Source organism: Medicago sativa, chromosome 8, assembly GCF_051527215.1.
Source record: "Medicago sativa cultivar Bolivia chromosome 8, Bolivia_mono, whole genome shotgun sequence".
Classification (NCBI taxonomy): domain Eukaryota; kingdom Viridiplantae; phylum Streptophyta; class Magnoliopsida; order Fabales; family Fabaceae; genus Medicago; species Medicago sativa.
The window spans coordinates 90,820,294-90,964,472 of NC_140756.1; the positions used below are offsets into that span (position 1 = coordinate 90,820,294).

Below are 144,179 nucleotides of genomic sequence, written 5' to 3' on the forward strand. Positions count from 1 at the left end.
AAATCAGATGCCTTCGTGTCACATCATCTTTACTTTCATTTCAACCAATAATGAATTCTAATTAGTATAGCTTTAGTGTCCAAATCCATGGTTTAAAGTTTAAACAAAGAAACTGGACCACAAGTATATATTTGTTTTATATTTTATTTTGGTAAACATATATATTAGTATTAAATTAACTGTGTTTTTTACGATTATGATAAAAAATGATTAGCGATAAGGCAGCTGGGTGTGGAAGCTCCTGAGAAGAGGTTAATTAGGGGTGGGCCATAATTAGAAATTAAGTGAGTAATTAAGTGCTGCAAGCCTAACTAATAAAGGTGGAGCTACCAGCTGAGTATTGAGTGGAAAATTGTTGGAATCTTTCATCACAACATAAACACGAATAAAATGGCATCAAGGAATGAATACTTTGTTCCTTCTCGGAAGAAAAACTTATTATAGGTCTTTCCCGTAAACTGCTACTAATATACTCTCTCAAATGTATGTAATGTGTATAATATATAGAATACATCAATTTTGAAGAAAAAAATTGCTTATATTTTATGTATATATATTTTGGTCAAGTAGTCTAATAGCTAGATTCACACACATTATGTATGGAGAAGTGGAAAATTCGGGGTTCGAACCCCGACCTCTGTACAAATTATATTTGGTAGCTACCAACTGAGCTACATTTACGGGACTATATATATATATATATATATATATATATATATATATATATATATATATATATATATATATATATATATATTTTACAATGTCAATTAATTATAACGATCGGACTATTATAATCTATGTAGCATGAACCAAACACTAAGACAATTGCTTTACTATTGTTGCACTGCTACTAATATTTTTTCAATATGCGGAAACTTTTTTAGCGGTGTCCGAGGTTCGAACCTTAGACCTTGTATATATTATACATTATTTCTATCAACTGAGTTAAGTTCACGGGAACAATATGCGAAACCTTTAATATATGGGTATTGTTAACAAGTGCCCCCGGGGCACTGGTTAAGGAATCCAAAAGTAGAAAAATTCTCTTGGAAACATAAACTGTTACTTTTGACTAACTAATTATTACATTACTTTTTAATAAAATCTTATATCTTTTAACTGCTTAATCAATGCCCCGGGGGCACTGGTTAACATTCTCCTTAATATATAAGCATAATACGGAGGTCTACATTTAGATGTCCAAATGATTAAAAAAGTTAAGAGGCTTATATTACTAGCTTCAATAGCTTTGGGCTAAGATGGACTTTGGAGAGAGCTTACACAAGATCATAAAGACAACTATATGGAAACAATTGAATTCATTAAGGGGAAATAGTCACTTTGGTCCTTGAATGAGTGACGAGTAGTCACAATAGTCCCTCAATATATCGAAATTGTAAAATAGTCCCTGATTATGCACTTTGTTAGTCAAAATAGTCCTTAATATTAAAATATTTCGTTAATATTGTCATATTAGTCTTTCAATAGACTTACTTATTGTCATATTAGTCCTTATATGTACTTACTTATTGTCATTTTACTCCCTATATCAAAAGAGTTATTGTGAGTATTAATGGATTATTTAAGCTTTAGGGACTATTTTGACTAACAAAGTAGACAATCAGGGACTATTTTGGAATTTTGATACATTGAAGGACTATTACGACTACTTGCTACACATTCAGGGATCAAAGTGACTATTACCCCATTCATTAATTATCTTGTGATAGAAATAAGAGTTAAATATGTTTTTGGTCCCTATAAATATACCAACTTTTCGTTTTAGTCCCTCTAAAATTTTCCTTCAACTTTTAGTCCCTCAAAAATTTTCCATTTTCACTTTTAGTCCCTCCTTTAAAGTAAACTCATATGTAGAATTCATATTTTTGAATAAAATTTTGTAAAAAAATTCATAATATTATAAGAATCTCTCCCAAAAAAATTTAGAATTTTTTAACAAAACATGAATTTAATATGAATTTTTATATTTTTTATGGTTAAAAATTCATATTAAATTTATGTTTTGTTAAAAAATTCTAATTTTTTTTGGGAAATATTTTTACAATATTCTACACATTTCTGCACAATTTCATTAAAAAAAAAAAAACTAAAATTAACTTAAAAATAGAGACCAAAAGTAGTGATTGAAAATTTTATAGGGACTAAAAGTTGAAGGAAAATTTTAGAGGGACCAAAACGAAAAGTTGGCATATTTATAGGGACCAAAAACATATTTAACCCTAGAAATAAATTATTGATAAACACTTATATGATAAAAACTTATAATCATTTAATTAATTTTTAATGAGGTTGATGATTCTTCTTGACCTTTCATATTGTGTGTGTCTCCTAAACTAAATCTCTTTTCATTCAATAAAAAAGAGATTGTTCTTACATGCGTCTCAATTGATAGTTTCATGAACATTGATATGTAGAGGTCAGAGTTTCGAATCTTGAAATCTTCATTTTTTTTATATTGTGTGAGTCTAGTCACAAAACTACTTCATAAAAAAAAAGAATTTTTTCTTTTAAAAATTGTGATCAAAGTGTAGAAAAAACTCTATCTTAGATGTGTACTTGTTGAAGCATAGCTACTTATGGTGCTGTAAGGTCCACATTCCGTGTAGACCGGTCTATCATCCTTTTGGACTAACCCCACAGATTTATTTGGATTTTCATTAACGATCCAATTTATTAAAGCAGAAAAGGATAATATTTCAACAAAAAGTAGAAAAATTTCAAGGAGAAGAAAAACCAGCTAAACATCTTCCATTTGCCACATTATGATTTCGACAGAACCCATCTTAAAAAAGTATGAATATGAAAGACATTCTTGAGTCTTGAGTTGAGATACAAAGCACAAGGGTTGTCCTGCTGTCATGTTCTATAAACATGCTTTATTGACTATCATATAATTCATAGTGAAATTAAACACTAAAACTCATAAAGTGTACATTACAAGCCGTACACCTTGTTCTGGCCACGTTCTTTTGGTAAATCAGTTCTACCTTAAAGTGAAGAAATAAAAGTTGATAGATCATTCTTCTACCCCCGGTTCCTATCTTTAATAAGAAAAAAGAAAAAGAGTTCCATCAAAAAAAAAAAAAAAAAAAAGAGTGAAGGTTAAGAAATATTTGGGAGTGTTGGAGACAAGGAGGTGATTTATGGTCTACTTCTTTTTTTTTGGGTTAATTATGTTTCTAGTCCCTATAAAATAGCGACCTTGTAAGTTTAGTCCTTACTTAATTTTAATAGCATTTTTAGTCCCTATAAAAAAAAAATTTACTTATAATTTTAGTCCCTGCTAAAACAAAGTTTGATTAATTATCCTTAAACTCTTAAATTTTTGAACGATTTTTTTGAGACAAGATTAGAACACTATGAAAGGTTCGTTTACTAAAATTTAGAATTTTCAGACATGAAATGAATTAAATATGAATTTTTTAAAACGACAAAAGTTAAAGATAAAAAGTAATAAAATCTGGATGTAGAAATCAAATTTTGCGATAATTTTTTGCGGAGGAACTTTTAGTAATGTTCTAAACATGTCTGCAAAAAATTGTTAAAAAATTTAAGAGTTTAAGCATAAATTAAACAAATTTGAATTGAGTAGGGACTAATACTCAGGGCAAAAAAAACAAAATTAGGGACTAAAAATGCTATTAAAATTAAGTAAGGACTAAACTTACAAGGTCGCTATTTTATAGGGACTAGAAACATAATTAACCCTTTTTTTTTCAAGACTTCTTCATGCTACTTGGGTCACACACCAGATGTTTAGTCTTGAACGTGCTATTCGGCGACTCGGGTCACACACCAATTGTCTAGTCCTGGACATGTGAATGTGTTAAGAGCCTCACATTGAATGAGATACAACTTATCAATATATTTATAAGTGAAAAAAAAATCATCATCTCAAAACCATTTGTAAATTTGAGTTAAGCACGACCCAAATTCTAAGAAAATACATGATCATACCTTATATTCCAACCCAAGATTTTAACAGCTTGATAGTATCACAAGAATGATAAACCCAAGGAAAATGTCACTAGGATACTAGATGAAAGTTACCGTAATGATGTTGAAAAGAGTGGTTATAAAAAAGGGTTAAATATATTTTTGGTCCCTATAAATATGTCAACTTTTCGTTTTAATCCCTCTAAAATTTTCCTTCAACTTTTAGTTCCTATAAAATTTTCAATCTTCATTTTTGGTCCCTCTTTTAAAGTAAACTCATATGTAGAATTCATATTTTTTAATAAAATTTTCCAAAAACATTCTAAATATTATAAGAATCATTGCCAAAAAAAATTAGAATTTTTTAACAAGACATGAATTTAATATGAATTTTTATATTATTTACGGTTAAAAATTAATATTTAATTTGTGTTTTGTTAAAAAATTCTAGTTTTTTTTAGGAATTTTTTTTAGAATATTTTACATATTTCTGCATAATTTCATTAAAAAAAATACAAAAATTAAAGTAAAAATAGGGACCAAAAGTAGTGATTGAAAATTTTATAGGGACTAAAAGTTGAAGGAAAATTTTAGAGGGACTAAAACGAAAAGTTGACATATTTATAGGGACCAAAAACATATTTAACCCTATAAAAAATGAGTCTTATTAACGAGTGCTCCAGAGGCACATTTTAAGCATTCATAATAAAGAAATTATTCTTCGAAAAAAATTAAAACTTCAATTTCCAATGCAATAAATGCACAATCTTTCATAAAATCTTACCCCATCCGTCCCTCAATAGATGACCTAGTTGACTCTGACACATATACCAATGCATATGTTTTATCTTTGATATCTTCGATTCTCTACTAAAAAAAATTATGAAAATTTAATATTTTAAAAATATTCATCGAGACGAATCCAACATCTTACATGATATTATTTATCTTTGTGAATTAGTAGAAAAATATGGTCAAAGTATGTCAAATCAATAATGTATATTGTCAACTAGGTCATCTATTAAGGAAAGGGGGGAGTACCATTTATGGTGCTTAAAGAATACCCCGGGAACACTTACGTTTCCCTAAAAAAATTACGAAGTATAAGTAATTTCACTTGATTTAATCATTGTATTCGGTGTTAAGGTTATTTTGCAACTCGGGTTGAGTGCTCAAGAGCATAAATATACCCGAGTTATCCGCCACAAAAATGATATTTTAGTACAATATATGAGGGATAAAAATAGTTTAATCAGAGTAATATTGCCACGAGGGATAAAATATTTTGCTGTAAAATTGTAGATGTATTTAGACCGTCAAACCACATTGAATTTATAAGCTGTCTTTTATTTCTTTATTTGGATCTTGTGTACATGTGCTTCTTGTGTTGAGATTTTCTCTTGTTTTTCGGAAGTTGATGTCGGAGTTGAGGTTATGATTAAAGGAAGAAGAGAAGCAATATAGTGTGTTGTGTTGATCATTTGAAAAGATCGACGACGGTTCACATCTTATTTGTGTTTTTAAGATACATGTTATTATAGCTATTCACTACAAAAAGTCATATAATGACCGATTTAGAGATTAATTTGGAGAACGAAAATTTAAAATCGATCACTAATTCAGTTGTTATTATTAGCGACTAGTAATTTAACAATAGGAAAATTCTATGGTGAAGTCATGAAAATGACTTTTCTGGTGAAGTTAATACTATAACATCAAAAATGCAGGGAGAAACACCCCACTGTTTGTACAATGACATCAAAAGCTCAGTCCCCATAGTATCATCAATTCATCAAATTAACAAGACTACACTTAATCTAATTTTATCCTACTTTGTTTTAAGTGTAACACCCCACAAAGTGTAACACTTCAGACTATCACATAATATCATCAACTCTGTTTGCCTGTTAAAGATGCCAACGATAAAATAGTACCTGTAAGTCCAAGATGTTGCAAGCATTACTAGATGAATTGCTATTGATCATTAATCAGTAATCAACAATTTAAAAATAAATCAAACATTAAAAATAAAAATTAACTTTTCCAAAAAAGTCAGTTTCCTGACTGCACCATACAAGCTCCCTTAACAATATTTCACAACTCAATCTCTAAATTGATCAATTTTTTTTAGATTCATTAGTGTCCGAATCTCTCTAAAATAATTTGTTTTTGATTTCTAAATTTCTCCAGAATGAAGAATGAGAACATCCTTAACCAGAGGTTCACACTTGGTTCAAGACACCTTAAAATAATTGCAATGTCCTTAATCACGCCACCTTTAATACCTTGTTGGCAAGGAAAAACTCTTCCATAAACACAAACTTAAATAAAATTCATTTGGATAGACATAGATGATAAAATTTAAAAATAAAATGATATTAAGTGATGTGATTAAATTATTTCTCTTTTAAATTTTACTGTTTATGTATGTGTATCCAAATACTTCTGATTTGGAGTTGTGTTCTACTAAGTATTTTTTGTTGGCAAGATATATGAAAGGAGCTTTTGTCCGGTAAAATTTCATGTGGCTCAAAATTAAAAGAGCCAATACTTTATAGTAGATTAGTAGTCATGGTTTATCCTTGCCCAAATGGAGGCCTAAATAAAGGCATACAAAGCCAGAGTAAAGCATAATTACATGGGTGCAAAAGTCCAATACCATGGCTAAACATTAATCTACACGATGCTTGCGTACTTTGTCTGCCCACAAGATTGCAACAAAAAATACCAATCAGTTCAAAACGTAAGCAAAATGATGATTGCTATCAAATTAATTGGGTAGCAAGGTCCATATTTGGGCCAATCAAAACAATAATTTACTTAGTTATAAGCTGAGTATGAAGAGCACTAATATTTCCATTGGTGGCACCTTGGCCACGTCAATGATTCCAAATTTGACTATATATGTCATGGGAGCTAGGTGGGGTCAACAGACACATAGGGCTCTCCTCTACATTTATCTTTTTTAACTTTGTATCGCACACAAATCTAATCATATAATGAATGCATCATGATTCATTTATAACTTCATCTTCAATTTTGTAGCATTTCATGTAACTGTTTAGTAAAAGGTTTCAAACTCCAATTGGTTGTGTTGGGTTGGCTAATCGAACCAAACATGGAAGCGGCGAGTGGATACGATACTGATATTGTTGTTACAAACTACTAAAATTCTCCTGAATGAATCATGAGAATAATAATGAACAGAAACAACCAAGTTATTGCTTCTACCACCTGAGACTATGAGTAACCGTGATAGGACATTTTGTCAATTTTTTTGTCAACATGATGAGACAAATTATTAAGACTTGGAAAAGAAGAAAAATAATAAAAATTGAAGGATGGTTTGGTTAGTGGTCACTTTTTATTTTCCACTTCTGACCTCTTAACCAAATGGTGAAAGACCTTTTAAAGTAAAACATTTAAAAAAAGAGGGTTGTAGGGTGAACCAATTTGATAAATAGTTTACCATAGATTATCATCATTTAAAATATTCATCCATTATCCATAACAATTATTGAAAGTAGAAATCCACTATTATGATTGTTCTTCTGAGCGAGACGAATGTTGATTGAAGTTGGTTTGACAAAAATAAATTAGAGAAAGAAATATAAATTGAGTTTTGAGCTATTCATATTCGTTTTCTTTTTCTTCGAATTGATATTAATCAAGTCACTGGCTCACTTGTTACAACGAGTAGAATTGTGAAATTCTTATATAATATTAGTTGTTCGTTAGAGTTTAAGATTATTTTCAAGTGTTGGTCCATTGCGATACAACTTTAAACACAACTCATCATATAAATTTTCCTTTTTAAAAAAGGGAAATGCTTACAATTCTTCTATGGGTACTTGCTAAGAAGTTTAAAGTTAAAATTTTATCGTGAACATCGTACATTTAACACATTAAAACAACAAAAAATAAATTTTTATACATGAAATTGACCGATCATTTCTATTTTTGAATCATTAACAAGTTAGCATGACCCTTTTAAAAAAACACAATTTTTCACAATAATTACTTTCAAATAAGCATGCATTCCTTTCATTTTCATTCACATTAATTAAACACAAATAAATCTGAATGATTATTGTTCCGATGACTTTATTTTGGTGGAGCCACATCTAAATGGAAAATGCTAGATATCAAGAATCACTAACTTAAATATCAAGAATCACTAACTTATAGTGAACAATTGCAAATACTAGTGATCATCAATAGCAAATGCTGCTAACTAATCTCTGAAGAATATTGATAAATATTATTAAAATTCACATATAAATTTTAGGGTTAAATATGTTTTTGGTCCCTATGAATATATCAACTTTTCGTTTTAGTCCCTCTAAAATTTTCCTTCAACTTTTAGTCCCTATAAAATTTTCAATCACTACTTTTGGTCCCTATTTTTAATTTAATTTTTGTATTTTTTAATGAAATTGTGCAGAAATGTATAAAATATTCTAAAAAAAATTCCTAAAAAAAATTAGAATTTTTTAACAAAACACAAATTAAATATGAATTTTTAACCTTAAAACATATAAAAATTCATATTAAATTCATGTTTTGTTAAAAAATTCTGAATTTTTTTGGAGTGATTCTTATAATATTTTGAATTTTTCTGGAAAATTTTATTAAATAATATGAATTCTACATATGAGTTTACTTTAAAAGAGGGACCAAAAGTGAAGATTGAAAATTTTATAGGGACTAAAAGTTGAAGGAAAATTTTAGAGGGACTAAAACGAAAAGTTGACATATTTATAGGGACCAAAAACATATTTAACCCTAAATTTTAAAATTAACATATTCAATATCAATAACATTGATCATATTGCAGGCCCAGGCGTGAGTTGCCTAAGAGGATGATCGGATTAATTTAAGTGGGCAGAGGAGGGGTTATAGAAAACAGGGGGAACGGCAGGCACAAAGGTGCGGCCGAGGAGGGGTCCAAGGAAACCTAATTAAGGATTAGGCCAATGAAGGTGGCCCAAAGAGTGGGGTGGTGGCGAGGAAACAAACGTGTACCCAAGTTTTTGGCATGTACTTTTCTGTGTGTCAAATGCAAAGAGTATAGTAACAAAACTCACACGCATTCAGTGTGCATAAGTATTCTAGGTTAGGATGTACGGCGTCTAAGTATATCAAATGTTCAGGCAACCTTTTACGATATAAAGTGCACCAACTGCACCTTGCTGTGTACGTTAACTAGTAACATCACAACAAATGCATTCCACTTATGAGTTGAATGAAGTTTTAATTTCCTGTAAGCAGAAAAGCAGAACAGTGACATCAACGTGCAACTTGTAAGTTGTAACCTCAAGGGAATTAGTACTAGGATGGATATCAACTTGTAATTTCAATGATATGATATATTGGAAGGCATGATTACGTTACAAACGTTCACAAGTGAAATGATTTTTCGATATCACAATATTGGTTACATATACAATGTTCTTTAATTTTTATATGTATTTTTAAAAAATGTTAAAAGTTATAAATAAACACATAATATGTATACTATAAAGTTCAAATGACACAACTATTTTTATAGAGCCACTAAGAGGTTATTTTCAATCATGGACTTGACAGTACCCTAGTTAGGCATGGCAACAAAACCCATACCTGTGGTTACCCACCCGAACCAAACCCAATTTGACGGGTTTTCCCCGTTTTGACTGGGTTTGGGTATGGGTTTGGGTTTTCCCCGATTTCAAAACACGGGTATGGGACGGGTAACAGGTAGATAGGTACCCACCCCGAACTCATACCCAAACCCGTCCCGAATGAAGAAAACTACTTAATGTTGATAGGCCATGTTATTTTGTTTGATAATTGCCGTGTTACAAAAACTATCATTGATATTTAAAGGAGCAACTAAATTAATCGGTCCAACAAATGTTAAAGTGAACACATTGTTGGATAATACATTACAATATTTCTTTAGGGGTTGCAAAAAAACTTCTATTTTTTATTAAAAAAATTATTCAATGCGGGGACGGGGATGGGGCGGGGATACCCGAACCCGTCGGGGACGGGGATGGGTTTAATTTCTCATCCCCGTTGGGTATGGGTAGGGTAACGGGTAAGTAAATGAGAATCAGGTATGGGGATGGGGAATGTAAAACCCGTCCCCACCCCGCCCCATTGCCATGCCTAACCCTAGCTTTCCTGATCTTACTAAATCCTATGTATAATATTTCCTGGATCATAAAGGAATAATTACAACATAGTAAACAAACAAACATACAGATGCAATAGACAAAGCATAAATTGATATGCTGAAGTAGTGAGGCACAGGATATGATATGTGTGGATTATGAGTGGATCATCAGTAAAGAAGTAGTGGGTAGAAAATAACAAAGATTGAACAGCACACATGTTTGCTAATAAGGGAACATTTTGCTCACTTTTAAGACAATGGTGCATCAAGGGCCTTAACCAAGGGACCCTTCATTACTACCTTTTTTAACTCCAACTCCAAGTTGAAATGCCCTGCGAATTTGTCCAAGGATAATATCTACCCTACTTATACCGAGGTGTCTTAATCATACCATTCTCATGTCGTCGTCATCATCATCATCATCATCTCATGAAAGCTCTGTTTCTCCAACTCATCTTCATTACCATAGCCAGTGACGATTATATATATATACCCTTATTCCTCTTTGTTTTGACTGCCCTTCACTTTTATTATCCTTTGTTTTTGGCAACACCTTTTACTTCTTTTACTTTAGTAATAATGACATGCGTCCATCCCCTAAGTGTCGTTCGGATGGTACAAGACTCCAGCAGGTTCGAACTCGCAATACACGTTTTCTCTGCGTTTTGTGAGTGAATTTCGTCGCTAGACTCTTTAAAACTAAGATTTACATGTGTTCGAAAAAAAACTATTTTTGTTTAATTTTTTGTAGGTCATGTAGCTAGTATCTCTACATAAACCCTTTCTTCTAGATATTCACAATTAAGTATGACAAACAAATTAGGGGTTTCTCCCAAAAAAAAATTCATGGATTTTTTTTTTGGTACAAAAAAAAAAAAACAACTATGGATTTGAATAGTTGAATTAGTTTGAGTTAAAGATTAAAATATAATAGTTCAAAGTTTAGTGAACGAGAAAATACGAAGATAACAATTAGTATACTGGATTTGGTATATTTTTTGGTTGTTTTAAAAGTAAAATTCAGAACTGCTAAAATCTTAAAAACCTTATGAAAATTGTTTTTCTGACATATAAAACTTCATAATAACACATGGAAATGACGAAATTACCTCTAATGGTAGTTAACTTCCGTTGGCAAATCCGGTAGCAGTTAACTACCGTTAAACCCAGCGGTAGTTAACTACCGCTGAGTTACTTTCTTCAATTCATGGCTTTTGGTTGTTGGTGTCCGTCATTGGTGCCCACTATTACTAAATATCCATATCTCTTTCTTTTTTCACTTTTTCTTTCCACAGTCATTTCCCTTTGAACAGGTTACAACATTTTTCTTATGTCTTTTTATTTTCTGGTTGTAATTACAAACTACACAAACCATGAATCCCTTTACAACATTTTTGATCTTATTTCTTTACAACATTTTTCTTATTTCTTTCCACGAATTATTGTTCCTTTACAAACTACAAAAACCATGATTCCCTTTGTCTTCCTGTTTCTTTTTCGATTCAATGAATCTGGTGATTTTGCAATGAAATGGTAGTTACAAGCCAAAATAAAAAAGGGAGATTGGGTAGTTGTGAATGCAGATTAAAGGCTGAGTTTTATGGTTTCGTTAAAGGGAGATTGACTGCAAATTTGAGGGTTGTGGTTTCAGTTAAACAATGGTGGATGATGGTGGCGGAACTCGTGGTTAGATGGTATTAGAATTATTAGAATATCATTGTCATTATTAGAATATTATTGTTATTATTAGAATATAATTGTCATTAAATAGTCATGATTGTATAGCAAATATACAGAGAAACTGACATTGTATATGTATCATTGGAAAATCAATAGAAAGGCAAGGCCTATCATTCCAATATGGTATCAGTAAGCATAGGTACTGATCCTAAACCCTAATTGTGCCGCCGTTCTCCTCACATAACCGGCTACACAACCTTCTTCTTTCTCTCATCTCACCCACGCTGTTCTGATCAGCTTTCTTTCTCTCATCATGTCTGCTGCACAGTCATCTCCCTCCTCCTCTCCCAAATCTTCCTCCTCCTCTCCCAAAAACTCTGCAACCACGCAGAATACCAATCCTCCCATTCATCCCGCATTCACCATCTTTAACATCACCAATTTTATCAAAATTACCCTAAGTATTGAAAAGGGTCAATACAACACTTGGTCTGAACTCTTCAAAATCCATGCCCGTGTTCATCAAGTCATTGATCATATCATCCCATCTGAAACCACATCATCTCCTAATCTCAAAGACACCGATCCAAATCTTTGGGCACGTCTTGATGCTGTTGTCCTTCAATGGATTTATGGCACCATTTCTGATGACCTTCTTCACACCATCATTGAGCGGGATTCAACCGCGGAAAATGCGTGGAACAGATTGTTCAACATTTTCTATGACAATAAAAATTCGCGGGCTCTCTACCTAGAGCAAGAATTTTCTAATGTCCATATGGAACAATTTCCTGATGCATCCACCTATTGTCAACATCTCAAATCTCTGTCTGATCAACTCTCTAATGTTGGTGCTCCCGTGTCTAACGAAAGGCTTGTTCTTCAACTTATTTCTGGCCTAACAGATGCGTATGCTACGGTGGGTTCACAAATCCGTCATGGAGACACTCTTCCACCTTTTTACAAAGCTCGTTCTATGATTATCCTAGAAGAAACGGCCAAAGCAAAGAAAGCAGCAAATTCCATCAGCAACTCTGCTTTCGTATCATCTCTTGATGATAACGCAGCCTCAGCAACTCCCTCTCAGCAGCGCAACCACCGTAACAACAACAACAGTGGTGCTGGTCGCGGTGGCCGAAACAATGGTCGTGGTGGACGTGGCAGGGGTAGAAACAATGGTCGTGGTGGAGGTCGTTCCCAGCCTTAGCAACATCAGTGGCCTCAGTTTCTCTCTCAGCAGCCTCAGTGGACCACTCCCACATATCCCAGACAGCAGCAGCAGCAGTGGGCATATCCATGGCAGCCATGGGCCACTCCACCGTGTCCATATCCGACAACCGGTGCTCCCCATCAACAAACAGGCATACTAGGTCCTAAACCTCAGCAAGCTCACATGGCAACTGCTCCACCTCATATGAACAGTCAGCAAGGCTCATCTTATTATGCTCCGACTGACATCCAAGCTGCTATGCATACTCTCTCCATCTCTCCTCCTGATGATCAATGGTATATGGACAGCGGGGCGACTTCTCATATGACGGGCAATGGAGGTAATCTCACATCTTATTTTAATATGAGTAATAATATTACTGTTGGAAGTGGTCATCATATTCCTGTAATTGGTTGTGGTAATGCATCTTTACCCAATTCCCTAACCTTAAACAATGTTTTGCATGCACCAAAACTTATCAAAAATCTTGTTTCTGTCAGAAAATTTACAATCGATAATGACGTTTCTGTTGAATTTGATTATCTTGGTTTTTCTGTGAAGGATTTCCAGACAGGAACGCTTTTAATGAGATGTAATAGTTCTGGCGACCTTTACCCTATTCCCACAATGCCAAACACAACAGCACTACCACCATCCGCCTTTGCTGCTTCATCTAATGAGTTATGGCATAATCGTTTAGGACATCCAGGAGCTCCTATCTTAAATTCTCTTCATCGAAACAAACTTTTGCTATGTAATAAGTTTCGAAATGATTTCTTTTGTCACTCTTGTCCACTTGGGAAACAAATAAAATTACCTTTTTATAATTCATTGTCAGTTACTTGTATGCCTTTTGACATTGTTCATAGCGATCTTTGGACTTCTCCGGTATTAAGCTCCGGAGGGCATCGTTACTATGTCTTATTTCTTGATGATTTTACTAATTTTTTGTGGACTTTTCCAATCTCAAACAAATCACAAGTACATTCCATTTTTTTACAATTCCGTGCTCACGTTAAAACACAATTTGAACGTGAAATAAAATGTTTTCAATGTGACAATGGCAAGGAATACGATAATGCTCTTTTTCATAAGTTTTGTGAAAAAAATGGAATGTCTTTTCGATTCTCTTGTCCTCATACCTCCCCTCAAAATGGAAAAGCCGAAAGAAAAATTCGTACAATCAATAATATAATCCGAACCCTCCTTGCCCATGCTTCTATTCCACCAGTTTTCTGGCACCATGCTCTTCAAATGGCCACTTACCTACACAACATACTTCCAAACAAGAAACTCACTCTCCAGTCACCCACCAAAATTCTCTACCAAAAAGACCTGTCTTATTCACACCTCAGAGTATTTGGATGTCTTTGCTATCCATTAATTCCGTCCACCACTAGGAATAAACTCCAACCTCGGTCTACACCATGTGTCTTTCTAGGATATCCGTCTAACCATAGAGGTTATAAGTGCTATGAATTGTCAAGTCGTAAAATCATTATTTCTCGGCATGTCATTTTTGAGGAAAATATGTTTCCCTTTTCCACCATGAATGCTCCTACAACGACTGACTATAACTTTTTAGATGATGGCATAATCCCCCTACTTCCGTCACACTTGTACACCACATATCCACCAGCCCCCTCTCCCAACATAACCGCCACCCAATCACCATCACCAGCAGCCCAACAAACTCCTACCCCTCAAACCACGAACCACACAAATGTTCCCCTCTCACCAACCTCCTTGGCCCAACAGCCTACACCCACGGTTCAAACACCTTCTCCCCCCCAGACAACGACTCCACAAACAACACCTACCACCTCTTCTCCACCGATTCCAACACCCATTTCCCCTCCTGCACCTCATTCACCTCAAATGAGAACCCGTTCACAACACGGTATTGTCAAACCTCGTACACTTTTCAACCTACACACATCAACCAACCAAATTATCTCTCCTTTACCTACAAATCCCATTGATGCATTAAGAGATCCTAATTGGAAAATGGCCATGAAAGACGAATATTATGCTCTTATTGAAAATAAGACGTGGGAATTAGTTCCTCGTCCCTCTAATGCTAATGTTATTCAAAGTTTGTGGATTTTCAGGCACAAGAAGAAATCTGATGGTTCTTTTGAGCGATACAAAGCTCGTCTTGTAGGTAATGGTGCTAATCAACAATCAGGTGTCGATTGTGGAGAAACTTTCAGCCCTGTCGTCAAACCAGCCACTATTCGCATGGTACTTAGCATTGCAATATCCAAATCATGGTGTCTCCATCAACTAGATGTCAAAAATGCATTTTTGCATGGAAATCTTGACGAAACCGTGTATATGCACCAGCCTCCAGGATTCCGTGATCCACAATATCCTGAGCATGTTTGTCTCCTCAAGAAATCTCTTTATGGTTTAAAACAAGCACCGCGTGCCTGGTACCAAAGATTCACTGACTATGTTGCCACATTGGGTTTCTCTCACAGCATCTCTGATCACTCTTTATTCGTTTTTCATCGTGGCCTTGATACTGCTTATATCCTTCTATATGTGGATGACATAATTCTCACTGCCTCATCTGATGCTCTTCGTGACTCTATTATGTCTAAACTTAGTTCTGAATTCGCCATGAAGGACTTGGGTCCTATGAGTTATTTTCTGGGAATATCTGTCACTAAACACACAGGTGGTCTTTTCTTGTCTCAAAGAAAATATGCAGAGGAAATTATAGAACGAGCAGGCATGTCCTCTTGCAAACCATCACCGACTCCAGTCGACACCAAGGCAAAACTCAGTGGCTCTTCTGGGAATCCATATCATGACCCAACTGAATATCGGAGTCTTGCAGGAGCACTGCAATATTTAACTTTCACGAGACCCGATATCTCTTATGCAGTACAACAGGTATGCCTATTCATGCATGACCCTAAAACACAACATATGTCAGCACTGAAGCGTATCATTCGGTATATTCATGGCACTATTGATTTCGGCCTTCACTTACATCCCTCCTCTGTCAGCAAATTGGTTTCTTACACTGATGCAGATTGGGCTGGTTGCCCGGACAGCAGGCGATCCACCTCTGGTTACTGTGTTTATCTTGGTGACAATTTAATCTCATGGTCTGCCAAACGCCAACACACCCTCTCTCGGTCCAGTGCCGAAGCCGAGTACCGCGGAGTCGCCAATGTAGTATCTGAATCTTGTTGGATTAGAAACTTATTGTTGGAACTACATTGCCCAGTCACAACAGCCACTCTGGTTTATTGTGACAATGTGAGTGCTGTCTATTTATCTGGCAACCCAGTCCAACATCAACGCACCAAACACATTGAAATGGATATACATTTTGTGCGTGAGAAAGTCGCCTGTGGCCAAGTACGAGTCTTACATGTCCCTTCACGTTACCAAATCGCTGACATCTTCACCAAAGGACTTCCGTTGCAACTCTTTGATGATTTTCGTGATAGTCTCAACATTCGTCAGCCTCCCGTTTCGACTACGGGGGTGTATTAGAATTATTAGAATATCATTGTCATTATTAGAATATTATTGTTATTATTAGAATATAATTGTCATTAAATAGTCATGATTGTATAGCAAATATACAGAGAAACTGGCATTGTATATGTATCATTGGAAAATCAATAGAAAGGCAAGGCCTATCATTCCAATAGATGGGGAAGAAGATGCTTTGATTGGTACTGATTTTCTATTTGGTGATGTTTGATGAAAGACAACAAAGTGAAATTTAGAATTAAAAACAAATAAAAAAATATAACATCACATATAATGAACGGTAGACATAAATTGAAGAAAGTAACTCCGCGGTAGTTAACTACCGCTGGGTCCAGCGGTAATTAACTGTTGCCGGATTTGCCAACGGTAGTTAACTACCGTTGGGGGGTAATTTCATCATTTCCATGTGTTATTATGAAGTTTTATATGTCAGAAAAGCAACTGTCAAACCCTATTCTAGTCCTGATGGGCTTGTTTTCGTCTGTTCTGTTCTTTCTTTGCAGCCCAAATAACTCTCTAGGCTTATCTTTTTGTTGAGAGGTATAACAAGAAAATTACTTTTCTCTCTTTGGTTTTTGCTCATTCTCACCCCGATTTTTCTTAAATAAGTTCAGCGTGAGTTAACTCACGCTCAATAGCCAACATGATTTAACTTGCGCTGGTACCCAACGTGAGTTCTCATGCGCTGGTACCTAGCGTGAGTTAACTTGCACCGGTTTTAGACAAGCTAACATAACAACATTTCTTGACAGAGATGTTGTTTTTTTAAGCACCTAAACGTGCATTTTTCACAATATTCATAATCGTCTATCACTACATTAATTCACAATACCTTATGTGCATCTTTTTAATTCCCAATTATTCACTACATTTTATTAAAAACATTCATTTGCTCAATGGTAAGCATGTCTTAGAAAGATCAATTCATTCATTTCCAAAATAAGTCCTAACTAAAAATTCACAAGTGCGTAAAATAAATTTCAAAACATTAGAATACGATAAATTTATTTAGTTTTAATTTCATCTCCATTCAAATCGGGCAATGAATGAAGGGATGCGTTACATTACATTACATTCTCCCTAAGGATGTTGTATCATGATGATGTTAGATTAAAATTAAATTCATGGTTGATTGCTAAAAATGTTGGCATTAAAGTGTCTTATATAGGTTCTCGCATCGAATTCCCTCATATAAGATGAGTAGTGACAAACACAAATGCATTCCAATATATTCTTTTGAACTTAATCATACTGCCATGCTAACGGACAAAATTTCAATTGAGAGGAGAGCATGAACAAGCTCAAAACAACATCTTACAAATGCATTCCCGTTTGTCAGACACATCTTATACGAAAGAATGTGAGAATCTATGTAGTTGATTCGGTAGAATACAACATCTATTCTATCTATTCTTTCGAGTTTTCAAAGAGACTTGCAAACATTTACACGAAGTATAAGACACTTTAATGCAAACATCTTCAACAAACTACTATGAATTAAACACAATTCCAATAAAATTACGACACGACATAATAATACAACCTAAATATCTTCATCTGGCCGAATCAAACTCTTTAGAAGATCTCGGTAACGAAGCATGCAACTCGATCGATGGACGTCGATACCAAACACAACTTCCTTGTGTCTTTGTGGTTAAGTCATTGGTTGATTTGATCTAGTTGATCTTTCAGATCTTCTAGCGTGACATCAACCCGAACCTTGAACAAATTGGACTTTCCACCGTTGAAGCAGACTACAACTAACATCATGTTCGGATCTCCTGGAGAAATGTCCATTGGTTCAGATACACACCATAAGAAATTAAAAACAATCAATGAAAAACTCATTCAAACATTTCATCAAACATTTAGAGTGCAAAATATACATAAACCTTAAAGTCAAAAACTAAAACATAAACATGCACACATCTAAACATTTAATCAACTTAAATCTAGTTTAACAAGGATTCATAACATTTACATGTAACATCTAATAATTTCCTAAAAAAAATCAAAATTTACATGAATCATAAAACTAAAACATTTATAATTTAAGAAGAAAAAGTAACATATAAACATAAAATGTCAATGAATTATGAAAACTTAGTTTTTATTGTAGTGGTGGCTAATTTGAATTTGAAGAAATTTGATGTTGGATGATTTGAGAGAGTTTAGAGATTGAGTTTTGTGAAATGAAAGAAATGCAACGCCAACTGCTATCAGCACAAGTTAACTTGCGTTGGTATCAACTTAACTCACGCTGAAAATCGAACATGAATTAAATCACGTCGGAATTATTTAGGAAAAATCTGGATGAGAATGAGAAAAAAAAATCAAAAGGAGAAAAGCAATTTTCGTAAAACAATTATTGATAGGATAGATGAAAGAAAAATAAATTGATTAATGACAGGATACAAATAGTTTTTTTTTTTTTTTTAGGGAAGATACAAATAGGCTTATATAACCCTAAACTTCTTGTTGGCAGGTATTATAATTCGAACTCATATATGCTTATATAGCCAAAGAAACACAACTAACTAGTCTAATTAACCGGTTTAACAAGTATGTCTAATATTGTTCTCTTCTTTCGGTCCTTTTTATAGGAGATAAATGAGTTAATAAAATTTGATGTATTTTAATCTATATTATGAATCAAATAGATCAAATTTTATTGACCTTATTGTCTCTTATAAAAAAGACCGGAAGAAGTATCTAATAAATCTGCATCACCAATTTTTGTTTTTGTGTTCTTATAGGTTTTCTCTGTCGAAGTTAATCATATTCAAGATGTCATCGGGCACTAAATATATACACATTTCTCAACAAAAACTTGAGCATTAGTTCATCAAATTATGAGGGCCGGTTTACTATCTTCTCTAGAAGACTAGAACAAACCTTCATTGGTATCTTTGTGTATTTTTTATCTGTAACTTCATGGAGTAGAAGACACGTTCAAGAACCTAACCAATGAAAAACAATTTTGTCGATCGAACTGACTAACAAAAGACACTTTTATGATTATATTTTGTAAATATTTCAATATTTAGAACCAATAGCGACAATATCAATGACAAAGCTAGGTTAGTTTTCCTGAAGGGTATGGGTGTCTATGAAATGATCAAATATTTAGGTCCGAGTTTGACCTATCCAACATAAAATAGGTCCGAGTTTGTCATATATGTGCATATAACCTTTAATATGATTTTTTTTTGAAGGATTTTATAATATGCTTTTATCTTATCTGTTAGTTTATTTTTTATATTTTTTTATCTAATATTTAAATTAAAATTAATTTCGGATGTAAAATAACCTAAATGAGTTTTAATTTTATTTAAAACTATATTTCATTTCCATTATAGATAATGATAAAACAAATACTCTCAAAAATAAAATAAAAAATTATTAATTTTTTACAACAATGAAGTGAGTAGTAAAAAAATAGAATTAGCTTAATTATTAAATACAAGCATCTTGATAAAATAAAAATTGTAGTACGATATAATTTACAAGTGCAGAACGTTGGTATGAATAAAAACTAGTTATTTATTAGATAAGTTATAAAAGAACAGATTGAAATAATCGTTAACGGTTAAAGGGCCACATTATAAATTAATCAATTCTATCGGACGTAGAAGCTACTCAACCTAGCTTCAGTTCAAGTCGATTTTGGTTTAAAAATCACAGTGAACAAAAAAATATCCAAAACATATAAATTGACATTAGAGTGAGCATCAGCCCAGCCAGAAGCACGCATAATGATGACATTAGAACTATCATGATTAAAATTGTTAATGATTCTAATGAAAGTCTAGAATCAATTAGAAGGGATCTTTCTAGACTCTTTGTTGTAAGTGATGAAATTACAAGTCTAGGTAACTCATGTTATTGAATTTTAAGAGAGATCAGAGAGTATTTTTTTAGTAAATAATACTCCCTCCGTCCCATATTACTTGACCTATTTAGAATATTTGCACTATTCATGTAACATGCTTTGACTCTATTTTTCTACTAATATATAAAAACAAAATATAGCATATAAGATGTTGTTAGATTCGTCTCGATTAATATTTTCAAAATATCAAATTTTCGTAATTTTTTCTACTAGATTATTAAAGAAATTTAAGTTTAAAATTGTGCATTGGCATACGTGACAGAGTCAACTAGGTCAAGTAATATGAGACGGAGGGAGTACTGACAAGAGTTGATATAAATGTTTTTTTTAGGAAAAGAGTTGATATAAATGTTATTGTAGTAAAATAATCGAATCTTTGTCTTATAACATTAGTGATAATGAAGTTTTGAATAAAAAAAATCTTGAATCTAAATAAAACTTCGTGGCTCATGGGCAGTGGAGGAGCCTAAAAAAAAAATTCGGGTGGGCCACTAAAATGAACTATGATATATAAAATAAAATTTTTGTTGTAGTGTGCATTAAACATAAAGTTGCAAATAAAAAAATTAAGCAACATATATTAAAAATATTTGAAATCATATAAATAGAATCAAAACTAATACTTACACTAACTTCTCTTTCAATATAAATTATTATGCTATATTTAGAATTAATATCTCAAAATTAATGTATTATACACTTCTCAAATATATGAAATATCAACCATTTGATGAGATCAAAAAGTATATTTGCTCTTAAATTAAACAAATCACAAAGCATATGTATGAAGGTGAAGATAATTGAGTGGGTCAGCTTGAAGTTTGTATTTAAATTTAGTGGTGTATTTGTACTTACACACATAAAAAAATTTAAAAAAAAAAATTGGGGGTGGGCCGTGGCCCACCTCAGCCCAAGTGAAGCTCCGCCACTGGTCATGGGACTCATGTAGCAACCAACAGTAGAAAATTAGATTTCATTATTTCAGTTCAATTTTAATAATTTCTATTTTATTTTCTGATTTAGATTTTCGGTCCTTTAAAGTTTCTTCAATATTTAAACATTCAGTTGTAGGTAGAGATGTAATTTTCGTTTCAATAAAATTTCAGAGTTTTATCAATTTTTGGTGGATTACGGAATCCTCTTTTTACATGTTTGTCGCTCACAAACTTATCGTTTTTTCAATCTAGGTTTAGTGCATGCTAACTTGCGCGTCCGACTGTGTAAAAATCATTGATTAAGGAATCAAATATAGGGATAATATGTTTGAAAATGATGAATTCCTCTTTATAAAAGTTTTAAAAATGTTGTTTTCAATGAAAAATTACTACATTTAGTTTCTTTAACTTATGTAAAAGTTTTAAAATTGTTGCTTCAATGAAACATTACTACATTTATTTCTTTAACTAATGCCCATGCCACTTAAAAAAAAGCAGTGTATCATGAGCATAGTTACATAATTTGTTGGATACAGTTGCAAACCGCAAATTGGTTCGCGCGGCGGTACTTCCACGTATTGGTTCGCTCAAATTCGTGAAGAAATTCACAGAAACAAGTGTACTAAAAAAATCCAAAAAAAAAACTTACCGGTAAATCCAAACTACATTTTATGAACATGATGAGAAAAATTAGATCTAGATCTTGAGTTCTGATGATGGTGAGAGTTTAAAAGTTTATCTGAGAGCGATAAAATGGGTTGAAGAAAGGGAGATGACGGTTGTTCTGGTTTGGGAGGAGGAACATGATGAAATTAGGGTTGATTTCTGCTCTTCACCCAGCACTTTTCGCTCGCGCCCTGAAACCTTTCCCAAAATACCGCTTATAGAAATGTAATCCCCTGATTATTATTGATGAGAATTGTGATACATATACAATTGTTTATGATTCTGATAGAGAAACTAATAATGCCTAATGAATATACAATAATGTCTAATCAATATAATAGTAATGCCTAATGAATATACAATAAACATAATTTATTCTAATAAATGCCTAATGAATATACAATAAACATAATTGATTCTAATACTCACCCGCAGTCGAAGCAGGAGGTGCACGAATGTTGAGGCTGTCACGAAAATCTTGGAATAATATCAAGGGAAGACCTTTTGTGAAAACATCTGCAATTTGATATCGTGATGGTACGTGCAGAACTCGGACTTGGCCACGAGCCACCTTTTCACGAACAAAATGAATATCCAGCTCAATATGTTTTGTTCTTTGATGTTGGACCGGGTTACCAGAGAGATAAATTGCACTGACATTGTCACAATAAACCATGGTTGCTTTGTGAATAGGACAATATAACTCAAGGAGAAGATTGCGTAGCCAACATGATTCTGAGACCACATAGGCAACTCCACGGTATTCAGCTTCGGCACTAGATCGAGATAAGGTGGGTTGCCGTTTAGATGACCAAGATATCAGGTTATCTCCAAGAAAGACACAGTAGCCAGAAGTAGAACGTCTGGTGTCGGGGCACCCACCCCAATCAGCATCTGTATATGAAATTAACGAAGTAGTGGATGAATGATAAAGATACAAACCATATTGGCTTGTTGATAGGGCCAAACCGCAAGTGCACGGCCTATCGAAGTAATAGTAGTAAGTAGAGTTATCGTTCCGCTAGGGAGTTGTTCAACTTAATTAACTTTTAATGAATGATTAGAGGAGAGAAAGTTGATAAGAAAGAGTTGACGGCTGAAGGTAAAAACAATAATAATAAAGGGCCTTAGGATCATTGGTTCATCTTAATAACTAATCCTTCACTAGACAAAACCTAAACATCTAATTTCATGATTTACACACTAATTTCTAAAGACCGGTTTCCCTTAGCCCCTCACCTTTCCGATGAAAGTCCGGTGAGAGTTTACTTCTAGTAACCAAGCCTATTTCACTGACATGATTACTAGAGGATGCATAGAGGATTGAAACTACTCTTTGTCTCAATAATTGCAAAGACTATTTCACTGTTTTGCAATTATTGTCTAGATTCACTTGTTCCAACATCAAGACTCCGCTCTCGCTTTATGAATTGATGTTTGGGATGATGGATTAACGATTATCAAACCCTCCGCTTTCGCTTCCACAGTTTGATAATTGTTAATCCACGTTAAGACGGTGAATCTAGATTAGAAATTAGGGTTACATAGAAATTAGGGTTTAGACATGTTTTGTTTAGGATTGAGTCATTAGACTCCCCAATAATCCTAAGACTAAGAAGTCTACTCACTCATGTTCATCGTAGACATGGAGGAAGAAGAGAGAAATACGGTAAAATAAATTGCAAAGAAAGTAAAAGGGAAAATAAAGACTTTTATTAAAATAGCAATTGAAATAAACAAAGTAAAGCATGATTGTTTATGGTGGAGAGCTACTCTATTTATAGCTTTACATTCGACTTAGAAACTAAGCAACTGAAAGGATAAAACGGTAAAGCTGCAACAGGGTAACTTGGGCTTGAAGAAAAGCAGCAAAACAGGTCCTGGAGACGGGCACGGCCGTGCCACATGTTGGCACGGGCCGTGCCAAGCTTCTGACTTTGGGGGGACATATTTTTGTCCCGTATCTTCGTATTCTTGCGCTGTATTTTGCTCCAGTCCTCTTTCTTTTGCTCCAAGGCACCTTCCACCATATATTTATTCCTAAAATAAAATAAAACATAATTTGAAGTAAAATATTCTAAACTAAAATAAAATGCAATAAAATAAAATCAAATCTAAAATAAAACTAAACTAAATAAGGCAATAAATAAGACTATCTATGACTCATCAAACTCCCCCACACTTGAATCCTTGCTTGTCCTCAAGCAAAAGGCAGCAAACATAGCAGCAACAAAAGATTTGATTATGGCAATATTAAGAACAATGTCTCTCAAAAGAAAGGTCTTGCTTCAAGTACACTAATTACAACTTCAAACACTTCTCATGAACCTATTCTACCCAGCATCAAGTCTCAAGTGAGTGTGTGTGTGCAGTCCAACCCTTTTCTTGCTCCTGTATAAGACATATATTATGAGGAACATGTTCTATCCCTAGTGCTAAAGTAACCGAGAAAAGTCCTTTCTTCATTTCATATAAGAGTGATGGGAATTCGAGTTAAAATTAGATTAGATTAACAATTAAGCACAAGGGGCTGCAGATGCTTAGGGGCTATCTATCCTCGTAGGAAGTCTTCTCGAATGTAATTGTCCTTTCCCCCTAGATTCAAAATCACCCTAAGCAGAGCTGCAAAAATTATTATTTGTTTCATCTCCGCGTAGGAAGTCTTTTTGGATGTAATTGTCCTTTCCCCCTAGCATTGATGAATTAGTTTCACTTTAAGTTCAAATTAAGGAGTCACCACCACAATTAGGAAGTTAGGATGTAATTGTCCTTTCCCCCACATGTTGGTGCCATTCTCCTGCCCCATTTAACATTAACAAATTAAAGAGAATATAACAATTAAGAACAATTTGGTTAATTTTCCCACACAAACTTATACTACTTTTACTCTTAAGACTTTAAAGGGTCTAAGTTAACACTAAAGATAGAACGTGCTCCTTAAAATACCTATTCATACATTTACTCAAGGATTGCAACCGAGTGCTTTTCTCATTGGAGAATTTTCACATTAAAACAAGATATGGGTATAGCAAGAACATAAGAAACACAAGAAACTACTTTCATGTACAAGAAGCAACCTAAGGAAGAGACAAAACAAAATTTTTTATGCCATATTTACATTAAAAACAAGCTACTTAGTTATGCCTCTTGCTATAAAAACAAAACAAAAGAATAAAGTTCAAGGGAGTTTGGGAACACTACGACTCTAGACACTTTATTAGGCCCCCCCCCCCCCCCCCCCCCCACACTTAGGGGAAGCATTTTCCTCAATGATTCAAAGAAAAAGAAATTAAAAAAAGGAAGAAGTAGAAGAAGAAGAAAGAAGGAGTAGAAGAAGAGTAGTAGAGAGAGAAAAGGGAAAAGAGGAAGAGGAAAGCTCACAATTTATTGAGGTCCATATGGAGGACCTTGAAGTTGGAGGTGTTGCATCATCCGACGGAGCATCTCATTATTTTCATCATTGACACGGTTGCCCCTTTGAACTTCATTGCGAAGGCCGGAGATCTCAACACCTTGCCTTTGTTGCTCGGTGCTCATCCTCTCGATTTCATTGTGAATCCATGTCCATCTTTGATTTTCATTAAGCTCACCGGCTTCATGGCCATGGTGCCCTTCTTGGTGCAAGTTAGCACCTTCGCCTTCATCATGGTGCAAGCTAGCACCCTCTCCTTCATCATCTTGTTGTTCTAGAACCTGCACATCATCAACATACAACCAATTTTCTTCCACCTCGGTGGTAGTCCGAGATGGGTTAGGCAATAAAAACACGATTGACACATTTAGCTTAAGTTGGTAATGGAGCGGTGGACGATGTTTGATGAAATTCATAGCAATAAGGGTTTCTATGTTAAGCCTATTGTTTCCCTCAATTGGTTTGATCCCCTCATCTTCACCTACTCCAAAACACCTAGCTATATATGTAATGATGCCACCCACCACTATGTCTCCTCTACCGGCCGGTCTAGTACCGACAAAGTCTAGGTAATCAATCAAATAAAAACAAGTATTGACGGGGTGGTTGTGGAGCATTGCCCATAGCATGAACAATTCATCGGTTCTAGTGTTTCCTAGCTCGGTTCTACCCCAAATAGTGCAAGCCATTACCCTTTGGAGGTACCTAAGTACGGGGTTGTGGATGTTGCTAGCTTTGTTGGCTCTAGGAACATAGTTGGAAACGCCGGTGATACGTGTCCAAAAGGCAGCTGGGTCATAGTTATCCGGTTTTAGGCTAGGATCCCAATGATCATGAATATATCCTTCATTTGCAAAACCTAAGGCCTCACAAAAGTGCTGAAGTGACATGTCATAATCAATATTCATCAACCGAAAAACAACTCTATGGTTAGGGTTATCAAATTTCAACTTGTCTTTAGTGAAAACAATTGAGCTTAAAAATTCATAAGTGAAGTTTTCATAACCCCGCATAGGTTTCAGCAAATCAGTCCAACCTAACTTTCCTATCATCCTAGAAACATCATCAAACAGCTCTAGCACATCTAAAGTATTGGGATCAGGATAACGAGAAGGATGCAAGTGTTTAGAGATTAGAATTTTATACCTGTCCCGTTGCTTGTTGTTCTTGAAGTTTATTCCATGATTCTTCACTTGTGCTTGCCTCTTTGGGGAGGTCCTCCTTGAAAGCTTGCTGGTTCTTTACCACTTCTTCTTGAAGCCATTGACCCTTGTTGGAATTGGTTTTGAAGGTTTTGGGTTTGGGAGAATTTTTGGTGGAAAAGATTGGTTTAGGGTTGGGGTTGATGTTTAAGGAAGGTTTGTTGGTTTGGATGTGGAGATTGGTTAAGGTTTTGTGGTTTTTGGGTTAGGTTTTGAAAGATTAGGGTTTTGGTGAATTATGGGTTTGAATGGATGAAAGATGTTTTTGATTGGTGGTCTTTGTTTTGGATGAAGTTTGTGGTTGATTGGTGAAAGAATTGAGTGATTTGGTTAAGTTTTGAAGGAGATATGAGAGTTTGAAGGTTTGGAGGTTATGGAGGTTTAGAGAGAAGTTTGAAAGATGAAAGAGGGTTGTTGTTTGTGAATGAGGAAGAAGAAAGAAAAATTTGTATATATGGGCAACAAGAGGTCGGGCACGGCCGTGCCACCTATTGGCACGGGCCGTGCCATCTTTCTGACTTCATCCATTATTTTTTTGCTTCAAAACTTGGCACGGCCGTGCCATACTAGCACGGGCCGTGCCTCTTCTCTGGTCCTGGGGCTTCAAAATTTTTCCATTTTTTTCGAATCAACTTGGACAATTACCTACAAAAACGCTTAAAACAAAGAAAAACAAACAAAAGCAGTAAAATGCGTGGGTTGCCTCCCACGAAGCGCTCTTTTAATGTCATTAGCTTGACGGTTAGAAAGAGTCCTTAGAATGGATCAAAGATATCATATTGTGTAGATGACGCTATAAAACGTTCTTTCACAACATGATCGTTAAGCATGCAACAAGAGTAAAGAGCGGGACCTTTCATAACGTTTTCCAACTCGAATCCTACCATCTTATCACTCACTTGAAAGACTATCCTACCAAGTTTAACATCAATGAGAGCTCCTGCAGTTGCGAGGAAAGGTCTACCTAGGATTATAGGGACGTCATCGTCCTCTTCAATGTCAACGACTACAAAATCAGTGGGGATGTATATCCCTTCTATCTTAACGGGTATGTCCTCGACAAATCCTACAAGCTTCATGGTAGAACGATCAGCAATTTTCAATTCCATCTCGGTAGGTTTCAATTCTCCTATCCCTATCCTTTTAAGAAGAGACAAAGGCAGCAAACTAACACTAGCTCCTAAGTCACATAAGGCTTTGTTTATGGTTTCATTCCCGATTTCACATGGTATGGCAAAGCTACCTGGATCTCTAAGCTTAGGGGGTGCTTCTTGAATGATTGTACTAGTTTCCTTAGCCAAGGCTATTGTCTCATTATGCTCTATAGCCCTTTTCTTTGAAAAAATTTCCTTTAAAAACTTGGCATATAGGGGCATCCTAGACAAAGCTTCAGCAAAGGGAAGTTTAATGCAAATCTTCCTAAGTATGTTAACAAATTTTTCAAACTTACCCTCTAGTTTAAGCTTATCAGGATTTAAGGGGGATGGAGTTTTGTTTTCTTCAAGTGGTTTTGCTTCTTCTATCACTACTTTATCACCTAAGGGCTTGACATTTTCTTTCCTAATGTTTTTAACCTTAGCAAAAGTTTCGCCTAACTTACTACCCCTAAAAGATATGACATTAACTTGGGCTTTGGGATTGGCTTCGGTTTGACCAGGAAAGACTCCCGGTGTTTGGGAAGATGTAGCCACTTGTTGGGCTATTTGGGCGATTTGTGTTTCAAGCATTTTAGAGTGAGTAGCAATAGAATCGACCTTGGTATTGAGCTTGGAAAGAGAATCATTCAAAAATCCAGTTTGGTTTTTAAGTTCTTGAAGTTGTTTGTTTTGGTTGGCAATAGAATTTTCCAACAAAATTTCCAAATTGGACTTCTGAGTGAATCTTTGGTTGTTTGCATAACCGGGTGGTGCTACTTGTCCATAGGGATTTTGGTTTTTATAAAATTTTTGATTTTGTCTCATCCCTTGGTTGTATTGAGCATAATTCATTTGCTCAACACCGTTAATAGCACTACCTAGTTGGCAATCAACACCAGCATGACCAGTTATACCACATATTTCACAAAAAGGAGTAGAAGCAGAATTGATAGCACTAACATTGAGTTTTTCAAGTTTTTCAGTTAGTGTATCAATTTTAGAAGCAAGGTGGTCATAGTTAGAGACTTCGTGTATACCTGCCTCCCTTTTGGAGGGTGAAGAACTAGTGATGGCTCTCTCGTCGGTCCACTTGTAGTGATTTTGAGCCATGTCTTCGATCAAGGCATACGCCTCCGTGTAATTCTTGTTCATAAGTGCTCCACCTGCAGCTGCATCAACAGACATCTTAGTGGTATAAGACAAGCCATTATAAAAAGTGTGGACTATAAGCCACTTCTCTAGGCCATGGTGGGGACAAAGTCTTAGCATTTCTTTGAAACGCTCCCACGCCTCATAGAGAGATTCCCCATCTTTTTGGTTGAACCGCGTGATTTGGTCTCTAAGTTTAGCGGTTTTAGATGGTGGAAAGAAACGGGCAAGGAATGCTTGCCTCATCTGATCCCATGAAGTAATGGAACCGACTTCGAGGGAATGGAACCAAGCGCTAGCTCTATCCCTTAAGGAAAAGGGAAAGAGATGAAGTCTTACGGCTTCTTGGTTCTCCTTCATGGTTCCACTAATTCGTAGGAAAATAGAGATGTGAAGATTGGGATCCTCAGTGGGGGATCCCGAGAATTGGTTTTGCTGCACCAAGTTAAGTAGGGCAGGCTTAATTTCAAAATTGTCATCCTCAACCGTTGGGTACACAATAACAGCTTGTGGCTCAGCCGTAGACGGCGTTGCATACTCTTTGAGAGTGCGATTGGCCATGGCGGTGTTATTTTGTGCCTCTCTCCTCCTTCTATGTAAGAACCTTTCGATCTCGGGTATGAATACCGCTCGATTTCTAGTTCTTCGCATAAAAGGTTGAGAACCCAAGAAGTTAATGATAACAGAAAAATAAAAAGTTAAAAATAAAAAGAAAAGAGAAAGAAGAGAGAATTCTAATCACTAAGAAAAAGCTAATTAAATTAGTTAACTCCCCGGCAACGGCGCCAAAAACTTGATAGGGCCAAACCGCAAGTGCACGACCTATCGAAGTAATAGTAGTAAGTAGAGTTATCGTTCCGCTAGGGAGTTGTTCAACTTAATTAACTTTTAATGAATGATTAGAGGAGAGAAAGTTGATAAGAAAGAGTTGATGGCTGAAGGTAAAAACAATAATAATAAAGGGCCTTAGGATCATTGGTTCATCTTAATAACTAATCCTTCACTAGACAAAACCTAAACATCTAATTTCATGATTTACACACTAATTTCTAAAGACCGGTTTCCCTTAGCCCCTCACCTTTCCGATGAAAGTCCGGTGAGAGTTTACTTCTAGTAACCAAGCCTATTTCACTGACATGATTACTAGAGGATGCATAGAGGATTGAAACTACTCTTTGTCTCAATAATTGCAAAGACTATTTCACTGTTTTGCAATTATTGTCTAGATTCACTTGTTCCAACATCAAGACTCCGCTCTCGCTTTATGAATTGATGTTTGGGATGATGGATTAACGATTATCAAACCCTCCGCTTTCGCTTCCACAGTTTGATAATTGTTAATCCACGTTAAGACGGTGAATCTAGATTAGAAATTAGGGTTACATAGAAATTAGGGTTTAGACATGTTTTGTTTAGGATTGAGTCATTAGACTCCCCAATAATCCTAAGACTAAGAAGTCTACTCACTCATGTTCATCGTAGACATGGAGGAAGAAGAGAGAAATACGGTAAAATAAATTGCAAAGAAAGTAAAAGGGAAAATAAAGACTTTTATTAAAATAGCAATTGAAATAAACAAAGTAAAGCATGATTGTTTATGGTGGAGAGCTACTCTATTTATAGCTTTACATTCGACTTAGAAACTAAGCAACTGAAAGGATAAAACGGTAAAGCTGCAACAGGGTAACTTGGGCTTGAAGAAAAGCAGCAAAACAGGTCCTGGAGACGGGCACGGCCGTGCCACATGTTGGCACGGGCCGTGCCAAGCTTCTGACTTTGGGGGGACATATTTTTGTCCCGTATCTTCGTATTCTTGCGCTGTATTTTGCTCCAGTCCTCTTTCTTTTGCTCCAAGGCACCTTCCACCATATATTTATTCCTAAAATAAAATAAAACATAATTTGAAGTAAAATATTCTAAACTAAAATAAAATGCAATAAAATCAAATCAAATCTAAAATAAAACTAAACTAAATAAGGCAATAAATAAGACTATCTATGACTCATCACTTGTGCCCTGAATGTAGCGCAAGATACGTCGAAGAGCATTCATGTGGTCTTCCATCGGATTATGCATAAAGAGACATATCTGTTGTACTGCATAGGAGATATCAGGACGAGTGAAGGTGAGATATTGAAGAGCTCCTGCTAGACTACGATAGAGAGATGGATCCTTACATGGATTACTGGTTGCAGCACTCATTTTCGGTTTTGTATCAACAGGGGTTAGACACGGCTTACAAGAGGACATTCCAGCACGTGCAAGAATTTCTTCAGCATATTTCTTTTGCGAGAGAAACAACCCTTGTTGGTGACGAGTGACTGCAATGCCCAAGAAGTAACTTAAGGGTCCCAAATCTTTCATAGCAAATTCAGAACTGAGTAGTGAAATGATAGATTGTCGCAAATCATCTGAGGACGTGGCGAGAATAATATCATCCACATAAAGTAAAATATATGCCATATGAGTGTTTTTCCTGTATATGAAAAGAGAGTGATCACATTTGCTTTGAGAAAAACCAATAGATGACACGTAGTCGGCAAATCGCTTATACCAAGCTCGAGGAGCTTGTTTGAGCCCATAGAGTGATTTGCGAAGAAGGCATACATGATGGGGGTTTTCAGGATCTTTAAATCCCAAAGGTTGGTGCATGTACACTGTTTCTTTCAATTCACCATGAAGAAAAGCATTCTTGACATCCAACTGATGAATTTACCAAGATCTGGATGTAGCAATGCTGAGAATTGTGCGAATAGTAGCTGGTTTTACAACTGGGCTAAAAGTTTCTCCACAGTCAATGCCAACCTGTTGACCTGCACCATCACCTACAAGTCGGGCTTTATGCCTCTCAAAAGTACCGTCAGATTTTTCTTTATGTCTAAAAATCCACATGGACCGAATAACATTAACATCAGGTGGTCGAGGTACTAGGTCCCACGTCTCATTTTTAATTAGAGCATTATATTCATCATCCATGGCCATTTTCCAATTTGGGTCTTTAAGTGCAGACACAGGGTTCCTAGGTAGAGGGGATTTTGTAACATGGGTGTGCAAACCATAATATTTTTGGTTTGGTTTAAAAATCCCATGTTGACTCCTAGTGATAGGTTTTGTGTTAGCTTGTAAAGTTGGTTGAAAAATGGGAGGAAGATTTTGTTGGATGGGACTAGTGGGGTTTGATTGTGGAGGTGAGGGGGGTGAATGTGGTAATGTTGAATTTGAGGATGAGGTGATATTTGGTGAGTTTGGACAAGGAGAAGTGGTTTGGTCTGGCTGATGAGCCGGTTGAGGATCAGGTTGGCCAGTTTGGGTTTGGTCCATTAGATGTTGTATAATATAAGGGGACAACTCATTGTCTAGGAAAGTGTATGTATTGGGTTGGGGAATGTGCAGCTTTGCATATGGGAAAGTATTTTCATCAAACAAGACATGACGACAAATAATAATTTTATTTGACGATAAATCTAAACATTTATAACCTCGATGGTTTGAAGGATACCCAAGAAACACACATTTTGTGGAACGAGGTTGAAGTTTGTGTATTTTTGATGAAGGAAAGAGAGGAAAACATAAACAACCAAACACTCGTAAGTGATTGTAAGAAGGATCTTTGTGATACAACATTTTAAGAGGTGACTCAAAATTGATAGTTTTGCTTGGTAAAATATTCATGAGATATGTTGCCATTTCTAAAGCATGGTGCCAAAATGAAGATGGTAATGACGCGTGAATTAATAAAGTTCGAATAATATTATTAATGGACCGTATTTTTCGTTCAGATTTACCATTTTGAGAAGATGTGTAAGGACAAGACAAACGAAAAACAATTCCATTAGCTTCACACATTTTTCGAAAATTACTATTGACATATTCACCGCCGTTGTCACATTGAATTGTTTTTATTTCTCTTTGAAATTGTGTGTTGATGTATGCTCTTAGTTTTTCAAAAATTGGATAAACTTGGGATTTATGTGACATTGGAAAAGTCCACAAAAAATTTGAATAATTATCCAAGAAAAGAACATAATATTTGTGACCAACTGAACTTAAAACAGGAGAGGTCCACACATCACTATGTAAAATATCAAATGGCAACAAACTTCTATTATGAGAATTCATGAAAGGCAATTTAACATGTTTACCAAGAGGACATGAATGACAAATATGAGAATGTAATTTTCTAGAGTTATTACATTCAATCAACTTATTTTGCCTAAGAGAATTTAAAACATTTTCTCCCGGATGACTGATAGACTTTTAGCAAGTGTACTAAAAATGCATCGAAGTAATAAAATTTATAAGATTCGTATCCACAGGGGCTGTTTCAACTTCTACTCGGTAGTAACGTTATTATTAAGGATGTATGTAAAATGGGGGGTGCACTGAGGCAATAGATTTGGTTTGCAAATGTAAATAAAATGGTTAAGGAAAAATTGGTTTAAGAAATAATATGGAGAGATGACTAGGTCAATCAATTCATCTGTTCATCACTCATTTTAGCAACCTGTTTCTTAATTTTACGAATAATATTCAGTTCAAGACAAATTAACAAAATAGCTTAGGTCAATCCCTTGATCCTAAGCCCTCTTTTATAATTATAATTCCCTAATCCCTTAGGTGAACCTATAATCATCAAAGGTTTTAAGTCCGTTAATTCAATTATCACAACCTAACAACGCTCCATCCCTAGATTGTCCGTTAGATTGAACAGTATAAATATGTTAGAGTTACACGCTAGTGTCAGTAGTCATATAAACTCTAGAATCAATTATATTGGGTCAGAATCATAAAAGCATTAAGAACAATTTATACTGAATAAACTAGAATAACATTCATAACAATTAAGATTTATAGGTTACATAAACATGAGCTAGAACATAATCATCTCTTGACCTAATCACAAAGGATCTAGCTATTCATGGCTAAAGCATAAATAACTAATATGAAAGAAGGATTCATTACATGAAATTGGTTACCGGATGTGAGTTTTGATTGTCTCCAACCTTCTATCCATGGTTCTTGCTCCAAAAGTCTGTTTCTTTCTCCAAAATTTCGCTCTTTTCATCTCGTGTGCAGCTGGGCTTTTATGTAAATAATGCTGTGACTTTTTACATCGCAGTACGATGGAAAGCGTCGTAGTACGATGGCTCAGTGACTTTTTACATCGCAGTACGATGGAAAGCGTCGTAATATGATGGCTCATTGACTTTTTACATCGTAGTACGATGGAAAGCATCGTAGTACGATTTTTCCAGTACCAAAATGACTCCAAAACATCCAAAATCGTAGAATGATGCCCAGAAATCGTAGTATGATGTCTCCTTTGCTTGTACATGTGAAATACACCTTCTGTATCTCAAAAACTCATGCATAATCACCTGAACTCTACTAAAATTACATAGAAATCAATAACAAAATATGCTATATGACCTAGTGTCATCAATGACCCAAACGATCATGCCAAAGGGATGATGACAAAGCTGCAAAGGAAAAGGTAGGCTCGACTTTATTAGGAGAGGTGGCAGTAGTGATGGGGTAGAGGTCACCTTGGCTCTCACATCTCATTAGAGGCATCCCCGTCTGAAAATCCTTCACAGAAAAACCAAACGGGTCAAATTCAATCGAAACCTTATTATCTGTAGTAAATTTACGAACAGAAACTAAGTTTTTGATTAAATTTGGGGCATGTAGCACATTGTTTAGGACAAGAGGAGGGTGGGGGGGGGGGGGGGGTGCTATTTGTGTACTGCCAAAACCATAAATTGGAATAGAATGACCATTTCCTACGGTGATTTTATTATTTTTGCTCAATTTAAAATAAGACGAGAGATTACCTTGCGAGGACGTCATGTGGGAAGTGGCTCCGGTGTCCATATACCAAGATGGGTCCGGCTGCGCAAGGTTGAGAGTGCGAATGGAATTTTCAATGTCAGTTGGGCTAGGTGTGTTGTCATTGAAAGCAGCTTGTTGAGGTCTAGGTCCAAGAACTCCACCTTGTTGAGGGTTGGGATTGTTGTTGGGCCTACCCCAATTGTAGGATGGGTAAGGACATGGTGGAATGTTCCAGGGAGCCCACTGTTGCCAAGGGCCACCCCATTGTTGCCACTGTTGTTGTTGTCCGCGGCCACCACCACCGAAGTGGTTAGGCCCGTTTCGACCACCCCGGCCGGTGTTCCGTCCACCACTGTTGCGGTGGTTCCTTCTTCCTCGGTTACCACGGTTTTGACCTGTGGGGGTGGGAGGGATGACAGTTTCATCTGAGGCGGTTTTGACCAGAAGTGCCGTTGTGTTGGAAGAGCTAGACTCACGAGAAGCACGCTGAAGCATGGTTGTTTCTTCAAGTTCTAATCGTGATTTTGCAGCGGCAAAAGTAGGAAGGGGGTCATGTTGTTGGACATATGTCACGAATCCAGCATACGCATCAGTGAGACCTGCGATCATTTTTAATACCAAACGGGTATTAGTACCAGGAGAGCCAACGTTGGTCAGTTGGTCGGAGAGAAGCTTAAGGTGGTTACAATAAGCTTTAGTAGATGGAAAATCTTCCAGGTTGGTGTTGCTGAATTGATTTTCGAGTTGAACAGCACGAGCATGTTTGTTGTCATTAAACATGGTTGCGATACGTTTCCAACATTCTTTAGCAGTGTCATTAATCACAAGGATAGAGGTAAGGATATCTTGTGTGACAGTTGCGTACATCCACTGCAATAACACAGCATCAAGGCGATTCCATAGATCGGAATCCTTTTCCTTGGCTGCAGCCGCGACTTCGCGAGCGGTTTCATCAGAGGGTGGGATGATGTGATCAAGAAGATTGTGAACGCGGGCTTGCACCAAAAAGAGTGCAGACCAGGATAGATAGACATTAGCATCATTATCCAACGTGACCGGGATGATGGTTTTGACGTTGGTAATGGAGAAAGCAGTGTGAAAGTTTGATTTTGATGCCGTATGAGCAGGTGGGTTTGACACTGACGAAGTGTCGTCAGCATCGTTTATGGGGGGATTGGTGCTCGCAGGCATGACTAGGATTGAAGGAAGGGAAGCGGTGGTTGGAGAGAGAGAGAGTTTTAGATTTGGATCGGTAAAGCTGATACCTTATAGAAATGTAATCCCCTGATTATTATTGATGAGAATTGTGATACATATACAATTGTTTATGATTCTGATAGAGAAACTAATAATGCCTAATGAATATACAATAATGTCTAATCAATATAATAGTAATGCTAATGAATATACAATAAACATAATTTATTCTAATAAATGCCTAATGAATATACAATAAACATAATTGATTCTAATAAATGCCTAATGAATATACAATAAACATAATTGATTCTAATACCGCTGTGTTAGTTAACTAACGCAAGTGTAAAATTAACATAACTTAGTTTTTACACATGCGTGACTTAAGTCACGCAGCGTGAGTTAACTCACGCATGTATTGTTTTTGCATATTCTCAATGTTTTTGCAAAAATGCAGTGTGTGAAAAAATTAGTGGCAACCATGAAGCTTTTCTCTTCATTAGTCTATACGTGTTGGCCTTTGGTAGTGCAGGCTTGAAAGCTTCTCTGCCAGCACATGGTGTTGACCAATTTGATGAAAAAGATCCCAAAAAAACAAGACAAATGTCTAGCTTTTTTAATGGTCTCTTACTTGTTGTTTGCATTGGTGGTTCTGTCAGCTTAACATTTAATGATTAATGAATGGATACAAAACAGCAAAGGATGAGATTGGGTTCTGTCAGCTTAACATTTACTTGCAAAAACATTGTGAATATGCAAAAACAATACATGCGTGAGTTAACTCACGCATGTGTTAATTTCTACGTGAGTTAACTCACGCTGCGTGACTTAAGTCAAGCATGTGTAAAAACTAAGTTATGTTAATTTTACACTTGCGTTTGTTAACTAACGCAAGGGCATTTTCGGCAAGGTTGGAGGGTGCGAGCGAAAAGTGCAGGGGGAGAGCAAAATTCATTAGGGTTTCTCTTGAACATATTTTTATATTGGGCTTGGGTTAGTTTGGCCCACAATGAATTTTAATTGAAAATTGTTTTTCTCATGTCAAGTTTTGCTCAAAAACACATGGAAATGACCGTTTTACCCTCAATGGTAATTAGCTATCATTCATCTTTTCTTAGCTATCATTCACATATAAAACTTTAAAAAAAACCACCAATGCTAATTAACTATCTTGAAACATGAAAAATTGGAGCACGAAAATCAAATCACAGTGCATTTACATATCTCTGGGCGAAGTAACCTATCAATTTCAATGAATATATCAAGCATGCTACATCTGTGCTTCTGAGAAGTGTCAAGGCCTCAAGGGATAAAAACCCTCCTGCGTGTAGCAAGTCATAGCTTCTAGGGTATGTTGGAAAGGCTTCACACCTGCAATCCACCGATCATAATTGTAAGTAACCTATTGTAAACACAATCAAAATTCTAAAGCTTCTCGACAATCAACAACTCTCACCATTCCACATAGTAAATTAGTTTGCTGGAATATTAAATTTAAGCTGCAAACTTTAGGGTCTGATAAAGGTAGACATAATAAAACCACTCACACAACATTCCGTTAGAGAATTAACAGCAGAGACAGATTTTAATAACAGAGATAAAATGTGAGAATTTTAAAAACATTTAATGAAATGTTGGGACTATTCTTTAAATAGGCGCAAAATGTAAGGACTCAAAACATATTTAACCCTTCAAACAAAGTATAGGAAAATCATTGGTGTTGACTTCTATTTTGTCTCAATCTAGCTTCGCTAATGAAAGCGAGACACTTTTCAGTTCATGAATCATGAAGATTAAGAGGAATTACCTCGTACTTAACTGGATGCTTCCCAGAAGGTGGAATGAAGATGGAAACATAAGTCAGAGGTTTTTGATTCGATAGAATAATTCTTTACATTGTAATGTGAAGTAAGCATGGTCCATTGGGGATAATCTGTTACACCCAAAGGAGCTGAGTAACCATTCCCGTCTTTATCAAATAAGCTATAAAGTCTCAAATAAGCTATAAATAAGCTATAAATTAATATCCAAGAATGTTCGTTGGTCGGTTAGTCTAGTATTCATGAATTCTTGTTAATGTATTAGCGTTTCTTTTAAGTTTGATTAGTATTAATGTATTTATTTTGAAGGGAATTCTTCTTCCTGAAAAAAATTTGACTGGGATATAGACGGTGTTTAAACAACTTTTAACTAGTTTTTTAATAAAAAATGTTGTTCAATAAGATTCAGTTTTCGGGAATCTTAAAATATGGTTCATCAGCATGATTGCAACCTTAAAATTGACTTGAGAGATACAGTGAGACGTGTACTATTTTTAAATATAAAACGAAATATTTAATGCATTAAAAATTCTCAAGGATAGATCCCAGAAATATTCAGAGACAGAGAAAGGTTAGAAATTCTTGTCTTACTCATTTGAGTGTGTTTGAATGAGTTAGTTGAAAATTCTAAGAAAATTTAAATTTTAGATTTTTTTTTTTGAGGGAAATTTTTTAGATATTTTAAATACTTCAATTAAATTCTCTGCATTTGTCCTCGTGAGCTTAGCTCAGTTGGTATGGACAATGCATAAAATATGCAAGGTACGACGTTCAAACCCCGGCCACCACCAAAAAAAATTCCCTGCATTTTTTTTTTTATCTTTATTCTTCAATCTTAAAATTTGTTGGGCTATTATTATGACATATCAAAAAGTTAAGGGGGTCAATTTTAAAATATGATAAATTAGAAACCAAGTTGCAATTCTTGAAAAATTATAGGAACCAATTTGCAAAATTTGAATAATAAGTATGGAATAATGAGGGTCGATTTGACAAGTGTACTGAATTGTCGTCGTGTAATGAAATTTATAAGTTCGTCTCTATAAGGATTGTAAAATTTCTACTCAACTACTACAACTATAATTAGGATACACTACTACAAAATACCCCCTTTAATAGCATTCATTTTGGGCGTTTAATAGCACTTGTGAAGCGCTAAGAAAGCCTCCGCTATATATGTAAATCGGGGGTTGCATTTGACAATGATTGATTTACAATTAACGAAGTGAAAACGGATAAAAGAGCGATCAAGTCATGTTTGAATCCCTTCTCTTTTGCTACTTAATAAACGGGTCCAGAGCTTACAATTATTTACTTAGTTTTACGAAATTCTAACAAAATAGCTAATCCAATATCTTGGTACGTGACTCACTTCTTTGATCGCAATCCCCTTATGTTTTAGGTGAGTCTATAACCATTGAATGTTTGAGTGCATGTTAAAACTTTTGTCACAAAGACGATAATATAATATGTTTAAAACTATTACACATTGATCAGTTAATATTAGGTCGTGTCCAAAAAGCTATGGTTAATAGCATACAAGTCTTAGATCGATTTTTGGACATTCAAAAACGCATAAAAATGGTTAAGAACAAATGTTAACCGAATTAAACTAAGCAATTCAATTGTATACAAAGGTACTGGACATATTACATGGTTCAAGTAGCTATAGAGAATGTCATCTACATGACCTAACCTGTAAAACTAGCTACTCATGAAAAATAAACATAAACAATAGCTTATGTAAAGAAATATATGATTAAGGGATCACTGTGTGATGATTCCACGCCTCCGGAATGTATTCGGTTACTCATAGTCTTCGAAAATCGCATGTCACCGCTTATCGTCAAAAGATGCCTTTTCAATGAAATAAGGCGTCAATAGGCCCGTGTTCCCTCAATTTTTAGAAACGTATGTGCGCGACGCTCACAACCTTGCTTGACACATCATTGTTTCATTTCTCCTCACCGAAACATCTTTGGTGGCTATACCTCAAGAGATTGCTTGATACATCTTATGAAAATGTATTGCACAACCACATAGTTGTCTAGTTTGGGTGATTTGTCATGGTTCCAAGGTCTTGACTCCATAGTACTCCTTCTGTAATCCTTCTTTGATTTATTTACAAACTCAACTAAAACAAATTGAGGGAATCAAAATGGCATCCAATAGTAAGATGTTGGAGAAGAGAGTGATTGAAATGGAGAAGTGATACCTTTATTTTTTATTTTAATTAATTTCCATGATTGCGCACGCTTAGCTTTTGTTGTTTTTGGATTTCCAAACTATTAAATTTGAATTTCCAAATTCTATCATCTACCAAAGTTGTTACTAGGTTGAGTCACGACCATGTCGCTCTCTTTAAGACGTTTCGTGGCACTACCCAAAGTTGTGCAAGGTAGACTATCAACCACGCCGCCTCCAGGATAAAACAAGCCCAGCTACAACTGTTCGATTAACTACTGCACTGTAGAAAAATCGTTCGAGAATTACACCCTCAAAATATGACTCAATCGTTTGATCGAAGCCACTCGATACGGTACGTAACCGCTCTATTCGAAACCGTTCAAATTAATATGGTATTATTACCATTCTATTATGGTGCTGAGACCACTCAAATATGGTGTTACCACCATTCTAACTTCTCCAAAACATGAATATGGCACTACGACCACTCAAATATGGTGATACCACCATTTCTCTTTAAAATAATATATATATATACTGTTAAGATCATTCTTTAATATGATCTTAATAGTACTCTATATTCCGAAGAATCATATATTATCGAAGGGACTATGAACTTAAGACCAAGGGACTATGGTCTTAAGAACACTCTTAATACCGAAGGGACAGAAAGGAGTAGAAGCAGAAGAAACTTGTTAAAAACAAGTCGGACGGAGAAGAGAGGAAAAAACACAGGAAGCATCGACTGTGAATTTTCGGTGTAAAGAATCAAATGGGGCGAGCTCTCCTTTTATAGGGAGAGTTTGTAACAAAAAACGAGTGACTTGGGGATTAAGTCTGCTTAATCCTTAAGCAAACGCGTTTTGTTTCTTAATTGGATATATCCGGAAGTTTCTGGATATGCTTTTGGATCGGGTCGGATCGTAACAAATTTATTTGTTACGCGTAGCGCTTACGGATAATGATTAAATTAATTAATTAATTAATTTAACATTTTCAAGTGACAAAAAAATATATATCAATTTTTTTTTTTTTAAGCGTTCACCCGTTCACAAAATTGGGTACCCCAAGGGATCACCCTTGGAGGTCACTTTTCCCATATATAAACACTTACTAGTTGGGGTGACCCTTCAATGTGGGACATTTTTAAGTCACACCCACACACTAGTTTTTTCATAGTGTTTTTCTTTCCAATTTTCTTCACTAGAATTAACTAGTGTTCCAACAATCCCCCACTTGACTTCAAAATGGTTTCGAGAAATAACGTAAAACGTTTCCATAAGATTTGCTAATATACAAAGGTGTCGCCAACAACTTGAACCTTAGCATAGTGGAAGATATTCTGATTTAACAAGAGTTGCTTACAGCATTGAACTCTATCTCAGACATAGAATCCACACACAAACCTTTTCATAGGTGTATTCTAAAAGTCCGTGCGTTTTAAGGCCCTGCACGTGTATCCCAGTTTTAACGAATGCTCTAGGAATTCTGCCTCGAAATTCCATAGGATCGGCCTAAGTTCCACATTCGTATAGGTGAGTCTATCAAGAGTACTCCTGTAGCTGTGTACCCCACTCAACATAGAGTATAGATCTCATTAAGAGTTACTATTACCTCATCCTTCTTTCGCTGCAGGATCATGCTTTCTATATTCTTTATCTCATAGCATGTTCTACCACTTCATGACTTGTTTTTACCCATTGAACCTATTTCTTGGGATCTCCAGTCATTTAGGTCGGGTTACCATCACTTGTGGGCTATAGGCATTAGTCCCATCCTACTGGATGTTTCTTGGACTTTCTCTCTATTAAGTCCTTTCGTCAAAGGATCAGCTAAGTTTTCATTCGTACGTACAAAATCAACTCTAACCGCTCCATTTAGAGATACACTCTCTAATCGTGCTATGTTTTCGCCTTATCTGTCGTCTCTTACCATTGTAATAACGATTCTTAATCTTTGCAATAGCCGCGGTACTATCACAATGAATTAACACAGCAGGTAACGGTTTCTCCCATGAAGGGATTTCAGCTAGCAAGAATCTTAGCCAACTTGCTTCTTCACTAGTTTTCTCTAGTGTTCTCATCTCAGATTCATTCCATAGTGGACTGAGTCAATATCATTTGTTTTAACAAACAACTCCTCTAGTGATGCTCAATGTGCAAACACTAGTCGCTAAATATTCATCTGAAAGACGTTCTATTTTTATATCTTGTACCATTTAGGTTCAATATGTTACTCCTAGTGAAGTAATCTTAGAGTCATAGTCTTCTCATGACTCTTTCTATAGCATGGCAATGCTTTCCATCCGTCTACTAGTAAACTTGCACAAGAGTTTCACGACATCGACAATGTCGGATCTAATACATTCAATGGCATACCTAAGTGCTGCCAATGATGCTCGTATATTCTGTTTTTCTAAATCCATCTCAAGTGTTCTTACACTTGGATCATAATATGTGATTGCAAGTTTACGGTGAAATAATTACATTTCTTTAAGATATTCTCAACTTGTGAGATTTATCAAAAAAGTTATCTTTTCTGATTTAGTAATCTTGAAACCAAGAATTACTTCAATTTTTGTTTAGGTCTTTCTTATCAATGTTGTTGATAAACAATGATTTCACATCATTCATAACATGAATCTTTAAATCAAATATGAGCAAGTCGTCTTCATAGAGACATATGATCGTGCAAATATTATTTGTCACTTTCATTCAATTTATACTCATTCGATAACATTAGAATGTCAAATTTTTTCATGCCATTCCTCAGGAGTTTATTTTAGACCATTCAAATAATTATCTAACTTACAGACCTTGTTTTCTTGTCCATGAATTGCAAAATTTTTCAGGTTGTTCCATATAGACTTGTTCTTCTAGTTCACCATAAAAAGGCAACTTTCACATCCTTTTGGAGTACTATCGAGTTATAAACGGCGGCTAAAGGGACTAGTACTCTTATGGATATGATTTTAGTGACTGGTGAATGAATGTCGAAGAAGTCTATATTTTTCTCTTTGTCTAAAACCTTTGACTACAAGGAAAGCCTTGTATTCATCAACCGTACCATCAGGTTTTAGTTCCTTTTTTTTTTCTTTCAAAAAATCAAATACAACCGATTGGTTTTGCAACTATGAGACAAGTCAACCAAGTTTCATGTTTTGTTAGACTCTAGAAAATTCATTTCATCGTTTATTGCTTTTGCCATAATTCAGCATCCAATGAGGATATAACTTCTTTAAGGCTTAATGAATCTTCTTCCAATGTATAAACCAAGTTCATACTCTTTAGCAATTTTAGCTTTCTTACCTCCTTGAGGTTCTATAACATCTTGTATGATGTTTTCATAACTATTTCTAATTACATGAATGTGATTAGATATAGTGCCCCCACTAGTTCTTAATTTTTTAAAGGGAAATTTATTTTGCCCCCACTAATGTCGTGCTCCCATTAGAGCCCCCACTAGTGCCCCCACTATTCTTTAGTTAAAGGGGTAAATATTTACATAGAATTCGACATCTTTTAAATTCTATGATCACTTTAACATTTAGGTCATAAAACCTATATGTTTCGTTATTTATCGCATACCCGATGAATACACATTCATAGGCTCTACTAGTGAGTTCAACTCTCTTGGGGTCCAGGATCTTAATATAGTCCAGACAATCCCAAGTTCGAAAAATAAGACAAGTTGGATTGTCTTTTCTTCAAAAATTTCTCAATTAGAATTTTTGTTCTTAGACTTGGGTACTCTATAAATTTCAATTTTCGTTATAAAAAATTGAACATTCAAGCATATCAATTTTATTTTTCCAAAGTTCACAGTCATCAATAAATATGATAAAAATATTATTTTATCATTTCTAATTTATGTGTCATCAAATTAACACATATCATTATGTTTAGAGATTCATATCCTCTAAATTCTAATTTATATGAACTTTTGATTCATATATCTTGACTGCAATAAATAAAATTGTTTAATTATATAACTTCGGAATTAAGTCCAAGTTACTCAAGTTTAAAAATTAAACACTTGTTCGTGATCAATTTTGATATGTCAAATATTAAAATCACACAACTAATAACATAGAAGGAGAATTTAATTTTTAACATACCATCAAAGTGCAATCTTTTTCCACAAGAGTGCATGGTACACAAGTCTCTCTTTAAGTCTGAGTCAACTCAGTCTTATTCAATAGAAATCTGAAATTCAGATTCTTTCTTAAACATAAATAGAATTTCACAATTCCATTTATTTTCCTTATTGCATATTTACAAGTTTGGATTATGTAAAGCGATCGATGCATATGTTTATCAATTCTTGTTAAAGATTTGAAAACCAGTACGTGATATCAATGTTTAACAAAACACTTTTAGAATTCACCATAACAAAATAACAACCTTGCATTATTTTATTTTCCGCTCCAAACAATTTTTTATGTTTTGTAACAAACTAAACTTGTTTGGTTCTGTAACAAATAATTTGTTTTGTAACAAATTATTGTTTTCATCAAATAAATTTTAGTAACTAATAATTTGTTTTGTAACAAATTATTGTTTTCATCAAATAAATTTTTAGTAACTAATAATTTGTTTTGTAACAAATTATTGTTTTCATCAAATAAATTTTTAGTGTTGTTGATTGAAACAACAATCACTTCATCGTTTCATTCGAAAGATGTAAATCTATAGCTTGATTTATCCTTAATGTATTTAGGGACAACTTAACCTCAATATGTAACTTCTTCGGTAGACATAGCATATAGAAACGTCTTAAAATTGTTGTTTTTGGATTTCCAAACTATTAAATTTGAATTTCCAAATTCTATCATCTACCAAAGTTGTTACTAGGTTGAGTCACGACCATGTCGCTCTCTTTAAGACGTTTCGTGGCACTACCCAAAGTTGTGCAAGGTAGACTATCAACCACGCCGCCTCCAGGATAAAACAAGCCCAGCTACAACTGTTCGATTAACTACTGCACTGTAGAAAAATCGTTCGAGAATTACACCCTCAAAATATGACTCAATCGTTTGATCGAAGCCACTCGATACGGTACGTAACCGCTCTATTCGAAACCGTTCAAATTAATATGGTATTATTACCATTCTATTATGGTGCTGAGACCACTCAAATATGGTGTTACCACCATTCTAACTTCTCCAAAACATGAATATGGCACTACGACCACTCAAATATGGTGATACCACCATTTCTCTTTAAAATAATATATATATATACTGTTAAGATCATTCTTTAATATGATCTTAATAGTACTCTATATTCCGAAGAATCATATATTATCGAAGGGACTATGAACTTAAGACCAAGGGACTATGGTCTTAAGAACACTCTTAATACCGAAGGGACAGAAAGGAGTAGAAGCAGAAGAAACTTGTTAAAAACAAGTCGGACGGAGAAGAGAGGAAAAAACACAGGAAGCATCGACTGTGAATTTTCGGTGTAAAGAATCAAATGGGGCGAGCTCTCCTTTTATAGGGAGAGTTTGTAACAAAAAACGAGTGACTTGGGGATTAAGTCTGCTTAATCCTTAAGCAAACGCGTTTTGTTTCTTAATTGGATATATCCGGAAGTTTCTGGATATGCTTTTGGATCGGGTCGGATCGTAACAAATTTATTTGTTACGCGTAGCGCTTACGGATAATGATTAAATTAATTAATTAATTAATTTAACATTTTCAAGTGACAAAAAAATATATATCAATTTTTTTTTTTTTTAAGCGTTCACCCGTTCACAAAATTGGGTACCCCAAGGGCACACCCTTGGAGGTCACTTTTCCCATATATAAACACTTACTAGTTGGGGTGACCCTTCAATGTGGGACATTTTTAAGTCACACCCACACACTAGTTTTTTCATAGTGTTTTTCTTTCCAATTTTCTTCACTAGAATTAACTAGTGTTCCAACAGCTTTTGCAAAAGGGTTAAATTAAGGAGTTAAAAATGCAATTTTTAGAATAAGAGGTCAAAATCGTTAGATTGGGAAAGTTGAGGGTACAAGTACTATTTAGCAAAAGATTAAATTATGTAAAACCAAGATGTTTTTTTATAGGTAGAAATAAAATCTATATTATGCGGCAAAATCTTTAGTACTTCTTGAATTATTTATTATTGATTAACCATAAGCAAGAACCATTCAAACACAGCTTGTATATATAAAGAGGAGCAAAACAATCCAATTACCATCATTAATGATCAATCACTGGTATAATCACAAGATGGCCAAGTCATTGTGGTTTTCTTGGTTTCTAACATTTTTCCTTTTGGTGGTACAGATGCAAACGGTGAGTAGTTCTGATGATCAAGCAAACGCAACATCAATTGGAGTGATCAATTTGAGGGTTGGGGTCCCTAAGAAAGAAGGTTTCGCCCAATTTGTGAAAGTAGTCTGGGACTCTCATGAAAACAAGTACAATGTCTCTGGATATTGCATGGATATTTTCAATGCCGTTGTAATCCACTTACCTTTTAAAGTTTCTCTACAAATTAAACCTTATGTTAATGAATCAAAAGTCAGTGCTGGATCATATGACTCACTTATCCAACAGGTCTCAAAAAAGGTATAGTTCGTATAATTAACTTTATGAAATCCTAACCATATATCCCAATAATTTTTTTTTTAGATGGCAAATAAAATAATCTTACCTATATATCCCATTATAATATTTTTTTTGTTACAACTCCAGTATGATGCAGTGGTTGGGGACATAACAATCGTGGCGAATCGTACACAATTTGTAGATTTCACACTTCCATATTCCGTATCAGGAGTTAGAATGTTAGTTTCAGTTCAACATGGGAGGCACCAAACGATGTGGATTTTTGTGAAACCCTTCAGCTGGCAACTTTGGTTGAGCATACTCATAATCTCCATGCTCATAGGGTCTGTCATACTCATCATGGAGAGGAATGTACATACCCTTCCTAATGATCATCAGGAAGAGCATTCGCCATTTAAAAAACAGCTCAGTGCAATAACCATCTTATGGTTTCCGATATCACAAGCCGTCCTACCCGAAAGTAATCAATTTAACACTCTTTTGTCCCTATTTATTATAGGCAAATGCTAAATAGTGCTCCCGTGACACTAAAAATTCTTGAAACTTGTGTAGTCAAACTCAAAAGTGTAAAGAGTTCTCTTTTCAAAGCAAAATTTTCTATTTTTGTTTTCCTTGACCAAAAACAAAATTAAACTTTGTTTTGTAGGACAAGTGGTTGCCAAGAACTGCTCAAGATTTGTGTTAATGGTTTGGCTTCTGTTGGCTTTCGTCCTAATGCAAAGTTATACAGCAAACTTGACGTCAATATTGACCTTAGATAAGATGCATCCTAGTTTTCTCAGCGTGAATGATCTAAGGAAAGGGGATCATTATGTTGGATATCAAGAAGGTTCCTTCGTTTGTGATCTGTTGGTACATCAATTGAAGTTTAATCCATCGAAATTGAAGGCATATGGCAATGTTTCGAGCTATCACCGTGCTTTAAAGCTTGGAAGCCAGCGTGGGGGTGTCACAGCTATATTTGATGAAGTGCCCTACCTTAATATCTACCTTCAAAAGTATAGATCCAATTATATCATATCCGGCCCCACCTATCGAACTGATGGATTTGGTTTTGTAAGTACTTTTTCTATCTTTGTCCAATTAAATTTTAGTCGTTGAATCTTGGTATGGCATGGGATAAAAAAAAAAAAAGAAAAAAGAATCTTGGTATGAGATTGTAGACTAGAGGATAAATCTCTTGCTTTGTTAATATTTTCCAGGCATTCCCTTTGAACTCAAATCTTACTGCTCACTTTTCAAGAGCAATATTGAACGTGACTCAAAATCATGAATTTATGGAGAAGATTGAGAAAAAATATTTTGGGAAGAGTATTGAAGGGCTACAACAGCAGTCTTCACAAATATCTTCACCTTCACCAAGTCTTACCTTTCACAGCTTTGCAGGGCTCTTCTTAATCACCGGCATTTCTACCTTATTGGCATTATTTGTCTCTGAAACACTTATTTTTTGGCAAAATACTATTTTGAAGGTTAAAGAGTGCATTCAAAGATACTTAATACGCTTACCACTACGTGTTCATCCAAATGATCTTGATTCAACCCAAAGAATCGATCAACCAAGCCTCCCATCAGACATGGTTTGATATATTCGCATGGCAAATTCTAATGGTGGGTAGATGTTACCTATAAGTTGACACCCATCGAAGTTATCTATTTGTCTTCCATTATATATGTTATATATAGTTGAATTCAAACGAATGATTTTGATATGTGTCAACTAAGATGAATAACCTCTACCCACTTTTTATCGATGGGTAATGTAATTGTCGTCTATCATTAAACCAATTAGCTAGTTAATTAAGAGGTTTACGTATAGAGCAGAATATATAATTTTGTAAACACTGTTTGATCTTCATTACTTTTACCTCAAATTGAATGGTCTTCAGTCTTATAGTCTAGCTGTAGCACTGCATATATGCTTGTACAAAGAAACTATTGTAGACTATTTTTTTTTTTTTTCATAATGTATACACTCCTTTGTTTTTCACACAAGTATTGTATCTTCCATATATGGCATGGAATACGAAAAAAGATGATAAGATATATGTTACTCTGTTTGATAATTTATTACTTGAATTTCATTAATACAGTTTATTAGTTGTTATTGAGTATTGACCAAGTTTATGAAATTTGCTAAAATCCAAGGTTATTAAAATCAGACTGAACATTAAACTGGTTGAAACAAGGGTTTAAGGTTTAAAGGTTCAACCAGAGTTGGACCGGGGATGAGCCAATATTAATTAAATATTAGTACTAATTTTTTTTATCTAATATATTTTTAGTTTTTTCTAACCTATGCAATTAACTTGTGCAACATTGCACAACTCAAGGTTTTCTAGGGATATTAAAAAAATAATTATTTAATTTTTTTTTGTTATCGTAATATTGATACGAAGTTTCCACCGTCGTTTAGCGATGCCTAATCTCCGTCGGGGTACATGCAGAGCACACAAGATGAGCTCTCCCCTTCAAACCGATATATGACCAGTCCTTCTCCTGAACGAGAACAATAGTAAATTGTTTATTTTCTAATTAAATCTTTTAAGTTGAATGAGTATGATTGTTAGGGTTATGATTCATCTTTAGGGGAAGTCAAAAGTTTGACCCTTGTCTAGGCACACATATTAGAACTTTCCACTATTATATCACGAGGTCATATCAGAACTTTCGTTTATCAAGGATAGGTCATAACTAATAGTAACTCGAATTAACTCCAACAAAGAAGGTAGAAGGGATTCTAGGAAATCCTAATCGTTGGTAATGTTCTAAATCAAACAAACTTAATCTCTAATCTTGCATTGTGCAAGACAATTCAAAACTTGCAAAACCCTATTTATCTTTTAATTGATTTTCAATCAAATAAATTTCATTAATTGCTTCGTTGAACGACAATACATGTGAAGACGATAACTTACTACTTTATTTCTTGCTACGATTTGGTGCACTTTCCAATCTGTTCATCAACAACGATGTTTGATCATTATAGTTCTAAGGGACCGATCGAATTAGACGTTACCTAGGTTATATTTGTTAATGCTATTCGTGAAAATAAATTAATTTGATTTATCAATGATATTGTTTGTGTTTAATTTTGCTGGCACACTTATTATTGTTGTATTATTGTTGTTGAGTTACATTGTTTTATCATTTTGTTGAATTATCGTGTTGAAATTGTCGTGGTTGAATTATGTTGTTGTTGTTGAGGTAGAATGTGGTTTAATAACATATATTATTGATTTTAGGGTTAAATATGTTTTTGGTCCCTATAAAATTGCGACCTTCTAAGTTTAGTCCTTACTTAATTTTAATAGCTTTTTTAATCCATACAAAAAAAAAATTACTTTTAATTTTAGTCCCTGCTAAAATAAATTTTGTTTAATTATCCTTAAACTCTTAAATTTTTTAACCATTCTTTTTATACAAGTTTAGAACACTATGAAAGGTTCATTTACTAAAATCTATAATTTTTTAACATGAAATAAATTAAATATGAATTTTTTAAAATGACAAAAGTTTAAGATATAAGTAACAAAAATATGGACGTAGAAATCAAATTTTTGCGATATTTTTTTCGGAGGACCTTTTAATAACGTTCTTAACACGCCTGTAAAAAATTGTTGAAAAACTTAAGAGTTTAAGCATAAATTAAACAAATTTGGATTGAGTAAGGACTAATATTGAGTGCAAAATTTTTTTGTAGGGACTAAAAATGCTATTAAAATTAAGTAAGGACTAAACTTACAAGGTCGCAATTTTGTAGGGACCAAAAACATAATTAACCCTTGATTTTATTATGTGTTATGGTGGATTTTGGATATTACGATCGAAAACTTAAAAATACATTTTAAATTATTGAATTTAAATGAATATAAAATAGACATTTTACAGTGCTCGAAGGAAATGGAGGACGAGATAAGAAATTATGTAACCTTTTTCTATATATGCAGGTGAAAAATAGTCCAAGGGATTAAATATCAAAGATATAGCACCCCTTTGATACTTTTTTCTTTTTCAAATATAATGAGATTCCAAAATAAAAAAGGCAAATGAGCCCACTCTCAATTAACAAAAAAATAGCGGATGTCTACGTTACCTTTTGATGAATTGGGGATAATTTATCCTTAATGACAAGTATGATTCGATTCTAAAACAAAAGAAGATGGATAAAACAAAAGAAGTTTGATGTTCATGAGATAGAAATGGTAGGAGATGAAAGATATAATAAAGTGTTTGGATCTACGTTTAAAGCTTGATTCTCGTGTCCCTAGGCAATTTTGCTATGGAAATAAAGAAGCTACAAAATGTAGCATCACTCCAAACATACGTTTATTGGCTTCCCACCGCTTCAACAAACAGAGGCTAAGTCTCGATAAATTTTAAGAAATTGGCCAACTGGTGGCACTATTGCACCGCCCACGATTTCTTAGAGGGTCGATATATAGTTTGACTTTTCTAGGCAAGAGCTCAAATAATACGACTACACTTATGTGCAGCGCTTATTGCCTGATCTCGCTATAATCTATCAGCATCTACAAGAAGTGAAGATGAACTAAACAAACACTAAATGCAAGAATTTTTAAATTAAAAAGCTGAAAAACAAGAGCTTAGCAATGTGTCCAATCTCATACACAAGCAGTGATGGAATCATCTGAGCATTTAAGAATCATGCAATCTACCTTAAAACACAATCAATAAACTATGATACCTGAGCAATGTGCTTCGCAGTGATCAAATCAACCATGACAAACGATGCATGCCATCCTTGCTTTAGACCAAATATTTCCAAGCGCCCGTCAGCGACATCAGCTTCAACAAAGCATTTCTGGGATTACATCAAAAAGCCTATTTAGTCAAACATAGTTAAATTTGAATAACACTAACAATTTTATTAAGTGTATATTTGGTTATGTTTTGAGTAGAATTGATTTTGAGTAAATTGATTGTGTAAAATTGATTCTGAATAAAAATGAATTTAAGATAAAGTGGTTTGTGTTTGGATACATTCATATAAAAGTGAGTTGAACTATAGAAGTGAAACCAAACATACACTACCTAAGACATGTATACAAAAGTTGGTTATTCCTAGAAATCTAAAACCAAAAATTTCACAAAAGATATTACCGCTCTATTAAGCGATTCTATTAATTGTGTAAGCAATTCTAAGAAGCGGTTCGATGTGAGAGGGTAGTGTGACATGAAAAATTGATCTTTTTTCAAATATGAAAATAACAAGAGTGCAATCAAATCGGATATGAGTTGAGACATTCTCATCCACATTTTAAAATTCAAATACATCTTATCAATACTCAGAAATTTTAGAAGCCAAAGGTAAATTAATAAACCAATCTCTTAATTCTAACAACCAAGATAAACTCTTCCACATATGACTAGCGGTTGATAATAATGAAAGATCCTTCCCTAAAAAATAATAATAATGAAAGATCCCCTCTCTTTAATTGCATCCATCCTTGAAAAAAAAATTGTTGCAGGTGTTCACTCATTTTGACTATAGGTGGTCTTTGAAATGTCCAATTCAACCACATATTGACAAGTCATTTGTAAGGCTGAACGAATGTTGAATATATTGATAGACACAATAAACTTCTTACTCAAAACACAATACTGACAAAAAGAGTAACTCTCAAGCATTTCAACAAACACGTGGAGTACTGATTTGAAACAAATTAAAAATAACAATAAAACATAAGGAAAGTAACAAAACATGAAAATCATAAAATATTCTAACTATTATTAGATCTCAAACTAAAAAGTGATGGAGTGACCAAAACATAAAGTTTTCGTGGTGTTTTCTAGGCGGACGCTTGGAGATGCAAAACAAACCAACCCCTCAAAATGAAAAATATATCTGAAATGAAAAGATGAAAAGAAAAATAAAATAAAATAAAAGAGTTAAAAAGTAAATATAAAATAATTAAATTGTATTAAAAATAAACCTTATTATTATTATTATTATTATTGAATACAATACAACTTTTTTTTTTGGTAGAATGAATACAATACAACTAGTAAGACTACCAATTAATTGTTTTTGTTTTTGACAAACTACCGATCCAAATTTTTTTTGAGGAAACCAATCCAAATTTTGTTGCCTTAGCCATATTATACAATATACAATACGGTTTTTTTAGTTCTTTAACGGTGGGGTTGCAGTCCATCATTCTTCTGTAATCCACCGCCGCCTGCATTGTTAAAAAGAAATTAGAACAAACACTTTCTCTGTTGTTTTCTTTTTTTATATTCGTTGCACACTGCTCTTTACCTTTCTCCTCCATTCATTAAAAATGATGTAATAATGTTTCATCTTTTTCTGAAATCTCTCTCTTTTCTCCCTTCTTCATCATCACAATTTCGCAAGGTTTTTACTAGGTTTAATGTTTCGTCATCATCATCTTCTTCTTTTCATGAGGTTTCAGTATGGTGGCACCTTGACAGCTCTCCCGTGCCTTCCGGGGTTAGCTATTCGAAGGTAGAACCTTCAATTACGGCAGCCCTTAGAGCTAACGGAATTATGGGTAGAATTAGTATTCGCGTTTATGGCGATTTTAATTCTTCTGAGGTCGACAAAGAGGCTCTTAATTCAACCAACATTTCTCTATACTCCATCACCGATTTATCTTTTCTCAAACAAAAAAGAAATACAGGTGAGTTTTCCTTCTCTTCATTTTCTTTATTATTACAAATTAACCGAGTCTTAGAATCTTGCCCACATATATAGTGTTAGAGCTTAATTAAATGTTTCTTTCAATTCCATATTATTTTTTTATCTTTTCAAATATTAATGACCAGTGACCACATTGTTGCAGTTGGAAACTACAATACCTATAAGCATTTTCTTATGGATTTTAATAATTGGGTTTCCACAAATCCTCCACCCATACACCTCTTTTTGATATTTGGTAATGAAGAGTTCTCTAGCAATGGTATATTGCACCGGCTAAGAATGTGCAACTATAATATCTTGCTTGCATGTCCAAGAATGCCTCGTGTTGCTCTCTGCCATGCAGCAACTATAATGTGGGACTGGTCTTCGTTGCTCAACGGGGAAGATCTTACAGGAACACATTTCAACTATCCTCCTGATGGTCCGACTAATTCATGCTACGGAAACTCAAATGTGCTTCTTGAAGACCCCTTCTCAGTTGTTGAGTTGAATGCATCTTTACAAAATGCGGAGGAGATCTACAAACCTACCTTCGACATAGTTAGGCGAAGCTTCAAAGTCAGTGTCTAGGCAGGTTATGAAAATACTGTGTTTGCACCCAAATGGGATCTCCATCGGAGATCTTCGTGCAGAGTTGACAAAGTGTGATATGCCTTTGGATAAACGCTTCTATGGAAATAAAAAGTTTTCCAACTTTCTAGTATCTATGTCATATGTACAACTCGAGTATTTAGGAGGAGGTAATTTTTGGGTGCGTTTGGTCCCATCAACTACATTTGCTGTTAAGAATAAGCATAAGGATGGTGCCGCAACTCAAAAGCTATTCAATGAGGGTAAAAATATCGATAGAAATGAAAATGGGATTCCCAGAATGTCCTCATCGTGTGTTAGCAGCGAGGGTGATGATTTAAAATCATTCCAATCTATTCCTTCACAAGGAAAACCAATTGGGGAATATGTGGATGGTAAATCATCATTTCCTTCGTTCATGGAAAGCAATGTGCATCAGATTCCATATGACTACAATATTTCCAAAACATCTGACAATGACACCGTTGAGTCCGATGATATAAGTCCTGCAATTCTGGAAAAAATAAACCCTTCACAGAATCCTTATACTTGTAATGATTGCACCATGTTGAAAAACAATGATATTGCAAATCTTGAATCCGAAAAAGTGGATAACAAACATGAGATTCCAACTAAAAAGGAGGTTGATGAAGTTTGCGGTAGCCCAATTACTTCATCTTTCTTTAATTGGATTAGTAGTTGGTGGACATTTTGGAAAAACAATGTTATTTCGAGAATGCATGAGTTCTGTGAGGATTTATCTGAAGTTCCGCAGCCTCATTGGGTTAACATTAAATTTAGGGTTTCAGTATGGTGGGACTTTGATAGCTGTTGCGTCCCTTCCGATGTTAGCTTTTTAAATGTAGCCCCTTCAATTATGGGAGTTCTTAGAGCTAACGGTATTAAGGGTCCTATTCATATTGACGCTTATGGCGATGTTTCTCAACTTTCAGAGATGGAACAAGAAGCACTTTTCCTATCCGGCATTGATCTCCACCACATTTCAGGTTCTTTTTTCTTACTTATGACTAAAACTATTACTATCTTCATTTTCAGTTCTATTGTTTTTCTTTATTTATTAGAAATTAAGGGGTGTATTGGTTTTGGATTTTAAAGGACTGTTTTATTAGGAAAAAATTCCAATAGATTTTAAAAGACTTTGTCGCAATTTCTCAACTTTCAAAACTACACAGGACTTTCAATACTATTTTGTTCGATTTTAATGGATTTGTATCATAAGACTTTATAAGGTCTTAAAGGATTTTTGGCCTAGTAGATTATTATTTAATTCACTGCAACTTCATAGTCTAAAAGCATAAAAGTATTATTATGGCATAAACCAATTACATCAAAAGAAACTTTATCAAAAAAATAAATAAGAGAGAACTTTTTTTTGAAGAAGCTAAATAGTCCACTCAAATTGACACCGGTAAGTATCGAACCTGAGACCTTGAGGAAGAGCATACTCCAAAATCCCAAGCTAACACCACCAGGCCAACCCAAGTGGATAAGAGAGAACTTAATAAGACTATTATTGCAATAGAATTTTAATTTTTTTATGCTATCTCCATATTACTTTTTGCTTTTCAATATTTTTGATAAACATGTCTACATGATTATAATACCAAGGGTAAAAATAATGATAGCAAGATTAAGAAATTGAGAACAGAATCATGAGCAGTAAAGGAGCAGTTAGCAGCAAACTGATAACATTATTTGCAATACATAGGATAGGAAGATTAGTTATAATGATGGATAAACTTTGAGGAGAAAAAGAAATAAGAGATAGAAATACTCAATTGAAGATGTCTACAAGCAGGAAATGAAAGAGTTAAAAAGTCCCAAGAGTTTCATGAACATGAAATAAATAATCAGCAACTGTTTTATCAATTGTTTGTGAACAAAGCTGGATATTAATTTTTGTAACATAAAGATAAAGTTTAAGTTGAAAGATAATGTGCTAAATTAACTGTTACGGTAAGGAAGTAGATGACTCTTTTGTACTATGAATGCAGCATCCTTGTTTGTTATGGTTTGAGATGGATGTGAAACTAACAAATGAGTCTTAGAATCTTGTCCAGACAAGGACTTACTGAAATGGCTCATTCAATTTTATCTTCTTTTATATCTTTTAAATTAAGAATGACCTTTAACTACTTTGTTACAGGTGGAATGAACAAGAACAAATTTTTTGTGGATTGGCTCTCTCAAAATCCCAGATGCAGAAACCTCTTTTTGATATCTGGTGATGAAGACTATGACTTCTTCGGCACAGTGCATCGAAACTGGTGGAGAAGGAATGACAACTTATTATTGCTTGCATGTCCAGGAAAGGCTCATGGTTATGTCTGCAAAGCAGCAACTATAGTGTGGCAATGGTCTTCAGTGCTCAAGGGGAAATATCTTACTGGAAAACATATCAAGTATCACCCTGATTGGTATATTAAGGCGCGAGAGCGGGTGCCTCTTGAATATCCTCCCGAATGGTATAGAAACTCGAAGGTGCGTCATGAAAACCCCTTCTCAGCTTCACAAAATGAAGAGATCGACTATCCTTCATCGTACATAAAGTTATTTGAAGTTCGAGAGTCCGTTTCTAGGCAGGTTAGGGAGGTATTGAGTTCATACCCGAATGGGATCTCCATTGGAGATCTTAATTTCCAGTTGAGAATGGGTTTTTCTGGAGGCTTATGTGGATGTAAAAAGTTTTCCAACATTCTAGCATCTATACCACATGTACAACTCTTGTATATAGGAGATGATAATTTTTGTGTGCGTTTGATACCATCAACAACATCTAATGTTAAGAAGAACCAGAGGGATGTTAATCATTCAGGAATTCCTGTGTTATTTTATACTGGTTCCTTTTGGGATGATGTGGAATCTTTTGTTTTCACGTCTAGAGGATCACGTCTTCTTTCCCGGTCAAGAAGCAGGTTTGCTAGTTTTTTACTACTTTCTTCATAAGTATGATGATCATTATGTAGCTACTTGTTGAAGGAATAATTCATTACTAATATTTTGCTACATGTTATTTGTGTTGTCAGGGAGGATCTGGCTCATAGATTACAAAAGCATGGACCCCTATTTTTTATGTCTCTCATTGAAAATGAAATCCTTCAATTGGTTGAACTGTTGATAGCAGAGAAGAAATGGTTGGAGGAAAGCCCCTCGCAAGCATTTCCTTTTAGGGTAACTGAGCCAGTTAAGAAGACTTGATATCTCTCTTTCTAAATAAAACAAGAGTTGTCGAAACAAAATGCAAAATTCAAGAGTTTCTAATGTAAACCAGACAAGAGTTACTTGCTTCACTCATCTATATTCGTCTGTGTTTCAATTCTTATTTCATTGGTACAATTGAATAAATTGTGAAGATATTTATTTTATATATTATTATTCTTTTTGTTGGTTGCTCAATGAGGCAGTGCTATTTTTGTTAGTGTGTTTACAATTTTAAGTCTACCAAAACCTTTTATTGTGTTAGGCTGCAAGTATGCATAATTCTTTATAGTCTGCAATTGTGTTGTAGCCAACTCAAATAAATTCTTGGTTCAATGGTGGTGAATGGTGATAATGGCAAGTTAACATGTTACAAAGTGCTACAACTTCTTTTTGTACTTTAATCTTTCTCTCAAGACAGAAGTGCATGCTATTAATTTTGGAGCCAAATCTTGCAAATCAACTTTTGCCTCCTGTTTCATCTATCTAGGGCATAACAAAAAATTTAGTAGTCATTGTAGGAATGGCTCACAACAAGGGAAGTTAGTACATCGAGCTTGTATTGATCGTATTTACAGAAGAAGAAAATACTTGATTCTGTGAAGGAAAAACATATAGCTCTTTTCTCGCTCAAAAGACGATGAAAATAATATTTCTTTAACAAAACAAAAGAATAAGTGTTTTGAATATATTATAGGTGGATACCCATTAGTCATTAGACCAAACTATTGGTCCATTAACCCATTTTCGTATACTTCCATTTCATACTCTTGTATATTTTCTTATAAATAGAGTTCATTTGTAATAGAGTGACACAGATAAGAAATATTGAAACTCTTAATTTTCTCTCTGTCTTCATCATCTCCATTTTTCATAACATTTTATCAATGTGCTCGAACCAATAGAGAAGAATGATTAGCTATGGAGATAAGTGTCTCACTGGAGCAAGTCTTACTTGGATACAATTACAGATGAAAAATGTTTAGGCACACTCACATAAAGGTAGAAAAATAAATGAGAAAGAACTTAGTCACATCATTCATTACTTTCTCTTTTAGTTTTTTCAATTTATGTGTGTGTATCTAACCATATTTTATTTGTATTTGTGACCAAGTAAGTATTTCTCGTCTTGCTGATAGTGCAACTACCCACTCAATTCTCAAAGATCAAAAATATTTTTTAATCTCGCACACAATTCTCCCAAAACCCCCCAATACGGAGTAACTCTGAAATTGGACCAAATGGAGCCCTTCAAAACCTCCCAAAACCTTTTCGTGGTTTTTTTTAATCTCCCAAACAAAGGTTTATCTCCCTCTCAAACCTTTTCCTCCCCTCCCCTCCAAAACTCAACTCCCAAACAAAGCCTTAGGAAATGAAGATCCATGCTATATACCATTATAATTTAAGATGTGCAATGGAGATTAATACCATTAAAATTTGGCATGGGACTTTTCCTAAGATGTGCAATGGAGATAACTACTATTATCATTTGAATTATGATAGCTAAAAATAAAGTAAGTGAATTGTGGACAATCAAAAAATTGGAATAAGAGAATATAAAAAAGGGTTAATGGTGCTTTACCCCCCTGTAATATAGGTCATTTCCGGTTTTTCCCCTGTAAAATATTATTTTTGAATTTCATCCTTGTAATTTGAAGATTTTTTGGTTTTGGACCTTCATGGAAAATTTCACCCCCTGTAATTTGAGCAAATTTAGGTTTACCCCCTTGTAATTTGAGCAAATTTCGGTTTACCCCCCGTTAATTTAAGAAAATTTCGGTTTACCTCCAGCCATATCTTCGATTTTGTACAGTCAAAATTCATGAAGGTCCAAAACCAAAATCTTCAAATTACAAGGACGAAATCCAAAAAAGATATTTTACAAGGTGTAAAACCGGAAATGACCTATATTATAGGGAGGTAAAACACTATTAACCCTAAAAAAAAAATTGTTTGTCACACCGATCGATTTGCTTAATCGTTGTCAATTTTATAGGACATTATGCACATAAGTTTAAAATTTGAGGAGGTATTTGCTTGATTATCATTAAAAAATAATTAAATAGTATTAAAAAAAACCATTTTCTAATTATTATTGAAAACAACAAATATGACTACCACTAAACAAAAAAAACTAATATGAATACCAATTAATTTTGTTTTTGTTTTAAAAAAACTACCAATCCAAATTTTGTTGCCTTAGCCATATTACAATATAAAAAACGGTTTTTATTTAGTCCTTTTTTTTTTAATACAATTTTTATTTAGTCCTTTTTTTTTGTACAATTTTTATTTAGTACTTTAACAGTGGGGTTAATACATAATTATTGTTGTAGTGCTAATGCCTTCATTCTTCTGTAATCTACCGCCGCCTGCATTGTTAAAAAGAGAATAGAACAAACCCTTTCTCTGTTGTTTTTTTTATATTCGTTACACACTGCTCTTTACCTTTCTCCTCCATTCATTAAAAATGATGTAATAATGTTTCCTCTTTTTCTGAAATATCTCTCCTTTCTCCCTTCTTCATCATCACAATTTCGCAAGGTTTTTACTAGGTTTAAAGTGTGTCAGTTCTCATCATCATCATCTTCTTCTTCTTTTCCTGAGGTTTCAGTATGGTGGCACCTTGACAGCTGTCCCGTGCCTCCTGGGGTTAGCTATTCGAAGGTAGAACCTTCAATTACGGCAGCCCTTAGAGCTAACGGAATTATGGGTAGAATTAGTACCCGTGTTTATGGCGATTTTAATTCTTCTGAGGTCGACAAAGAGGCTCTTAATTCTACCAACATTTCTCTATACGGATCCGTTACCGGTTCCTCTTTTGTCAAACAAAAATTAAGTACAGGTTCGTTTTCCGTACCCTTCATTTTCATTATTATTAAAAGAAAAGAAAGTAACATGAATCAACATTTGAATTGAATGTAGGGTTTTTTTTTGTTTGTTGGAGTTGGAAATAACAATACTTATAAGTATTTTCTTATGGATCTTAATGATTGGGTTTCCACAAATCCTCCACCCATACACCTCTTTTTGATATTTGGTAATGAAGAATTCTCTAGCAGTGGTATATTGCACCGGCTAAGAATGTGCAACTATAATATCTTGCTTGCATGTCCAGGAATGCCTCATGTTGCTCTCTGTCATGCAGCAACTATAATGTGGGAATGGTCTTCGTTGCTCAACGGGGAAGATCTTACAGGAACACATTTCAACTATCCTCCTGATGGTCCGACTAAATCATGTTATGGAAACTCAAATGTGCCTCTTGAAAACCCCTTCTCACTTGTTGATTTCCACACATCTTCACAAAATGTGGACATAAAGTTAGATGAAGCATCAAAGTCAGTTTCTAGGGAGGTTATGAAAATATTGTGTTCGCACCCGAATGGGATCTCTATGGGAGATCTTCGTGCAGAGTTGATAAAGTGTGATTTGTCTATGGATAAACGCTTATATGGAAATAAAAAGTTTTCCAACTTTTTAGTATCTATATCATATATACAACTTGAGTACTTAGGAGGAGGTTTATTCAAAAACAAAAAAGGAGGAGGTAATTTTTGGGTGCGTTTGGCATCAACGACATCTGCTGCTAAGAATAAGCAGAAGGATGGTGCCGCAACTCAAAAGCTACACAATGAGGATCTTAGTCAACCTCCAAAACCTAACTGGGATAAATATAGGAGGGTTTCAGTATGGTGGGACTTTGACAGCTGTGGTGTCCCTGCCGACATTAGCTTTTTTAATGTAGCACCTTCAATTATGGGAGTTCTTAGAGCTAACGGGATTAAGGACCCTATTCATATTGACGCTTATGGCAATGTTTCTCAATTTTCAAAGATTGAACAAGAAGCACTTTTGTTGTCCGGCATTAATCTCCACCACATTCCAGGTTCTTTTTTCTTGCCTTATAACTAAAACTATTACCCTTTCAAAAAAATAAAAAATAAAACTAAAACTATTACCATCTTCATTTTCAGCTCTATTGTTTTTCTATATTTATCAGAAATTAAGGGTTGTATTGGTTTTAGATTTTAAGTGACTATTTTATTAAGAAAAAGTCCACTAGATTTTAAAAGACTTTGTAGTAATTTCACAACTTATAAAGCTCTCCAGTGCTTTCAAAACTTTTTTGTTTCGATTTTAATGGATTTCAAAACTTTATAAGATTTAAAAGAATTTTCGGCCTTATGAGATTTGACAAGACTTTGATGATTGTTAGCATGCATTCAAAATTTATGAGAATCAAAGACAAAAATAACAACAAAAAAGGGTAATGTTGAGATAAAGAAAAGTAAAATTACTACAATCATTATTTAATTCACTGCAAATTCATAGTCTCAAAAGCAAGCATAGAAAGATTATGGCATTAAGAACTTAATAAGATTATTATTGCGATAGAATTTTACTTTTTTATTCGATCACAATATTACTTTTTGATTTTCAATTTTTTTATCAACATCTCTATATGATTGTAATACCTATTGGGAAAAACCCAAGTCCCACATTGGATAGATGAGACTCTTGATGAGAGTTTATAAAGAGGAGGCACTCCTCACCTCACAAGCCGGTTTTGTAAGGATGAGTAAGGCCCCAAATTTCAACATGGTATCAGAGCTTGTCGAATTCAAGGGACACCTACCTATTCACGCACCAAGCCCAAAGAGTGCTGGGCGTGAGGGGGGTGTATTGGGAAAAACCCAAGTCCCACATCGGATAGATGAGACTCTTGATGAGAGTTTATAAAGAGGAGACACTCCTCACCTCACAAGCCGGTTTTGTAAGGATGAGTTAGGCCCCAAATTTCAACAATACCAAAGAGTAAATATAATGAGAGCACCTAACAAAGTTGGTTGATAGCAAGATCAGGAAATTGAGAGCAGCAGTTAACAGCAAGTTGATCACATTATTTGCAATACATAGGATATATTTGCAATACATAGGATATGAACACAATGGTTATAATGATGGATGAACTTTGAGGATAAAAAGGAGAGAGAGATAGAAATACTCACTTGAAGAGGTCTAAAAGGAGGGGATGAGAGATTTAAAAAGTCCTACAAGGTTGATAGCAAGATCAGGAAATTGAGAGCAGCTTTTCATTAAAGACGTCGAGCACCTAACAAAGTTGGTTGATAGCAAGATCAGGAAATTGAGAGCAGCAGTTAACAGCAAGTTGATCACATTATTTGCAATACATAGGATATATTTGCAATACATAGGATATGAACACAATGGTTATAATGATGGATGAACTTTGAGGATAAAAAGGAGAGAGAGATAGAAATACTCACTTGAAGAGGTCTAAAAGGAGGGGATGAGAGATTTAAAAAGTCCTACAAGGTTGATAGCAAGATCAGGAAATTGAGAGCAGCAGTTAACAGCAAGTTGATCACATTATTTGCAATACATAGGATAGGAACACAATGGTTATAATGATGGATGAACTTTGAGGATTTGCAATACATAGGATAGGAACACAATGGTTATAATGATGGATGAACTTTGAGGATAAAAAGGAAGAGAGAGATAGAAATACTCACTTGAAGAGGTCTAAAAGGAGGGGATGAGAGATTTAAAAAGTCCTACAAAATTTATATTTAGTAAAATAATCCCTCAAAATCCATGTTTTTTTTCCTAATACCACAGATTCTTTTTTAAGAATCTTTGAAAATAATCCCTCAAAATCCATATTTAGTAAAATAATCCATGTTTTTTTTCCTAATACCACAGATTCTTTTTTTCCTAATACCACAGATTCCTATATTTAGTAAAATAATCCCTCAAAATCCATGAGGTTGAAACTCTCTTTTAAAAATCTTGGAAATCCTAAAAGAATATTTCTTCCGGTCTTTATCATAAGAAAAATTTTATAAAAAAAAAAATGGTCCTGTTTATAGGAAAATGTCACAGCTTTTAAGGTATAGTTATTGCTTATAGGGATGGGAATAGGCCAAGCCGGCCTACAGGGGCCTACGGCCTAGCCTACGACAGGCCAGGCCAGGCCAGACTTTTTTCTTAAATAGAGAAGGCTTAGGCTTTTTTTAAAGCCTATTTAACTTAAAAGTTCAGGCCACAGGCCATTCAAAAAGCCTCATAGGCCGGCCTATTTAAGTAAATTTGAATAATATTATTTATTTTTATATTATATTTTGTATTTTGAATTAATATAAAAATTTGTTAACCTTTACAGTAATTTAAGCTTAATACTATACATTAATTTTTGCATATTTAAATGTATTATTATAAATTAGAACTGAAATATGATACAATATATAGTCAAATTCCTTAAAAATTCGTGTTGATTATCAAAAGAAAGTTTAGCCTAATTGATCTATTAATTCGCTAGACTATTTAAACTTCGATCACATTGCTTATTTAAAGATTTTCATATGAAATAGGCTTTTAAACAGGCTAGCAGGTCGTATCAGGCTTTCAGAAGGCCAGACTCAGGCCTAAAAAGTAGGCCTATGACAAGCCTCAGGCCAGGCTTAGACCTTAAAAAAATTTGATAGGCCAGGCTTAGGCCTTGCAAAGCCTAGCTCGGCCTAGCCTATTCCCATCCCTAATTGCTTAAAAGATGTTTCAACCCCTCATTTAATGCTTCACTTTTTAATATTAATAAAAGCTTCACTTTTTAATATTAGTAGGTGTATCCCTCAAAAAAAAAAATATTAGTAGGTGTATTTAATGTTTCAGAATTTTTTTACTAGGGTATATTTGTAAAAATATTCAAAAAGTTACATTAAATAATGATTGCATTGGTGATTGCATAGAATAACTTTGTTTATTTATATTGTATAAAAGTCTTGATTAAATACCACAAGATTTATTGATTCAAAAAAGGTTTTTTAAAATTCCATTCTAATACACCTATATCAAGAATCAGGTTTTGAAATGTTGAACATTACTCTTTATTTATCACAATTAGGTAGACGACTCTTTTGTAGTTTGAATGTAGTGTCCTTGTTTGTTATGTAGCTTAGTTCTTATGGTTTGAGATGGATGTGCAACCAACAAATTAAATCAGTCCTAGAATCTTGTCCATACGAGGACTTACTGAAATGTTTCATTCAATCTTATCTTCTTCTTTATCTTTTAAAATAATAATGACCTTTAACTAATTTGTTTCAGGTGGAAAGAACAAGAACAAATGCTTTGTGGATTGGCTCTCTCAAATTCCCTCACGCAGACACCTCTTTTTCATATCTGGTGATGAAGACTTTGACTTCTTCGGCACAGTGCTTCGAAAATGCAAGATTATTTTCTTTCGTGCATGGCTAGGAAAGGACGACTTCTTTCTTGCATGTCCAGGAAAGGTTGATGGTTATGTCTGCAAAGCAGCAAGTATAGTGTGGCAGTGGTCTTCGGTTCTTAAGGGGAAATATCTTACTGGAAAATATTTCAACCCTCCTCCTTGGTATATGGACCCTCTTGAATATCCTCCCGAGTGGTATAGAAACTCGAAGGTGCCTCATGAAAACCCCTTCTCAGCTGCCGAGGAACTCACATCTTCACAAAATGCAAAGATCCTCGAACCTTCGCCGTACAAAAAGTTAATTTATGTTCCAAAGGAGGTTTCTTGGAAGGTTCTGAAGGTATTGAGTTCATACCCGAATGGGATCTCCATTGGAGATCTTAAATTCCAGTTGAGATATTCTTTTGGTAGTGACTTACCTGATTATAAAAAGCTTTCCAACATTCTAGCATCTATACCAGATGTACAACTCTTGTATATAGGAGATGATAATTTTTGTGTACGTTTGATGCCATCAACAACATCTAATGTTAAGAAGCAGGTTTGCTAGTTTTCTCGTCTAGAGGATCACGTCTTCTTTCCCGGTCAAGAAGCAGGTTTGCTAGTTTTGTACTAATTTCTTCATAAGTACGATGATCATTATGTAGCTACTTGTTGAAGGAATAATTCATTACTAATATTTTGCTACATGTTATTTATGTTGTCAGGAAGGATATGGCTCGTAGATTAAAAAAGCACGGACCCCTATTTTTTTGGTGTCGTAGTGAAAATGAAATCCTTCAATTGGTGGAATTGTTTATAGAAAAGAAGAAATGGTTGGAGGAAAGCCCTTCACAAGCATTTCCTTTTAGGGTAACTAAATCTGTTCTAATAGCTAATTGATGGTGCATATGCCTTGAGAATTGAGATCTCTCGTTCTAAATAAAACACCACAATCCAACTTGCAAAACTTATTCAAAAATGATGCAAAATTCAAGAGTTATTTGTTTCGCTCATCTATGTTTGTCTGTGTTTTTCTTTACATTATGTACTATATGTTTTTTATTTCAATTCATATTTCATGGGTTACAGTTGCATAAATTGAGAAGATATTTATTTTATATATTATTTTTTTGTTGGTTGCTCAGTGCGTCGATGCTATTTTTGTTACTGTGTTTACAATTCTAAGTCTACACAAAACCTTTTATTGAGTTAGGTTGCAAGTATGCGCAATTCTTTATAGTCTGCAATTGTGTTGTAGCCAACTCAAATAAAAATTTATTCTTATTTTTGAGTGTGTAAGACGTATTTGGTTCATTGGTGGTGATAGTGGCAAGTTTACATGTTACAAAGTGCTACAACTTGTGCGACTTGATCTTTCTCTCAATACAAAACGTGAATGGCATTAATTTTGGAGCCAATTTGTTCAGCAAATCAACTTTTGCCTACCAATAATTTTTTTCAGCTTGTATGTTTCATGTATGGCATAACCAAAAATTTAGCAGTTATTGTAAGTAAGTATAACTCGGAGGAAGGGAAGCAAGTACATATCGAGGTTGTATTGTGTGCATTTATAGAAAACCCAACTCTATGAAGGAAAAATACTGCTACTAGAAATGGTTACTACCTCCGTACCATTCTATTGGTTGTTTTAGCAAAATCAATTTGTCTCAAAATGATTGTTGTTTTACGTTTTCAAGAAAACAGTGTAATATTCTTTTCCATTCATGCCCTTCTTAATTGTGACAATTTTTATATTTAAATAAATGATAAACCTATAGAATATCAAAGAACGAAGATTAGAGAGCTAAGTTGCTAAGACAAGCAAGTTTGTTTATATAGGATGAGGCTCCGATGTTTGATAGATTCTGTTTTGAGGCATTTGATCGCTCGATGCATGATTTGATGAGAGTCGAAGGGGAGGAAAACTTGGATAAACCATTTGAAAGTAAAGTTGTCATTTTGGGTGAATATTTTAGACAAATTTTACATGTGGTTAGAAAGGGTTCTAGACTTGATATCATGAAATCAACTATCAACTCTTCCATCCTCTGGAATAGTTGCAAGGTTTTAAAGCTTACAAGAAACATGAGATTGAGCGGTGATGGGACAAGTCAAAGTTTAATTGAGTTAAAAGAATTTTTTAAATTGAATTTTTTAAATTGGTGATGGCCAAATTGGTGAGTCAAAGTTTATAGCGTTTTTTGATAAGCTATTTCGGGTGTGTTGGGTAAAATTAAGTTATAAGCTAGCTGATAGCTGAAAAGCTAGTTGATTGAAATTAAAGTGTTTGGTAAAATTAGCGTTTAAAGTGACTGATAAATATAAAATGACAGAAAAGTACACATAAGATTAATATATTTCTTTGAGGACATATATTTAATATTTATTATAACAATTTTAGTTCATTTCAAAGTATTTTTTGTCTTTAAAATGATAAATGTGATATATGAATTTAATTGAGATTATATTTAATAAATTTTGTATATTATTACAAAAAAAAAAATGAATGAGACCGTATAAAAAAAAATACAAACCTTAAAACATATTTCAACAAACAGGAACATTAAAAAAATCAAGTTAGAAAGAAAAAAAAAAGTGAATAACGCAACCGTAAAAAAAAAAAATAAATAAACACAACGTGGGTAGTTTTGATTTCTTGAGTGGGTAGTTTTCTAAAATAAAAAATGATATAAAGGTCAAAAATGGAAGAAAATATAAAAAAGCTACCAGCTATAAGCTCAAAAGCTACTTGAAATAGCTTCTCAGAAAACGATATAAGCTCATGAGAAAAGCTTGTTACCGAACACGTCACATTTTTATCCAACGAGCTTATAAGCTAATCTAACAAGCTTATAAGCTAATCAAACACAGCCATAAGCTCACGAGAAAAGCTTGTTACCAAACACGTCACATTTTGATCCAACAAGCTTATAAGCTAATTCAACAAGCTATAAGCTAGCTTTTTGTTGTTACCAAACACAACCTTCAAGTAGCTTTTGAGCTTATAACTTCTTATAATTTCTTCCAATTTAAACCTTGTTAATTTAATTTATTATTTTTATATAAAAATAAACCACCCACGTTCCCACTAATTGCTTATGGTTTTCCTTTTAAAAATATATATTATATTTAATTTTAAATAAAATATATAATAAATAAAAAGTGAAGCAAGTATAGTTAAATAAAACTCGTCAAAAAATGAAAATTTGTCGAATAAATAATGTCAATTGCATTCATAAAGCACATTTATTATTGTGAAGATGAAAATATTTTGAAATAAATTTAAACATTTAAAATGAAATACATCAAGTAATAAAAATTGTATATATGATTTATAAAAATAAAATAATAAACAAACATGCCCTTTTACGTCATTTTATATTTATCAGCACTTCAACAACTAATTTTACCAAACACTTTTTATTTTAATAAGCTAACTTTTCAGCTATAAGCTATCAGCCATCAGCTATAAGCTAACTTTTCAGTTATCAACTAGCTTATCAGCTATCAGCTAGCTTATAGCTTATTTTTACCTAACACACCCAAAGATGGAGAGTGTCACCTCGATATACTAGAAGATTTGTGCATTACTCAGTGTGATAATCCTTTACAATCTTTATGGTAAATGATCTTGCCGATCAAAGCATATTTGAGGAAAAAGCAATTCCTTGCTCCAACTCTTGATTGCGTTGAACAAATCAATGACAATGTTTTGCCTTTGATAAAAGGTGATGAAAAACAATATCTAAGCTCTGATACCCCTTGTAAATATGATGTTTTTCCTTTGATAAAAGGTGATGAAAACAATATCTAAGTTTTGATACCCCTTGCAAATATGATGAGGATTATGACATTCAAGGTGATTGGTTTATTTTTGAGTTTCTAAATGATATAAAATATTATGGTATAGCAAACCATCATTTGACTTTCAAGGTTGGTGTACCTATTATGTTGTTAAAAAATATTGATCAAGTGAATGGTTTATGTAATGGGACAAGTTTGCAAGTATCTCACCTTAAAAAAATGTCATTACTGCTACATACTGACATTACAAGCAAGTGTATTGATCAAAGGATCTTAATTCAAGAGATGGATTTGGTTCTCTCTGATTCTGGATTTCCATTCAAATGTTCAAGACAATTTCCTATCTCACTGTATTTTGCTACGACGATAAACAAAAATCAAGGCCGGTCATTGTCTAAGGTAGGGTTGTATCTACCTTGGCAAGTGTTTACACATGAACAACTATATGTTGTTGTTTCCAAAGTAACCATTACAAAATATGATTAAAATTGTTGATTTTAGATAAAGATGACAAAACTTACACTTCAAGTATCAATGTTTAAGTTGCCAGCAAAAAAAAAAAAATTCCAACCATGTTTGAGTTGCGCACGAAGCTACCTTTTATGGCTTCTTGTAAACTCACATTTTGGGTTTAGATGTACGTTTTCATATTTGCTTTTGATTGTATCCAAACATCATACAAAACTGAAAAAGTCATGTTTGGAATCTGAAACGTGTGTTTTGCAAGCGGAAACGCTCAACCAAACAGACACTGAGTGAATTGTGGACAATCGAAAAATTGGAATAAGATAACATAAAAAAAATTGTTTCCCTCAACAAAAAAAATTGTTTGTCCACAACGATCTGATCCATTTGCTTAATTGTTGTCAATTTCATAGGACATTATGCACATAAGTTTAAAATTTGAGGAGGTATTTGATTGATTACTGATACAAAAAATAATTAAATAGTATTAAAAATAGGTGAAGTTTAAGGTGAGGGAGCAATTAAGTCTCTCACCGGTAGACCATTTAATTTTTACCATGAGATGAAATCAATGGCTTAGATATATTAAAATTAGAAAAGAGAACATTTATAATTGTCCACACACAATCCAATTTTGTCATACCTCACATTCTTCATTGTAACTTTGTAAGCACGTATTACTAGGTCTGTCCGTTGGCGTCTTCTAACCATCGAAGACATTTATTTAGATTAACCTCATTTGCTATTCCATGCTTTTACTTAGTTTGATTTGAATTTTCTTTTATGTGTTGGTATTAACATAATGGGTGTGGTGATACGACATATTTTTACAAGTTCAATACATAACTGTTTACAATTTCATTCACTAAATGCGACTTGTTAAATTGTGTTTCAATTAAGGAGCATTGAATCAGTGGGAATTTTTTTTTTAAAAGAAACATGCTCATTACATTTCATTAATAATAATATTGTTAATACAAGATGGGATATGATAATAAATAGGCTAAAGTGCAACTTTGGCCCCCTATCTTTCAAAAAGTTGCGATTTTAGCCCCCTAAGTTTGAAAACTACAATTTTGGTCCCCTATGTTTTAGCCCCTTTGCATATTTGGTACTTTTGGTCAATTTTGACCAAGTCAACGCATGCATGCCACGTGTGTAACTAATTAATTAAAAAAATAAAAAATAGAAAAAATCAATTTTTAAATAAAATAAATGAAAAAAATAATAAAAAAATATTAAAAAATGAAAAATAATTAAAAAATATTAAAAAATTCTGGAAAAATAAAAAATAATGAAAAAAATATAAAAATATAAAAAATTTCCAGATTTTAAATTAAATAAATGAAAGAAAAAAAATCCAGAAAATCAATTTTTAAATTAAATAAATGAAAAAAATAATAATAAAAAATTATAAAATAATGAAAAAATTCGAAAAAAAATAATGTCAAATTTTCCAGATTTTTTAAAAAACGAAAAAAATAATGAAAAATATTACAAAAAAATGAAATAAATTCTGGAAAAATGAAAAATAATGAAAAAAATAAAAAAATTTAAAAAACGAAAAAATATTACAAAGAAATGAAATAAATTCTTGAAAAATAAAAATATTAATAAAAATGATTAAAAAAACGAAAAAAATTTCACAAAAATTCATGGAAAATTCCAAGAATCACTTATTTGAAAAAGTAATGTCGTGGAAACATTCATTTCCCTAAAGAAGAAATATGTACCAAATTTGTGGCCAAGTTGTATTCTCGTCGGTGTTTTTGTATATACTTTTTTTGTTTCCTTGCGCCTTTAGAATGTCAAATTTTCAACATTAGAAAATTCTGTAAAAGATTATGGAAAAAATTTGAAAAAAAAAATTTGAAAAAATTCGAAAAAAATAATTTCAAATTTGATAGATTTTTTTAAAAAATTTCCGTATTTTTTCATTATTTTTTAATTATTTATTATTATTTTTTTCATTTATTTAATTTAAAAATTGATTTTCTGGATTTTTTTTCATTTATTTAATTTAAAATCTGGAAAATTTTTTATTTTTTCATTATTTTTCATTTTTTTAGTATTTTTTTCATTTATTTTATTTAAAAATTGATTTTTTCGATTTTTTATTTTTTTAATTAATTAATTACACACGTGGCATGCCACGTATGCGTTGACTTGGTCAAAATTGACCAAAAGGTCCAAATATGCAAAGGGGCTAAAACATAGGGGACCAAAATTGTAGTTTTCAAACTTAGGGGGCCAAAATCGCAACTTTTTGAAAGATAGGGGGCCAAAGTTGCACTTTAGCCTAATAAATAATGGGACTAGCTAGAATTATAGCCTCTCCTGCTAAAACATGAGCGACTGCATTTGCTTGTCGCCTAGTGAACTCTATCCTTTGCAAGATGCGATAACATGCCCAAACTCAGAAATATCATCTCTACAAGAAAGGAAAGCATCACATGTAACCTTTGAATCTAGCTTGAAATCAACATTGTCGAAAGACATGTCGCTAAGCCATTAGAGGGCTTCAAATAAACCAATAGCTTCACCAACCGCAACCTGATGTAGACAAGGGAAACTCACCATTTTTTCTAAAACAAAAGTGCCCTCCTCGTCCCGGATACATATTCCAATCCCCGTACGGTTGAAACTTGATGAAAAATCGCTTCAACATTGCATTTGTAGCGCCCCACACTCGGATTCTTCCACCGAACCATAGCAGCTGCAGGTGAGCTGGATGTTGCAACGTTGGGAGACAAAAGAGCAGCTGAACCTGTTGTTACAGCAGAAGCCGCAGCTGGAAGGCTGAGGTTTGCTAGCTGCCAGTCAGAAATCATAACGCGGGCACGTTCGACAGCAGTAGCAACAGTTTCTGTCTTGTCTTCCCACACCTTCAGGTTCCAATGTTTCCATATGCTCCATACCATGGCTGCAAGGGTCTGTTTCTGTTCAGTTGGGAGAGTTTCCAGCAGGTTGAAAATCATGTATGTTACTGGTACAGCTATTGCAATTATGTTCTGAATGTGAGACCATAAACCTACAAAACGCCAAACTTGGACCGCAAAAGAACAGTGAAAAAATAAGTGTGCTATATCTTCTTGACCGGAGTCACAACTCACACAATGCGTAGGACATTGCACACCTTTATCTTGAAGCCTCGTTCTCGTAGGTAAACAACCCCGACACATCCTCCAAATTAAGTTTCGAATCTTTGGAGGAACTTTAAGCTTCCAAATACTTGACCAATTACCAGGACGGCGAAGATGAGAAGAGTCAATAAGCTCTCGACACATAAACGATAGGCGCTCTTCACGGAATATCTTCCATTCTTTTCAGCCTTCCAAATTAAACGATCTGCCTGTACATGAGCAACTAGTGGAGTACTCGTGATTTTATCTGCTAAATCTGCACTAAGGACCTGTCTAACAACTACCTCATTCCATCTCTTTTCATTTGGAAGCATCAAATTATCAACAGTAGCATGATGAACATAATGTGCACCTATAATATCAGTAGTAATATTCTCTCCATTCAAGACCCAAGGTTCTCCCAAAATAGGGATAGATCTGCCAGTGCCTATACTCCAACGAGCACCACCACGAACAATGAAACGAGCACGCAGAATACTACGCCAAACATAGCTAGGATTATGACCAATTTTAGCTGTGAGATAGGTGTTGTTTGGAAAATATCGTGCCTTGAATAGCCGGGAAACGAGGGAGTTCGGTTCCGTTAGGAATTTCCAACCTTGTTTTCCTAACATGGCAAGGTTAAAAGCCGTAAGGTCTTTGAATCCCATTCCTCCATTGGTTTTGTGCATAGATAATTTCTCCCAACTTAACCAATTTATTCCTCGCTGATTTGTGCGTCTGTGACCCCACCAAAAAGAATTTATCATTTTTTCAATCGTGTTAATAAGTGTTGCAGGAAGTTGAAAAATACTCATCACGTACGACGGAATGGCTTGCAAAACGGATTTAATCATGACTTCACGTCCCGCTTTAGATAAACATTTACTACTCCACGAATTGATTTTTTGCCACACACGATCCTTTATGAAAGCGAATGTGGAATTTCTATTCCTTCCAATCATGGAGGGTAGACCTAGATATTTACCTGTACTAAGAACTGCATGAACCCCTAAAATAGAAGCAAGGTTATTCCTCAAAGGATCTGGCACATTGCGACTACAAAAAAATTCAAATTTTGGTAAACTAATAGCTTGCCCAGAAGCCGTTTCATATGTGACAAGAATATCTTTCATGACTTGAGCTTCGCTTTCATCTGCTCTGAAAAATAGAAAACAATCATCAGCAAATAAAAGGTGAGATATAGCAGGAGCTCCTCTGCAAATTCGAGTTCCAGAAATTGTGCCTCTATCCTCCGCATCCCTAATGAGCGAAGAGAGACCTTCTGCGCACATAATAAAAAGATATGGAGATAGAGGATCCCCTTGTCGAAGACCACGACCCAGAATAATAGGATCGGGTTCATTGTTTACAATAACAGAGTAATCTACCGATTCAATACACATGCTAATCCAATGAATCCACTTGTTACTAAATCCCATTTTAACCATTACCTCGCGGAGATACTCCCAATCCATTCTGTCATAATTAATCAATAATTGAAACCTAGTTTGAAGGGATGTGGAACATAATAACATGGAACACAATTTCATCAATTTTGCAGAGACCTTACATCTTGAATCAGTGGAAAATTAATTATAGAAATTTTTACTGTCGTCATAGACACCAACGTAATTAGAGGTGATGTTAGCGACGATAACAGTAGTGGCAATTGGAGGGGATACCGGTGGTAATGAGACTTAAAGAAAGAATTTGATTGTGTGTGGTAGTTTTAAATGTTATGTTCTCTTTTTTAATTTCATTAAATCCAAACCATTGATTTTATCACATGGTAAAAATTAAATGGTCCATCGGTGAGGGACTTAATTGCTCCCTCACCTTAGACTTCACCTTAAAAATAAAACCTTTTTCTCATTATTATTGAAAACAACTAGTATATGACTAACGATTTATTTTGTTTTTGTTTTTGACAAACTACCAATCCAAATTTTGTTGTCTTGATAGCTGAAAAGTTAGCTTATAGCTGATGGCTGATAGCTGATAGCTTATAGCTGAAAATTAGCTTATTAAAATTAAAAGTGTTTGGTAAAATTAGCTATTGAAATGACTATAAATATAAAATGACATAAAAGGGCATGCTTGTTTAATTTTTTTTAATGTCATATATATAATTTTTTATTACTTAACACATTTATTTTTAAATATTTAAATATATTTCAAATTATTTTCATCTACAAAATGATAAATGTGTTTATGAATTCAATCGAGTTTTTTTATTTAACAATTTTTATTTTATTTTTATGAATTTTATTTAACTAAACTTAGCTTCACTATTTATTATAAATTTTTTATAAAATTATATATTATATGAACCATGAGCAAAGTACCAAAAAAAATAAAAAATTGGACAAGAAAATTTAAAAAGCCATACCTTAATATTTGACAACATGGTAAACGTGGTTGGTTTAATAAGATAGTGGGTAGTTTTTTTTATTATAATAAAATAAAATTAAAATTAAGAAAAGGTTAAAATTGGAAGAAAATATAAAAAGCTATAAGCTAAAAAGCTACTTGAATTTTTTAAAAAACGATATAAGCTAGTTTTTATATTACAATATAAAAACGGTTTTTTTAGTCCTTTAACCGTGGGGTTGCAGTACATCATTATTAATGTAGTGAGCCTTCATTCTTCTGTAATCCACCGCCGCCTGCATTGTTAAAAAGAGAATAGAACAAACCCTTTCTCTGTTGTTTTTTTTATATTCGTTGCACACTGCTCTTTACCTTTCTCCTCCATTCATTAAAAATGATGTAATAATGTTTCCTCTTTTTCTGAAATATCTCTCCTTTTTCCCTTCTTCATCATCGCAATTTCGCAAGGTTTTTACTAGGTTTAAAGTTTCATCATCATCATCTTCTTCTTCTTTTCCGGTGGTTTCAGTATGGTGGCACCTTGACAGCTGTCCCGTGCCTCCTGGGGTTAGCTATTCGAAGGTAGCACCTTCAATTACAGCAGCCCTTAGAGCTAACGGGATTATGGGTAATATTCATATTCGTGTTTATGGTGATTTTAATTCTTCTGAGGTCGACAAAGAGGCTCTTAATTCAACCAACATTTCTCTATACGGATCCGTTACCGGTTCCTCTTTTGTCAAACAGAAAGTAAATACAGGTTCGTTTTCCTTACCCTTCATTTTCATTATTATTAAAAAAAGTAACATGAATCAACGTTTGAATTGAATGTAGGGTCTTTTTTTGTTTGTTGCAGTTGGAAATAACAATACGTATAAGTATTTTCTTATGGATCTTAATGATTGGGTTTCCACAAATCCTCCACCCATACACCTCTTTTTGATATTTGGTAATGAAGAATTCTCTAGCAGTGGTATATTGCACCGGCTAAGAATGTGCAACTATAATATCTTGCTTGCATGTCCAGGAATGCCTCATGTTGCTCTCTGTCATGCAGCAACTATAATGTGGGAATGGTCTTCGTTGCTCAACGGGGAAGATCTTACAGGAACACATTTCAACTATCCTCCTGATGGTCCGACTAAATCATGTTATGGAAACTCAAATGTGCCTCTTGAAAACCCCTTCTCACTTGTTGATTTGCACACATCTTCACATAATGTGGACATAAAGTTAGATGAAGCATCAAAGTCAGTTTCTAGGGAGGTTATGAAAATATTGTGTTCACACCCGAATGGGATCTCTATGGGAGATCTTCGTGCAGAGTTGATAAAATGTGATTTGTCTATGGATAAACGCTTATATGGAAATAAAAAGTTTTCCAACTTTTTAGTATCTATATCATATATACAACTTGAGTATTTAGGAGGAGGTAATTTTTGGGTGCGTTTGGTCCCATCAACGACATCCGTTGTTAAGAATAAGCAGAAGGATGGTGCCGCAACTCAAAAGCTACACAATGAGGATCTTAGTCATCCTCCGAAACCTGATTGGGATAAATATGAGAGGGTTTTAGTATGGTGGGACTTTGACAGCTGTGGCGTCCCTTCCGACATTAGCTTTTTAAATGTAGCACCTTCAATTATGGGAGTTCTTAGAGCTAATGGGATTAAGGACCCTATTCATATTGACGCTTACGGCGATGTTTCTCAATTTTCAAAGATTGAACAAGAAGCACTTTTGTTGTCCGGCATTGATCTCCACCACATTCCAGGTTCTTTTTTCTTACCTTATAACTAAAACTATTACCCTTCCCAAAAAAAAAAACTAAACTATTACCATCTTCTCTGTTTTTCTATATTTCTTAGAAATTAAGGGCTGTATTGGTTTTAGATTTTAAGTGACTATTTTATTAAGAAAAAAGTGCAATAGATTTTAAAAGACTTTGTAGTAATTTTATGACTTTTAAGGCTCTGCAGGGCTTTATAAGATTTAATAGAATTTTCAACTTTATGAGATTTGACAAGACTTTGATGATTGTTAGCATCCATTCAAAATTTATGAGAATCAAAGACAAAAATAACAACAACAAAAAAAAACGATAACTTTGAGATAAAGAAAAGTAAAATTAGTACAATTATTATTGAATTCACTACAAATTCATAGTCTCAAAATCAAGCATAGAAAGATTATGGCATAAACCAATTAGATCAAAAGAAACTTCATCAAAAAAAATTAATAAGAGAGAACTCAATAAGATTAATTATTATTGCGTTAGAATTTTACTTTTTTTATTCGATTACCATATTACTTTTTGTTTTTCAATTTTTTTATCAACATCGATATATGATTATAGTACCAAGAGTAAATATAATGAGAGCACCTAACAAAGTTGGCTGATAGCAAGATCAAGAAATTGAGAGCAGAATCAAGAGCAACAGTTAGCAACAAGTTGATCACATTATTTGCAATACATAGGATAGGAACAATGGTTATAATGATGGATGAACTTTGAGGAGAAAAATGAAGAGAGAGATAGAAATACTCTCTTGAAGAGGTCTAAAAGGAGGAAATGAGAGATTTAAAAAGTCCCATGAATATTGGTGATTGCATAGGATTTTTTTATATTGCATAAAAGTCCTGATTATTCTGTCCAAAAAAGTTTTTTTAAAATTCAATTCCAATACACCCATATCAAGAATCAATTTTTGAAATGTTGAACATTGCTCTTTATTTATCACAATTAGGTAGACGACTCTTTTGGAGTTTGAATGTAGTGACCTTGTTAGTTATGGAGCTTAGTTCTTATGGTTTGAGATGGATGTGCAACTAACAAATCAGTCCTAGAATTATCCATACGAGGACTTACTGAAATGTTGCACTCAATCTTATCTTCTTTATCTTTTAAAATAATAATGACCTTTAACTACTTTGTTTCAGGTGGAAAGAACAAGAACAAATGCTTTGTGGATTGGCTCTCTCAAATTCCCTCAAGCAGATTTAACTACTTTGTTTCAGGTGGAAAGAACAAGAACAAATGCTTTGTGGATTGGCTCTCTCAAATTCCCTCATGCAGATACCTCTTTTTGATATCTGGTGATGATGACTTCGACTTCTCCGACACAGTGCATCGGAAATGCAAGTGGATCAACTTATTTCTTGCATGTCCAGGAAAGGCTGATGGTTATGTCTGCAAAGCAGCAACTATAGTGTGGCAGTGGTCTTCAGTGCTTAAGGGGAAATATCTTACTGGAAAATATTTCGACCTTTTTGGGTATAGGGACTCTCTTAAATATCCTCCCGAGTGGTATAGAAACTCGAAGGTGCCTCATCATGAAAACCCCTTCTCGGCTGCTGAGGAATCTACAACATCACAAAATGCAAAGATCCTCCAACCTTCATCGTACAAAAAGTTAATTTATGTTCCAAAGGATGTTTCTTGGAAGGTTGTGAAGGTATTGAGTTCGTACCCGAATGGTATCTCCATTGAAGATCTTAAATTCCAGTTGAGATATTATTGTTTTGGTCATGGATTACTGGATTGTAAAAAGCTTTCCAACATTCTAGCATCTATACCAGATGTACAGCTCTTGTATATAGGAGATGATAATTTTTGTGTACGTTTGATCCCATCAACAACATCTAATGTTAAGAAGAAGAATGAGCAGAGGGTTATTAATCACTCAGGAAAGCGTTTGTTATTTTATGGTGATTTCTTTTGGGGTGATATGGAATCTTTTGTTTTCTCGTCTAGAGGATCACGTCTTCTTTCCCGGTCAAGAAGCAGGTTTGCTAGTTTTGTACTACTTTCGTCATAAGTATGATGATCATTATGTAGCTACTTGTTGAAGGAATAATTCATTACTAATATTTTGCTACATGTTATTTGTGTTGTCAGGGAGGATCTGGCTCATAGATTACAAAAGCATAGACCCCTATATTTTGAGTTTTTCACTGAAAATAAAATCTTTCAAGTGGTTAAATTGTTGATAGAAGAGAAGAAATGGTTGGAGGAAAGCCCCACGCAAGCATTTCCTTTTAGGGTAACTAAATCAGTTCAGAAGCCTTGATATCTCTCTTTCTAAATAAAACAAGAGTTATCGAGACAAAATGCAAAATTCAAGAGTTCCTAATGTAAACCGGACACGAGTTACTTGCTTCACTCATCAATATTTGTCTGTGTTTCTCTTTTCATTGTGTATTATATATTTTTTTTTTTTTACAATTCTTATTTCATGGGTACCGTTGAATATATTGAGAAGATATTTATTTTATGTATTACTATTCTTTTTGTTGGTTGCTCAGTGCGTCGGTGCTATTTTTGTTACTGTGTTTACAATTCTACACAAAATCTTTTATTGTGTTAGGCTGCAAATATGCGCAATTCTTTGTTGTCTGCAATTGTGTTGTCGCCAACTTAAATAAATATTTATTCTTATTTTTGAGTGTGTGAGACGTATTTGATTCATTGGTGGTGATAGTGGCAAGTTTACATGTTACAGTGCTACAACTTTTTGTGACTTGATCTTTCTCTCAAGACAAAAAGTGAATGGCAATAATTTTGGAGCCAATTTTTTCTGCAAATCAACTTTTGCCTACCAATATTTTTTTTTCTCCTTGTATGTTTCATGTGGCATAACCAAAAATTTAGCAATCATTGCAAGTATAACTCGCAGCAAGGGAAGTTGGTACATCGAGGTTGTATTGTGTGTATTTATAGAAAACCCAACTCTATGAAGGAAAGACACCGCTACTAGAAATGGTTACTACCTCCGGACCATTCTATTGGTTGTTTTACATTTTCAAGAAAGCAGTGTAATATTCTTAACGTTACTACTCCCATTCTATCGGAGTAGTAATATTCTTTCGACTATTACTTTTCCCACCCTATTGCCTTCTTACGTGCCCTGTGATTTTGACCAAAATGTCATTTGTCCGGATTTTGTAATCCGGACGGAATTCGGATCATATAATCTGAAACGATTAGCAAATCACCCTGCTTCATGTGACCTGCGAAACTTGGGATTGGTCAGGGTGAAAGATAATCCGGAAATCTAAATCCGGACACTATAGTTACATTCCGGAATACAAAATCCGCACACCCAGGATTTAAACTGAGCGGGAAAAATAGTCGTTTTTTTTTTCGGAAAATGAAATCCGGACAGCTAGGTTATATATAGTTCTCCAGAACCTAGCTGAAGCATACCACCTTTATCACAAACACTCCCTACACCTCTAAAAAACACTCCATTTAGGACGAAAATATGGTTTGGAGCAGCAATCTGGCTATCAAGTGGGGTTAACATCATCATTTTCGTCTGAATGCAAAGGTAATGTGTATATAAACCTTTCCCCTAGTCGATTTTTTAGCGATTCACTTTTGATCACGCTACATGATTTGTACTGTATGGTTCCGGAATATCAATTATGGACTGCGCATTTAAGGCTCATGCAAAGGGTGTATCGGGAAGTTCCGGATTTGCATATGCTTTCCGGATTTTGAAATCCGGACCATATCAGTGCACAGACCAGAATGCATATTTCTGCCTATTTTTCAGCAACAACCAAAATGACAGTTTTCTTACACATTGCAGGCTCGGTTCAAGGACGCTGATTACAACATGAAGTTTCATTTGAAGGAACAATTCCGACAATTTGTTTTACCGGAGACCACCTCTATGCGTCCACCGCCAAATAAGGTCACCACCAAAGGAGCTCCAAAGAAAGATAAGCAAAGCATTCAATCGACAAGACGGTCCCCTTCCCTATGGGAGATTGTTGACTCCCAAGAGCATGAGACACAGGGTTCACAGACAAAGTCAACAGGAACGAGTAGAAAGAGTGCACGAAAAAGCAACATGTCTCTTACTCCTCCTAAGCCAAGTCCAGAAAATTCGAAGAAGCCAAAATCCGTTGAAGTCCACATACCACACAAAGATCAGATCCCAATTTGGATGCATGGCTTTATTCAAAAGGTTACAGATTTACCCGGTGATGGCCATTGTGGCTTCCGAGCAGTTGCGGTCCTACGTAACTTGACTGTTGATGATCACACATTAGTCCGGTACAACCTTTACAAAGGGTGTGGTTATGGTGCATAAGGAGATCCTTATGCACCGTGCATAATTGCTTTCTACACCCAACATAATTGCTTTCTACACCCCAAGTAAGTCCACTATAAAATCTATTTATTTGTGGGCCTAATAAAGCCCCATATTATAATTTTTTTCTTAACAATTTATTTATGCAAATTATTCGAAATAGTTTATTTATGCAAAATAACTTATTAGAATGATTTTTTAAAAACCGTTTATTCAAAACAACTTATTTATGCAAAACAGCCAATTCCGATCTCATTTTAAAAAACAACTTATTCAAAATAGCTTATTTATGCAAAACAGCTTATTCGAAACAACTTATTAGGATCACTTTTTTTAAAACCGCTTATTCAAAACAACTTATTTATGCAAAACAGCTTATTTGTGCAAAACAGCTTATTTATACAAAACAGCTTATTCCGATTTCATTTTAAAAAACAACTTATTCAAAACAACTTATTTATGCAAAACAACATATTTATGCAAAACAACTTATTCAAAACAGCTTATTTATGCAAAACAGCTTATTCGAAACAACTTATTTATACAAAATAGCTTATTTGTGCAAAACAGCTTATTCAAAACAACTTATTTATACAAAACAGCTTATTTGTGCAAAACAGCTTATTCAAAACAACTTATTTATACAAAATAGCTTATTTGTGCAAAACAACTTATTCAAAACAGCTTATTTATGCAAAACAGCTTATTCGAAACAACTTATTTATACAAAATAGCTTATTTGTGCAAAACAGCTTATTCAAAACAACTTATTTATACAAAACAGCTTATTTGTGCAAAACAGCTTATTCAAAACAACTTATTTATGCAAAACAGCTTATTCGAAACAACTTATTTATACAAAATAGCTTATTTGTGCAAAACAACTTATTCAAAACAACTTATTTATACAAAACAGCTTATTTGTGCAAAACAGCTTATTCAAAACAACTTATTTATACAAAACAGCTTATTTGTGCAAAACAACTTATTCAAAACAGCTTATTTATGCAAAACAGCTTATTCGAAACAACTTATTTATACAAAATAGCTTATTTGTGCAAAACAGCTTATTCAAAACAACTTATTTATACAAAACAGCTTATTTATGCAAAACAGCTTATTCAAAACAACTTATTTATACAAAACAGCTTATTTGCGCAAAACAACTTATTCAAAAACAGCTTATTTATGCAAAACAGCTTATTCGAAACAACTTATTTATACAAAATAGCTTATTTGTGCAAAACAGCTTATTCAAAACAACTTATTTATACAAAACAGCTTATTTGTGCAAAACAACTATTTTGCACAAAATAAGCTGTTTTGAATAAACTTTTTATAAGTTAGAGAGAGAAATGAGTATGGATTATGAGTTTCTTTACTGGAACGTTGTTTAACATGTTATACACTGAAATTATTATTGAAACCATGATTATGGTTTAATGGTTTTGATAATCATGTATGTGAAACCAAGATAAATGTGTAATGGTTTTTAATGAAATTATTATTGTTAGATGGTTTTGAATAATGATTAAGATGTTATACACTGAAATTATTATTGAAACCATAATTATGGTTTAATGGTTTTGATAGACTTCTATGAGAAACCAAAATAATTGTCTAATGGTTTTGCTATGGCCATGGTTTCTGTGAGTTGTACTCCAAAACCATTTTGCAGTGAAAATGGTTTCCGTGAGTTGTACTCCAAAACCATTTTGCAGTGAAAATGGTTTCCGTGAGTTAAACTCCAAAACCATTTTGCAGTGAAAATGGTTTCCTTGAGTAATGCTAACACCAGATCCGAACCGGATTGATCATAAACAACACAATTCATCACAACATTCTCAATAATACTAGTTGTTTATAGTATCTATCATATTATATTATTCATCTTATTTAATTTTTGGCCCAATAATGTTCAATTTAATTTAATTTTACTAAAATTAGGGGTATGGAATACTGAAACCATAAGTACGGTTAAATGGTTTTGATAGTGTTCTATGTGAAACCAAAATAACTGCCTAATGATTTTAAATGAAATTATTAATTTGTTTTAAACAATTTATCTTCTAGAAAAAGAAAACATACTTTTGCTTTATTTTATGTTTGTTTTTCGTGTTAAACCTCTCGAGTTTCTACGAAAAGTGACATAATCAATTGGTTGTGTCTTTTTATAGTATCTATCATAGTATACCATTCATTTTATTTAATTTTTGGCCCAAGAATGTTCAATTTTATTAAAATTAGTTATGTAACCACTTAATAGTACACATTTTGATAGTTTTCAATGTGAAACCAAAATAATTGTCTAATGGTTTTGTAATAAAAAAAATGATAAACATTAAAATCATTATTAAGTAACCACTTAATAGTACACACTTATAACCTATTAAATAATTGTCAAATGGTAAATAAAATAAAAGAATAGTGAAAATTATTATTGATAAATGGTTTTAAATAAAAACTATTACTGAAACCATAAGTATGGTTCAATGGTTTTGCTAGTGTTTTATGCGAAACCAAACTAACTGTCTAATGGTTTTGTAACAACCTATAATCATGAATACGTAACAACAAAGAATGTGAATGTTATAATTTCCAATAACAAGTGCTCCACAACAAGTGCTCCTAAAAGATGCTAGCTATGTCAAAAATGCTAGCTATGTCTTCCGCAACATCAACTTGTGGTTCCAACGCGGCCAATCTTTGTTGGATCGCTTAATAGAATCTCTGGACTAAAGGACCATTTGCTAGATTTCATAATTCCAGTGAAAACAAAAATGAAATAAAGGAATGGAACAAATGAATGAGATAAGTACGTTTGTATTGATGTATCAATCTCTTGTGGAGCAGCTTCGGTAGTTGATTCTTCTGCATTGGTTTCTTCTTCACTAATATCAGAAGCTTCAACAGTCCTCGTAACCCATTCCTTCAGAGGTTCTTCATTCAAATCAAGCCTTAAAATACCAGCAAATATCCCACCTAAGAATGCCACTGGTTCCTGCAGATTAGAAATAACAAAAGTTTGAGAAAAACAAAATCAAATTTTTAAAGCCAAGCAATGAACGTTCCTGTGGGCTGAACATAATGCTTTTCAGCCTATCGAATTTTGATAAAATTGAATGTAGCTACTAGCTACATCATAAGAACCAGGGATAGTAAGTCAACTTGGGATAGTAAGTCAACTTACCATCCAGATAGCAACTTGTTAACATATTAAAAGACAAAAGAACTACATTTAAATATTACATGTATTGATAAAGATAAAAAATACATTATAATCTACCTATCTACAAGAATTTTCATATAGTGTTTTGGAGAGATTGTAGTTAGCCTGGTCTAATGGGTTTCGAGCTATTGAGTTCAAAATAAAGAAGTGAGTGACATTTTAATAATTTTTTGGAAAAGAAAACATCAAAACCCATCTAAATCTGGATTAAAACAAAATCAACTTGCTTCTCAGAAGCAAGAAACATAGAAACTAAGAAAAAGAGCAAAATCACCAAACAAATAACAGATCGAATCAACATCACACAAATCCGAAGTAACAACCAAATCATGTTCAGCACCACCTTTGTTCTTGCTCTTTCATACCAAAAAATTTTGAAAATAAAATGTAGATCTAGGCTTTGTGTATGTGTTTTGGTGAAAACTAATTACAAATCCGAGTAGAGAAGAAGAAGAGGAGTCTTTCGATGTAAAAAATTTTCGGAAAAAAGTAAAAAAAAAACTCCGGCACGACGGCGCTACGGCCAGCCACCGCGCCGGAGAAACTCCGGTCGTCTTCTTCCATCTTCCGTCGGATTGTTTGTTTGAAGAGAGAAGGGATAACTTCTCTCTCTAAGAGAGAAGGGAGAAGGGAGTCTTTTGTCTGTTACATAAGGAAATGTAGAGAGAAGCCTAGGATTATAACACCTGTCCTTGATCTAATGGTTCTGATTTGCTTATGCACCATGCATAAAGAAATCCTTATGCATAATAACTTTTGCCCTTTACAAAGAGCTTATCGGTGTAGAAAATGCCCGCTGTCGAAGGATGATTAATGATGATAGGCGGTATAAAGAGGTATTAGACGCTCTATCCTACACCGATATTGGCAATGCACCACGGGATAAATGGATGACAATGTCGGATATAGGTTTCCTCATCGCACAGAAATTCAACCAAGCGGTTGTTGTGTTGTCCATTGGGTTAGGGCGCTTGGCAACCTATTTCCCTCTATGTGGTCCACCGCCGCCGCCAAGTATCTCTTCGTTGATGTGTCTAGCATATGTGAATGACAACCATTTTATGACATTGAAATTGAAGGATGATTGTCTGATTCTTCCCATTTGCAACCTATGGAGACGACACCATCGAGAGGATGCAGACAGCTGGCCTGATAGATATGCCAGCCGGATGGTAGATTATAATGAGCTAAGTCGGGCGGAGGGTCAAGCGGTGGTAGAAGATGATGAAGAATTGTACATTATTGAAAATCTTGATCCCGATGAGAGGGTTGGTCCTGTTGGCCCTGGTCCTGGTGTGAAGGCTGAAAATGATGATAGCTCCATTGATCTTTCGATGCCATAGATTAGATATATATCATTAGTTTAGTTGAAATGTATATCATTAGGTGAAATGTGTAATGATATAAATTCAACTCTTTTTTGGTATAATGATATATATATATATATATATATATATATATATATATATAATCATTTTTTGATATAATATTTAAGTTAATTGCCTTTTATACATACATATATAATGATTTATTGAAAACCAATGATAAAAACCACAATGACATGCAAATCTGTTTTAGTTATGTGTACTGGTGAAGTCCGGATTATAAAATCCGGAAACCTCCGAGGGTAATTTTGGAAAAAAATAGGGCGCGTGAGGAAGGGTACAGGGTGGGAAAAGTAATAGTCTATTCTTTTTCATTCATGCCCTTCTTAATTGTGACAATTTTTATATTTAAAATAAATGATAACCCTATAGAATATCAAACAATGAAGAGAGAGCTAAGTTGCTAAGACAAACAAGTTTGTTTATATGAGATGAGGCTCCTATGTTCGATAGATTCTGTTTTGAAGCATTTGATCGTACAATGCGTGATTTGATGAGAGTCAAAGGGGAGGAAAACTTGGATAAACCATTTGAAGGTAAAGTTGTCATTTTGGGTGAATATTTTAGACAAATTTTACATGTGGTTAGAAAGGGTTATAGACTTGATATCATGAAATCAATTATCAACTCTTCCATCCTTTGGGATAGTTGCAAGGTTTTAAACATAGTTTTAAAAACCGAACCGGCCGGTTGGACCGTGAACCGGTGGTGTGTCCGGTTCGGTTAACTTAATGGATCGGTTATGTAATTGGACCGGTACAAACCGGAATGGCTCGGTTAAAACCGGCCAAAACCGGTGACTCGGCCGGTTTACAGAACCGCCGGTCCAATGCTTGGTTTTAAAAAAAAACATAAACAGAAGAAGTCTGGAAGCAGATCGCGCTCCTGCTGAATTCATTCAGCTCTCTCTCTCTCTCTCTCTCTCTCTCTCTCTCTCTCTCTCTCTCTCTCATGCGTTGAATCCAACCGTAAAGGGATTTTAAAAGAAAAAAGTGGAAATAGAAAAGTTGTTAGTTTTATTTCTTAAGGTTGAGTTTGCAGCTGAATGGATAGCAGGAGAGGAGAAGAACTAACAGAGAAAGAAAAAGAAAAATTGAACTTGCTGTGCGGCAGCTTTTGTTTGGGATGATGTTGTTACAACTATCAGCTAATTAGGGTTTTCACTTTTTGTTGATGGGCTTGTGAAATAAGCCCAATTCAAATGTTTCAGGAACGAGCAATTACAATGCCTATATCAAGAAAAATTATAAAGCATCTTTTAAAAATAAAATAAACTTATAAAGCATTGTATTTTAAGAAAAAATTATAAAATAACTTGTTATTTCTTATTGAATAATTGTTATTTCTTGATATTCTATGGCTTTAAAAAATAAATCTAGTTTGCTATAAACTTTTAATATGTCAGTTTTTTAGTTTCTAAGTGGCCAAGTTATCGGTTGAATCCGATTTAATATGGGTAAATATCTATAAAAATTTAATCGTATGACCGAGTCATCTAGCCGAGTTTTCCAGTTTAATCCGGTTCAGTCATGCGGTTCAACAAGTGACTCAGTGGTTCGACCATTAACTCATTGACCCAGTACCCCTGTCGAGTCGATGACCGAGCCGAGTTTTAAAACTATGGTTTTAAAGCTTACAAGAAACATGAGATTGAGTGGTGATGGGACAAGTCAAAGTTTAATTGAGTTAAAAAAAAAATTAAATTGGATTTTGAAAATTGGTGATGGTCAAATGGAAGCGGATTGCGGATAAAGATGGAGAGTGTCACCTCGATATACTAGAAGATTTGTGCATTACTCAGTGTGATAATCCTTTGCAATCTATATGGCAAATAAACGATCTTGTCGATCAAAGCATATTTGAGGAAAAAGCAATTCTAGTTCCAACTCTTGACTGTGTTGAACAAATCAATGACTGTTTTGCCTTTGATAAAAGGTGATGATGAAAAACAATATCTAAGTTCTGATACCTCTTGCAAATATGATGAGATTATGACATTCAAGGTGATTGGTTTACTTCCGAGTTTCTAAATGATATAAAATATTCTGGTATAGCAAACCATCATTTGACTTTGAAGGTTGGTGATCCTCTTATGTTGTTAAGAAATATTGATCAAATGAATGGTTTATGTAATGGGACAAGGTTGCAAGTATCTCACCTTAAAAAATGTCATTACTACTACTGCCATTACAGGCAAGAGTATTGATCAAAGGATCTTAACTCAAAGGATGGATTTGGTTCCCTCTGATTCTGGATTTCCATTCAAATGTTCAAGACAGTTTCCTATCTCACTGTCTACGTCATAATTCATATATATATATATATATATATATATATATATATATATATATATATATATATATATATATGGGCAATGCTATACACACACTTTAATTTTAGAAGGTGTGCATTAGCATCCTACACCCATATACTTTTGACAAAAAAAATACCCTTTCCCCTTTTTAATTGTCCTTAAATGGATGTCCTTTTAAGTAATTTCTCAATACACTAGTTTCTCTCTCTTTCTAGAAAACCTTCACCTCGTCAAAAAAAAACAAAGAAAAAACTTCACATAATGATTTGTTTGTTAGAGCAGAAGGTGGATAAGCCATGGAAACCAACCGTAAGGAATTGAAACCAACCAAGATCCAAATGTAATCCAAGCCGAAAAACATATATTCATATTCTTGATCAAGACAACATGGTCGGCAGTGAACACGCGTTGGAACAGCGCCGTTCCGCCGGCATGCAGTTTCGATTCCGAACTTCCATCCTCTGTGAACTGCCCTCAAATGGGTACGGCGGCGTGGAGTTCCTTTGACAAGGCAATACAGCGGCGCGTAGCTGGACTATGTTGTTGGCGTTTCTGCAATGAAAGAGTGAGTGCGTGGAAAGATTCTTTGAGAAAGAGAGAGAGAGAGAGAGAGAGAGAAACTATTAGTGTGGTGAGAAATTACTTAAAAGTTGTGAAGCCCCGATACTTCAAAATGGATGACGTATCGTATCCCCTGCGTATCATGCACCGATACCTGTCTGATACTTCCCGATACATATCAGGAGAGTATCCGAAGATTAAATTTTATTTTAAAAAAAATAATTATCTGATACTTCCCGATACGTATCAGGAGAGTATCCGATAATTATCATGCACCGATATCTGCCCCAATATTTCCCAATTAATGTTAACTAAAATAACTTAACTGCTGAGTACTGATGTGTTCTTTTTTGGATATAGTACTTCTTTTTTGGATCGATAAAGTATAACACTAACGGACGGATATAGTATAGCATTGGTGCTCTTTTTGGGATATATTGTGTATGTAATTGACTAATCACCACTCTCTTAATCGTCAATATTATTTATATGGCTTAATTGCATGTTTGGTCCGTTATGTTTATTTTAGTTTTCAAGTTGGTCCCTTACGTTTTGAAAGTTTCAAGTTGGTCCCTTACGTTTTGAAAGTTTCAAGTTAGTCCCTTATGTTTATTTTAGTTTTCAAGTCGGTCCAAAACATAAGGGACCAACTTGAAAACTAAAATAAACATAAGGGACCAACTTGAAAACTAAAATAAACATAAGGGACTAACTTATTCCAACATGAGCAACGTTTCGGACCAACTTGAAACTTTTAAAACGTAAGGGACCAACTTGAAACTTTCAAAACGTAAGGGACCAACTTGAAAACTAAAATAAACATAAGGGACCAAACATGCAATTAAGCCTATTTATATTTATGTTGATGTGCTACAAGCCTATGACTGGTTTCTTTTGTTTGTTAATATATTTGCATATTAAAAAAATGGTTATAATTATATTGTACATTTAATTATATAAATTTTTTTATTAACGTATCCCAGCCGTATCGTATCTTGATTTTTGAAATTTTTCCGTATCGGCGTATCGTATTCGTATCGTATCTCGTATCCGGGCTTCACGGCTTAAAAGGATATCCATTTAAGGACAATTAAAACAACTTTGCTATATGGTGCGACAACCATTTGCACGAGGCTGCACGAGCGCTTTTTGCTTATACATACTTGTATGGGTTCCACTTTCATAGTGTTTATTCTTATTATTATTATTTTCAAATCATCTCAAACAAAAAATATTATTTTTTTCAAATAGAAATAAAGGAAGACAAAAATAAATATGTTCACCAAAAAAAGGTTAAATATACTATCTTATTTATAGAACCGCATACTTCTATAATTTCTTTTTATAGAACAACATAAAAAAATGCTTTAATTCATTTTAATTTTTAAGTTACAAATTTTGGACACGGCTCATTTAACTTTTTTTTCTTCTTTTTTTTGTCTCTTGATTTATAAACAGTAAAAAAATTTATCATTTAAGTTACAGACATTAAGGACCAAATCGTATAAAATTTTGTAACTTAAAGAGACTAAAATGAAAAGAAAAAAAAAAGACTTAAAAGATCAAAGCAAAACATAAAGTATAAACGGTAAAAAAAATTATCATTTAAGTTACAAACATTAAGGACCAAATCGTATAAAATTTTGTAACTTAAAGAGACTAAAATGAAAAGAAAAAAAAAGACTTAAAAAATCAAAGCAAAACATAAAGTATAAACGGTAAAAAAATTTATCATTTAAGTTACAAACATTAAGGACCAAATCGTATAAAATTTTGTAACTTAAAGAGACTAAAATGAAAAGAAAAAAAAAGACTTAAAAGATCAAAGCAAAACATAAAGATAACATAAAAGACAAAAAGTATAACTTAGCCAAAAAATATATAATGACTAAAAATGAAAGTTAGTAACTTCTTTGTTTTATTCATTATTAAAAAAAGTTAGTAATTTTATAGGTCTAAATTTTTTTTTTATATGAGAACAATATAAGGTAGGAATGTTGCTCAGTCCAAGGTAGAGAAGACTTTAGGACTCAAAGATCATTAACAAACATATTTACATTTATATCATTTCAATTTCAAAGACATGCATGCGGAGCTCAAACTCGATACCTCCAGATATAAGACATGTCTTTTTACTATTAGACTAAACACTTGAATAATTTTTTTTTTGTGGTGTCATTAACCAAGAAGAATTATTTGCATGGCTGCTCAATACCACAGTCCACAAGTAACTACTAGTGTAACACAATGGAAAAAAAAAAAAGTAACACTGAAGCAGGAATGGGCGAAGATCTAAATTAAGAGGCAGGAAAATGGACGGTTATCAGTGTTCGTGGGATTTCAACGAATTTATAATTCGCACACTTCAGCATTTTCCCAATTAAAAAAGGGGAAAAGGGTATTTTTTTTTTTTTGTCAAAAGTATATGGGTGTAGGATGCGCATGCACACATTCTAAAATTAAAGTGTGCGTGTGTGTCTATATATATATATTACTTATCTTTAATACACGTGTTACACAACCAAATTTTCCAGAGTATTCTCCCGTGCACACAGGTCTCTTGACTAGTTAATCACATGCATTTTAGATCCTCTCTTAAGTGCCCGTTTGGTTCAGCTTTGAATATAATTGATTCTGAGAGAATTGATTCTGATAAAATTGATTCTGAGAGAATTGATTTATGTTTGGATACAATTATGTAGAATTGATTAAACAAAATGATTTATGTTTGGATGCAATTATGTAGAATTGCTTTTGAATGTATAATTACTAAAATAGACATAGCTAAAGGAGAATTGATAAAGAATGAGAATTGATAAAGGGCAATAAAGTAAAATAACATGTTGTAATAATAAAATATACAAACTATACACGTTGTTCAAGGAGAATTGATTCTAGAAAAGCTAGAAGCTAGGATTTGTAGCTTCATGGAGAATTGCTTTTGGAGGATAAAAGCAATTCTGAAAAGCTGAACCAAACACGTTGTTTTTGGCTAGAATTGCTTTTGGCACTGTAGAGAATTGATTTTGGGCTAGAATTGCTTCTCAGAAGCCAAACCAAACAGGCCCTAACTCTATCTCTCTCTTAAAATTAAAGTGTGTGTGTGTGTCTATATATATATATATATATATATATATATATATATATATATATATATATATATATATATAGGGGTTTGCTAGAACACACCCACTAGTTTTTATGTGGGAGTGTTTTAGCAAAGCTACACCACCTTAGGGTGTAATTAACCACTTTTTAGTTATTTACTTGCTAAAACACTCCCACATGAAAACTAGTGGGTGTGTTCTAGCAAACCTCATATATATATATATATATATATATATATATATATATATATATATATAGGGGATGTATCAAATGAGAGGAGTAGTTATTATGAGAGGGTGAGAGGACTCATTAATAGCCATTAGATTAAATTGGAAGGTTCAGATTTAAAAGATCCATACACAATTAATTACACATGATTTTCTTTCCTTCTTTTCACTCCCTTGCGTCTCTCAGTTACCCATTGGAAACGTACAGAACTACAGATGCACCAATTCTTCTCCAATTGTTCTCTTTTTGGATTTTTTGCTTACGTTTTTTAATCTATACTCCAATTCTTGTATCTATGTTTTTATTTCTAATTTTTTAATCAACTCCACTTATTTTATTTTACGATGGAAGCTTTACGTTTTTCTGACTTAATAATTGTATATAGTTTTGAAATTAGTAGAACAAGATTCCTAAGTTTAACATAGATGCATCATTGAGCACTAAAATTGCTATCAATTATGCATGGAATTATTTCTATTTTTAAACTGATTGAAAAAAAACTCCAAGAGGTTGAGAAGTTAGTTATTACTTTGTATGAGTGCAACTGCAAATTGGATCTGAGTGATGGTCGATGGAGCTCGAGAGAGAAGACAGGTGAAAACTGAAAACCAACGGAGAAGGAGGAAAGGGGTAACTGAGAGACGCGAGGGAGTGAAAAGAAGGAAAGAAAATCATGTGTAATTAATTGTGTATGGATCTTTTAAATCTGAACCATCCAATTTAATCTAATGGCTATTAATGAGTCCTCTCACCCTCTCATAATAACTACTCCTCTCATTTGATACATCCCCTATATATATATATATATATATATATATATATATATATATATATATATATATATATATATATATATATATATATATATTACTTATCTTTAATACACGCGTTACACAACCAAATTTTCCAGAGTATTCTCCCGTGCACACACCACACAGGTCTCTTGACTAGTTAATCACATGCATTTTAGATCCTCTCTTAACTCTATCTCTCTCTTAACTTACTCTCTCGTTGTTATTTTTTCATTTTTTAATGACGAGATAGAATATGATTAAGAGGGTGATAGAGAGTCAGAAGAGGGAAGGAGAGAAATTGGGGGATGATCCAAGTCCAATAAAATGAGCTTATACAAGGCATCTAATAATAGTTAAGCCTCACCAAACAGAGCTTAATCTACGGATATAGTCGTAACCATGTAAGCCCTCATCAAACAGAGCTTAATCTACGGATATAGTCATAAACATGTAAGCTCTCTTCAACCGTTTCATTTTAAGTCAATTCCACGAATAGCTGGTAATGTAACTCGCTCCAAAGACGATGAAAACAAGATTTCCTTATCAAAATAAAAGAATAAGATCTTTTTACAATAATAATTAATTCCGTAAAAATAAAAAATGAGCACCAATACCCACGATAACATATAATACACATGCCTTCCACGAAAACCATCTATGGAAACCATCAAAGAATTACTCTCCCCTATTCATAAACAGCTACTATAATTTTCACAATAACACAGCAAAAGGGGAAGATTCGTAGTTTCAAATTTTTCATGTAAAGGTGAGCCCATACCTAAGATCCATCAACCACAAGTGACTGGAAAGGCTCCCTCTTTATCTCCACGAATGTCGAGAAGTCCTTGCTTAATGGCTGTTTCCAGGGTTCTCCATCCATTTGCAAATAGGCATTTTTCCACCCTCCACCTCTGAGTTCCAATCGAATAGCTGCTGCCTGAAAGATGTAAACAGAAGTTCAGCATTCAGAGATAGTTATTTCACAAAGCCAAGTGTTTGCGATAGGATACTAGACATGGTCCATATCTTTAACAGAAGTTCGTCTTTATTATATATTTCAAATATAATATCTTTACTAAGGCCCATATCTAGTATCCTATTATAATCTATCAGCATCTACAAGAAAGTGAAGATGATCAACACAAACGCTAATTGGAAAGAATTTTTAAATCAAAAATTGAGAAATAAGAGTGTGGTATTTTTAAATAGGCAAAATTGTCCATGCGGTCCTTAACTTAATTTCAGATAATGTTTTCGTCCTTTATCTTCTTTTTTTTCTTCCCATTTTACTCCTTTATGTTTTTAAATATTGGCATTGTTATCCTTTTATACATAAAAAAATCTAAAAACCTAGCAAACTCATCCCGAAACCCAGAAAACTTATAAATAAACATAGACCTTCATACAAAATCCAGATTTCATTCCTTGTGGGTAATAACAGAACCCCAAAATTGTAAGATTCACACATATTAGCTCTCAATTGCTTCTGCTCTCTCTATTGGTCCCACAATCTACACACCCAGTCTCAATGGGGTTCTACTTTTATTTTCCCCTTCCCACTGATTTCTTTGAAGTGTTAGAAGTAGGGCGGAAAATAAAAAAGGATAACATTGTGTGGTTGGATTAAAAGCTATTGGTGAAAACTAGGGCAGGAAATAAACCAAAGAGTAAAGGCTGGATTTGAGAAAATTACTTTAATTGTTGGGGCCGACCGACTGTGCTCGATATAAGATGAAGACATTTTTTTGGAATTTTTTTCAGGTTGAAGATTTTAGTTTATGGGTTGTTGGAAAACCAAGTGTTGGTGCCAAAGGGATTCTAGAAACCAAGTGTTGGTACCAAAGCTCTCTGATTCGGTATTAGATCGTATCTGAGGATTGAACCAAAGGGGTACCACAGTTGTTTGTTTTCCTTTGCCTAACATAACGAAAATAACAAAGATCGAGATTGGAGACAATGAAGAAGAAGAAGAAGAAGAAGTTTCTGCATTTCTGGGATTTTTTATGAAGATAAGAGTTTTTTGTGGTTTTTGATAAATTTTGTGGGGTTTTGGATTTTTTTTTTTAAAAAAAGGACAACGACGTTGACATTTAAAAACGTAAAGGATCAAATCGGGGGGGAAAAAAAAAAAGACAAAGGACTGAAACATTACCTGAAATTAGGTTAACGTGAAATTAACTCAAGGGATCACATGAGCAATTTTACCTTTAAGTAATTATTAAGAAGTGTGCACTCTCATACACAAGCAGTGATGGAATCATCTGAGCATTTGAGAATCAAGCAATCTACCTTAAAACACAATCAATAAACTATGGTACCTGAGCAATGTGCTTTGCAGTGATCAAATCAACCATGACAAACGATGCATGCCATCCTTGCTTTAGACCAAATATTTCCAAGCGCCCATCGGCGACATCAGCTTCAACAAAGCCTTTCTGGAAGTACGTCAAAAAGCTTATTCAGTCAAACATCGTTAAATTTGAATAACACTATAAATGTCATTGAGTAACACATATTATACATGTATACAATAATTGGATATTCCTAGAAATTTAAAAAGAGAGTAGAAATAGCACTGAGTAGCGCAAAGAGAAGGTAGTTGAAACTTGAATATCCACATTCATACACCTGAATTTCTGTGTGCAGACAGACAGAAACCCATTGTCCACGTTTTTAGTTAAATAAAATAATAAAACGTATTTTTCATTGACTAGACATTGTTAAAATATTGCCAAAGCTTGAGTAAGATTTTGTTTACAAATAGAGTGAATTGATATTTGAATACTATGTGTCTTTGCTCTTTTTGTTTTAATTTAGGTGTTTTATGCTTGTTCTCTTTACAGCTATATTATTTTAGCCTAATGTCGCACCGTACATTGCACAGATATCTATTACAAGTTTTTTTACAAACTAAAATCTTAATGTTAAATTAACTATAAAATAAACAACATTAACTAAAGTGTAAACTTAAATTTGAAAATTATTAAAAAAAATCATTTAAATCTTAAATATAAACGAATTAAACATACTGTTTGGGCCGGGAAATTAGTAAATTAGTACTCAGACTCAGACCAGCATATATACCCACAAAAGTTTGTGGAAAATAACTCAGGCATAGACTGTAGGACCCATTTGATGGGTAAGAATCCTAGTAATCATGAGTAATTTTAACAGGTAGCCCTTTATATGGGTTCAATTATCATCCCCACATGAGTAGGATAGCTTTCAAATGATCACTTCAACCAGTATTATCTCAAGCTACACGAATACAATACCTTCTCTAAATATTCGGGTTTCGGTTTACCCCATGGGTTTCTTCCACTTCCATAGCTATGAAGATTCAAAGCAACTATTGCCCTTACACTGAAAGGAATCAACAAACATTATAAAACCAAAAACTTCACAAAAGATATTGCCTTCATTAGGCAGTAAACTAAAAATTAGAATTGCAGAATTAAAACAGGAAGCCAAAACCATGAGTAATGAAGAAATGCACAATTTCTAACAACTATAACATGGTAAAAAGGTAATAATGCTAGTTTGGAAAATTAATTTGTTTGCCAAAACCATGAGTAATGAAGAAATGCACAATTTCTAACAACTATAACATGGTAAAAAGGTAATAATGCTAGTTTGGAAAATTAATTTGTTTACCAGTCGATAATAAAGAACAGAAACTATGCTTTAGGATAAGAAACACACCTTTTAGGAATTGCAACTTGTTCCCACTCTGAGCTACTAACCCTTTTGATATGCATCCGCAAAATATTTCTTAGTCCCCTAATATCAGAAAGGATGTTTATGAATATAGTGAGGATACTCTAAGTAAGGTAAGTACAGCCATTGTCCTTATTATCCAAAATACAAAAATCATATCCATATAGGAAAAGGTTTTTTTAAGGCAAAAGATACACGTTTTTAAAAAAAACAAAATGGCATGCAAAGGCAAATGAGAGTCATCCCAACTATGTTGGCACCACTCTCATTAACCAGCAAATGTACCACAATTTATACTTAAAAAAATTAGAAAAGGTACAAAAAGTACGGGGACATGAACCCAAATCACAAGAAAAAGGAAATACTTAAAATCTATAAATTAGACAAATCATTCCTAATTCTTAAAGCAAAAATACACATCAAAAAAGTGAAAACACATATGAGGAACCAAATTCATATTCATATTGGGGAGATGCTAACGAGTGCCCCCGAGGCACTCTTTAAGAACTATAAGTGGCAAGTATTTTTGAAAACGTGTGTATTCAATGCATTGGAAATCGAAATATTTGACTTTTTTAAAGAATAATTTCTTATTTTGGAACGCTTAAAGAGTGCCCCGGGGGCACTCGTTAGCAAGACTTTTCATATTAAATGGTAAATCCATGTCAGTTAGAACCATACCAAAAGTTTTATGACAACTATCAGCCCGGTTACTATATCCCAAATCCTCTTACAAGAAGAAAATGAACAATTTCCCTGGAGGTAAATTTGATCTTCTCTAATGACGACAAACATCATCATTCTGGATTTAACCATATAATTTTCTCTATTAAGGTTTGCTGTTAATTTACCAACAATGAGACTGCACGTATGCTAAAGAACCCATCTGTCAATTCACATAGTGTTGAATTTTGGGGCCTAACTCATCCTTACAAAACCGGCTTGTAAGGTGAGGAGTGCCTCCTCTTTATAAACTCTTCTCAAGAGTGACTAAATCCACCCCCTCAAAGCCAACACAATGAAGGTGTTGGAGGCTGCAATGAAGGCAAACCAAAGGCCGCAATTTAGGCGACTAGGGGTGGACCGCAATAAAGGTGGAATTACCAACACATAGAAATGGGTTTCAACATATCTCAAATCCTCTTAAAAGAAGAAAATGAAAGATTTCCCTGAAGATAAATTTGATAATGATAACATATCATTTTCACAATTAAGACTTTATGTGAATCCTACCATAAATGGCATAACACTGCATGCTATATGCTAAAGAAACCATCTCTTTAGCCACTTGGAAATGAGTTTCAACATAAACTAATCTTTCTGCAGGCTAACACTAAATCATTTGCCGTTAGAACACTGGACAGAAAAACGCTATGGGAGATGCAGACCCCACAGGTCAAACTGAAAGGATGACAATGTACATCTCATTTATTTTTGGAAACCTAATCAACTACTTACAATGCTTATTATTTTTTGCAGATTATCAAACCCGAGTTGCTGAGAATTATATTAATATCCAGCCAGGTACAAATCCTCTGAAAAGAAGCAAAATGATCAAATGGCTAGAAAGTAAATTTGATCTTCTCTGATAACTACATAGTACATAAGTCATCTTTCTTGTTTTAACCATAAATATTTCTCAATTAAAACTTTCTTTGAAACTACCGTAAAAAGCACTGCATGCTATATTTTAAAGAAACCATTTCTTCAGTCACATGGAAATGAATTTCAGCATAACTTCTATTGAAAATCCAAGTTAATCTTTCATATCTACAAATGAAGATAACTTGTACTGCATCCAACCATGCTGAAATCCCTAGTGAGAAACTGTGCAGATCACAGGTTTGTTGCCATAACTTTAACAGTGTCTTAGTTTCTTCTTCACAAACTAAGAAACAATGATCGTGTAGGATACAGAAGAGGATACTAGAAGACTAGAATGCGATTCAATTTGGACAGGAAATACTAATTTACCAGTCCTAAGTGGATACCATTAGTCACAAGTTTGTTGTCCGGTGCTTAATAGTGTAGATATTTATATAGCACTGTAAGTTCAAATCATGTGAAGTTAAACAAATGAACCATAACTACTTAATGTGTCAGTAAAAGAATTTATTTCAGATATATAAGAGTACTAGAAAGAAGAGACCTTTTCTCACCTCATATTTCTGATTCTTATACAATAAGAAAAGGAGACCGTTCTAGGTGCACAAATTAAATAATCTTTTTTTTATTACAAGCAACATCTGGTACAATCCCTTTTCGAGGAAGCAAAAAGCTCTCCCAAGAAATTGGGGAAAGAATGAGACCCCTTTTCGAGCAAGCAAAATGATCCCCCAAGAAATTGAGGGAGTGAAATGGAAAAATTAAACTGTATCAATTCTTCTCTGTCATTATTGATTATCAACACCGATGTTAAATATCTACAAGGTATATGATTGTGGATCATGACCCAGGCGGCTGCATCACGGATTGACAGACTGAAAGGGGAATCTAATGACAAAATACGTAAATTGACAGATTGGCATATCCCCCAAAAAATTGAGGGAGTGAAATGGAACAATTAAACTGTATCAATTCTTCTCGGCCATTATTAATTATCAACACCGATGTTAAATATCTACAAGGTACCCAAGCGGCTGCATCACAGATTGACAGATTGAAAGGGGAATCTAATGACAAAATTCGTAAATTGACAGATTGGCATATCCCCCAAGATATTGAGGGAGGGAAATGGAAAAATTAAACTGTACCAATTCTTCTCTGCCGTTATTAATTATCAACACCGATGTTAAATATCTACAAGGTATTCCTATGATCGTAGATCATGACCCAAGCGGCTGCATCACGGATTGACAGATTGAAAGGAGAATCTAATGACAAAATACGTAAATTGACAGATTGGCATATCCTAGCAGAATGGAAATGTTCAAGAATTTGGCATGTGTCATTCAAGTGTGTATCAATATCTACTTCACATAAGGTGAAAAAACAAGCAAAATTCATCACAATAACTTTTTTCTTTTTCAGATTTATCGCAAGGATAAAACTACTTTAGTTGGCAGGTCCTACCTTAGACCTGGATCACTTGTACAAGGTGTGAAAAACCAGCCCTGAGTACAACTGTAACCAGAATAAATAATCTGCAGCCAAAAAGAAATCTTTTATTGAATAAAATTATATCATTTGAGGAGACTTCATAGCTATTTGACTTTTAACACCAATATCAAAACGTTTGTGGTAACCAAGTTCACTGAAAAATATAAAGATGGTAAATTCCTAGGTACCTTGGAGTTTGGTTGGGTACCGGTACCCGTAGGCAAAATTTGGTTAACTTTTGAATTTATTTTAATATAAATTAATATAAAAATATGACATGGCGTTCAATGATTGGATAATGGGTACATACCCAACCAAACTCCATGGGTACCATTGTGTTCACCTATAAAGATTGCTGGCTCAAAAATGTAACATTAAATAAACTAAAGCAAGCAAGATAACCGAATTTATAAAAGACATCCAATTGCTCCAGTGATCAAATACCTTGTTTGCAATTGGACCACTTGCAAGGTAGGGTTTTTCATCGCGTAGACGATGGAAGCCATAAGCCACTTGTGCATCCATTCCTGTAAAATATAGCGAGAAATTATAAGACTGCTCAGAAATACAGATTGAAGATACAAATTTGAGGCATCTGAATAGATTTCCATCCAAAATTGACACCCTAAGCCTAGAAAACTTGTCACATTCTAAGTGTCTTCATGATACATACACACTCACTTATACACAAAAGCAGGAGGGAAACCAAAATAACAAAATCTAAGGTACAAGGAATCCTCATTTCAATTCAATGAGGAAATCCCAAAGGCCGTCATGCCACAGCTTGCTTGAACATCTGAAGCTGATGTTGCAAAAAATATTTTAGTCCCCAAAAGCTAAACACTGGAGACGAAAAAAATAAGTCGTGTAAAAAAAGGATGAAAAATATGTGCAGCAAGTATGATAAACCAGTAACTCCACGATACATGATTACCAGGCATAGAGTAATTTGTCTTCAAAACAATGTTTTATGGAATTAACATATGGTATACTCATCATGTATAGAAACTTCGTTCTCGAATCTCTATGATTATTCTCAACTACCATCTAAGGCATCAAAATAGACATGATGATATCAACTCACTGATATCCATTTTAGGCAACAACACTGAATGTATAGATCAAAGTACCTATGCTGAAGTAATTATAGTACACGCCTTCATAACTTTTAACTTTATCAGACAGTTCTCCCTCAATTTCTATGCCCTGTGTACAAAAAAAAAAACTCCATATATAATAGTACAACACAAAAGGCAAATAATTGAATGAATTTTTTTTAAAACTAATTGTAAAAGCGGCATATAGACTCAAATACTTTGACGCCTGTTACAAACTAAACACTGCATTTTAGCAAGTTGAGTGTACTGGAAACAACAATTCAGAAATCAGAACCCAAAAATGAAATGCGCAAGAATTTAATATACACGGGTAAATAAATAAATAAATATATAAATAAAATAAGTGTGATTATCAATCTATTCCATAGTCAATAAGTCAACTTAAATTGCACAAACCATAACAAAGTGTTGCATATTAATTTATTAGTTTTTCAAGTTAGCGCTTGCTTTGAAAATGACATATGTATATCAAAGAAACTGATGAGTTATCCCACAATGGATCAGTTCATGACTTGAACTGAAACCTCAGGAACAAATGTCTTAAAATAACTTCGTAGCAATTCAACATCGTTGTGCTTATAGCCAGACACTATATTTTACAGTTTAACTTGTATAACTATGAGAGAATAATTTTGAGGAAAAAGTAGAAGCCCAAACACAACCATGGCACTCCAAAAAAACATGACAAGGCCAGTTATATGAATATAGGGCAAAGTGCATTATAAATATACAATAATTAAAATTTATAGTATAAAACAGGAATATGAGTTAAGCCATCACAAACATATATAATAGAACCTACAATCAAGTGTCAGTGGTGGTAAGTATTCCTGAGCCATGGCTTCATGAAAAACTTTACACATCACCAGACTAACATTGACCTGATCATTTGCTACCTGTGTATGAGGTATATGCATTTGGACCCAAATTTCTAGGCTCAAGGATACGCTGCCATTACAAAAGAATTCTAACCACTTCATACTACAGTGCTAAAATAAATTAATGATATTAAAAACAAACCCACAACCTGGTCAAGAGTGAACTCTTCTGCTGGCTTCAAACAATATGGTGGTTTAACGGTTGTGCTTTCAGGCATTGAAATGGAAAGTCGCCAACTACATTGAAAAGAAAGAAAAAAAAATACACAAGATTTATATATGAATTGCATAGCAACCAGAACTAATTATATCCCCTTATAAATCAAAATTCTATAAATATATAGAGGCCTATCTATGTGGACATGGAAGTTGCAAAGAGAATTTTTAATTTACTATCCTCATATTTTCCATGAAAGTACTAAGGACTAACGCTGAACGCCAAATCCATTTAATAAACTCGGTAAACAAAAAACACATACCATACCTATCCAACCGATGAACTGACCCAGCACTAGCCTTTTGAAGAGTTCTTTTGATTGCTGACTTCCAAGCAAAAGGAAATGAACCACCCTGATAAAGATCAAAAAAAGATAATGAGCATAGTAGATGCAACAGGCATTTAACCACCATTTCCAAGCATATGCATGCTTACCCAGTTAAAACTCCTAGACAGATCATTTCCTGTCCCAAGTGGTACGATCCCAACCGGAGGAACTGGCTCTCGGCCTAGCTGGTGAAGTTCTGTAAGACATCCTAACACCCAGCCAACTGTACCATCACCTCCAGCAACCTGTCCAATCAACCAGTTTCCTTTATCCAATCTAACTTCTACAATAGTAATCGATGTTTGATATCTAATATTTGAACTCATCACATATTAACAGAGCAACGCATGTTGCAGCTAACTATCATCTCTGACATTCAATCCCATTTTTTCAATTTAAAATAACTACATACCATTCCCTTGTAAATCATACTTCATCTTTCTAATTATAATAACTACCCTTTGTCAACAAAAAAAAAATAATAATAACTACCCATTTTTCTTAATTAAGCATGCACAACAAACAGGAAGAGATCAAACTCAGAAACAAAGTTTTGTCGCTAAAATTACTGATAATTCGATGAACAAGAATAACAGTAACTTATGCAATGCAATTATATATATATACTGTACAGTGTAAACTGCATTTTACACTGCCAGTGCTCCTAAAAACATACCATAACCCTGAGTTTTTCACGAGTTTCTTTAGCACAAGAATCACCAAGACCAGCCAACATCTCCAAACAAGCCAATCCATACAATACAAATTCATGAGGCTTCACGTCAGCAAGATCAAAAACCTGCAAATTTCAACATAACATCAATCACAACGTCATAAATGAAAAACAAAAATTAAACAACAAAAACACATGCAGCAGCAATTGACAAATTCAACTTCAATCAATCCTTGAAAACAACACTTATCATCATCACTAATTTCATAATCTCCTTAGCTAGATCCAATAACAACAACTACAATTTCACGATCAACTCTGTTCAGTAAAATTCAATTCAATTCAATTCAAACAAAGCATGAAGGAGTACCTGTTCTTCACTCATGAGTTGCTGGAGTCTTTCCTTAAGAGCAGGACCATGACGGCCGCCGCTACGAGCATTGATGAAAACAACCATAGGTGAAGTCGGAGCAGCGGAGTCTTCTCCTTCAGCACGATTCCGGTAACGAGTTTCGCCGGCGGAAGGATCTTGAAGACGAATGGAATCACGCATTGCGAAGCGAAGATACTGTGGCATAGTAAGCTGCTTCTTCAAGTCTTCTTTGTCAATACGCATACCGGAGAGACCGCAGCCGCGAATTGATTGAACGAGTGATGAACGAACATGTATCTTCTTTGAATCTTCCGTCGTTGATGATGGCGATGATTCCATTTTTATTTTTATTTTGTTTGAAGATGATTCTTCTGTGGTGCTGTGTTGGTGTTGGTTCTTTTCTGCGGGAGAAAGCAAATAAAACCACTTCCACTTGGGGACAAAAAGTTTAAATAGAAAAAAATGGGAAATAAAAATAATAATAATAATAAAGGAGAATAATAATAATGAATGAAGGAAGGAATCAAGGAACAATATGTGTGTGTGGGTCTGAACTGGAAAGAGTCCCCATGTCTGACTCTGACTATTATATATAGCGTTGTCTTAATTTTATAAGACTGTTATAGCCTATAGTGGCACGAGGAGAAGATGGAACTCCAATTGGGGAAGGAATCGTGGCAATTAGAGAGGGTTAAAGCAGGGGTTTTAACTTGGACTTTTTCTAGATAAATAACTTTGAACGATTTGATTTACTCAGCTATAAGTAAATTTGTAATTGTGGCAAAAATTTGTTTGTAAATATCACTTGCAAATCTTTAAAATATATATATATATATATATATATATATGTGTGTGTGTGTGTGATTTATGTGGAAACGGGATCATAGTAATCTAGAGTTGTTTAGAAATATAGTGATAAAAATTATTTCAAACTTGTATAGATAACTCTAAAGTTTCGAGTTTAAATTTTAAGTGTACATCTTAAGTTTTTTGCCTTTTTTATTTGGAAGGTTTTGGTTTGGCCCCCTCTTGTGTGTGTGTCTATATATATATATATATTTAATAAAAAATTTAAAGTAGATAGCTAAGGATAGAGATTTCTTGAAAATGTCATATATGTGTGTGTTTGGTTCTACGATGAATGAAATTGATTCTGTCAGAATTGATTTTGACATAATTGAGTTAAACAAAATTGATTTATGTTTAGATATAGGGTCTGTTTGTTTTGGATTTTTTTTGAAAAAAACACTATTTTTTAAAACATAATTGAGTTCTGCGATAATGCTGAATTGATTAAACAAAATGAATGTTGTTTGGATAGTTTTGATCCAACTCCTTCCATTTTGATCAAAAAAAAAACAAAAGGGAATGAGAATTGATTAAGGGCAGAAAAGGAAAATAATGGGTTGTAATAACCAAAATATAAAATTTAATGCACAATTGATTCTGAGTAACTCAAAAGCTATATATTGTAACTTCAATCCGAATTACTTGAGATGAGAATTGATTATGAGAAGTTGAACTAATCATATCAGAATTATTTTTTTAGGGATAACATATTGGAATTATTAGTTTTACCTTTTGGGATTGCTAGAATTATTTTATCCTAAGGATGTAAAAGCTGAACCAAACATACGTTAAGTTTCACTATGTTTCAACACTCTCTTACAACATTCTCTTAGGTCATAAAGAAAAGGAGACGATGACAATGGAAGTCCAATTGAAAAGGAATTGTGGCAATTAAATGGAGTTAGAGCAAGGATTTTTATTTGCTTCAAAATTTATCTAAACACAAATAAATTTGTAATCTAAGTGAAAGATAGTTTATAAATTACAAAAAAAAAAAAAAAAGTTTATAAAAATCACTTGCGACTTTTTTTTAGCTTTAGATAAAAGGACAAACCATCAAATGAAACTGAGATCCACATTTATCTTTTCGAACTCATATGAAAATGTCTATTGTCTAGTATAGTAAAATCTACGGTCGAGCAAGCCTTATCATCTAGCTGTAAAGTTTTATATTTTCATTGATAAATTATTCATATTTCTTTTCTTTTTTTTAAGAAAATTATTAATAATTCTTAAAAGGCAATATTTCACTTTCTTTCAAAAAGGATATTATGACGTATATACCGTAGTGGAAGGAAATGAAATTGATTGCTACCCTAAACGCCCCACCACCGCACCGTTCTAGTGATTCAGTACCACCAACTCATTATTATTGTTGCTTTTATTCAATCCCCACGTTGTACCTCATCTATTTCGTTATAAATAAATCATAATCGAAATAAAAAATATGTTTCGTTTTATAAATGTTTTAGAGAAATGTCCTTTTACACGAAATCTAACATTCATAGCTGCGTCCTTAAAATTATTAAAAAGAAAAGGATATGTCCTTATTAGAAGAAAAAAAAAATCATGAGTTTAGCTCAGTTGGTTTGAACATGCAAGGTTCGGGGTTTAAATCTCGGCCACCACCAAAAAAGAAGGAAAAAAACATTAATATACATTATGGCGATTTGGTGATGTCGGTTTACATGTTTTTCTTGTAAAAAAAATATATACCACATATTTACAGTTATTTTATGTTACTTCTCTTTCTTTGTATTTGAGGTCCACACTATTTATTTATATGATGTGTTGGAATATGAGGTCAAATTTTGAGTGTCGAAGATAACACAATTTTTTTATTATCAAAAAACAAAAAAAACACAGCTTACGTTTTACTCCCTCCGGTCACATTTATAAGCAAAAATGTACTTTCTAAGTTCATTGAATACATTTCCTTCAAAAAAAAAAGTTCATTGAATACATAATGTATTTGGTCTCTATATTGACCAAATACATTAAGTATTGAATGAATCTAAAAAGTGCTTTTTTGCTTATAAATGTGACCGGAGGGAGTACTCCCTCTGGTCCTTTATACAAGAAATAAAACACATAAAACTTCAAGACCAAGGAAATACATTGAAAATAGTCATATTCATTTAATACACCTCTACATTTAAAAAAATTCCACGAATACCCCTAAATTAATTACTTTTTATTCCACTAACTTACTTACTTTTAATATTCTCTCTCATAATAAATAAGGACACAAATGAAATTTAGCTTCAAACATACTTGAAACTTGGTCAATATTTCTTATAAAAAAGACCAAAAAAATTCTCACTTTTGTTTCTAATAAAAAGGACCAGAGGGAGTATTTGAGTTGTACAAAGTGTTGTGAATTCGCTAATGCAAAATTACACCAATAAATTCAAGAGCAATGATATTTGAACTAACAACTTTTATGACAACCTCTTTTTTTCTCTCTTTTCATTGGTCAAAAACAATGGAGAGAGAAAAAAGAAAAGAGAGAGTAAGAATATAATATGAGTATGAGAGAGAAAGTTGTCTAAAAGTTGTCAAAAAATGATTGTACAAATATCATTTCTCTAAACTCAAATATGGAGTAAATATCAATGACAACAACCATAATAACCACGAACAACAACAATAGATTTAGATGCAAGACAAAACTACCATCAAATCAAAGAACAAACAAAATAAAGGGAGTAGAATAGCGGTGCCAATAGAATAGAGTATACTCAAGGAAAAAATATATATCATGATAAGGTGCCCATAAGAGGTAGTTGGTGGTTTCATAAAAAAAAAAAATAAGTAGTTGGTGGTTAAAACTTAAGTAATTGAAACTGGAAATTCAATTCCACCTTTAATTTAGTCATTAGTTAATAAATGTGTAATGTTGAAGTTTCAACCATTTTTATTTAAACTTCAAAGTAGTCCTTAATTTTTTTTTTTTTTTTTTATAATGACAAATCATAGTAATTTTATTTTTTTTTAGGAAAAATGTTAATAATTAGTTGTTAGTTTAATATTTAATTTTTTGTTCGAATTTGAACCCAGAACTTCTATCTTCTTATCTCTTAGCTCAAATCAATTAAATTATCCAACCCCTTTGTTTGTTTTTCTTTTTCACTCAAAAATTGAGAATTGATGAATATTTGGACAAATTATTTTAAAAATTCAGATGACAAAATATGGTGAAATGATGAAGTTTATTATATTTCTAACCGTAAAATATGGAGATGAAATGAGATATTTTTATTATGAAATATGATCTTTTTAATAATAGTTGTGATTTGATTTATACACACAAGGTGGGTTTAATGAGTTTTTACACTATCGAAGTTGCACGTGTAATCATCTTCAAATTGGCCCCTCGACACATTGAAATCATCTTCAAATTGGCCCCTCGACACATTGAAATCGTCTTCATTGGTCATAAATGTTCTTAATAGGGATGGGTCAAACTAAATTGTGATGGATCTTGCAAAGAAAATGGAAATCATGTGGGTTGTGACGGTCTTTTTCATGACTCCTATGCCAAATAGCTCAAAAGATTTATGCGTAAAATAGGTACCTGTGATGCTCTTAATTCAGAAACATGAGGTTTGAACATAGGTTTTGATCTTGCTCTAAATTGCTGATTGACATTGTAACAAACAAGTGCAAGATTTATGTGACTACCCATTTGTTGATTCGGCATATTAAAAAAAAAATGCTAACCGGTGCCTCCGGGGCACTGGTTAAGCATACTAAAAAGTAAATTATATAGTAGTTAATGCATTGAAATTGTGTAATTAATTTATAAAATGTCAAAAACAGTTTTCTTTTATGGTAATAATTTTCTTTTTTGGTATGCTTAACCAGTGTCTCGGGGGCACCGGTTAGCATGACCTAAAAAAAACTGAATCGTACTTGGCGCATTCAAGTTCATCATACTTGACTAGAAGAAAATAGAAGTGTTGATTGACTTGCTAATTTTAGTCTTATGATGGCTTCAATTGTATTGGAGACCCTTAATAGTGAGCTTAATAGTCTTCTTTTATATGACATTTTCAAGACCTGTATGTCTAGGAATGTTGGTTAACTCATTTAATGTTAACTTGTGCCCTTGATGCACAAGTTTAGAAGCCAAAAGTAGAAACTTAATTTTGTAAATCGTGCATTCAATCTCTTAAAAGCATAAAAACTTATTTTTTCAATACAAGACACATGTTTTAATTCTTCTTTTAGATCCTTAACTTGTGCCCTTAGGGCACAAGTTAACATGACCCTTTAATTAATTATGTTTCTTTTAGGTTTCACCCTCTTTTGTGCAAAAATAAATAAATATAATTTTCACATTATCAATCGATTATAAGCATTAGTTCACTAAAACATTTGATCATTGTCGTAACTATTTTTAAAATTACACATATTATTGATTGTAATGTTCTACTCCCTTCGTCCCTTAATGTAATCACCCATTTTATTTTATTTTTGTCCCTAAATGTAACCCCTTTTTCAAATTATTAGATGCATTTATTACTTTTTTCCTAAACATACCCCTAATTAATACTACTAACTTGTCTTGAAATATGAATAGTCAAATTTAATACACATACAAACAAATGACAATTTGGTAATATTAATACACAAAACAGACACATTAATTACACTGACAACTTTTATTAAGAAATGTGAAAAATGCAAAGGGGGGTTACATTAAGGGACGGAGGGAGTAAAAGTATAAAAACATTTATAAGGATAATTCATATGAATTATATTATAACTACTTTAATTTCTTCAAAAAAATATTATAACTACTTCAATTTGAAATGCCCCTTTATCCCTTTTTATATTTTACTAAAACTAGCATGGACACCCGTGCCAAGCACGGGCTAGAATGTCGTTATATTTGATGGAGGGAATATTGTGATGTATCAGGTGTTACTTAAAATTTTAGATGGAGTTTTGGTTGTATCATTATCACTTGTGTGGTTTCTCTTTATCCAAATTGTCGATCTACATCAACGTAGGCTCCCACAGAAAGCCCAACGGTGGTATCACATCCGGGTTCAACGTTGTGGGGGATCGAGAGTTGTTCTTGGTGGTGGACTACAGACACAAAGATCCTAACACTTAATGGAGAGATGTTAATGTCTCAAATGTGAGTTAAAATTCCGTATTGTATGCAAGAGTAGATGTGAGAAACATATAAGTGAAATGACTCATATACATAATGCCTTAAGACTTTGAAAGAAGATAGGATGTGAATCTCACTTTTGTGATTGATCTTAGCTTAATGTGATAATACAATCCATTGTAGGATCCTATCCTAATGTGATGATTTGTTTCGTTATTTTTTGAGTGTCATTTGTTTAATTTTTCATCTTAAATTTTAGTTTTTGAATGTGATTAGCTTTCATGCACACAAAAAAAATAACCTTTGTCATTTCAAATTCCTTCACTTATGGTATTTCATGGGATCTTGCAATGGAAAAATGTATATGTATGATGAGTTGACAAAATACATATTCGTTAGACATTTTAAATAGATGTACATATTTTCAATAAATCTAATATTTTGGTAGCATAATTGCCCAGTAATATTCAACTTCTTCAACAAATCCATAAAATCACCAGCAATTCATTATGTTTCCTATGCTCTCACGAATAAAACGCACACTCCTTATTTTTTTTTCTTTTCTCTTTTCATTTCTATCAAGTTCAAATTCATTTTTAATCTTCTTTTCTTTTATAATTTACTTTATCTCTTCTCATGAAAGAAAGAAACAAACACCCCTCTATGAAACTGCCGCCAACCCACTTTTTTTTACCATATCGTGTCTCAAACCTTATGTGATATCTCACCAGATCACATACATAATAGTCTCACACTTAAGGGAGAGATGTTTATGTTTCATATGTGAGTTAAACTTGTGTGCAATAATATACATTGAGTAACATATAAGCAAGAAGAACAATATACCTAATGTCTTAAGATTTTACGCAAAGATGTGATGTCAATCTCACTTGTGGAGTTTCTCATAGTCAAATGTGATGGTCCAACCCATTGTAGACTCCCTCAGAACTCTAAACATTATAGTGAGTTAAACTTGTGTGCAATAATATACATTGAGTAACGTATAAGCGAGAAGAACAATATACCTAATTTCTTAAGATTTTACGCGAAGATGTGCTGTCAATATCACTTGTGGAGTTTCTCATAGTCAAATGTGATGGTCCAACCCATTGTAGACTCCCTCTGAACTCTAAACATTAATATTTTTTTTTAAGTTTTAGAATTTCATTTGTTTAACTTTTTATATCAAGTATAAGTTTTTGGATGTCATTTGCTTTCATACAATTTTTTTATCCAATCAATATTATATCAAATACCTCCATATTTGGTCTTTGGGTGAACGAACATGCGAATGGAAAAATACAAATGTGTTATGCTGAATTGAAAAAGTACATGATTATTAAACATTTTATAAAGATGTGGCGTTTTTTTAACCGAGTCTATTTTTTGGTGAAATATTTACTCTTAAATTTCCAACACTTTTTAACTGACCCATAAAATTGTCAGTAACTCGCTATATTTCCGATACTTCCATGGACAAATCACACACTATTTTTTTTCCTTATCATTTCTTTCATGTTCTAATTTCTTTTCATATTCTAATTTAATTTTATGTTGATAAATTTATTTCTCTCGTTTCATGAAAGATGGGAACACAAACTTCCCTCCGCAAAAACACCATTAATCCATTTTTTTAACCATGTTGTGCCTTCGCCTAACCTTATTTGACTATCAACAAATTACAGACGCATTGAGTCTCACACTTTAGAGATATATGTTCATGTGTAAATTGTGACTTAAAGTTCCACATTATTGGATGCCAAAGTAGACGTTGAGAAACATATAAGTAAGATGATCAATACACCTAATTCTTTAAGGTTTTGGATAATGATGTGATGTCAATCACAATTGTGTGGTTTCACTTAGCCTAATGTGATAGTCCAATCTACTGTAGACACCCTTAGAACTCTCAACATTACGATAAACGGTTTCGTTAGTTTTGGGATGCCAATTATTTAATTTTATATCAAATTTATGTTTTTGGGTGTTGTTCACTTTCATACAATATTTTTTAATCAATCTCTAAGATATTAAATTCCTTATCCTTTGATCTTTGGTGGAATTTAACCATAGATAAACACTTAAGTGTTATGCTGAGTTAACAAAATATGTGCTTAGTAAATTCTTTATATATTGCGTTTTTTTACCCGAATCTAACTTTTTGGTAAATTAGTTTTTTTAACGCAATCTAACTTTTTGGTAAATTAATTACACAAAAATCTTCAACTCCTTCAACAATTTCATAAAATCACTTGCAACTTACTTCGTTCTTTATAACCTCATGGACAAAATACACAATTCTTATTTTTTTTAACCGGTATCAGTTCTCTCAATCTCAAATTTATTTTTCATCTTCTAATTTCTTTGATCTCTTCTCATGAAATAAAGGAACATAAACACACTTTTAGTAAATTACCATTAATCTACCTTTTTGATCATGCTGTACAACGGTTTGACCTTATTTGGCTATGTCACGTAATTACGGACACAGAGAATGTCACACTTGAGGGAGATATGTTACCGTGTAAAATAAGAGTTAAAGTTCTACAATGAAAGGAATAGTAGATATTGAATAAGATATAAGTGAGATGACTCACAAACGTGTGCCTAAATAATTTGGGAGAAATTGTGGTGTTGATATCATTTGTCTAGTTTCTTTTAGCCTAATGCAAAGATACAACCCAATGTTGGTTACACTTGCAGTCCCGAAATTATGATGATTTGTTTCGTTAGCTTTTGAATGTCATTTGTTTAATTTTTTTATGTTAGATATTATATTTTGGAAGTCGTTCGCTTTCATGCAATTTTTATTTGTCAAGGCGATAACTTTTTTTTATTTAACCTCTATTATTTTAAGTTCCTTCACTTTTAGTCTTTAGTGGGATATGACAAAGGAAAAACGTTTATGTGTTATGCTGAGTTGAAAAATACATGTTTATTGTACATTTTAAATTGATGTGACATTTTTAATGAGTCTAATATTTTTGGTAGAATAATTACTCAGTAATATCCAACTCCTTCAACAAACTCATAAAACTACCCACAACTCACTCGTTTTCCTTGTCATTTCTTTCTAGTTCGAATAATTTTTCTAATTTAATTTCTCTCTTCTCATAAAATAAATGAAGAAAAAAAACACATCTCTATGAAACCACCACCAAGCCACCTTTTTTACCATGTTGTGCCTCTGGCCTTATTTGACTATTTCATCATATCATAGACATAGAGAGTCTCACGTTTAAGGGAGAAATGCTAATTTGTCATGTGTGAGTAAAAATTCTATATTGCTAGCAAGATTTGATATTTATGAACATATAAATGAGATGAGTAATATACATATTGTCTTAAGGTTTTGGATGAAGATGTGGGGTTTCTCATTTTGAAACACAATACCTTGGTATATGTTCCTCATCAATATTATTGGACATCCAACTTTAAATCTTAATTTGTGGTTTGAAATATGCAACTGTTAATATCATTCAAGAACTCAATTGAATACAATTTGCTTTGTAGCTTTTTATTTTGGTCAGATTGACAAACCAAATCAAAGCTAATATTTTCCTTCTCGTTTTCTGGAAACAACGATAGAATAATATTGTTAAAGTGCTCAAATGGGTCCAAAGTTTGAGCAAGTATCCCTCGCTCTTGATTTTTTTGGAGATCTATATATTTTCCAAATTATTTGGATAAACAAAGGCAATAAGGGAACACAATGAATAAGTTTGATCTAACCCACTTGTTTTGGCCAGGGACTACTTTTAAGGTCTCGCGTTTGATTCTCTCTGCTGCCTTCATATCAATTTTAAGGTCTCGTATTTTCTTTTCAAATCCATGTATCAATGCTTCATTGATTTTCAATGGAATATTGAAGGATGAACGGGTTGTACGAACACCTGGAATTAACATGTAAGCTATGACCCTAGGAAAAAATGGTCAAATTGATAATAGATTAGAGTCTCGTAAGTATGTGGATAGCAGTTCAATTTCTGCCTCATGTGTTTGGAAAATATTCGGCTGAGATCAGAGAACTCGTCTTATGTACCCCACAAGTTTTCCAACTAAGATTAGTCACTGCTAAGCAGTGATGTAAGCTTTATACCAATTTCATGATAACTCGAAAAAATATCAAATATAAAATTAGTTACCAAACTTAATTGATACATTTAATTAGTATATCTAATAAACATTAAAAATCAATATTTATTATTATTAATAATAATATAATAATAATAATAACAATAATATTTAAAAATTGATAATTTCAGCAAGCATTTATTTTGTATTATTTTCGACCAAAAATTTTCATCAATAAGTTAATCGATTGTTAGAGCATCCACAATGGACCTCTCCTTTTGGTTGCTTAAATGAGTCTCTATGTACATGTCACTTGCTCTTGTAACTAATACTTAATAAGATTTAATCTTTCAAACTCTAGGAGTATATATGTTACCAGAATAACTCAAGGACTTTCTCTTAGTTCGTTCCTTTTATTTTTCTTTTGGTTTTCTTTACTTTTTATTTTCTTGTTATTTACTTTTTTCTTGGTTTGGTGTTTGCCCCTCAGCTTTTTGCTTAGCTTTATTGAGAAGGTTTTGGTCCATCCCCCAACTCCTTTTGTTCTTGTTTCCTTTTATTTATGCATTTATAAAGTGATGCAGCTGGTTCATAATTGAACCCCATTTAACTAAAAAAATAAAAAAATCTCTCAAACTCAACACTTTAAAAAATATTAAATGGGTCTTAGTAATAAATAATTGTTGTGCATTTTATATTAAATGTGTAGTTTTTTAATAAATAATAGTTGTTTTCAATAAGAAGTTATTACTTTCAGTTGCTTTAACATGTGCAATATTGCATCTAAAAACCCATAGGTCTAGCCACTATATATGTTCTACACCTAATTTTCTAGTTCTATCTAGTGGAGGTTCGGTTTAAAATTAACATAAAAAAAAAATACACATTTGTTGGCTAGTGCCCCTTTTAAAATAGATATATTTTGATTAATGTGTATATACACTCTTTACAACTTTGTTTGTATGAGAGGTAGTACAATACTTATATTATTGAGTAAACGTGTTTTATTCAAAATATTGATTGTTATAATGATTTTTTTAAATTACCGTTTACATGCTCTTCAAAGTCAAATGAGGTTTGGGTTTTATCATTTTTTAAAAGTGAAAACGAACCAAACTGAATCGATGGTGTACGGTTTGGTTCGACCAAAACTGCATTTAAATAAAAGAGGAATTCCCTCAAAAAAAATAAAAGAGGAATTTTTTTTTCTTCAAATGTTTGTATTTATTTAATACTGAAAATAAAATATATGAAATTCCGTGAGAACACATAATTCAGAAATAAAGTTGCAATAAAAATTTAGATTTTTTTTTAGCGAAATTCAGAAATAATCATAGTAATAAAATTCAGAAAAACTTTTGCAACGTAAGAATCTAGAATATGTCAAAAAAGAAACTTAAGAATCCAGAAGAGAAGCTGCAACAAAGAAAAATGAAACCCTAATTCAAAATTCTTATAATGTAACACTAATCCAAACAACACAAAGAAGAAAAATAAACAAAAGTCTTAAAAAGACTAAAATACACACTTATTACATATGATTCGTGGTATAAAATGAGTAAATGACAAATTACCAAAAAAACTAAAGTTTGGCCCTGACAATTAATATAGGATGCGCGACCTTGAACTGAATATATAGATAGGAAACTACTTTGTTCTCAATATTATAAAGGTCTCTGCAAAATAATGAACACATTGTAAACAAAACCGATAAAAGAAATTTCAATAATGTTGAGTTTCCTCCCAATTAGAAGAAACACAACCAAACTGGAAGGAATTAAAGTCGATTAAACTGAGATATACTTTAGTTATAAATCCGATAAGTTCTTTGTAAATTTGAGGAACATTGAGTAGCAATATGGTCATCCGCAAACAAATATATGGGAAAATAAATATGTTACATTATTTGATAACTAACATTTTCCCTCTTATTTTCTCCTGTACATCTAAAAATTCAACTATTAGCAATAAAATCCTAAACCATGGTCACAAACCATGATGAAGGGGAACGGTCGGATGCAATCAACAATAAAATTTGATGAAATTGTAGGAACTAAAGGTGTTCTTGATCTTCTTACCGTTCTCAAAACCATTTTTGAAAAATAGTAATAGTGATGAGAATAGGATGGGAGATAAAGATCCGAGCTATTTTATTTCCTTTTTGTGACAAAAAGAATCATTACCTTTCACTATTTTATTTTGGTTTTAATTTGATTTTAATAGGTGAGAAACAATCCAACGATAGTCTTGAATTAGACCAATTGTCAACATTCTTTTTTAGGATTGTTATAAGTGTTGAATAATTTGAATTTAATTTCATTAATTGGCAGTTGATAGTTTCTTGTTTGATTTTTTTATGGGCAGTTTCTTGTTTGATTTGATATCAGGCAATTAAATTTCTAGACATCATTTTGATCATAATAATCGAATGATTTCTTAAAATAGAGGCAGTATATGGAAGTATGTGTTGAGACTGAAATACCAGGTGCTAAGCATATACCATGTAATGGAAATTTGAATTTTTCTAGCATCAATTAGCCTGACATTAATTATAATGAGACTATAACATGCCACATGTACTTTTGAATGAAATGGTTTCACTTGTTTATATTGTAGATCTAGATGTAGATTGTAGATGTAGATAAGGATACGGATAGAGATATTGATAGTTTAGCCGAGATTGTTGTCTTTTTTTTTTAATAAAATTTTAAAATAAAAAAAATATGGGTATGAAATAAAGGCAAATAAATATTATCGATGTTGATGAGTGACTCAAACAACCATAAGTATGTGTTTTATCATGCAATTTGTAAAAAAATTAACAAAGAAGTTTGAGTATGTGTTGATGGCAGAAATAAATATATATGGGGAGATAAAAATGGAATGCTTGATTAGGTGATAAAGAGTATTTGATGCATGTGAACTAATTTATCAAATGAAATGAATGGATGAGATTTGATGTTAAAATAATTTATGTGAAATAATATATATCAATGCCATGTTTAGTGAAAATGAGTGATTGACAATAGAAACGAAAAAACTTAATAAATTAAATCAGTTCTTTTGAATAGGAGCAAATGAAAATAATAAAGAAAATAGTGAAAAAAAAGTAACTAAAATAAATTTTCTACATTTTCGCAGGGGTCGGTCTTGTTCTACAACATACATGAATAGTTTGCACCACAAAAATGTAAGATAAAAATATAATATCTTGAGAACTATCAACTAATATGTTACCCAAAAATACTTGAGAATTCTGTGTTTTTTTTGAAGGAAGAATTCTCTTTTATATGCACAACTTCAACGTTGGAAGAACAAAACATCGACATGCCTTTCACATATCTCTCATTATTAATAGTGGCAAAAAAAATAGTTTTGGAATGAAGAAATCAGATTCAAAACGTCTTTCAATTACGTTACTTCAAATTAATAGAAAAAATAATGAAATTCATTAAAACGTGAAGCAAACTTTTTCAAAAGGTGTAAATATATATGGGGATGAAAACCCTAAAATTAACAGAGCCGACATCTAAACCTATAAAAGGGAATCAAAATTCGGAAGGAAAAAAAAAGGTGCCTAAATCAATTTGATAATAATGAAATCAATAAAATTGAATTGGTCAGGAGGTAGAAATATTTGCGTTTCAAATAAATGATATTATAAACAATAGTACGAAAGGAAGATGCATATACAAATGATGAAAGACAAATTGACTATATATAGGAAAAAAAACTCAAGACTGGCTAACTTAATATGATGATGTGTTGAATTAAGAATTATGTACCAACATGTAATTGGTACATATCTTGTCATAAGCCGTTAGAACTCGAGGGTATCATAGGATGAATATGTGAATTTGAACAAAACACGTGGATATATACAACATGTAGTGGAGTAATATCGTAAATTGAATCAATTTTTGAAATTAGAGTGATAAAAAAAATATGTTAAGAAGAAAAGTGTTTCAATAAAATAAAAAAGAGATTTTGAGAATAATTTTAAAATTTTAGTATGAATTCTAAATGATGTGAAGATGTTTGAGACGGACAAACAATATTTATAGGAAAAAAGAAGCAAGTAAGTCACATCAATTATGCCATTAATTTAGTATTGAAATTAGTAACACATTAAATAGCAAAAATAATTTGAATAAAATATTCCATTTATTTTTTTGTCATTATAAGCCTTTTATTCAACTTGCATAATCATGTTAATTACATAAGTCTTGCACAAATCACATAATATGTACCAATTACACAAAACATTAAATGCACCTTTCAATATAAGGATGTCATGTGTACTATCAAAATAAAATAGTGCAAATATATATAATAGAGATAATGTGTATTAAAAAAAGTTGTTGGAACAATAAATTTGTCAGAAATATATGTGTATATTACTAAATTGTTCGTTGTGTATAGATATATTTTATGTTAACTTTTCAAAGATACATAAATAGTATTAATAAGAGGTATACTTGAAAAAAAGTTATAAATACATCTAAAAATTTGTAAATAGTTTTTTTTTTAAGGAAAAAAAATTATAAATAGTTTTATATTAGGAAGCAATTTTTCACCTTGAAATAAATTGGCGAATGTGATGCAGGTAATGGGGGCACTGCACGAACCATGACCATTTATTTCATCAAAACCCCATGATTTAATTTAATAGTAACATGCAGCCATAAAGGGCTTCCTTGTAGTTTGGTTGAAAACTCAAGGGCGGTTTGGTAACGGTATAATCTGTATGTGATGACAGGAACTTTACAAATGGATTTTCCACTATAACAGTGTTTAGAAAGAACAAAAATTGAATTAAATTTGTCAAAACAATTTTGAATTAAGGAAAACAACAACAAAAAATTGGGTTGGAGAAATAGAGATACGATAAATAAAACCAAGACGTGAATTAGAAGTATTTGAATGGAAAAATATACAAGTTGCATGATTCATACGAGTCTATACAAGTTGCATGATTCATGAGTCTAGGGCGTTTGTTTCGAGCCTCTAAAAATTAAATTACTGGGAATTTATGATGGGAATAATTTATTCCGTTTGGTACACATGCACACTCAAACATTCCAAGGAATGGGTCATGTTAACTTATGCCCTAAGGGTACAAGTTAAGGATCTAAAAGAAGAATTAAAACATGTGTCTTGTATTGAAAAAATAAGTTTTTATGCTTTTAAGAGATTGAATGCACGATTTTCAAAATTAAGTTTCTACTTTTGGTTTCTAAACTTGTGCCTTAAGGGCACAAGTTAATATTTTCCTTTATTTAATTACTTTTTGACTCGACATGGTATATTCTTTTTTTTGGTAGCGTGTTTTTTTTTGGGTAGTGTATATTCTATTATAACAATAAAACTCGTATAATTTTTCCTTAAAAAAAAAACTCGTATAATTTTGATTAGTAAACATGGAAGTAATTGGTGTATGATGAACTAAAATTATCAAAAGCGTTACCAACAATACTATGAAAATATTAGAGAAAATTGTGGACATATCTATTTTATTTAAAAAGGATATTTTAGTAATTATAACATTTCATTAAAAAAGAATTTCCAGAGATTTAAATCATCATCCAAACACTTTTTTAAAACTTTCCCTCGAATAAGATTTTCACTCTTACATTCCTAGGAAAGTTAAATCCCAGGAATACATTTTGATACCATGAAACAAACACAATAAAATATGATATCCTACTCAATTGAGCGGTTGTTGATAGTCCACTGTAACGATCCTTCATGCTTTTCTCAAAACCTAACATTAATTTGATGAGATTAGAGAATGTGGATCCTCATTTCCCTCTAGCCATATTGTCCGCATATATTAGTTTGGTTTGTTAGAGCATCTCCAATGAAGCTTTTATTAAGAGGTAGTTTAAGTGGTCATTTTAGGGAGTTCGGGTATGCTCCATTTACCATCAGCTCCATTTCCCCATTTAGGGTATTGGATGAATGACATGTGGCAAAAAATATTCAATGGTTCAGATTAAAAATAAACAAAACATCACTTTTTTTAATTAAAAAAAAGGAGAGGTGAAACACGCGCTTCTCTTCTCTTCTTCTCGTACGTGAAACGTGTTCATCTTTCTTCTCGCCGTTGCCCTTTTAGAATGACTTGATTCATATTTTTTTTCTTTCTTTTCACGTTAATGTCAATCTTATTTTGTGTATTTGTTTGAAGCAACGACAAAAACTTGATTCTCTAAAAGATTTTGTTAACTTACATCCTATGACTACTGCATAGATTTGTCACGTTGTAAATAGCCTGCTTTAATAATGGATTTTTCCATCACTCTGGTTTCTTGATTAAAGGGTGAACTTATTGGTTGAGTTTGATGTTGGCGGTGTGGGGGACTGAGAAGAAGAGAAGAAGAAGCGCGTGTTTCATCTCTTTCTTTTTTTAATTAAAAAAACTGATGTTTTGTTTATTTTTAATCTGAACCATTGAATCCTTTTTTACCACATGTCATTCAACCAAGACCCTAAATGGGATAAATGGAGCTGATGGTGAATGGAGCATACTCGGACTCCATTTTAGGTGCACATCACATATTCATTTCATTTTTAAGTGACGGTCGTCCTCCACACCACCATTTCGCCCTTTCCTTTTTGGAGCTCGCCCTTTTCCCAGTAAATTTCGTTTTGATTCCTCTCTCTAAAACTTTAAACAAACCGCCTTATCTCCTTCTTCTCCCTAGATCCAACTCTGTAGGTTAGAGATGTAAATCTCTTAAACGGTGGTGTGACGAGCGACGGTCGTCCTCCACACCACCATTTCGCCCTTTCCTTTTTGGAGCTCTCCCTTTTCCATCGTTCACCGCCGCGTTTCTTGCCCTTTTACACTGTCATCCTGTTTGTTTATCATTGTTGCTTCTTCATGTTCTTCACAATCTTTTGGGTTATCTCCAAAGGTCTGGGTTTCTGTCTTTTGGTTAGCCGCCGTCGTTTGGGCTCTACGCGCCTGTGAAGCTCACCTGTGTCGCCTCCTCCGTTTCTGTTCGCGGTGGGTTGTGGTTGTGGGTGTTGTTTTGCTGTCATCATATGCTCTTGCTTTTGGTTGCTGCGCAGGTGATCTGTTGTTGTTGTTTTGGCGGTTTGTTTTCTGGTTGTGTTTTATTGTCTGTACATTTTTGTTTTTTGTTTGTATTGTTCTGCTCTATTTGTACTGTTCTGCTTGATCGGTGATTGTGGTAGCTTCAGACCTTAGATCTTGTTTTGCAGTGTTACTTGTTCTATTAACCTGAAAGGGTTTGGTTGGTTGATAACGCTTTGGACTCATCCCACGATCTGGGTTCCTATGCGTCTGATTGAAACCCGTAATATTTGGTCGTATGAACTCTTCGATTCTCTGATGTTCCAGATTTGTTGAGATCTGCAGGTTTCAAGGCTTCATGTCTGCCACTACTCGGGTACCAGATTTTTATCTGTGTCGGTCATTGTGACTGTATCAGAATGTTAATGCTCGAAAGAGCTTGATGCTTGCTGACGTGTTCAGGGGGCTGTTGGCACTTGGATTTTGTTACCGTGTTGGCGGTCAATCCATTCGCCATATTGTAATCCTAATTTTTCTTTACAGATAGTCACTCTTCATATTTTATTTGTAACTTGGTTTCGCGCCCGTACGCGGGTTCGCTGGGTTGCACCTGTGATGCGTGAATTTTTGTTAGAACAGATTAGGGTTGGTTCACTTGGTCTGATTTATCACGATGTATTCCCGTTTGGGTTGTACCTGAGTTAGGTCTATGTCCCCCCAGTCACTGTATCTCTTTTTTATTTATAATATTTTTTCTTTTGCCTAAAAAAAAAATCATTTTTAATTCTAATATTTAATAAGCATTTAGTCACTCCAACACAACAAATCTTAAAAAATCATTCCATTTTAATATTGAATTCATGCATTAACTTTTTATCTGAAATATGACGAAATAAGTTGAATAAAAGAAGAACCGTTTATGCAAGCGAGAGAGACAATATTTATACAAACATTATTTTAATAGCAATCCTTCTTATATCTTCTTTAATGAAAGTACCTAATGAAATCTTCATGTTATTAGTCAAAAACATCTCTCATCAGACATGCTCTTAGACTCTTGATTTTGGTTTGATAGTGTTCTTTTATTTTCTAATGAAACTCTGTTCTCGTGGTAATGTTTGAAAAAGGAATGCCTCATCACAAACTTCTCAGTATAATTAAATAGAACTTTTTTGTTGACAGCAAATAGAACTTAAATTACATAAAAACACGCACTTCCTTTTTTTTTTGTCCTTTCCTGCGACTATTCTGATACTGGCTTTAGGGTTTGTTTGGAAGATCAAAGAAAGTGAAAGGAAAGATAGTAAGAGGAAATATTGTGTAAAGAATGAAAGAGAGTAGAAAGTGAATGGAAAGTGAGATGATTATTTAGCCGTTTGGTATGAAAGAAAGTGGAAAGAAAGTTAAAGGAAAGATAGATCTAAGTTTAATAAAATGACATAAGTATCCTTACATTAAAAATTGATATTATATTATATAGAGTAACATATATTAATTAATAAATAAATAATAACCCCTAAAAAAACAAATAATAAAATAATGGTACTATTATTGCATGATATTAGTATTTAGTAGTAATAAAAATTTAATGCGTGAATCAAGTCACAGGTGAGAAAAAAAAAGCACATGTCATTGAATTCTTTTTATTCAAATAATGGTAATATTGTAATTTTACAATTTTGGAACCTATGCCCAAGCTTTCTTCGCTGCATTGAGGGCGAAAGTTTTATAACGTGGACCCCACCAAACTGACACTTTCTTTCCACATTGACAAAGCAACCAAACAATGGAAGCACGTTTTTCGATAAACTTTCTTTTCTCTATTCTTTCTTTCCTTCTTGTTTCTGCTGTTCCAAACATAGCCTTAGTGCTTAATAACCAAGTACAAATGTAGAAAACAGTCCTCTTTCAAACACTTTTTAGGTTAAATAAAAGTACAAGTACAGTTACTAAACACTTGATTTGAAGTTGAACTCTTTCCGTAGGTTGGTGCTCACCCCACCTTGCGACTGCTATGTGCACTATTCTTCTTCTTGTCCCTATTTGCGGACAACAACGGTGATTTTATCAATGCCCCACCGTCGTCAATTTGGCCCGCTAGCTTTGGTTTACACTAAATTGACCTTCTAGAGTAATCCAAAAACAAAAATTGACCTTCTAGAATTATATCGAAAACATAACATTAATATCAATTCTATCAAATTAAATTGACCTTCTAGAATATGCAATGGTTTTTAAAAATGTAATTGTAACTATTTATTTCAAACGTTGTATTCTTTTGAAGAAAAAAAAAATAGACCTTTAGTAATATCAATTGAGCTTCTAATAATATCAATTCTATAAAAAAATAAACGTTTTGAAATATATATAAATACTAAGTTTTTTTTTGAGAAGCTAAAATGGAATATATTAACTGAAATTCTTGAAAATTCAGCACAAGGAGTGCCGAATCCAGGATAAAAATCACATTACATCAAAAAGCAAAAAATAGGGATAAAGAGGACGGAGAAACCTCATTACAAAGTGATTCCCAAGCAAGCTAAAGGATTAAGCCACCAAAAGTGATAGGTAAAAGCAATTGTATAACACACAAAAATGTAACAAGGGTGATAAATAATCATAAAACGACTTAAACACATTCAAAACCAAATGTATAAAAGCTATTTATTATTCTAATATTTTAGAGGTGTCTACTTATAACGCGTATGAGTATATGTTGTTCCGTAGGAGTATCCAATGTGTGTTAGAGCAAAGAAAAAGTCAAGCCTTTTTTAGAACACTTTATATCAAATATCCAATGTATTCTAAAATTTATGTTTTTATTTTATCAAGGGCTCATTTTTACTACGAGAGTCAGACTTCTAACTTGATTGGGATGACCCTGATTTTGATAAGAGTGTCAGATATCGACGTGTGTCTAACACTAAAACACTTATAATTCGATGAGTGTTCGCCCTACGCAGCTCTAACCATAGTGAGTAAAGTTGCTCCCCTATTTTATAGAGTTTCTTTTCTTACCTTTCTCACCTCGTTCAGATTATAAAATTTAAAATGCGTAAGTCTTGAAGGTTGTTTTTGACGTGTTTTCACAATGTTAAAATTATAAAATCACAAATATTAGGATGCACAAGAAACCCAGAGTCCTCTCAAAAAAAAAAGACAGAGTAAATTAAAAAAAGAAAATTTCTTCAATTTTATAAGTTCACGCACATTGTGGCCCAATGAAAACATCCAACACAAACCAACTTAATGAAGATTGTTCAATTATCAATTTCAGTTTAAAAAAAAAAAAAATGAATCTTGACCAAGAAGTTTAAGCAAAAGGATGGTATAAAAACGTAACAGAAAAACATAACGCATTCTAAAATCACCACTGAAACCCTAGACAAGTTTCAACATCGTCTTGATGTTTCCCTTTGCTGGAAGAACTCGACCTCAGTTACCCCTCAGGCTGCAACTGCAAACATTACACTAGCTATCAGAGACACTTTTCAAACTCCGTAAGGTTAATCTTTCTGGCTTTCCCATAATCCAACAATCACTTTTCCACTTGTTGAAGAATTGTAAGCTTCTTCAAGAGGTCATCTTGTTTAACTGTGATCGTAACAATATAACTCAAGTAGGAATTGACTTGTCTTAATGTGTGGTACATCACTTTTCCATTACTCCTAATGTGTGGTGCATCACTTCAGATTTTATTAACTCGTTGGTGAGTTTGAAGGGTTTGACTTGTCTTAATTTGCAGCATTTAGGAATTTCAGATGAGTTGCTCTACTCTATTGCAAGGGAATGTCTTCCTCTGACAAGTCTTGTCCTCCAATGTTGCGACAACTATAGTTATGCGGGAATCTTTTGCTTGTTATCCAAGTGTTAAGGTATCCAACATTTGGATCTTCAAAATGCTTATTTTCTGAACAATCAACATGTTGTAAATTTGTCTTTGCTTCTTGGTGATTTGGTGTCCACAAACCTTAGTCATTGTTATAAGATCACAAAATTGGCCTTGTTTGCACTTGCTAAAAACTGTCCTTCACTTAGTGAGATCAAAATGGAAAGAATAGGGAATGAGATTGTAGAGAATTCTGAATCTTCGATGGAGCTTGGTGTATACCCTCAATTAAAGTCTCTCTATTTGTGCAATAATTCTTGGTTAAGTGATGAAAACATCATAACGTTTGCATCAATTTTCCCAAATTTGCAGCTACTTGATTTGAGTTCTTGCGATCGAATATGTAAAGGTATTTGTCAAGTTTTAAGGATATGTTGTAACATTAGGCATTTGAACTTAGCCGAATGTTCAAGAGTGAAGCAAATTGGAATGAACTTTGTAGTTCCCAAGCTAGAGGTGTTGAACTTGTCATTTACAAAAGTTAACGATAAAACACTCTTTATGATCTCGAAAAATTGTCGTGGGCTTTTGCAACTATTACTGAAACATTGTAATAATGTCACGGACAAGGGAGTGAAACATGTGGAAGAAAACTGCACACAACTAATGCCTTCTTGGCTAGTATTTTAAAAGTCATGTAATGAAAGTTTGAACTATGTAAGCTGTTTTTTTTCCTCAATTAGCGTGCACACTCTAATTATGCCATTTTGGAATGGTGATTTTGCTTTATGTAACTCTGATTTTTATTCCGCCATTACTATACTATGGCAGACTTGATGTAATTCTGGTTTTTATTCAGCCAATACTATGGCAGACTTGATGTAATTCTAATTTTAATTTAGCAACTACTATGGAAGATTTGATATATAAATTCTGGTTTGATCATGTATATGTACTCTAGTTTGATCATGTCTATAAAAAAATATTGGTTTAACCAGGTCTAAAAAGTTCTGGTTTGTTCATGTCTAAAAAATTCTTTAGCAAGGGTTAAGCCCTCTTCTTTGCTCACAGCCCTTGCAGAATCCTAAAAATAGATAAATAAACAATAACAGAAATTAGAGAAATGCATAAAGAGGGACAATACCAGTAATCTTGCAAAACCTCACATGATAAGATCCATTCCTAGGAGCCCTGGAAAGCTAAGGGAGGTATCATGATCTTAACCTCTGCTATTGCAATGTGCATTTGTAAATGACATTTATGCTAATCGAGGTTTTAATAGTCAAATTCATCTATATCCACAAGGTTCTTAAATGGTTTGAAAGTATCCAATGGAACTGTAAATCATTGGCTTAAGTCGGTTGCTTAGACAAAATGATGCCCCCTAAAGTGTATGCATGTAATAATTTGCATATTCACTGAATTGTCATTCATTTCAAAAGCAAATTCTACATGGATGCAATGGAAGTGTGTTAAGATATCAAGCAGGCGACATATAATTACGGGTTATACAAGGATCCAACATTCCAATGGATGCATCTGAATATCATGATGACAATAGCAGATAACTTAGAATGTTCGACTTTCAATGCACCTTACACTCAGGACTAGAAATTTAGAGTGTGATCCAATAACATATGCCCCAAAAAATATTAGATAGACTCTAATACCATCTTAATATTTGGGTTTGTCTAACTCAACCATATAAAATTCACTTGTAAGGTGAGAATTGCATCTCGCCTTTGAGTCCGATTATCCGTCTTCTGAAATGGAATTGCTTTAGTTCCGTATAGTCAAGCTAAGGTTCTAACTCAGTCATAAGCTATCATCCAGTTGTCCCCCCCTCCCATTCGTTCTCAAGTGTTATAGCTTGTTTGCTAAATTCCTTTGCGATACCCCTTCATCACGTCTTCGGCAACCAAAAACCTAGCCTTGAAAGATTTTATCACTTCACCGGATGAATGGATTAACTTTCTTTTCAGTTTCAGTGAGGACAGTCCTTAATATCCTAGAAGCGGTTCCTTTTCATATCCCGCTTTGAATCAACTACACTCACCGTGGTTAGCATATCTGGCTCTCGTCCTGCTTCAGTATCTAATTTTACCTACCTGGCAGTGGCATGGCAAGCTAATATTAACTCTGATTGATTACTGCTTCCTTTTTATTGATTAATTAGCCTATAATTTTACATATAAATTTTGTTTGTACATCATTTTTATTGTATCTGGTGGAGAAGTTCCCAACCAATGTATGATGCAGGTAAACCAGCCTTTTCAAGTGTTAACTCAATTGACCGTGGCTCATTTCTTATTGCAAATTTGAATTTTGAACACTTCTTTATCATTCATATGAGTTGAAAACACTACTATTTGAGTCTTGTGCATTATTAGCCCCTTCTTCTTTTCATGCAGCATTCAAATGCCGACATGAAATTAAAATAAATGATTAATCACATAATACTTAACATTTTGCACGTGTCTGTGTGTAAGGAGTACTATATACCTACATCTATAACTATTCAAATCAGAAGTAACTAAACCATCTTCCTCAGTGTTAAGCCTGAAATATTATCATAATCAATTATGATAAAACTTGATTCACTATGATGATTGATGAATCTCGGTTCATTCTGATGAATCAGAAAATTAGTGATGTACCATGCACACTTTTTTCTTATGTCCACTTTCTATGGCCAATCACTTGTATTTTGTGTTCGTATATGATATATTAGGTTAATTTTTGTTATGTATTCTTTTTAGTTGACAATGCCATGATTTTATTTGTAAAATACTAAGATTCACGATAAGATTTGTTTCACGATTCGAAAAATAAGTGTTCTTATTCACAAAGGTAGATATACATGTAATAGTACAATGCCACAAGAATCGTCAAAAGGAATACAAGATCTTCTATCGGTCCAATCGACATGCAAAATACCATCAGTCCAAATTACTATAACATTTTGAAATCAAGGTCTTGCATCATTCATTTATGTTGATAAAAGGAAACAATTTTTACTACATTCGCGAAATATTATCATATTACAACTTCAATTCAAAAAATATAATTAGTTCACAACCCTAACGTTAAGACGATGCATTAAACCCAACATAAATCTTGGACATCCAACTATAGGAGTCTGGGGTTGGCAGCCACCGCCCTTAAATGCTTGGAAATAGGATGTTGAGGGATTATCAAAAGGAAAACCAGGTCAAGTTGGTATTGGATGAGTGTTACGAGATGAATCTGGTATAACATTAGTTCCATTAGAAGTTTCAATTGGCCATGTCCACCATATGTTTTCCTAAATTGACAAAATTAGTAAATACTTAGCACCAACAACTTAGTTAAGACATCCATAGTTAATATTCCCCCTAATTCTTATTATCATAATTGTTGGTTTGATCAACTCGAGAATGTATTCCTACTACTCTGGCTGAACCCAATATCAGCAAAATAATAATTGAATTTGTTGGTAAAATATATAAGAAAATATTATTTAAAATACACTCTTAACTTACTTCTTAATATTGCATGGAGGTGATCATTATAATAAGGAGGAATTGGATTTTCCATAGTTACATACAGCAGGACGCTGTAATTGATTTAGGTTGTTCGATCTCAAATCAGCGATTGAGGTTGTTTTACTGTAAAAATCCAAGTTTAAAATCTAGACCGTTCGATCTGAAATCAATGACTGAGGTCCATTACAGTGTAAAACTGATTGAAATTTCCAACGCAAGAAATTCATGTCCATGATTAGGGGTAGGTTACATGTATTTATTTTTTTCACATGAAATCAAGAAAATTAATCACTAAATTAGTCTCTAACTTCGCAAAATGTTCTCTCAAAAAATTTTTTTGTAGAACATCATCAAAAAGGTCTATGGCATTATGAATATTTCAAAAATGTCCCGCAACTCTATTAAATTATCAATGCTTTTTTTTCCATTGGACTAAAATCCTTCAATGAGAGAACTCAAAAAATACATAAGAGAGTTTTGCAGGATTTAAAATAAACATCTTAATTCACAAATAAATATCTAAAATTCCTTTTCTCCATTGTATTCACAAAAGTCGAAACAAATGGAATAGTACTCATGAGCATTTTACTCTACCCTTTTCAAAAACACTCCCAGATTAGGTGAGGGATCCTCCTCCCTTTCTCATCCTCCCCTCTCCTCCAAAACTCTCCACTCTTATCCTCATAAGTAACTTCCAAACAAAACTTTTAGGATGGTGTTTGGTATTCCTTCACAAATTTTTTAAATTAAAAAAATTGAAATTTCTGCAATTAAAATGAAAACACATTAACTAAATGAAAGCATAACAAACCAACACCATCTAAACATACGCTTCTCCTGATTTTTTTATAAAAGAGGGGCACAAATTATCAAAAAAGAAAATCAAATTCAACAAGGTTTAAAATGTAATTAAGTAATTTTGGTAAAAAAAAAATGTTATCAGGTAATTGTCAAAATAAATAAAGTAATCAGGTACAACAATAGAAATCACTGCAGCTTGTCTTTCCATGTCAAGTAATTGTAGGAATCAAGCTTATTGTCCAAGACAGCAGAGGTTGATACCTTTTCTACAATGACATTACCATCACGATCAATTCTATATGAGACATCAAGTCCCTCCAAAATGAGGTGATAAACTACTTCCATAGAATTTAGAGAATATGGTTCTCTTTCGTGAACAATAGCTGTTTCACCTAGGTGTTCATCATCTACATCAGAAGTATCACACAAAAGTTGATCCTTTTTTTTCTTCCGGAGAGCATCATGAGGCCTATTCCGCTGACTCAATGATCGAATATCCCATGATAGAACCTGCATTACTAAGCTTTGGAATTCACCCGGTGATGCATAGAGTGACTTCTTTTCCTAAAACAGTAAGGGATAATCATTACTCAAATGATTTGTATAAGAGGAACAAGAAGATTGAGAATTGTTTGTAGCTATAGGAAAAGAAAACTAACCAGATGTTCGATAACATACACTCATTTTAAAACATGACACAACAATTGAAGTATTTTTACAACAGGTGGGGCTGGCCAAATAGACTGAGTGATAGTTGCATGTACTATTGAGAACTAAATCTTCGGAGTTCTTAGTCATATTTATTAGTTTTACTGAGCATATTTTAGTCATTCTCTACCTTTATTTAATGGGCTTTCCAGCATCGGAGCAACTCTTCTAACTAGGAATTATATTAGTGATTTAGTATTCTTCGCATTCCTTACTCAAAAACTATTATTGGACTAGAAAATATCACAAGATTTATTCAATACTATTAAGAATATTTAAAGAGTTCTGGAGCTAAAACAATAGTTTCAAATACAGTACGCTGCCGACTGAAATATAAGCAAGTGAAATCAGCACCAAATGATTAAGGTTTAACAAAAAGCAATTAAACCTATGAAATATGTACACTGGAAGGAGGTTATAGCCATTAAGAGTTCAATTACACAGTAAAGCCCAATGGGGTGCATGCATATCTTCTGGTTTACTAACCAAAGTTTCAAACAAATAATTAATCAAAACATGATTGATTTTTAGTTCCTATAATTTAGGTTATGTTCATTTCAGTCCCTGATTTTTGAACTTTTAATTGAGACACTTAATTTATCAACCTTTGAAATGTAACCTTCGCAGTTAGCTGTTATCCAAATTTAATAGCTCAAGGCTTGCTTTGCTAATGTTCTAGACAAAATCGCGATCTGACTCGTAAAAACGCAAGAGTCTACGGTCTTGAGTGCCATCTGCGTGCTTGATTGGGTATGGAATCGGAAATTGGTGAGCGCGGCCGGAATCGCCGCGAAAACCCATGGAAAAGGTGGAATCGTGCGTTTCGGCCGTTTCTGACTGTCTTCTTGAAATCCCAGGTTAACGGGTCGGATCCGCGACCCGGCTTCGAAAAACTTCAGAAACCCAAAAAAAAAAACGCGTTTTTTTGTTGCTGTCACATGAAACGATTTGTTTCTTAGCCCATTAAACCAATTTATTATTAGTTAATTGTATTGAAAACCTTCCCAAAAATACTCTTTTTTTTTTTTGACCTGGCACATGAATGAAACGGATCTTTTCTACCTATTATACCAATTAACAAATATTTATTAATAATTATTGATTAATAACTATATTGGAAACCTTCCCAATACACCACTAGACAATAATTCGTGAAACCTTCCCAAAATATTTTTCTAATGGTAAGAAATTTATGTGGTTTTTTTTTTTTTTTTGACAAATATGTGTGGTTTTTTTACTAACTTATATCTATATGCAATACTATAAATTTTGTAGGATCTTCCGATCCGTGTTACGATCCCCCGATTCACGATACTGTTATCCTGCCCCGATCTTGTCTAGGATCTCGATTTTGTCTACCTTGGTTCTTAATGCATCAATGAAAAAAAGACCCTTTTGGGGGTCAGGAGAAAGATGGATATGATGCAGAAACTCAATATTTCAAGCAAGACATTAACAACTTACTGCCGTTATTTGTTCAAAAAAAAAAACTTACTGCCGTTATCCAGCAACTTTCAAGTGATGAAGTGAATTCCTCCGAAAAGCTGACAGAAGCTACTGAAAGTAAGTTATCCTCCTGAAGAAATGAAAGAATTTTTCTTGGAATGAGATAATCATTTTTTAACCTTCTACAAAGATGAGGAAGAAAATACAATACAATACAACTCATTCATTTCTTTGTAGACTTTTGGTATGGGCCATATATAAAGATTCTAGAGTCAGGAAATCAGAATAATAAAGGTTCTAGGACTAGTAGCAACTAATTATGATTGGTTACTTAATTATATTTCCTTCTTTGCATGTGGGATGATTATATTAGATATTCTGGTAAGAATTGCTTGATGTTAGCAATAATCATTGAAGAATCAAAATGATAAAATCTGTTTTTTTATTTTTTAAAAAAAAAAAAAAGAGCTTGCACATTCAAATATAGCTAAAAGATAATGGAGCATTACCATAAGCCAATTTGGCACTGCAGCTTCTTGGATGCTGTCACAATATGGTAAATAAGGCTTGACATCAAGAACCGGCTGTTGATGAGAATCAGAAAATAAGTATAAGTCCACATAAAGCATCATGCTTTCAGATTCACAGAAAAAACATCCAATTCATAGTTAAAGCAAATAAGCAATAACCAAAAAGGCACATAATTCCAGTACATTTAGCAGAAGTAGCAGAGATTAGAAAATGGAGACTTACAGTTCCATCAACCAGGTCCACACCAGAAAGCAAAATCATATTTCCCTGGACAGCCTCTACCTATAGTACACAGTTAAACCAAACAAAAGTTACATTGTACGGTCCGTCATTTGAATTTTGGTTGATTCTGCGACCAAAAAGTTGAAACTCAGGGATCGGTTGGAGAAGGCAACAGATATAACACGATAAAATATTCACCGATGAAATTCATAGTAGCGGGACACAACTTCTTTTGATTTTTCTTTGTGAGGAGACAATAGTTAGTTAGTTTACAAAACATCGGTTTATATATATTATTTCTAATTTCTAAAGGGTTGTCTCAAAACATCATAATTCTATGTTGGATGTGATTAATGCATGCATTTCACAATAAAAAGTATTTGATAGTTTATCGATAACTGTATAACAATAATTTATACTAACCTGTACTTTGTGTAGGGGGAGAGAGTTTAATTAATGCATATAACTATCATAAACCTTGAAACTAAAATTACTTACTTAAAAAGTACTGGATTGCATCTTTCAGGAAATAAAATGAAACCTATAGTTCGTAAGGGTATGGAATCCTAAATTCTACTTTAGGAATAATTGTCATAGGTCTGCAACAATCCAGCCATGCTAAGAGATAATAGCATAGTACTCTAGAGAGAATAAAAGTATAAAGTGATATTTTCTGAAACATTGAAGGCATGTTTGCCTTTAAACACTTCCAAGGTTCAATTTTCCTTTCATCATGCCACAGATGAAGGTTCTGCATCGAATAGTTGTGACAGAGAGAAGATGGATGGCTAACTAGGGAGAGTGCATTTTAAAAATGTGTAAAATGCATTCTTCGATGCTTAGTATTGTCAATGAAACTGAAAACAGGAACCAATGGAAGTAAGCAGGGCCTAAGTTATTTGTAGTTCGCTGATCTCAATGTTGTCGATCGCGGTTTGCGGAAAATAGCTGCTATTTGACAACACGTTGTACTAAATAGCAGATCGTGGAACAATAGCGGTTTGTTCAAAATACTGGTAGGTCTCTAAAAATAATATGCACTGAAACAGAGTGATACATATCACAAGAACTGTACAAAAAAACTGTCCCTTCTGAGGGATATCAGACCACGAGGCCAACATGTGTCTTTACCTTTGCAACTGTGAGTCCGATGGGGCACGGACGATGTGGAGATCTCGTACCAAACACTCCAATTTTTCCACCTTTAAGTCTAGGGACCCTCACCTATAAATCCACTGATCCGTAAGTAAAAATTACTAGTAAATTGATATTTGAGGCAGAAAGATGATTACTTATATCGATAAAATATCAATTAACACTGGAGTCACACGCACTCACACACCTTTGCTTTGAACCCTGATTGAGATGGATGCTTCCATAGCTTTTCAAGATTGGTATTTAAATGAAATACATATATAATCCAGCAATGAGAATATTCCGCTAAACCCTCAAGCGATGCTGGAGGAACACGGGATGTATTGAAAACCAAACATGCTCTAGCAAGTGGTACAAGTAATGGTTGCCTTGGTGTTCCATTCCTACACTAATATAAAACAATGGTTCATTAATCATGCATAAGACATTGCACAAATAACAATTTCACAGAGCACAGATAAATAATTAATAATCAAAGATGGATATTAATTTGAGTAAGTAGTCATTTTAGTCCTTGAAGGTGTCAAACACTCACTATAATCCTTAAATTAAATGTATTAGGATTACAAAAGTAACTATGGATGTGTCGGTACTTAGAGAGTTAGATTCTCGAATGTGTCTTTAGGTAGTTAGTTTAGTCCTCGAATGTATGTTTTTGTAATTTCAATACTTTCAAGACTACACTACAAGAAAATTGGTCTTACACATTTAATTATAAAAATTGACAAATTAATTAATAATGAATAAACATTGAACCTGGTAGAGAAGCATGAGTGAATGGTGCCAATAGGAATCATAGGATAATAAGTGAGGTTTAGGTTTTCAGATTTAGGTTGAGTTAGTTGTTTTCTCAACAACTGCAAACAAACATTGAAGTTTAAATGATTATAAATAAATTAATTAAGGAAAAGTAAAAACATATCATTAAGATTAAGAAGGAAGACATAGACCTGTTGAGCCCTAATTCGGCCTTGTCTTTCGGAGGCGCAATTATCGGAGCAAGACTTGAGAGATGACTCCAACTCATGAATTTTGGATTTGAGAGCGTTACATTTACGGTTGAATATGTAAGCTGCAATGAAAAAAAAAAAGTTGAAAAATAATGAAGAAGAAGAAGAAGAGAAGTGTGCATAGTTAGTTACCAGAGATGTAGATGGCGGCGGAGAGTGTTGTTAATGTAATGGTCGTCACTGCCAACCATCTTGCTTCTGAAATCATGTTACTGCGCATCGATCTATCGCCTTCGGAGGGTCACTGCCAACCCGGTAGCTATTTTTATTTTTATTTTCAAATGAGAATGTCTTTGGATGGTTTCTTAAAAAATTACAATTGAATAGTTTAAAATACTTAAGTGGTATGAAAAATATTTAAATGATTAATTTGTTATAATTAATTAAACAAGTCGGTAAGTGGTACGAAAAATACTTAAAAGAACAACTTTTTATAATTAAATAACTTAAAGACTTCTGATATAATTTATTAAAAAAATTAAATAATTTAAAAGACCTACTCCCTCCGGTCACATTTATAAGCAAAAAAACAACTTTTTCGGTACATTGAATACTTCATGTATCTGACCTATAAATGTGACCGGATACATTAGTCATTCAATGTATCTAAAAATTTGTTTTTTGCTTATAAATGTGACCGGAGGGAGTAAGTGGTATGGAAAATACTTAAACGATTAATTTATTACAGTTAAATAGTTTAAAGAATGTAAGTGGTACGAAAAGCACTTAAAAGACCAACTGTTATAATTATATAACTTAAAGGATCTCTCATATAATTTAGTGAGAAAATAATAATAATATTCCTAATAAAGACTTGGATGATCATAGCTAAACAATGGCGAATGACACGACAAAAATTGAAATTTTTGTATTTCATTAAATCACAACACAATTTTTTATGGTTAATTAATTAAATGGTCCCTATAAAATTCACAATTTATTTTTTAGTTCTTACAAAATAAAACTACACCTTTTAGTCCATGTGACATTTTTATTTAGCATTTTAAGGACCAAAAATGTTGACGGCTAATTTTTACAGAGACTTAAAATACCAATGGAAAATTTTATAGGGACTAAAAATGGAGACAAAATTTTTTACAGGACTAAAAAGTTCGATTTTATTTTGTAGGAACTAAAAGTAAAATTTTGAATATTTATATGGATCATTTACTTAATTAACCATTTTTTTAGATACAAGTTGTCCAAAATATAAAAATAGTTTTTTGTCCAACAAACACAAATAATTCTTTAATACAATAAAAGTTTATCATGTGTTGTTCTACTTTATAATGTGTTATGTTCGGTACTTAATTCTAACATATCAAACACACTTTTAGATGCACTACTATTTTATTTTTTAAAGATGAAAAAAAAAAAAATTGTAAGTGTGTCTGAATATTTTGTTCAAATCATTGTGATCATATAAGAATATCTCTTTCTACTTCTGTCCTCATCCATTAAATTTTAGGTCTAAATTTTAATGTTAAAATAATAAAAATAAGAATTTCTCTATTTTTTTTAGGTGGAAACCCCAAACAAAAAAAGTAAAAGTAAAAATCTCTAGGAAATACACACCTCTCAAGTCTGCCAAAAAAGCATTGGAGGCGTATGCAGGAATAACATAAAAAATCATAAGATTACTGGACAAACTAATTAAACCAAACTTAGGCGTCATCAACTTGATCGGCTTTCCTATGAACATGCTTCACACCGTAAAAAGGTAATCTTTGAAGTGCCTCAAGAATTTGAGTTGTGTTATTTGAACAATCATTTTTATGATAACTTTTGGTACAACTATAAATTTACAAAGAAAATGAGGTATTGACACAAAAACCAAAGTATTAAAGAGGGAAAGTAAAAACATAATGTGAGTATGAGAGAGAAAGTTGTCACAATAATTATCAAAAAATGGTTGTACAAATATCATTTCTCCAAAAATTTTCAAACTCAGTGCAACAAGGGTGTCCAACATAACAAGGCTCCATCTCGGGTACATGACATTCATGGGTCATGTACCATACATGAGCACTTTTTTGTTTTTTGTTTTTTTGCTGCAAAACCAATTATAGCCATTGGATTAGTTTGGAAGGTAATGGATGGTTGAGATTTCAAGGTCTCTTGTCCTACTAAAATGTATGTAATTAAACTTGATATTAAATGTAGTAAAGGGTGTTTTGGAAATTCTCTTGAAAATCTAGAAATGTTTCTTAGGACCCTTTTTTTTTTGCCCCGTTTAATTTTTGTAATTTATTTTCTTCGTTTATTTTAGTTTTAATAATAATTTTTTAAAATGTAATTGAACTTAGAATTAAATGTCATAAATGGTGTTTTGGAAATTCTCTTGAAAATCTAAAAACGTTTTTCAGGACCGTTTTTTTTACCAGTTTAATTTTTGGAATTTTTTTTGTTCGTTTATTTTAGTTTTAATACTCATTTTTTAAAATGCAATTGAACTTGGAATTAAATGTCGTAAATGGTGTTTTGGGAATTCTCTTGAAAATTTAGAAATGTTTTCGAGGAACTTTTTTTTTGCCCAGTTTAATTTTTGGAAGTTTTATGTTCGTTACCATGTATAAAACATTAAACCACTGTCAAAAAATTTCTTTTTAGCATAATCATTTGAACTTCATTTTGACTCTTATTAACTCGTATAATACGTTAATATATTTTTTTTAAAAAAAAATTATAAGATGTTATATTGACATGAATAAAAATTTGTATTATACTAACTTTATGAAATTGATAATAATGGATTTTTTGCGTTTGACTACAAAACTAGTCAAAGATCTATGCTTTCGCACGAGTCATCTAACATTGCGATAGTTATATAAAAAAAATTAGATTGTTAACATTGTAGAATGTTTATAGATATTAAATGAAAATTATAAGTACTAATGTAATGTTTATATTAAATATTTTTCTCTTATATATGCAAAATTTTCTTAAATAGTTGAGTCACACCAATTATGGATTTTATTTGCTTATATATGCGAAAACAAATTTTTATGTCGATATATGAGTAAGTTGTTTATTGGAATATAAACAAAGTAGGAACTGAAGTTTTGGAAATCAGAATCTTTGGTATAAGTCAAGCTGACAAACTATCTCATTAGAAAAGTTAGCCAACATGGAATGACATTACTCCGACGATCAAAACAGACGCAACCGACTAACGGTATCAAATATAATAAATCTGACCGTTGAATGTGACCTTAATTGAACAAGAACGAAGTATGAACTAGAATTTCAGCAATCGGAATCTTCAGTATAAGTCAATCTCACAAATTATCCCGTTAGAAACCTAGTCAATATGGAATGAAATTCCTTTGACGATCAAAATGGATGCAACTGACTAACAGTATCAACTATAATTAATCTGACTGACGAATATGACCTTAATTGAACAAGAACGAAGTAGAAACTAAAATTTTGGCAATCAGAATCTTCGGTATAAGTCAATCTGAAAAACTATCCCATTAGAAACCTATTCAACATGGAAGGACATTACTCTGACGATCAAAACAGATGCAACCGACTAAGGGTATCAAATATAATTAATCTGACCGTTGAATATGACCTTATTGGAATAAGAACAAAGCAGTAACTGGAATTTCGGCAATCGAAATCTTTGGCATAAGTTAATCTGACAAACTATCTCATTAGAAAGCTAGTCAACTTGGAAACATATTACTTCGACAATCAAAACGGATGCAACGAACTAACGGTATCAAATATAATCAATCCGGCTGTTGAATATGACCATAATTGAACAAGAATGAAGTATGAACTAGAATTTCGGCAATCATAACCTTCGGTATAAATCAATCTCACAAACTATCCCATTAGAAACCTAGTCAACTTGGTAACATATTACTCTGATGATCAAAACGGACGCAACCGACTAACGGTATCAAATATAATCAATCTGGCCATTAAATATGACCTAAGTTGAATAAGAATGAAGTAGGAACTGGAGGTTCATAAATCAGAATCTTCGGTATAAGTAAATCTCACAAACTATACCATATTCAACTAAGTTCATATTCAACGGTCGGATTGATTATATTTGATGTCGTTAGTCAGTTGGATCTGTTTTGATCGTCAGAGTTATTTTCTTTTATGATGACTAGATTTCTAATGGGATAGTTTATCAGATTGACTTATACCAAAGATTTCGATTTCCGAAATTCCAGTTCCTAGTTTGTTCTTATTCGAATAAGGTCATATTCAACGGTCTTATTGATTATATTTGAAACTGTTTGTCGGTTGCGTCCATTTTGATCGTCGGAATAATATCCTTCCAAAAAATGAGATAGTTTATCAGATTGGCTTATACCGAAGATTATGATTGCCGAAATTTTAGTTTCTGCTTCGTTCATGTTCAATTAAGGTCATATTCAACACCCAGTTTGATTATATTTGATATTGTTAATCGGTTGCGTTCGTTTTGATCGTCGGAGGAATGTCCTTCCATATTTACTAGATTTCTAAGGGGATAATTTGTGAGATTGACTTATACTGAAGGTTCTGATTGCTGAAATTCTAGTTCATGCTTTATTCTTGTTCAATTAAGATCATATTCAACGGTCAGATTTATTATATTTGTTACTGTTAGTCGGTTGCGTCCGTTTTGATCGTCGGAGTAATGTCATTCCATGTTGTCTAGCTTTTCTAATGGGATAGTTTGTCAGCTTGACTTATACCGAAGATTTTGATTTCTTAAACTTCAGTTCCTACTTCGTTTATATTCCAACAAGCAACTTACTCATATATTTGTTGGAACAAAATGTGTTTAACAATGAACCTTTGAAAGTTTTGATGATAACAAGGTATTAAAAATTGTCAATTGGATAAGCTAATATTTGTTCAAGTGTACTGGACCATAGACAAAATTTGACATCTTAAATAGGTTCTGGATGAACAAAAGAGAGTTAAGAAATCAACAAAAAGGAAGCTTAAAGCATCTGAAGAGAAGTGCTCCTGAAGTCAAAAGTGCTCCTCAATACAAAGTGCTCCTGAAGTGATGACGTCATCAGAAGCAAAGTTTATCAGAAGCATCTCATCAGAAGCTGAAGATCACGAGAAGCTGAAGTTCATTAGGAGATGCAAGACTTAAAGCTTCAAGGGATGTTCAATGGATTCTAACTCGTCTAAGCATTGCAGAAGACTGAAAATGTAAAGCAACAGTCATTTTGAATGGATTTGAAGGCATTTGATGCTTATCTTCAAAAATCGTTGACAAAGTACAATTGTACGAAGTGCACAAATCATTAATTGAAAGTGAAGTAAATCGTTGAATGTTTAATATCTATAAACATTCTACAATATTAACAATCTAATTATTTTTTATATAATTATTGCAATGTTAGGTGACCCGTACGAAAGTACGGATCTTTTACTAGTTTTGTAGTCAAACGCAAAAGTTCTTTTACTATCAATTTCATAAAGTTAGTATAATACAAATTTTTATTCATGAAATTTTATAAATTAACATCATATAACCTTTTTTTAAAATATATTAACGTATTATACGAGTTAATAAGAGTCAAAATGAAGTTCAAATGATTATAATAAAAAGAAATTTTTTGACAGCGGTTTCATGTTTTATACATGGTAACAAACAGAAAACTTCCAAAAATTAAACTGGGCAAAAAAAAAGGTTCTTGAAAAAATTTCTAAATTTTCAAGAGAATTCCCAAAACACCATTTACGACATTTAATTCCAAGTTCAATTGCATTTTAAAAAATTAGTATTAAAACTAAAATAAACGAACAAAAAAAATTCCAAAAATTAAACTGGTAAAAAAAATGGTCCTGAAAAACATTTTTAGATTTTCAAGAGAATTTCCAAAACACCATTTACGAAATTTAATTCTAAGTTCAATTGCATTTTAAAAAATTAGTATTAAAACTGAAATAAACGAACAAAAAAAAATTTCAAAAATTAAACTGGGTGAAAAAAAAACGGTCCTGAAAAACATTTATAGATTTTCAAGAGAATTTCCAAAACACCCTTTACTACATTTAATATCAAGTTTAATTACATACATTTTAGTAGGAAAAGAGACTTTGAAATCTCAACCATCCATTGCCTTCCAAACTAATCCAATGGCTTTAATTGATTTTGCAGCAAAAAAAAAAAAACAAAAAAGTGCTCATGTATGGTACATGACCCATGAATGTCATGTACCGGAGACGGCGCCACATAATCACATAACAACCCTTCATAATAAGATTAACATTGCTAACGAATCTGATTCAATCTCGTGACAAAAAAAATAACTATTCCCAAAAATTGCACGTGGCATTAAAGGGTCAGGACAGTGCATATACATGTCTTGGGTGACGTGGTTAGGACTTAGGAGTACGCATCTCCTTAAATTAGTCTACCACAGAGAATGGATATGATGTTGCGTACCTCTAAAAAAATTATGTTGTAGTGAAGTGAGTAATGTTACTTTGAATCAACTTCAACGTTGTGTTTTGTTAATCGATAAAGGAGGTGAATATGAGTTCCATTACATGTCTCAGAATGTTCTTATAATTGGGGTGGCGAAGGCGATCGCCCCAAATATAACACACTTACACACCTTTAATTTTTTTATTTCTTTTCAAGTGACAATGATAGGTGAAGAAGACTAACCACCCAAGTTTCAAAAACAAAGAACAATGTTTCAGTTCCTTCGTCATCAAGTTCTCGCAACAGAAGAATGATAATAGTATCGAACAAGGTACCAATGTGTGTGGTTTCATATCACGACTTGAAATGGTCTCACTTTGTAGAGATGGTTGATCAAAAAACGACCACTCTAAATTTTACTTGTCTCACTTGTACACATGGTCGTTTATGAGATTTTGGTGGCATAGGGCAAACCTACAATTTGGATCCTAACTAATAAAGCATATATAAACATCAAACTAAACAATTTTTTTAGCGTCAAATAGACCCTTAAAAAAAATTGGGGCCCAAATTTCGTACTTATTTTTTGAGGTCTAGGGTGGTCGCCCTCTTCGGCCTGCCTCAGATACAGCCCTGCTCGTACATAATTTTTTTATTTGTTACAAGGCTAAACGTTATTTTTCCTTATTTTTGTATTGAACTAGTTACAAACCCGTGCTTCGCACGGGGGTTAGCTACTTTTTTGACAAAATATTATATCGGAATGATAGATTGCAAAATGACAGATAATTATAAACCATTATACAATATTTAGAGTACTCCTGCATTACGGATTATAAAATTAAATCTTCAAAACATCTTATCACAAGTAACAAATGAAAATGTCTGATCCACCACCCTGCATTATGCAGAGTCAAACTAACCTCGTGGGTACCCACTATACGGGTACCCGTGGGTATTGAGGTATCCATGGGTACCCATGGAGTTTTGAATTTATATATTTTTTGGTACAAATAATGACTTTTTTTAATTACCAAAACACCTCAACTTTTAAACATCCATACATAATTCATTTAAAATTTCATAAATCATACATAATCCATAGAAAATTCATGTTTCTTATATAATCTATATGTTTTATGATGTAATTGAAGTGAAAACGGTGAACTTAATAAGATGAATTAAAAAAATTTAAAATAAAAATAGGTTATTATTGAGGATTTTTAGGTTATTAATTAGCAAAGAATTGTGTTTAATATCAATGAATTAAATGCATAAGAATGTTTGGATTGTAGAGTATGGACTTACCCACTCTAGCATAGCACAATTTTGATTCAAGGTTTTTCGAAACTCAAGGGTTGTCATTCCAGTTATAAGCTCTAATAAGAGAATGCCGAATCCAAACACATCAATTTTCTCAGATGATTGGCCAGTCGAGAGGTACTCTGGTGCAATATGTGTTCTGTGCACGGGTTAAATGTTGCGTTTTCGATAGACTTTGTTATATACGAATAATGAGCAAACCAAGAGGAATAGTTGTATTCAAAGGTATAGCGGCTTTTTTACAATCTAGCAAACTAAGGAAAAGAGTATAATAGGATTATTGCACACATATGAAGAACCCTATCAAGAATTGGCTTATAATCACCAGACATGTCCCTGGTTGATCTTTGTGACTCTTGTCAATAAAAAAAATCATGGAGTGTCCTCAAAATTCTTTGGCTGAGTTATTTTTATTAAAAAAAATAAAAGAAAAAATAGCATGAAATTGCCATAAACATTAAGGAATCAAACATTAAATGTGTGTGAGAAAATGACTCAATATCTATGGCAACAAAATTGAATGTCACTTTCAATTTATAATAAAATTTATAATTGTCATAACGAACTGAATAGTGCATTGAGAATATGCAAAACCAATCAAAATCCTAGTGCTTGACCCTCCAAACAATCTAATTTGAATAAATTAGTTCGCACGGGTTGAATATCGCGTTTTTGAAATTTTGTTATATTTTTTAATCTACATTAAGATGAAAACTTGTCAAATACACTTATTAATTAGATTTCAGCTCAAAGGGAAATAGTTGAACATACTTAGCAATCTTTCTACAAAAGTGTTTTTATTGAATTCTATGAACGTTTTTATTCTTGTGTTTATGATTAAAAGTGGTTAATTCTTTCCTTTTGGAACAATGTTGATGCCATTGAGGTCGACTGTTTCATTCAATGAAGAAATGAGCTCATAGAAACCCTTTAAACCTGTGAAGCTAGATCTTGCTCATAGCAAGAGGTTGTTTCATTCAATGTTTCATTCATAACAGTTGAGCAAGAAAAACAATAACAGCAACTTAAGCAAATAGAAGTAAACAACATCAAGTAACATCAAGGACAATACATGTCTTAATTCAGAAACATTGTTCACAGATGAAATAGTTAATGGACAACAGATGTGGAAAACATAGCCCAGGCACAACACACATAGAAAACATAAGCAGTTGCCAACATCGTGACCTAATCTTCGACTTTGTAGACCTGAACGTAGTGGCTGAAAGGTCCATCGAAAATTTGTAGTGGATTTTGTCGCCGCATACAAACTCATTTTTAGCACAAAAAGGTTCCCATCCTTGCTGAAGTGTTCCGTAAATGATGTCGTCATCCTTATGGAATCTGACCTCACATGCTTTTCTCGGATTGTTGAGTTTTCCACACAGAATCAGGTGATAAAATCATATTCTCAAAGGAAGTCCTTGAAATCTTGGCTAACAACCACAATATGGTAGACAATATACATATATTTGGTTAAAAGAAGTATTCAAATGATAAAATAAAAGTTTTGAGAATATTTAATAGTTTGAAGATGTGTACCATAAATCAAAGAAGCATTTCACTCGTTTTTATATTCACTTGGGAAAGATATTGATCCAACAATGTCACTGTCAGATAGTCTTTAAGGCTTCAAATCATATTTGAAGTGTACCTGTAAAATCCAAGAAATAAGCAGAGAAAAAGACTAATGATGTTGGATCTACAAAAGAAAATTATCAGCAAAAAAATGGATAAAGAGATCTTTTCACATCTTAAAGAGGGAAAAATACAGAACAATATATAAGGAAAGGACAAGGACAAAAGACAATACATATTAAGGATGAGGGAAATTAGTTATGTACCTTAATTAGTCAGTTGACCAATACACCCCGCATATGAGGAATAATCTCTGTCTGAATTGACATGTAATTTGATAGAGCTTGACTATGTGCCTGTGATCGGAAGTAATTTTTAAAAAACAAATATCAGTTAGAGAGCAAGGAAAAAATATAATATAAATTTGCATGTGGAAAACTAAAAGCTCGTGGTAGCATTACGATTATGCCAAAGAGGATGCGCCAAAATCATCGAAACCATGGCACAAGTAAGATTGCATCACAATTTCTGATAAGATAAAAAGGAAAAAAAAAATTGAAGGAAGATAAATAAGCATCTAGTATCTAGTAATAACATATGAGATCAGAAGAGACACCAAACTAAAATGTGATTTATTCATGTTCACAATTTTGGGACCCTGATATAGGATTGTTGGATAAAAACGTAGACATTGACTATATTGACTGTAAGATATGATTGTCATGTATTGTGCATATTAATTATGATAATTCCTGCTAGATAGGGATGACTTCTCGGACCCCTTCCCGGACCCTGCATATACGGGAGCTCTAGGGCACTGGGTTGCCGTTATATATCATATCATTATCATATAGACATGGAATAAAGGGGTTTCTATTACTCTAAATGGCAAATAGATTCTATAATGTAGAATAACGTAAAAATAAGTTACTCTAATTTTTATTCCCAATTATGGCTCAAAAGAATCATTATTTTCAGTGGTGTTCTCTAAAAATCAATAGTTGAGGCATAAGATCATAATTATTTCTATTCTATTGTTTTGAATATTTTTCACCGTAACTTGTTGCATATAGGACTTACCACAATGTAATACTATTATAACTCAAAATCATATTTACTTACTTTAAGAGCTAATTTCACTTTGACTGCAGACACAATTGTAAACACTAACCTTCTGACATTTATGTTGGTACACTTAATCATCTACTTTTTACTATATGAATGAATGAAAGAAAATCTAACATAATATCACAGATGTTTGAATCCAATTGAAAGAAAGTTAAGGAAATTAGAGCTGATACAATCCAGTTAACATCATAATCCTGATATCTATGTCTCTCCGAATATAGCATGAAAGCAATGAGACTACAGAAATTACTTATGATGGAGTTCTATATTTCCAACTGGACTGAGAAAACAAAATGCACAGTTGTTTTTATCCGTGACTAAAATGGATCGACGGCGTATTTTTCGTGATGTAAGCATATTGACTACAAATACAAAAACAGAAGAAATGAATAATAAATCTCAAAATGAGTTGCTGCAACATATCAGCTTCATCAAATAATGACTTCACTCATTCAGTTTTTCTTGAAGGAAAAAGAACCAAATCCACAGAAACAAATCTTAACATTTGATTAACAATACTAATTACTTGGTTAATAAGTCCAAAAATTAATTCTGAAATCAGGTTGTGTTTCACTTCAAAAATCAATTTTTCACTCTAATGATTTCTGAGCTTACTATAGTATATATACATGATGAACTCAAAATTATTTTTTATTGTAACAATGATTCCCAAAAAAAGATATGATTTTCAAAATAAGAATGTTAATGTTAAGATCCTCTCAAATTTAAAAATCAAAGTGAGATCAAATATGGAAATTAGCACTTTAACATCCTCAACTTGCAAAAGAAATACACAATCTCTCTGCCACCAAACTTTATTAGAGCATGAGGAGAAATATCCAACATAAAATTAGGCTGGAAAAAAGCGAATGTCAGGTTCTTATCAAACCTTAAACAAATGCATTTCATATGCGTGTTATCAAAGCAAACATGTAATTTATTATTTTTTAGATACAATCCCTTCACTATTTTTTGTATTTGTTGCTCTAATGTAAAGAACGTTAAAAAGTGACTCTAACCTCTCAAGAACCATGGTTGCGATGTTTTCCTTCACCAATGGACCACCAAGACATAGTCTTGTTTCAAATGTATAGTCCACGGTTCCTGCACAAGGAAAAACAAATACAAAATTTAAACAAAACATGACAGTCCAAGAGACATAATCAAAGCTTAAAAGAAAATTAATCTTGTAGGTTTTAGTGTAAAAAAGGTTATTCATTATTCTCAGTAATGCATACTTGCCAAGCTTTCAACATACTTTTTTTATTCTAAATTTGTGGTTTTATTTCATGCAAAGA

The 144,179-nt window shown here is 33.2% G+C and overlaps 9 protein-coding genes, 1 long non-coding RNA gene, 1 other non-coding gene and 1 pseudogene across 19 annotated transcripts in view; 6 read left to right on the forward strand and 6 right to left on the reverse strand.

The window, feature by feature from the left end:
• Window positions 1-29,009: 29,009 nt before the first annotated feature.
• Window positions 29,010-29,116, forward strand: LOC146903188 (small nucleolar RNA R71). The gene has a single exon (XR_015024311.1). It is a non-coding gene; the product is annotated as a small nucleolar RNA R71 (small nucleolar RNA).
• A 5,250-nt stretch (window positions 29,117-34,366) lies between these two features.
• Window positions 34,367-36,221, reverse strand: LOC146903189 (uncharacterized). Its single transcript, XM_085736161.1, has 2 exons — window positions 34,753-36,221; window positions 34,367-34,507 (listed from the first exon to the last, which is right to left on the reverse strand). The coding sequence occupies exons 1-2, from the start codon at window positions 35,939-35,941 to the stop codon at window positions 34,473-34,475; spliced, it is 1,224 nt and encodes a 407-aa protein (XP_085592287.1). The 5' UTR covers window positions 35,942-36,221; the 3' UTR covers window positions 34,367-34,472.
• Window positions 36,222-46,196: 9,975 nt separating this feature from the next.
• Window positions 46,197-48,604, forward strand: LOC146903190 (glutamate receptor 2.8-like). The gene is made up of 4 exons (XM_085733993.1): window positions 46,197-46,538; window positions 46,665-46,998; window positions 47,185-47,594; window positions 47,741-48,604. Exons 1-4 carry the CDS (start codon window positions 46,197-46,199, stop codon window positions 48,122-48,124), a joined length of 1,470 nt encoding a protein of 489 aa, XP_085590119.1. The 3' UTR covers window positions 48,125-48,604.
• A 4,139-nt stretch (window positions 48,605-52,743) lies between these two features.
• Window positions 52,744-57,210, forward strand: LOC146903191 (uncharacterized; annotated as a pseudogene). The gene is made up of 4 exons (XR_015023378.1): window positions 52,744-53,203; window positions 53,366-54,800; window positions 55,961-56,729; window positions 56,841-57,210. The product of XR_015023378.1 is annotated as an uncharacterized LOC146903191 (transcript).
• Window positions 57,211-59,468: 2,258 nt separating this feature from the next.
• LOC146903192 (uncharacterized) lies at window positions 59,469-60,927 on the forward strand. The gene is made up of 2 exons (XM_085737208.1): window positions 59,469-59,857; window positions 59,960-60,927. Exons 1-2 carry the CDS (start codon window positions 59,494-59,496, stop codon window positions 60,925-60,927), a joined length of 1,332 nt encoding a protein of 443 aa, XP_085593334.1. The 5' UTR covers window positions 59,469-59,493.
• A 10,176-nt stretch (window positions 60,928-71,103) lies between these two features.
• On the reverse strand, window positions 71,104-73,118 carry LOC146903193 (uncharacterized). The gene is made up of 2 exons (XM_085737209.1): window positions 71,763-73,118; window positions 71,104-71,529 (listed from the first exon to the last, which is right to left on the reverse strand). Exons 1-2 carry the CDS (start codon window positions 73,116-73,118, stop codon window positions 71,104-71,106), a joined length of 1,782 nt encoding a protein of 593 aa, XP_085593335.1.
• Window positions 73,119-74,307: 1,189 nt separating this feature from the next.
• LOC146903194 (uncharacterized) lies at window positions 74,308-78,304 on the forward strand. Its single transcript, XM_085737448.1, has 4 exons — window positions 74,308-74,773; window positions 74,870-75,787; window positions 76,954-77,800; window positions 77,912-78,304. The coding sequence occupies exons 1-4, from the start codon at window positions 74,419-74,421 to the stop codon at window positions 78,081-78,083; spliced, it is 2,292 nt and encodes a 763-aa protein (XP_085593574.1). The 5' UTR covers window positions 74,308-74,418; the 3' UTR covers window positions 78,084-78,304.
• A 1,330-nt stretch (window positions 78,305-79,634) lies between these two features.
• On the forward strand, window positions 79,635-80,114 carry LOC146903195 (uncharacterized). The gene has a single exon (XM_085737210.1). The coding sequence runs from the start codon at window positions 79,635-79,637 to the stop codon at window positions 80,112-80,114; it is 480 nt and encodes a 159-aa protein (XP_085593336.1).
• A 2,862-nt stretch (window positions 80,115-82,976) lies between these two features.
• LOC146903196 (uncharacterized) lies at window positions 82,977-83,933 on the reverse strand. Its single transcript, XR_015021265.1, has 2 exons — window positions 83,667-83,933; window positions 82,977-83,115 (listed from the first exon to the last, which is right to left on the reverse strand). It is a non-coding gene; the product is annotated as an uncharacterized LOC146903196 (long non-coding RNA).
• An 8,323-nt stretch (window positions 83,934-92,256) lies between these two features.
• On the reverse strand, window positions 92,257-102,551 carry LOC146903197 (diacylglycerol kinase 7-like). Its single transcript, XM_085731860.1, has 12 exons — window positions 102,134-102,551; window positions 101,767-101,889; window positions 101,198-101,335; window positions 101,030-101,115; window positions 100,695-100,782; window positions 99,680-99,755; window positions 98,994-99,076; window positions 98,523-98,593; window positions 95,436-95,513; window positions 95,009-95,096; window positions 94,052-94,168; window positions 92,257-92,670 (listed from the first exon to the last, which is right to left on the reverse strand). The coding sequence occupies exons 1-12, from the start codon at window positions 102,473-102,475 to the stop codon at window positions 92,512-92,514; spliced, it is 1,449 nt and encodes a 482-aa protein (XP_085587986.1). The 5' UTR covers window positions 102,476-102,551; the 3' UTR covers window positions 92,257-92,511.
• Window positions 102,552-127,476: 24,925 nt separating this feature from the next.
• On the reverse strand, window positions 127,477-132,698 carry LOC146903198 (tRNA-thr(GGU) m(6)t(6)A37 methyltransferase). Its single transcript, XM_085732739.1, has 9 exons — window positions 132,585-132,698; window positions 132,393-132,514; window positions 132,199-132,299; window positions 131,630-131,825; window positions 131,419-131,511; window positions 130,288-130,347; window positions 130,044-130,118; window positions 129,584-129,664; window positions 127,477-127,944 (listed from the first exon to the last, which is right to left on the reverse strand). Exons 1-9 carry the CDS (start codon window positions 132,670-132,672, stop codon window positions 127,567-127,569), a joined length of 1,194 nt encoding a protein of 397 aa, XP_085588865.1. The 5' UTR covers window positions 132,673-132,698; the 3' UTR covers window positions 127,477-127,566.
• Window positions 132,699-141,229: 8,531 nt separating this feature from the next.
• The window catches only part of LOC146903199 (uncharacterized), a 5,331-nt gene continuing 2,381 nt past the window's right edge, over window positions 141,230-144,179 (reverse strand). For 6 of the 8 annotated variants that reach the window (XR_015022456.1, XR_015022458.1, XR_015022457.1 and 3 more), the window contains 4 exons: window positions 143,901-143,985; window positions 142,020-142,109; window positions 141,718-141,829; window positions 141,230-141,611 (listed from right to left, as the gene is read on the reverse strand). Coding sequence is in view for 2 of the 8 variants with exons in the window: in XM_085734883.1 (XP_085591009.1) it covers window positions 143,932-143,985 (54 nt within the window). In the remaining 6 variants the exon portion in view is untranslated. Of the gene's footprint in view, window positions 141,612-141,717; window positions 141,830-142,019; window positions 142,110-142,214; window positions 142,282-143,900; window positions 143,986-144,179 lie in introns of all 8 variants that reach the window. The other 2 variants (XR_015022455.1, XM_085734885.1) reach the window with 1 other exon arrangement.

Excerpts from the sequence above, each read along its gene's own strand:
- LOC146903189 (XM_085736161.1), bottom strand. The coding sequence starts at position 35,941 with ATGCCTGCGAGCACCAATCCCCCCATAAACGATGCTGACGACACTTCG. Across the intron at positions 34,508-34,752 it reads CCACATGACGTCCTCGCAAG|GATTTTCAGACGGGGATGCC; the intron begins GTAATCTCTCGT and ends TTTTCTGTGAAG.
- LOC146903190 (XM_085733993.1), top strand. The coding sequence starts at position 46,197 with ATGGCCAAGTCATTGTGGTTTTCTTGGTTTCTAACATTTTTCCTTTTG. Across the intron at positions 46,539-46,664 it reads TCCAACAGGTCTCAAAAAAG|TATGATGCAGTGGTTGGGGA; the intron begins GTATAGTTCGTA and ends TTACAACTCCAG. Across the intron at positions 47,595-47,740 it reads GAACTGATGGATTTGGTTTT|GCATTCCCTTTGAACTCAAA; the intron begins GTAAGTACTTTT and ends AATATTTTCCAG.
- LOC146903192 (XM_085737208.1), top strand. The coding sequence starts at position 59,494 with ATGTTTCCTCTTTTTCTGAAATATCTCTCCTTTCTCCCTTCTTCATCA. Across the intron at positions 59,858-59,959 it reads CAAACAAAAATTAAGTACAG|TTGGAAATAACAATACTTAT; the intron begins GTTCGTTTTCCG and ends TGTTTGTTGGAG.
- LOC146903193 (XM_085737209.1), bottom strand. The coding sequence starts at position 73,118 with ATGGATTGGGAGTATCTCCGCGAGGTAATGGTTAAAATGGGATTTAGT. Across the intron at positions 71,530-71,762 it reads TTCTCATCTTCGCCGTCCTG|AACATAATTGCAATAGCTGT; the intron begins GTAATTGGTCAA and ends TCTCACATTCAG.
- LOC146903194 (XM_085737448.1), top strand. The coding sequence starts at position 74,419 with ATGTTTCCTCTTTTTCTGAAATATCTCTCCTTTTTCCCTTCTTCATCA. Across the intron at positions 74,774-74,869 it reads CAAACAGAAAGTAAATACAG|TTGGAAATAACAATACGTAT; the intron begins GTTCGTTTTCCT and ends TGTTTGTTGCAG. Across the intron at positions 77,801-77,911 it reads CTTTCCCGGTCAAGAAGCAG|GGAGGATCTGGCTCATAGAT; the intron begins GTTTGCTAGTTT and ends TTGTGTTGTCAG.
- LOC146903195 (XM_085737210.1), top strand. The coding sequence starts at position 79,635 with ATGAAGTTTCATTTGAAGGAACAATTCCGACAATTTGTTTTACCGGAG.
- LOC146903197 (XM_085731860.1), bottom strand. The coding sequence starts at position 102,475 with ATGGAATCATCGCCATCATCAACGACGGAAGATTCAAAGAAGATACAT. Across the intron at positions 101,890-102,133 it reads AACTCATGAGTGAAGAACAG|GTTTTTGATCTTGCTGACGT; the intron begins GTACTCCTTCAT and ends TGAAATTTGCAG. Across the intron at positions 94,169-95,008 it reads AACCCGAATATTTAGAGAAG|AAAGGCTTTGTTGAAGCTGA; the intron begins GTATTGTATTCG and ends ACGTACTTCCAG.
- LOC146903198 (XM_085732739.1), bottom strand. The coding sequence starts at position 132,672 with ATGCGCAGTAACATGATTTCAGAAGCAAGATGGTTGGCAGTGACGACC. Across the intron at positions 132,300-132,392 it reads GCCGAATTAGGGCTCAACAG|TTGTTGAGAAAACAACTAAC; the intron begins GTCTATGTCTTC and ends GTTTGTTTGCAG. Across the intron at positions 130,119-130,287 it reads TGGACCTGGTTGATGGAACT|CCGGTTCTTGATGTCAAGCC; the intron begins GTAAGTCTCCAT and ends TCTCATCAACAG.